General features: G+C 42.5%; 2 protein-coding genes, 1 long non-coding RNA gene and 1 pseudogene across 3 annotated transcripts; 3 read left to right on the top strand and 1 right to left on the bottom strand.

The window, feature by feature from the left end:
• Positions 1 to 8: 8 nt before the first annotated feature.
• Positions 9 to 20,152, bottom strand: ITPRIP (inositol 1,4,5-trisphosphate receptor interacting protein). The gene is given in 3 exon segments (XM_058436041.1): positions 9 to 1,000; positions 1,003 to 2,638; positions 19,916 to 20,152. Coding segments are annotated over 2 exon segments (1,647 nt in total). The 5' UTR covers positions 2,626 to 2,638; positions 19,916 to 20,152; the 3' UTR covers positions 9 to 976.
• Positions 9,913 to 13,462, top strand: LOC116483888 (uncharacterized). The gene is made up of 3 exons (XR_004252389.2): positions 9,913 to 10,119; positions 10,487 to 10,572; positions 12,872 to 13,462. It is a non-coding gene; the product is annotated as an uncharacterized LOC116483888 (long non-coding RNA).
• Positions 20,153 to 40,227: 20,075 nt separating the features above from the next.
• On the top strand, positions 40,228 to 143,598 carry CFAP58 (cilia and flagella associated protein 58). The gene is made up of 18 exons (XM_032169925.2): positions 40,228 to 40,367; positions 46,351 to 46,632; positions 50,361 to 50,509; positions 53,058 to 53,214; positions 54,162 to 54,356; positions 56,758 to 56,895; positions 59,206 to 59,365; positions 65,056 to 65,138; positions 68,303 to 68,494; positions 80,506 to 80,667; positions 81,647 to 81,793; positions 87,600 to 87,740; positions 88,902 to 89,125; positions 91,927 to 92,038; positions 94,884 to 94,988; positions 136,226 to 136,345; positions 138,585 to 138,718; positions 142,918 to 143,598. The coding sequence occupies exons 1-18, from the start codon at positions 40,359 to 40,361 to the stop codon at positions 143,024 to 143,026; spliced, it is 2,619 nt and encodes an 872-aa protein (XP_032025816.1). The 5' UTR covers positions 40,228 to 40,358; the 3' UTR covers positions 143,027 to 143,598.
• LOC116466228 (small nucleolar RNA U13) lies at positions 88,030 to 88,143 on the top strand (annotated as a pseudogene).
• Positions 143,599 to 144,179: the final 581 nt, after the last annotated feature.

Genomic DNA, 144,179 nt, shown 5'->3' with positions numbered 1-144,179 from the left:
CTCGGGCACCTTGCGGTTGCCAATGAAGAAGTGATAGAGTTTCTTTTCCAGCTGTCCTTTGCCACAGTCACCCTGTGTGTCTCTTTCTCCAGGTCAGCTTCCACCTTTAGCATCTGTCCTCCCCCTACCACAATGATAGAAAGACCAGCTTTGGAGAGAATGAAGGGAGGTGGGGGGCCGCTGAGCTGGCACCCAGTGTGGCAAATGACACCCACCACGCTCGGGACCCAGTACGTTGGGGAAAGGACAGCAGAAGGGGGTGCACCTGAGTGAGAAGTGTAGGTGCACCTGAGTGAGAAGTGTAGTTGAAAAAGTGGCTAACTGTGTTTCTGTATGCCACCAAGTACCCATTTCTGTGTGACAGAGACGTTAGTCACTCGGGCCTCGAATTTATACAAGGTCTTTTCTCCAAATAGTATTAAAAAATGGCAGCCATGGTGGGACCACTATTGTGCAGGATGTGGATCAAAGTTGGACATTCCCACATCTGTCCCTGTTAGTGCTTTGGCTGCAGATGGTCAGGCCAGGAGCTCCTGGGAATAGGGGTGCTGGGTCTTAACACGGTTGCCTGTCAGCATTCTTGTAGATCCTCTGCTCATATTCAAGTACAGACTGGATCTGGGATTCAAAAAGAATTACACCCAATCCAACAGTTGCATTGTCTCTAACTCAGGGTCCACAGCGTGTTCTGCCACCATCTTGGCCATTCATGGTGATCCAGAAGTAAACTGCAAGGGATCAGTCCCTAAACCCAAATAACAGCTTTGCCAACAGATCCCAATGGTATGAAGCAAACCAGCCTCCCGTTGAAATTCTGTTTCCTCTGCACTGTAGGGCTTGGCTTCCTGGCAGGCTGAGCACAGCTCCCACGAAAGCCCTCCTTGTCCCCAGAACAGGGCTGGCAGATGCCACCAGGGGTGTGAATGTGAGGGATGCCCTCATCCTAGCTCGAGGATCCCACATGCTCTACAAGATGTCAGCTTTTTGGGGTAGGCTGGCGTGGTCTGAGGGGACATGTAGGGAATACTCGCTAATGAGCGCTGGGGCATTCTTGAGCATCTCATAGAAGGAGTCCAGTGTCTTACGGTAAAGGCTTCGCTGCAGGACGAAGGGCCGGAAGAGGTTGAGGGGCTCGGCCCTGAGCACGGCCTCTGGGAGTCCCATGGCCTCAGGCACCTTGCGGTTGCCAATGAAGAAGTGGTGGAGCTTCTTCTCGAGCAAGCTCTTCTCCAGGAAGCACAGCAACTCGTGCAGACGAGCATCCAGCTGCCCCGCCTTCCAGTCAGCAGCCTGCCGGAGGAGTAGGAGGTGCAGTAGGGCCGTCTTCAGGTGGTAGCTGCTGAGCCCGCTGGGGCCGGTCAGGCGGCTCTGCTTGGAGAGCAGGAAGGAGGCTATCTGCAGGCAGCTGAGGTGGCAGGCGCCCTCGGGCAGCGCCTTTAGTGTCGTCCTGAGGAAGTGTCGCTCGTAGACAGCAAAGGACAGGAGCCAGTCTGTGCTGGAGATTGGGGTGCCCTCAGAGGGCTCCCTGGGAAGGTGGGAGACAAAGTACAGGTCCGAGTCATCACACTGGATCACAGGAATCAGGTTGAAGGGCATGAACTTCCCTGAACGGAATTTGATCTTCAGGGAGCCCGGGCTGTCCAGCTGGCCAAAGGCCAGGTCGAACTCGTACTTGTGGGCGATGCCGTGCCAGGCTCTGGTGAGGGCCGTCTGGAACCACTTCATGACCTGCATCTTGTCCAGGTACAGGGAATCTGTGGCACACAGCAGGTTCTCCATGTCGCTGCAGGGAGGCGCCATGCTGTTCCTGCCGTGCAGGAGACACAGCATGTCTTCCCCGAGCTTGGTCTTGCCGCAGATGCAGCTCAGTGTGTCCCCATCGGCGCGGACCACCTTGATCTGGCCGTAGCCCTGGCGATCCAGGGGCACTGAGCGGCCGGAGCACCAGAGCTCTGGGTGAAAGCGGTAGGGTTCGGGGGGTGTGAAGGGCACGAAAAGGTGGCACAGCAGCGGCCTGTCCACCTGCCAGTTCTCGTACATGCTGCCCACGCCAATGAAGTCCTCCACCTCCATGTCGGTGTCCCGGTTGCAGAGGCTCCTCAGGGCTTCCAGCAAGTCATCCACGAAGCCTTCCAGGAACTCCCGGGTACGGGCTGCATCGGCCGTGGCCCCCCGGATGCAGCGCTCATAAAAGTGGCCAAGCGTGGCCTTGTTGGGCAGGGTGAGGCCCTGCAAGGTGGCGCCTCCCAGCCCAGGCAGCTCATCCTCCTCACCGCCCAGGCACTCAGGTGAGGGCCCCTCCTGGTGGTCCTGCCGCCACACCTCGATCATCAGGAAGAGGATCATGCAGAGGGTGCTCCAGAGGTCCCAGGCCACGCGTGTCTCGTTCTGCTGCCTGCCCTCCTCCGCCACCTGCTCCAGTGCCTCCTTCTCGGCCGCCAGCCGAGCCACCTCCTCCTCCAGGCGCAGCTGCTCCAGCTGCAGCTTCTCCTGGTGCGCCTGCATCTTGCGGATGATCTCCTCCTCGTTCTCGGGGACCGTGGCGTTCTCCCGCGGGAACAGCAGCGGGTGGTTGATGATGGCCGTCACCACCACCAGACACACGCGAAAGAGCCCCATGGCCATGGCTGGGGCTCTCCTGGGAACAGAGAGACAGATGGTCACACCAAGCTTCCCTCAATGCCACTTCGTCCCTGGACCCCGCGCCAACCTCAGCCTCTCAGGGCTGGTTAAGGTCTTAGTTCTCCCACCCAACCCATCGAGAGCTCCCTGCGGCTGCCTCAGGAGCTTCAGTCTAGCCATGGAAGAGCCCCAGAGGCCTACCCTGGGATGGACATCTGTTTCTGTCCTACCCAGACATTCCTGGATGGCAGCAGCACCCCACTGTCCCTAACCCTTTTCTCCTACCAGTCCCTATGGCCAGGGCGAGGATATACCCACCTCCAAGCTTCTGGGGTGGGCTCAAAACCCAGGCCCAAGACAATCAGACATTCTGCCACCCAGCTACAGCTAGAGCGATTGGTTCTGGGATGAGCATTTGATCCAATTTGGGCCAATGAGAGACAGATGTAGGGTGTGTTGGGCCCAATGGGAAGAAAGGCTCATCTTGTTGCTAGTTTGGTTGCTAGGCTGCTGAGGGAACAGGATTATACCTGCAGTGGGCTCTCGGGAAGGAAGCCCGCCTGAGAAAGACACCAACATAGAGGAAAGCAGAACCCCCCTCCCCACACTCAGCTCTGCTTGAAGGCATTGCTATCTGAGCTCTTTAGTCATACAAGTCAATAAAGAAACCCTTTTTAAGTCAGTTTGAGTGGGCTTTCCACCACTTGAAATCAAAATAGTCCTGAATAAAATATCCCCTTCTCTCCCAAGTGAATGTCATCTTCTTGCAATACAGTGAAGCCTAGTGGTTAAGGGAGAAAGGGCTAGGTTCCAAACCAGCACTGTCAACTGAAAAGCTGTGTGACCCTGGTCATATTAACACACCTCTCTGAGCCCTGGTTTCCTTACTGCACAAGGAGAAAGCAACAGTATCTCACAGGGTCATGGCATTGATAGATGGAATGATCCCTGCAAACTGCATGGCCCAGTGACCAGTGCACAGCACATATTCACTGAACAATAACTGTTTCAGAAATAGATTTGAGCCCTTATCCTCCTCTTCTGTAAACATCTCCTTCTGACCTGGAAGACCATACCCCAAATTCAGACACACTCTCCTGGCTTCTGTCTTTCCCTAGGACAATCTTGATGATGACCAGAGAGCAGAGTCACTAGTTTCTTCTCACCAGGCATCTGAACTTTAAATCTGACTTAATTGTGAAAGGAGGCACTCTGTTCCCCTAGGATAAGTGGATTTTTAAGCCTCAAGTGACTTTTGGAGAAAGGCTAATCCCTACAATCTTTGCAATTCGAAGTGTGATTCATGGACCAGCAGCTGCAGTATCTCCTGGGAGCTTGTTAGAAATGCAGAATCTCGGCCCCACCCACACCTACTGAATCGGAATCCACAGTTTAATACCATCCATATAAAAATCTGAGAGGCACTGTCTTATGCTGCAAGCCTTAGTTACACCCTCTCCTCTCCTCAGCAGGAACCCTGGGACTTAACAATCTGCTATTCCCACGCTTGAGCTGCCTCCCTCCTTGCTTGGGACCTCGATGAAGGAAGCAAATGGCCAAATGCAAATCAGTTGAGGTCCTGAGATTGTTGAGAGCACAGGGCTTCTCCTACCACCCCCTAGTGCCCGCCAACACTGGCTGATAGGAGCTACTGTGCCAGCCTGAGCCCCATTCCCTTTGGCTTGAGCCCCTGACCTGGAATTTGCACAATGAAATTCTTGTCCTAATGGTGCCTAGGAACAGGGATTTGTCCCTAGGTAAAGACACCTCTGCAGGTTGTCCCTGGCAAGCGGCAGGATGGAGATGGACTGAGTTGGCTGCTGGTCACGCCTAGACAAACTTGCTGCTCAGATGTGACTCAGACAGTTCTACCCCATACACAGCTGGACAGGTCTGCAGGAACCAAAAGGGTTGGGGAGTGAAGAAGGTCCATCCTCCACCCTGAGGATTCTCAGTGTGGGCCTCAGAGGTGAGCTCTGAAGCGCTTACAGGTTTCCACTGGAGGAGGAAAGCGGGGACAGGATAAAGTGGAGGAAGTCACACTGCAAGGTGGGTGGGGTAAGGAAAAAGTGCAGGGGGCAGTGAGCCAGCTTTCCTTCCCCAAGCCAAGGAGCAGCTTGCTGGATAATGGCAGAAACAGGTCAGCCTGGTTTCTACATTAGAGAAACATCAACAGAAAGTTTTGCCAGGGAGGGTCCAAGGCATAACTAACTGTGAGGCTGGGTGATTAACATGGTTGAGAATGTTAACTTAAAGGTGGAGAGTACTCACAGCAGAGTATCAGGCAGCAGCCAGTTAGGAGATAATTTGGTGGGGGGTTTAGGGTCCTTCAAGGCACCTGGATCACAGGCAGCCGCCTTTGGACACAGTGGGCCTTGACCAGTCACAGTAATAGCCCAGACAACCACCTACCCAGGTTCCTTGTCAACTCAGTGCAGGATGCCACGAACAGAGGAGTGGGGCCATGGCCAAGCCCTATGGCTGGGAACCCTCCCTGTGTCTACGCCATACTTCACGGTGCTACTTGCTACGTCCTCATTCCTGCCAGAGGAAGAGCTTGTAAGAGCGTCCTTGTACTGGCACAAGCAAGGTTCAGAACTGCAAACCAACTGAAGGGATCAACTCTGTGCAAGGGGAAAAGAGGATGGACTCGAGAGGAGACAGACTGGGTCAGAACCCAGTATGTGCACCTACTGGAGGTGACTTTGGACAAATCACTTCTCAGAACCTCAGTTTCTTCATCTGTAAAATGAGAATAACCATATCTGCTGTTATAAAGCTTGAACAAGATAATGCATGTAAAGCACTCAGCAACATGCTTGCTCCTGAGCAAGTTTTCTTATAAAAGGAACTGTGATGGGATGGAAATACGCAGATGACCCTGCCTGCGGGGGTTCAGGGTGGAGTGCGCCGCAGACACCCCTACAAGGAACTCCGGCAGGATGTAGGCAGCACACAGTAGCACTGATAATTGTAGGATTACAGATAAGACTCAACAGAAGCACCAGGGAAACAGGGCACCAGCCGGGGGAAGGACTGCAAGGAAAGGGGGCCTGGGCTGTAGACCCAGCAGACCTGTGTTCTAACCTTAAGTGACTGTGGGTGGATTGCGCAGCTTCTGCGCTCCCACGCTTTCCCTGTGAAGAGGAATTAATAACACTCCCTCTTTCACAGGGATGTTGGGACGGGCGAGTGAGATCATACACCTTGGGTGCTTAGCACCGTGCCTGGCACAGGGCAGGTTCCTTCTCCTCAGCATCCACAGGCTTCTGCTTTCTCACCTGCTGAGCACAGCAGCCCTGCCTGAGCCCCAGGCATGGGGAGTAAACACACACTCGAAAGTGCTCTGAAAGCACAAGATGTTCTGCTGCTATTTCTCTTCCTTGGCACACCCCTGAGTCCACCCTGGCCCCCAGCAAAGGGGAGAAGGCTTCAGAGCCTGGGATCCTCCTGCAGGTCAGGGGTTCCCTCTGACTCACTTTCTCACGTAAACCATCTCCTCGCTTCCCTGGATCGGATCCCAGCTGTCATCTGGCTCCTTGTTAAACTCTGCACAGGCTGGCTCTGTGTGCAGCACCCTATGGGACAGGGCAGGCCGAGGCAGATAATAGGGCTGTGACCGCTCAGGGCCCACTAGATGGAGCTCAGTTTGAAGCCTCTGGTACTTCCCCTTCCCAAACCCAGTCATAGGAGACACTGCCCTGGGGACCCCAGGGGTCAGAAGAACCTCCCGCAGGCCAAGGGGATTCCAAAACAAACCTTAAAAACTAGTTCATGAAATGATGGGAAGGAGGAGCTGACAAACCCTATTATACCCTCCTCCCTCTGGAATTCAGGCACAACTGACCAGCATTAACATTAGCACAGGGATCCTAAGAGTGACAAAACAGACTCTGTAGCAATAAGATACTGAATTTCAACCCAATATAGCATCACATGAGATAGCAGGCGCTGAAAGAAATCAAAGTATTTTACCCCAAAATATATTCTTTGACATATTTTGAAATGGCCCTGCAAAGCTGCCTATTGTTGGGAAAATCTACATTCTGTACAGAATCTCCTTCCTTTTCCAGTTCTCTCCTCATCCAGGAGAGATGAACTAAGAGTCTGATCTACATTCTGTACAGAATTTCCTTCCCTTTCCAGGCCTCTTCCTGATCCAGGAGAGATGAACTAAGAGTCTGGCACCTTTTTAGGTTTGACAGACATTTACCATCTCCTCTCTCTGAAACCCGCTTCCTGGGACTTCATCTACGTAGTCAGAACCGTGGTCTCCATACCCCTTATCCCAGACACTCCTTTCTACTGATTCCAGGTCTTTAGATGATAACTCATTCAACCAACTGCCAGTCAGAAAATCTTTGAATCCACCTATGACCAGGAAGCCACTCCTTGCCCTCACTTCAAGTTGTCCCATCTTGCCATACCAAACTAACATATTCCTTACATATGCATTGATGGATATCTGCCTGTAACTTCTCTTTTATTTTATTTTATTTTATTTTATTTTTTGAGACTAAGTCTCACTCTGTCGCTTGGGCTACAGTGCAGTGGAGGGATCTCAGCTTACTGCAACCTCTGCCTCCCAGGTTCAAGCAATTCTCCTGCCTCAGCCTCCTGAGTAGCTGGGACTACAGGCATGCCCCACCATGCCCGGCTAATTTTTATATTTCCAGTAGAGACAGGTTTTCACCATGTTGGCCAGGCTCGTCTCGAACTCCTGACCTCAAGTGATCTGCTTGGGATCACAAGTGCTGGGATTACAGGTGTGAGCACCTGGCCTGCCTGTAACTTCTGTCCCCCTAAAATGTGTAACATCAAGCTGTAACCTAACTGTCTGCGGCACATGTTTTTAGGATCTCTTGGGACTATGCCTTAGGCCTTGGTCATTCAGATGGGTTCAGAATAAATCCCTTCAAATATTGTATAGAGTTGACTTGTCCACAAAAGGGAAGGAAGCAGGGCATTCTGACATTCTGAGACAGGACAGGTAGTGAGGAGCCTCTCACAAACCATGGATATGTGTATATGTGTGCATGTACTTGCACATACCAGCACATGCCTCCCCAAAGAGTCCCCTGCTCCCAGTTCCAAGGGTGTCCACCTCTGCCTTGGCCCAAAGTTCTCACCTCTACCAGGCTCTCCCACACCTGTGGTCTGAGACATCAGCTGGTGGGTTTGGCTTTGAGAATAAACCTGGGTCACTTGGCGGGCTTTTTTCTGTCTGCTTGCCAGGAAGCCGGCAGGAAGCCTGCTGAATTCCTCTCCACCTCCGCCCTTGTCCACAGAGAGGGGCAGCCCATGCAGTTCACAGCTAAACTTAGCCTGGCAATGCTGGAGTCATGGGGCGATAGGGGCTGAGGGAAGACGGAAGCTTCTGGGTGGCCCGGACAGAGGGCTGCAGGTGGCTGGCCAGGACCAGTGGTTTACTCAGACCCTTACTCTGAGGCTGGCCAGAAGCCAAGACCCTGGGGGAAATCCAAGGCTTCCTTCCTTCACTGGGGTCCCTCACTCCTGGGTCCCCCAGAGCCTGCAGCACTCCCCACTATAGCTTAATCCAATAAACACCACAAAGCATTGCCTAACACCCATAGCTCTCCCATTTCTCAAGCCCTCACTAGGATGTGCTGGGCACTGCACACACTGACCACTGTAACTTCCTAAGAGGAGGGTGCCATCCCTGTTTTGCAGATGGGTTAACCAAAGCCCAAGAGACTAAGTCATTTTCTAGCCACAGGACTAGAAAAGCCATAGCTGGGCTGAGATTCAAGCTCATTCTGTCTGTCTTTGCCAGCAAAGCTCAAGTTTTTCCACTGTGCTACATGTACGGAGCACATACTGAGCTCGAGGATCATGCTGGATGCTTCAGGGCCTGCAGTGATGAGTATGGCCTGACCCCTGGTAGCAAAAGCATTACAATCCACGCGGGAAGGTAGACAGCCACTATGTATGGAGTCCCCAGACAGAATGAGATGTGGGGCATAAAAGGCACGTGAGCTACAGGCTGCAAAATGCAGAGGAGGGAGGGAGCTTCCTTCCTGTTCTCTGAGGGCCTCTCCTTGTCTGGAGCTCTCCCTGCCCTCACCTGTTGGGGAGATGTTGGTGTGCAACCCCTTGGCTCCACCTTCACCTCCTCCTCTCCTTCCAGACAGAATTCCTACAACCAACCAGGAACAGTAGGAGCCTGTGTCCGGCCCCACAACCTGTTCATCACACCGCTTTTGCCCCACTGCCCATCTACTCCCACTGAGGGTTGACTGACCACAGCCTTAAGCAGCAAGGGTGCCCAGGACCCATTTCTTGGCCACCTGGTATTCCCTCTGGGACAGTGGTTCTCAATGTGCTTAGCAGCAACAGTGCCACCTGGCAACTTGTTAGAAATGCAAATTTTCACAGGCAACCTGAAACCCACTGATCAGAAATTCCAGGGCTGGGCCCAGTATCTGTGTCTTAACAAGCCCTCTAGGTCATTCTAATGCCCGTTCATGTCGGAGAACCATCCCTTCCCAAACCAGGCGTCCTCTGGGTAGGAGGGTGGGGCTCCTGCAGTGTCACAGCAGCCCACATCCTGGAAATTGCCAAGGGCTTGCCCAGCACACAGCCTGACAGATGCAATTAGCTCTGCTAATTACAACAGCAAAAGAAGGCCTGGCCCTGGCGTCACGTTCAGAGCCAAAAGGAGTAGCTGATAGGTTTCCTTTACGAAATGGAATAAAGGACTGGCTGATGGCAGGGGAGGGCGCTTTTAGCCCAGGCCTTGGGGGTGACTTGGGTCCCTTTTACTCTCTAGGTTCTGGGTCCTCCAAGAAAGAAGGAGCCAAGGGAGGCCCAAACTGCCATGAGTTTGGGCTGAACTCCTTCTGTATCCTGGCCTTGTGCTGCAGTTTCTCAGCCCCAGCTTATGAGGTACACAGTTGTTGGGGGGAAATCAAGCCAAACATTTAAGAAAGTCAGAATATAGAGTTGAATTTAGGTTTCTTTATTTTACAGAGGTAGAAACCGAGGCCTCAAGAGGAGACATGCTAGGCCTGGAGGGTGGGTGGAGTGGAAGAGGCAGGCTGGGTATCATCCCGTGGACTCTCCCAGGGAGCACCTGGCAGTGATTCCAGCACAGAACAGGGGAAGGGTGGTGAAAGGTGAAGATGTTTACATGACCAGCCATTTAGGAAGCAGGTACCCGATACCAGGCAGGATGCTAAGTACTCTGCACATATTTTGTCATTTAATTGTCACAACCTCATTTAGGTAGTTGCATTAAAATTCTCTTACAGATGAAGAGACTGATGTTCTGGGAAGGTCACTGGGTGGCCTCTAGGATTCCTGAGTCTGCAGTGCATGACTGAATGTGAGCAGCACCTAGGCTGAGTCTGCCCCTCCCTCTGGTCTCCTTCCATCCCCTCAAGGGACTGATGGAAAACTGAGTGGGTCCTGCCTCTTCCCCTGCCTGGTGGCACCTCTGCAGCATCATCGTCAGTGGTGACCACCAAAATTATCCAGGTTGGCTGTCTCCCGAGCTTCCCAGGCCTTAGAAAAACAGGACTATGAGAAAGGAGCATGAGTTCTATCCTGAGTCTTGGTTTTAGAGTTTGGAACCCATGGGCGGGCGGTCTCAGCCATCGTGAAACCCTCCTCCCATGGCCCAGGCTACTCGCCTCACCCTCGACTCCATGCTTCTCTCTAGCAGAGCTCACGCCCCAAGCTGCAGTGACACCAGCTTCCCATAGCACAAGGCCAGCTCAGGGCCCTTCTCCAGGCGCCTGCCCCTGGATCTGGCCTATCTCGCCCGTCCTGGAACTCCTGCAGGTCAGGCCACCTTCCTGCTCTTTACTGTGTCACCCACCGGTCCCTGCCTTCCTACCTACAGTTCCAGCATGGTCAAGAAGCTGAATGTTCTCCTGCAGCCCCCGGTGTACCACGCACGGGGCTGGGCACACTGCAGGCTCCCAACATGTAAGTAGGAGTTGACTTATCACACATTGGGAAGAGGTGGCTGGAGGCAGATAGAACTGTGGGAGTGACATGTCTCCACCAACTGCCTCCTTGTTTCCTAACTCAGGACAGAGGACACAGCACAAATGGCTCAGTAACACTGGCTCTGAGTGTGTAACTGCTCAGCATGATTGGCTCCCATCCTTCCGGGACAGTGGGAGAGGAGAAGGGCTTTGCCCCAGCGAGTGCAAGGCCTCAGAGCTCCTCCCACCAGGGCATCTCTGGCTGGGTCCCTCTTCACTTGCACTCCAAATGGGGACAGGAGAGGGAACATGGGGGGCAGCTGAGCAGACTGGGGCCAGAGGCTGGGCCCTGGAAGGGGAGGGAGGGACAGGCGAGGAAAGAGGAAGGAAGAGGACCAACAAAAAGATCATTGAGAAAGTGGGTGGAAAGGGTGCGTTTGCGGCTCTGGGCTTGCCGTACTTCCTCTTCTTCTCGGCATCCTTGCAGCCCTGACCCTGTCCAGTCACCTGCCCCCTCTCCCACTGGGCAGGACCATCATGTTGGCCAGCCCACCTTCCCCAGACCTGCCACCCCGTGGCCACTGGGCTCCTTCCCTTCCTCTCTCCAGACACCTATCTCGAGGACCCGGGTTGTCAAATCAAGTGCTGGGAGGGCCAGCCCGCAGGGAAAATAAGCGGGGCTGCAGTGGACAGCTGAGAGGAGGGGACACTGGTCAACTGGATGGCACATGCTTCGTCTGAAGAGGCGAGTCCCCACGCCACACATTCTGTGCACCTGGAATGGCAAGACCTTTTTTTCCCAAAGAAAAGCCACTAATCTGGACTTTATCAAAATCCCCCCATTTTTAAATGTTAGCTGCTATTTCAAAAATTCTTTAAAAACCATGTGAGCAACACTGGGTGCAGTGGCTCACACCTGTAATTCCCAGCACTTTGGAATGCTGAGGCAGATGGATCGCCTGAGCTCAGGAGTTCAAGACCAGCCTTGGCAACATGGCGAAGCCCCGTCTCTACCAAAAATATATAAAAATCACCTGGGCGTGGTGGCACACGCCTGTGGTCCCAGCTACTCAGGAGGCTTAGGTGAGAGGATCGCTTGAGCCTGGGGGGCAGAGGTCACAGTGAGCTGAAATGGCGCCACTGCACTCCAGCTTGGGTGATGCAGTGAGACCCCGTCTTGAAAAGAAAAGAAAATGAAATACAATATGTTAGTGGCCACCCAGAGCCTGTGGGCTCTGGTCTGCAATCCCCTATGACGCGTTCCTCAAGGTAACCCCTAACCCGGGACTGTCCTTACTCCTACCCCCATCAGCAACTACTCGGCAAACCCACTATTTCCTCTGAGTCCACGACTCCCTGAAATAACGGCTCCACCTTTCTCCCCAAACCTAGGCCTGATTACGCCCTTGTCTCCTCGTTGGCCCCAGCAGCCACACTCGGAATAATCCTAACCAGCACTTATGAGGGCTGACTCTGTGCCAGGCCCTTGTAGGAGCTTAGTGTAAATGCCAGAGCAGATTTTCTTCCTTCCCCACGGCCTCTGCAAGGACTAGAAGAAACGAGAGAAGAGGTTTTGTTGGGTTGGCATCCTAGTGACTTTTTTTAAGTCCCTCTCTCTTCCTAGAGTGGGCCTTGAGGATGCTTAATGCTTTGGGTGGGTGGAACCGGGCACCCCCTGAGTCCAGCCAGCGTGTGCACATGAGGACAGCAGAGGCTCGCCTAAGCAAAAAGGCCTAATGGTGCCGCACTAAGAAGCGCTTGGTATTAGAGTAAGGCCTGTGGGCCCCAGGAGCCCCAATTGTCCCTCCCTAACCCAGGGGAGAGCCCAGACTGACTGAGTGGGATACTGGGCTCAGAAGCACCCAGGGGTCAGTCTGGACTCTGGTGAGGTGGGGCAGCGGGACAGACAGCAGAGAGGGGAAAGCTCCACCCCAGTGCCCACCTGAGGTGGCCCTACCATGAGCCGGTGGGGAAGTACACACGGGGCAGGAGCTGCCTTTTTTGCCCCAGCGAGCCTCTGTTGTCTGCACGTGGACACGCTGGCCGGACTCACAGGAGGTGCTGCTCACACCCGTCCAAAGCATTAAGTGCTCTCAAGGCCCACTCTTGGAAGAGGGAGCGGTTTCCAAAAGTCACCAGAATGCCAATTCTGTCCTCAGGACTGGTCATGGGGGTGGTCTGCCAGCCAGCAGAGGCACAGGAAGGACAGAGCTGGACTCTGCCGACTCTGGGTGGGTGAGCCACATCCTTCCTGTTCCTGCTCCTCCGCTGGCTGATGCACATCCCTCAGCGAGCAGATGGAGAAGGCAGGGAAGCCATCCTCTCCCAGGAAGGACAGAGTGTCCCTCCGTCCAGCCACTCTGCCCGCCTCCTCCAGCAGGACATCACAGAAATCACAGCATCTTGGGACAGACAGACAAAGGCCTGATCTCTATGGCTGGGTTGTGGAGAGGACAGTGAGAAGAGACTACAAGGAGTAAAACAGTAGCAGAGATGAGGAGGGGGCTCCCCTGCAACCCCTGGGCTCTGGCCCACACCTCCTTGTCTCCCACCCGTTCCCTCCAGGGCATCTCAGATCCATTCAACTGTGTGGGTTGAATGGCAGCCCTCAAAATATACGTCCTCGTGCTAATCCCTAGCCCCTATGAATGTGACCTAAAAGGGTCTTTGCGGATGTGATTAAATTAAAGAACTTGAGATGAGATCATCCTGGATTACCCGGGTGGGCCTTAAATCCAATGACAAGTATCCTTATGAAGTGACAGAGAAGAGAGAGACAGAGGAGAGGTGAGGGGAGACGGAGGCTGGGATGGGAGTGACGCTGCCACAGCTGAGGGTCATCTGAGCCAACAGGAGCTGGAAGAGGCAAAGAGGGACTCTCCTCTAGAGCATCCGGAGGGAGTGTGGCCCTGATACCTTGATCCTGGTCTCCAGAACTGCGAAAATAAATGCCTGCTGTCTTAAGCCCTCCCGGTGTGTGGCAACTTGTTATGGCCACCCCCGGAGACTACTGCAGTCTCAAAGCGCGATGCACCCTCCTCTCTCCCAGCCAGCTCCCCTCGCTGACCTTCCTCTTTGCTGGGGTATCTCCAGTCTCCCCAGCCACCTCTGACCTGGCCTTTGCTCTGCACCAAAGCCCGGGGATTCCACATAAGATGGACTCTCTCTCACATGCTGGCCAGCATAGGCCTTTGGTCAGCTCATCTGAGCTCTAACACCCCAAAACCCCCAGTTAGCTCCCCAACCCTGCACGTCTCCCCTCCCTGTTTCAAGGGAGTCCTGTTTCCATGGGACACAAGTCAACACTTTAAGAATGTTCAAGGCCTGGCCCAACCAGCCTCAGAGGACCTCTTGGTTCCCTCTCTGCCTGGACCGGCCACTTCAGATCATCTCCTGTCCCCCAGATACCTCCTGCACCTCCCCACAATTCCTGGAAACATTCATGCTTCACCTCTCTGCTGGCCAAAACCCTACCCAACTGACCTCACAGCAAGCCCATCTCAGACTCCACTTCCAAGGAGCCTTCCAGGATCCCAGGACAAATCCCTCTTTCTTCCAAGGGACAGAAGAACAGGGGAGGGAGAGGGACATATGAATTAGGCCCCACTGAGTGCACCAGGCACCTCATGTAGGTCAGGTGGCTCTGTAGATGCACTGGCACACAGCAGGCACCCAACCGAGGCTGGTCCCATGTGTCTCTATCCTTGAGTTATTGCATTTAACCCATGCAGCAACCCCGGGGTAGGGGGCCATCAGCCTCACGTCCCTGGCAGGAGCCCAAGGTGCTGAGAGGTGAGGCAATGTGCCCAAGGTCACACAACAGCCTGGCTCCAGGCCCCATGTCACCCTGGTGTGGGCGACAGCTGCCTCTGTCTTTGTCTTGCCCCATCACCTTTCTCACTGTGAGCTCCTCCAGGGCAAGGGCAGGGTCCTGTTTGTCTTTGCATTCCCCAGAGAAACTGGCATAGACCTGCGCTCCGAGCTAAGGACACACACTATCCTGGGGGCCCACAGCTCACAGCACGCACTGGAGGCACCACTTTCACAAGAAAGTTCCCCACAAATGTCCACCACTTTCACAAGAAAGTTCCCCACAAATGCCCACCACTTGCAGGAAGGATGCATCTCCCACAGCCAGCCTGTGGGGGAAGGTCTCCCTCGGCCTCCAGGATTCCCACCTCCGGTTTCTATGCGTGTATCACAGTCACAGCAATGCGCCCTCACCACTTCCCGTTGTCCTACATTGGCTTGGTCTGGGCTCGTATGCCTCCGAATTTCCCCTAGCCCTGTGGCCGCATCTCACCCACAGGGGTGCTGGTTTGGAGAGAACATGAACACCCACCTTGGGGCAGGACATGCCAGAGTTCCCAAGAGTCGTCCCCTTTCTCTCTCTCCACCCCATGATCTACACACCCCCTGCCTCCAAGCAGAGCCACAAACTTTCAAGCAAAACCACACTTTCTCAGTGGGGCAGGGAGGGGAGGCTGCGCGCAGCTCCGCACAACAGCAGACACACTTGACTCAATGGAAAGGGGAAGGGACTGGAACAGAACCCGGAGTAAACACAAAGGAAAACAAGGAGGGAACAAAGCCCTCCCTTGGCCACTCCCCGCCCCCTTCCACTTTCCCCCTTTCACTGAGAAACTAGGATGGATGGAATTAGATAAAGGGCCAGCACCCAGCAGCCACCTTCCTTTTGACCCCTGTATGGGAACAAAGAGAGCCCAGCTTAGAAAGACACCCTGCCTCTAGGAGATGGGGGAGGATGAACCCCCCAAGGCCTTGTCCACGACCTCGGAAAGGCTTGTTCCCCACCTCAGCCTCCCCACCCCACTGGTCTCTTACCCACGTCCTGGCTTCCTGAGATTCTGGGCCCCACACAGCGAAAGAAATCCCAGACTGTTCTTCTACCCGAGTCCCCTGCGGCTTAGGCAGTACCTGACACAAAGCCTGGGCCCCAGCTGGGCTGGGGAGAGCGGGGAGGGGAGAGGAAGGGAAGTGCTGTGGGCCTCCTGCACGCATACACAGACACACACACACACACACACACACACACACACGCACACACACACACACACACATGCACGCACACTCCCTGCAAAGATCTAAAAACCCCTTTCATCTCAATAAAGGGGAACATTAACAGACACAAAGACAAAGGGGAGGCCAACCCAGCTGTAAAAAAATTAAGAGCGTCTTTGCTTGTGCTCTGCTGCAAGGATCTGGGCTGAACAATAGAGCCGGGCCTCTGCCAGCCCTCCCACACCAGTTAGTCAGAGCAAACCAGTCCTCCTCCTCTCTGGAGAGCAGAGGGCCCACATGGTAAGGCTAGGAACAGTTAGCAAAATTGCTCCCAGAATTGCCTATGACTACTCAGAGTCGCACTCTCTACGGATTGCACAAAACAACCCTACTATGACATCATTTTCTAGTCACAGGGACGGAGCAATAAGGTGTGATGCGGGTGCTCCACCGAGGCTGTGCTGGCACCCAGTAGGTGTCCAAATAATGCCTGCTGAATGCATGGACCCATGACTCATATGTGTGTCAGTCAGACTGAGGTGGGCAGCAAGCAGCCACTGATAGTGTCAAGTTCACGAGGGCTCATTTCCACTCTTAACGGGCACCGAGAAAGAAACAGCCCAAAGCTCATCAGCTAAGAAGAGCTTAACAGTTTGCAGAGGCTTAGAGAACCATTGCTAAGGAGTCAAACTCTGGAATCAGATGGCCTGGGTTTGAATCTTGGCTCTACCACTTGCTATGGCAATAGTGTCCAATGTATGGCCTTGTGGACCATCTCACAGTCACTCGGCAGTGCTTGGTAAATGATACTGCTGTTGGCACTGGTATTGGTGCTATGGTCAGGTCTCCTTTTTGATTTGTTAAATCGTCATGGTTGCATGTTAAGGAGTCCTCTGGGAAGAAGTGGCTGAACAACATCCCTGCAGCTGCTCCAGAAGAAGCCTGGGGAGTATGACTAAGTTGTCTCCTCCACCTCCTTGTCTTCTTCTAAAGGCCCCAGGGGCTGACAGAGAGGAACAGGAGGAAGTTTGGAGACCTAGGAAGGTCAGCAGCACCCTCCCTCGCTCCCTCCAATCTGGCATCATTGACACTGACAGCTCTTCTATTAGGTTCTGAGTACCCAGCATTGGAAGAGGGTAGATGCTATAATGAAGGCTTGCTGAATACATGAATGGAGTTAGGATTGGGAAAAGAACCTCACTGCCTTTACTCCCAGGAGCAGGAATTTGAAATTCCTGGAGTGAAGTGGGAAGCTCTGGATAAAGTAACTTCTATGTTCTTTCTTCCTGGGAGGCACGCTGCAGTCAGAAAAGCAAAGTGCTAACAGGGTAAGTGCCTTGGAAAATCCCTTCCAGCAAAATCCCTTCCAGACGTAGCCCTGGAGACAGAGATGGTTGCAGCCCCGTTTGGTCTGGACTGGCCTTCATCTAACTGCAGGCAGACTCACTGCCAACGTTTAGAAAATGGCCCAGGAATGAACCCTGACATGTTTGTCTGACCCTCACCTGCCTTGCCGTGGACACCTCCCTTCCTGCTAAAGCTTCTTGTAGAAATGGACGATGAACAGAGGATTACAGGGTAAGAGAAGGAGCAGAGAAGTAATTCTTCTTTCAGGAAAAAACTGGACAAGCCTCAGGGCCCTGACACATCATGGGAGGGTTTAATAAATTACAACTACTGCATCCCATGTATTGAGGCTTAAGCATTGTGCAATAAAGCTTTACACGTATCATTCTCGCATCAAACCTCTGAGGCAGGCGCTTATCTCCATTTTACAGATAAGGCAACTGAGGCATAGAGGTGAGGCCACCCACCAACATCATAGAGCCAGGATCTGAATCCAAACCTATCTGACTTTCAAGCCTATAATCTTCCCATGAAGCCACAAGCTGTGCTGCTCAGTGACCTGGTATCTGTGAAACATTAGACACGTACCTATGGACTTTCCTCGCCTGGACTGTTTAGGGAAGGTTAGGTGACAATCTAGATAAAATTGAAGCAGGGAGTAAAACCTAATGAACTTATGAGACTCCTTCTACCAAGATTCTGTGAGTGTGGCCTGGGCTATCTGAAGTAAAAGGAATGGAAAGCCTTCTCTGTGAAAAAGGGAGTGAGGGCTCTCTTGACACTGGCAGGTAGGCATGTGTTGGGGTGAAATGTCAGGAAGTGGCATGGGTACATTAGGGACATTTTGGGGCAGCACACAGGGGTAGATCCAGGCAGTCCCTGCTCTCCTACTCTCCAGCCCAGGCATGCTGCACCCCTGCCTTCTTGGAAACTTTGGAACAAAGTCTCAGCAAACAAAGGACGCATTCATAAACTTCAGACGGGTCCCCTGACTGCTGCTAAGAGGCTATTGAAGCCGGCTCCCATGAGAACAGTATGTTATGAGCACGTGGTTTTGCACCAGTGGGCAGGGCCAAAAAAATGACAACACCTTCCCTGCTGCTTTGATACAGGAGGAGGGGGCGAGAGTTGGGGGAACTCCTGCATCAGCTTCAGGGAAATGACCTAGAAGGGAGAGAAAGCAGTAGCAGCCCAGGGTTGCTTCCAAGCTGAGCCCCTCTTCCCAGGCAGCGAGCGTCCCACTGTGTTATGCACCTGGAAGTGAGTCATCTGATAATTGTGGGGCTTTGTATTTTTCCTAGGGACTTCCAGCAGAGGACTGCAAAGTGCTCTGAATATTATCAGGAACTGGTTGTGACTGTGCCCATTAAACAGAAAAGAAAACAGTGCTGGAAGGGAAAGCCTTTCCTTCCTTTCATCCTCAGATAGCTCAGGCCACACTCACAGAATCTCTTGGCAGGAGTCTCTGAAGTTCACTAGGTCTGCTAATATCAGAGTGAGTCACAGCAGGAAGGGACCAGAAGTCTCAGGCCTGGAGATGGTGGTCTGCTTGCTGTTTTCTCAGTATTAACACTTAAAACTTTGTGGGATTCTTTATGCCATCTGTATGTGTTCTGGGCTACGGTGTCCAGGCAGACGCCTGAGGTGGCAGAAAGAGTCTAAGGCCCTGGGAGAGAGCAAATCTAAATTCGAATCTCTTCTCTGTTGTTTTCCATTTGGGGCAAGTCCCTCTGAGTCTGTTCTTTCACCTGTAAACCTAGGATAACACCCACCTTGAAGGGCTGTTGTGAGGAGGAGAAATAAATACGTGTAAACCCCTAGAATGGGGCTTTGCTCAGTAAATGAAGCCACTATTTTTTTTTTTATAAGGCCATTCTACTTATATGAACAATGTCATATCCATAACGGTAGATTCTGCAGATTAATGATACTCTAATTTTCATTTATAAACCTAAAAAAGCTAGGTGCATACAAGAATTAGGGGAATGACTTTAGCCACTGATATGCTGGACTTCAGAAAAGCACCTGAAGTTATGCCTAGTTGCACAAAACAAAAATTTTAATCAGGCGCCTTCCAGTGGAAGGACAAGGCGATTCCTGAAACCTCTATAGAGAGACCTACTATATCATCTAGTTTTTCATCTTTCTTCAGGGCAGGTAGTCCTCCCTTTCCTGCCTCTTTCATCTCCTGTGCTGACATTTGGCAGCCCTTGCTTAGGAGGAGCAGCAGGCATCACCTGGTAAGATGTGGTGGAAACCACAGGTCACCAAGTTAAGAGCGTCAGAACTGCTGAGTGACCTCAGCCTTGTAAACAGTGCCATCCCAGGGACAAGGTGGACATCCATGGCTGCCCCCTCTGACTCCACTCCCAAATTAGCAAGTGTATCTCAAGCACATCCAACTGAAAGCATTCCATGAATTTAGTTTAACCCATCTAGAATTCCACAGGGAATGCTCAGCTGAGTGAGGTGAACTGTGAGACAGGATTCCTATCTCCAGTTGGTCCTGCCTCTTGGGGCAGTGGATTCCATACACTCTTCCTCTCCATGTGCATTTCATCATAAGGCTCCATGAGGCCACTGAAACCCTGGCACAGGCCGTGCATAACATAGATGCACAATGGCTGCTTGATCAATGAAGCCTCCATAATAAGGATGTGAGCATCCTATTTCTCACTTTCTTTTGTGGGGAGGCTGAAGAATAGAAAGTCACTTTTCTCATGGCCCCAACACTGCTCCAGCCTGCCCTTCCCCTAATCCTCCTTACAGATCCAGGCTGCAGGAGGCCCCCTAAGGAGTCCCGTTCAGAGAACTGAAGGAGACTGTAGCTGTCAGCACTGGGCTCTCTGACCCAAGGCCTAAAGACCCACCACCAACTGACACAGCCCAGATCTGAAACTGCAGCACCTCCCTCTTCTCTTCACCCTGCCGCTAACTGGGCCCATCCTCTCCCCAGCCTCTGAGAAACACACCTGTGAACGTTACACCTTCTATGTCCCTTCCCTTCAACATGTGTCTCACACTTGAGGCCGATTTTTCACCTCCCCGTCCGCCTTAGTGTGGAGGTGTTGCCCTGAGCAACAGTGATGTCACCTGCAGGGTGCTTCCGTTTCACTGATGTCACGGGGTGGGCCTAACGGATAGAGGGGGAATGTGTGCTCTGCGGGAAAACATCACAAGTCCTAAACTGTTGAGGAGGGGTCTACAGGCCTCTGGGGCACTCCCAAATGACCCCTTTCCTCTCCCAGAGGAGGTCCTCACCCTTCCTTCCTCTCTGGATGCGTGTTAGAGCTCAGGCCTCAAATCTGACTTTCCCTCTGCCAGAGTCAGCCAAAAGATCAGGAAGAGCAGCTCCAAACAAACTGCTGTAAAGAGCACCGAGGATAGATGTCCTCCCCGTCTAGGACAGTCTAGGTCCCTACAGCCTTGTCCTTTGTCCAGACCTCAGAGGAGGGAGCAGCGACCTGATGGGGAAGTTGGGGCCCAAGTCGGCAGAGAATGCAGACCTCCAACTGACCTCTGCTGTCCTGAAGAGCGCACACTGGCCAGGTTTCCAGTCTGCGCCAGGCACGGTGCTCAGTGCCTTCTGTGCATCATCTGGGTCAACCCTCCCCACAGCCCTGAGGGTCATCCCCATTTTACTGATGATGTTACCGAGACTTGAAGAATCAAGGCACCTGCCCAACTACTGAGAACGCCCAACCACTGAGTGGTGGAGCCAGGACTCAACTCAAGTCTGCCCCACTTCAAAGCCCATGCAGTCACACCTCCTTGGCTCTGGGCACCTGGAGATGCACCTCACTAAAGATGAGCCATGAAGGGCCTGGACAGAGACCAGAAAGAGCCCTTTAAATCCAAAGAGGCCAGCTGAGGAGGGCAGGTTGCCTGAGGCAGCCAAAGAAGGCACTGCTTTAGGAATGCTTCACCCCCTGGCCTACACAGGGGACGCAATAACTGGCCAGCCTTGGCCCAGCCTCCATGCTGATTAGGGACTATGTATCTTTGCTCTATGCTTGGCTTTCTATTGATCCATCCAGGTTACCGGATCATCCTCTTGATTTGCATATAGCACTTACTCTCATGGCCTGGCCTTACAACCCTGAGATTGTACAGTAGTTACCGAATTTACGCAAACGCAAATCTATGTCTCTGGGAGCTAATGCTTGCAAAGCACTAAACAAATAGGCAAATAAAATAAAAAAGTACTACACTATGAGAGAGGAAAGGGAGAAATGCTACCAGGATTTCTCAGGGAAATACTGCCCTTGAGGCACTGGCCAAGGAGATGCCCACAGCCAGGCTGACCTGAGTATCCAGTCTACCTGGCAGCTATCTTTCTGCTGGTGAGAGGGCCGCAGAGGTAGACAAAGCCCTGCACTATTGGACATCACTGTCCCCCACCCCCACCCCATGCTCCTCCTGCCTGGTTCTGACTCCAGCTTTGATAAGCACTGCCAGAAGGCAGTCCACCTTCTGGTCTTTGGTTTCCCGTATGGCTTGTCTAGGACGCAGGGAAGAGACGACATTCAGTCTGTGTGATGTTTGCAAGGTCTCCTTGCAAATTAATAAACCAGCATTCTGATTCGTACACCCTCTTCTGGGAGCTTTCTCAGGGTCAATCAGTAGCTTGAGTCCAAACCACTCTGAAAATTATGGAAATCGGGTTTCTGAGCGCGGGCACAGCTAAGAGCCATCCCCTGGGACAAGTGACATGATCCAGGTAAACACCACCCTCTGAGCAATCTGCTGGGCACCAGCTGGCCCCTCCCAGGAGGCATCTTGGCTTCCTCACTGATGAGAAGCCTATTTTGTTTAAAGTGCCTTTCGACAGTACATAGTGAAATGCTTGGTTCCAGCTAATTAAGCGCTCAGCTGTACGGTGTGGAAACTAAGTGATCATGTATATAGAACTGTGAAATGGAGTTTCAGGACGGGTTCTTGGAGGAACTTGAGAAGGGCATTTGTGGGTGAACAGGACTTCAACAAGGAAGCAAGAGACCACAGATGGGGATTAGGGGTTTGGAAGGTCAGGACAGTTGTCTCACCTCCTTCCACTCGCTCTCTGCCTGGGTCAGGACCTGCGTGCAGCCACCGCCGTTTCCCTCTGAGCCACACCTGGGGGCACTTACTCATCACCCTCATGCCAGGCCCCAAACTGGATCTGCCACCTCACACCGCCCAGAGATTAAGGAAAGTCACTTGATTCTTGGGCCAGGCTCCCCGTCAGCCATCAAGGCCCGGCTTGCCTCTTTCGTTCCTCCTCTTCCTCCTGCCAGATGAATTTCCCTCCTTCCTCCACCTGGACTGAGAACGAGTATTTCCTCCTTTGACAAAGCAAGAAAAAAGCAACTGTTCTTCCCCCTTTCCCACGAGGGTTCCCAATTAAACTAGCTTTTTAAGCTTAAGTTGTTTCTTGGTCTATGAATGCCCAGTGATTAAGACTCACCTTCTAGGCTCCGGAACACTTAATATCCCTGTGCCTCAGTTTCCTCATCTGTAAAATGGAGTTAACAATACCTAACTCATACGGCTACTGTGAGGATTAAATGAGTTAATACAGGCTAAGTACTTTTAGGAAAAAAAAAAAAAAAAAAAGCCTGGCGAATGTTAAGCCCTCAATAGTGGTTGTTTATCAGGGCTGCTGTGAATGGTGGACCAGGCAGTGTACTGCTCAAGGCACCTGGCTAAGGGGTGAGGATAAATCCAGCTCACATGCCACTTGCCCAGCTACATGGCTTGGCTATGTCCACTCAAGTAAGGCCAGTATTTCTAAGAGGCATCAAGTCCCATCCTCTTGCCAAGATGGAGTATCTTATTCCAATTCATGCGAAGGACTGAATAGGCTAGCAGCAGCCCTGGAGGTTATCATGAACAGTTCTCAGCATCCTCGTGGCTCTGTACCCCTCCCCAGCAAGACTGGATGAGAGAAGGGTCCAGGATGGCCTGGTGTCATCCATAATAAAGTCCTGCTTCTCAGCTCCCAGAACACTTGGAGCACCCGCCCCTTCCAAGCAGATTCTCCATTAAAGCCCCACAGGCTGCCATGCCACCTCAACCCTACTGGGGCGGACTCTCAACTCCAAACGTGGAACCTGAGTCTTGGACTCTGAAAGCACTTTCTCCTGCCCAGTTATTTTTTTTGGGGGGGGGGGCAGCAGGGCATTGGGGGGGTAGGTTAAAGACAGGGTCTCAACTTTGTCACCCGGATGGAGTGCAGTGGCACCATCCTAGCTCCAACCAAATGATCCCAGCTCTAAGCCTCGAACTCCTGGGCTCAAGCAATCCTCCCACCTCAGCCTCCCAAAGCGCTGGGAAGACAGGCACCAGCCACTCAAGGAGCCTCTTTCCTAACTGTTGATGGCCACCTGTCTCTGCTGACAGCTGTGAAAGGAAAATACAACCTAAGGACCCCAAGCTCAGGATGCCAAGGGGGAAAAGTTAAGCTTGGGAACTCAGTCATGCAAAAAACAAAACCGAAAACAAAACTGCATTCCTTTTGTTGCCAAACAGATAGCTATAATTTCACATGCTTACGTTATCTTATGTAAAATGTAGATTTACTGAGCATGAGAAGAATGCACCCACGGAGAGCAGAGAGTCAGTATAACTACTTCATGGTTACCCACAAGTGGAGAAAATCTGAAGGCAGAATGGCCCGGAGCAGCAGAACATACAGGGAATTAGCAATGAAAGCCACTTAGGCACGTGGGCTGGAGGGAGGACTCAAAAACACAGCCTATTCTGTTTTCATAAGGAGGAAAGGCAGTAATCCACTTTTCTGATACTCTATTTTCAGGGCTAACCTGGGCCTAAAACTGCACCAACCACAGATGAACTTTAGCTGGCAGTCAGATAGACTCGGTTTGTAAAAGGCAAGAGCCCTGGGTTATATCCAAAAAAAGAACAAAAAAATAGACCGCGACCCCGATTTAGATCCAAAAGACCAGAGTCCAGACTGCGACCAATATCTGGTACTCTACTATCTGTGAAATGAGACCAGTATCTGGTACTCTACTAGTTGTGAAAGGGTGCTTTTCTCACACCAGCAGAGGGGCAAAAGGCAAAATGAGGCCCCTGCCTGGTTCCCCCCACAGGTATGGGATTGAGGGTGGGGTTGGGGTGAAGGGGCAGAGAGTTATTTGCAGCCCAGGAGCAAGTCTGCACAGCGTGAAGTCTGATCCACTAATAGTCCCGAAAGAGGAAGCGGCGAGGACTTTATCCGGCCTGAAGCAGCCCCATAACTTCACTACCATGAACCGAGAAAAAACAAACTTCACGCCTATTCCTCCCTTACAGGAAGAGAGGGAAGGGGACGGGGAAAAGGAGGCAGCAAATTAGCAGGGCGAACCGGCTTTTCTTTCTGCGGTAGCGCTCTGCTCAGATGTGAGAAGTAACGGGTCACCTGGGCACTAGGAACAAAAACGTGGTCCCGCTCTGGGCTCCGAGGCTGCGCCCGCCTCGAGGAGGAGCTGCCCGCAGCCGTGGCTGCAGCGAGCGCCCGGGACGCATCCCCCTACGCGGCGGGAACAGGACGCGTGACCGCGAGGAGGCAATACGCCCACCTGGGCACGCGCGCTTTAAGAGGATCTCCAAAGTCAGCCCCCACCCGGGGGCCGAGCAGGCGCCCGCGCTCCCCACACCCTCCTGCGCCCCCTCTGCCGGCAGCCATCTCCGGCACAGCTCCTCCGAGCTCGCGGTCTCCATCGCGCCCTTCTTCCTTCAGCACACTACGCTGCCCTGGGACTTACGATTGGCTTGGGTCCCCGCCGCGGGAGGACGGCTCCCGCACAGACTTTACGCGCGGGTCGAAGGCCGGGGCGCCGCTGCTTGCAGGCGGCTGCGGCGGAGCGTGCGGCCCGGCACTTAGAGGGTCGCGGGCGGCGATGCCCCGGCTGGCTCCCACCTTCTGGCCTGCAGCGGCTGGCTCTACTGGACTTCAGAGTTACTCATTTCCTGAATGTCACAAAAACTTTTTCCTCCTTATAAGAACAAAACACCCGCCTCTACTCGCGGCTGCGGAAGTTCCTTAAGGAGGACCGTGTGGGTGTCGGTGGTTGGGCCCAGGATCCGCCGGGAAGATCTGCCCAGTGAGCCCCCAGAAACTCCCCCGGCACGGCAGAACTGGAGAGTGACTGGGAGAGAGGCATCAGGCCACTGGAGTAAACTGGAGCGAGTGGACAGGGGCGCGGGGAGGACGCCCTTAAAAGCCATTCTAAGCCGCGGAGCGGAAGGGGTTAAGTCCTTACAAGTCTGGGAGTGTTTTCTGCGGCGCGTTTTACAAGTGGCGGAATTCCTGGGGCCACCTATTTAGTCTCTTGGAGAAAAATTTAACTCTAGACAAAACGCAGCCTTTTTCTTTTTTGCAGCTTGAAAGGATTAAAATAACTGGCTAATTTTTTTTTTTTTTTTTTTTTTTTTGAGAAGGAGTTTCGCTCTTGTTGCCCAGGCTGGAGCGCAATGGTGGCGCTATCTCGGCTCACCGCAACCTCCGCCTCCCGGGTTCGAGCGATTCTCCTGCCTCAGCCTCCCGAGTAGCTGGGATTACAGGCATGCGCCACCACGCCCGGCTAATTTTGTATTTTTAGTAGAAAAGAGGTTTCTCCATGTTGGTCAGGCTGGTCTCGAACTCCCGACCTCAGGTGATCCGCCCGCCTCGGCCTTCCGAGGTGCCTGGGATTACAGGCGTGAGCCACCGCGCCCGACTTTTATGATATTCAAATGCATGGTTGCTTTTCTCCGGGATTAACGGGGCACAAAGGAGAACAGTGACCGGATGCTCTACGGGACAGGCGCGGTGGTTTCTGGTTACTGTTGTGACGGTAGATCAAGTGTTACTACCCCTATGTTAGAAACGAGAGAACTGAGGCCTGGAGGAGCAGCAGCGTTCTGGTCGAGCTTAATAGTTTATGAAATCCATAACTTCTATTGTCTTCCCTTTGACTTGTCCAAATCCCACAGTCAGTAGAAAAGGCAGGGCAGGGTTTGAATGAATTCTACATCAAGCGGCTTTGGGGGCACCAAATGCCAGTGAAGGCACATTGGGGAAATTGGAACACACTGTCCAAAATGATCACCATTGCTACTGCTATTTGGTCTTAGATCACCTTCTTTTCGTCTTTTCCTTTAACACTCGCCTGGAAGGCTTTTTGGCTGAGTCTGAAAGATAAACAGGCAATGAGAAAATGTTCTAAAAATAGACTCCTTGGCCCTTGGCCCAGGGTACTTTCATTTTCAAGTTTCTACTGCTGCTCAAATTCTTTCCTTACGTAAGAGGTTATGGCAGAGTTTTGGGGGCCAGTATGTGTGTTGGAGGTGGTGGGGGTGATCTGGGGAAACAGTCTTGAAAGAGCTGTGTATTTCCAAAATGTCTACAAGTTGGCCCGGTGGGTTACTCTCACCCTCCGCAAAGCAGGTGGGGGAAATTTCTGTGAAGTAAGAGGGCTGGGCTGAGCTTTGTAATCCTTGGGCTAAGAGTTCAGCGTTGTGCTGGAATGCCAAGGTTAGTGCTTGAATGCCCTCTGGGATTGTCATCCTGTCTGCAAAGCTGTTTCAGCAATTTCTAACCAGCCATGTATATTTATATAAGGAATATTTATTATATTTGTTTTGCTTTTAACCTGATGATTTCACCTTCTGTGTTCTGATTGGTTCCTGTCTGTTCTAAGGTCCACCATTCTACCTGGCATGTAAGTCGTTCATGAACTGGCCTCTACTTATCTCACCAGCCTCATATCTCACTCTGTGTCCCACACAAAACTCCTTGCAGTTCTTGGAACCTGTGCTTCTCAGAACGTGATATGCTCTTTGATATGCTGTTTGCATGATATGCTTTTTCTCTCCCCTTGGATATTCATATGTACTCTACTTTCTGCCTGCCACAGCCACCCCACCTCCTCCTCCAAACTGTCACCCCAGTGCACATACATGTTATTTTGCCCGACTAATTGTATGCTCAGTCTTCCTGTCTCAGAACAGGCAGCTACTCCTTCAGGAAGTCTTCCTTGAACCCCTATGTCTGGATTGGACACCTCTCCTGTGTCATTTCTACAGAATACTGTGCTAACTCTAGAAATGTTTTTTAAAAGGTAGGAAAGTACAAAGGTTCAACTTATGGGAACTTGAGGAGTCAAGAAGTCAGGGAACTCCTGCTTTGAACAGTGAAAGGCTGAATAAAATATATCAACGACGGAAGGGAAGAAAGGGGGTCTCCAGGTGTGAGATAGGTCAAGGGAACTCAAAAGCATGACATGAATATAAGCCCAAATGGCTAAGGACCAGGGGTGAGTACCCACTCAGGGATTGGGGTTAGTATCTATTCAGGCCTTGAGTTCTATAAAGACAGGGATCTGGACTTGAGATCCCTGCCTAAGGCTGGAACCCTGGAAAGGCTGCCCTTTAGTAACAGGAGGATAGTAAAAAGCCCTCTTCCCATTGGCTCAGGGTCATGGGAAGGAAGCTTGTGTTTATCTGGGCCCTGGAAGAATTTTTAAATGTCTTCTATAGAAATGAAAACCCCTAGCCTGCCTATACTATGCATAGGTGTGAGCTCCCAATTTATACTACCCATGTGCTGAGGGAATCCTAATGTCAAGAGAAAACACAAAAAACCTGTTTCAAAGTGGTGAATCCCCTTGGCCCTGTCAGAAGCAAATGTAAAATTCGGTTGTTTATCCTGGTCCCTAGCAGAATAAACAACTCCCATTGAAGTTACAATAAGAAATTAAAATGTTTCATGATAAGAAATTAAAATAGTCTTTATATTATTTTAATTATATTATTTTAATTTCTTAAAATTAAGAATTATTGATAATCATTAAGCTTATAATAAAAAATTAAAAATACTAGGAAATGAACCACATGAGGATGTGAACTGGTAAATGTAATAAACAGGAAAACTAGCCACTTAAGTATCTGAGAAAATAGAACAATTTGAAAAAGAGTATAAAATAGTTATGGTCAAAATACAGAGATAAAATGATAGGACATGGGACTATGAAAAAAGAACAGGTAAATTTGAAAAAGTACAGCTATAATATGTAGAAATAAAAAGTTTAGTCATTTACATTTAAAAAACCTCAATGACTGAAATTCTTTTTTATTAAGGCAGTTAGTAATATATCAATCAATAATCTAATAAAAATAGCTCATTGAAAAGGGGAAAGAAAAGTAATATATTAATCTCCTTTATAAATATATAAATTATTTCAGAAATTTAAAATAATATATTAACAAATAGAATTCCAGCAGCACACCAAAGAATATTACATCATTAATAGATCAAAAGAGAAAAACGGAAAGATCATCACCATATATGCTGAAAAGCCATCAGATAAAATTTGGCATTGACATATAAACAAACCCTCTGTAACATGGTAAAAACAAAAGGTAAATTTCAGCCCCCAAACCAGTGTTATGCTTAATGGGGAAATACTAGAAATCTTCTAAAGTCAGTGCAGGATATGAATGTCCTCCTTCACCCCTATTCTTTTTAAAAATTATCAATTAGGAATATGTTTGGCTGCAGGTAACGGAATACCAGACTAATTTTTATAGTGTCTAAGACTATAAAAGGCTTAAACAGATAAGGATTTGTTTTTCTCACATCAGAAGCTTGTATATAGGTGGCTATTTTGGGTCAGTGTCTTGATAGTTTCAGGGCTGATCAAAGGATATGTGCATTTACTCTTTTGATATATATTACAGAATTGCCCTCCAAAGAGATCTCACCAAGTGGAACTATTTCCCATAGTATGACGATTGCCTTTTTCTCTAACTTGTTGTCAACATTGGCTATTTTCTATTATAACTTTAATTTAGTTTGCTTCTTTTTGTAGGTGAAGAAAAACCCTGGTCTCAATGTTTTGATTTGCATTTTTTAAATTATGAGTGAGGCTGAACAGAACATCATTATTGGCCGCCTTTATGTGTTTATGTGTGAAGACTCTGTTACAACATCCCCCAGTTTTCTATTGGCTTGTTTATGTGTATACATGTGTGTGTGAAAGTAGATGGAATTTTCTTCATGATCATTTAAGTGCTAGATGAGGCTTCACATTCCACAGTGAAAGGTGACTTGTCAGCTGGGTGTGGTGGCTCCTGTCTGTAATCCCAGCACTTTGGGAGGCCAAGGTGGGTGGATCACGTGAGGTCAGTTTTAGACCAACCTGGCCAATATGGCGAAGCCCTGTCTATACAAAAAAAAAATACAAAAATTAGCCAGGAATGGTGGTGTGTTCCTGTAATTCCAGCTACTCGGGAGGCTGAGGCACGAGAATCACTTGAACCTGGGAGGTGGAGGTTGCAGCGACCCGAGATTGTGCCACTGCACTCCAGCCTGGGTGAGGGAGTGAGACCCTGTCTCAAAAAAAAAAAAAGAAAGTCACTTGTGACAAAGTCTGAACCAACTGCAGGGCAGCTTCACACCACATCTGATGGTCAGGAGCACTGGAAATTTTTTAAAGATTAAATACACAGGGACAGATTTCCTGTTCACCCCTATCTGTGGTTATTCCAGTATATGGAATAAAATGCATGACAATGGGAGAGACAGGAAGCCTATGCTAGTCATTAACCATCTGATGGAGGGGAAAAAAGGGCACTTCCCTTGATTTGGTCAATTTCCCACTACCCTGAATTCAACTTTACATGGAATTTCACAAGATAATAGCAAGTTAATTTACAGGATGTTTCACAGAACAGGCTGCTTTGCTGAGACCTCAGAGGTGTCAGTTGAACAAGACGAATGATTTGCTTTTGGCTATTTCATTCCTCAAGGTCAGTGCTGGTCATGTCCCTCCTCTGGGAATGTCGGAGCCCACAGGGCCTTTAGAGATTATTTACTGACAAAGATTAAGTCCAGAGAAGTTAGGTCACATACTCAAGGTCACATTGGTGGTTAGTGAGAGAATAATAATAGTTAAAACTTGTGCCATGTGCTAGGTATTACTCAAGCATTTTATACCTACCAACTCATTTAATCCTCATATCAACTCATGTGGTAGGAATCATTAGATTCTAGAAAACCTATGTTTTTCAAAGATTTTTGAAAATACATTTTATTTCACAACCCAGTATACTCACACATACAAGTGCATTATAATTCAAAGACAGTTTCCTTAAAAAGAATTATGTTTAATGAATGTGATACACACTGTTAAGTTCCCTTTTCTTTTTACTCTTCCTATGTTACCCTCTTTTGAAAAAAATGCAGGCCACAACTTATTAAATGAGTCAAGATCCAAAGTTTGAAGAAAATGCTTATTTATTTATTTAATTTGAGCTAGAGTCTCACTTTGTTGCTCAGGCGGGAGTGACGGTCGGCTTCACTGCAGCCTCAACCTCCCAGGGTCAATTAATTCTCCTGTCTCAGCCTTCCAAGTAGCTGGGACTACAAGTGTGTGCCACCATACCTGGCTAATTTTTCTATATTTTGCAGAGATAGGGTCTCACTATGTTGCCCAGTCTGGTCTCAAACTCCTGGGCTCAAGTGATCCTCCTCCCTCGGCCTCCCAAAGTGCTGGGATTACAGGAGTGGGTCACTATGCTTGGCTAGAAAATATTTCTTTAAACTACTCTTCTAACTCACATCTCTGTTTTGAAAACTGTTATTGGTTTATGTATGTTAATTTTCCATCTACATACGCCACTTGGCTTGGGAAAGAACTGTCAGATGATTTCCATCCAACCTATTTCTGGTCAGTAGATATTCATTGCTCTCCTTGTAGTTAATGTCTAAAGATGGTACCCTTGCCTTTGACACAAATCATTATGCTGTAACCTTAGGAATACCTTAATTCACTTATTCATTCATCCATCCATTCATTCAACAAATATTTCAGCACCTAATCTATGCCAGGCATTGTCTAAATCAGGAGTTGGCAAACTATGGCTGTCAGGCCCAATCCAGAGTGCCACCTGCTTCTATAAATACAATTATATTGGCTCAGCCATGCCAATTCATTTATGTGTTGTCTGTGGCTGCTCTGGGGCTATAACAGCACAGTTGAGTAGCTGCCACAGAGACCACGTGGCCCGTGAAGCCCAAAATATTTCTTTTTTCCCTACCTGTCCTCAGGAAAGTTCTATTTTTTTTCTACCTCAAAATATTTCTTAATGTGGTCTTTTATAGAAAAAACTTGCAAACCTTGGTGCTAGATTCTAAAATACAATGGTATCTTAGACTGGTCTCTACTGTCCTAGAGGTTTAAATTGTCCTGCTTAATTTAAAAAGGTTTGAGGCTTTTTGCCTCCCTTGTGTTGCCTCAAAAAGCACCTGTTCCCAGTGAATGCTCAGCAGGCATTTGCTTCTACTAAAATTATTCAGTAGGTCTTGCAGCAGGTATTGGCAAGAAAGCAACATACCTAACAGGTAGAAAAGAGGCATGGTGGCTCACGCCTGTAATCCCAGCACTTTGGGAGGCCAAGGTGGGTGGATCACCTGAGGTCAAGAGTTTAAGACCAACCTGGTTAACATAGTCAAACCCTGTCTCTACTAAAAATACAAAAATTAGCCGGGCATGGTGGCACATGCCCATAGTCCCAGCTACTTGGGAGGCTGAGGCAGGAGAATGCCTTGAACCCTCAAGGAGGAGGTTACAGTGATCCAAGATCACACCATTGCACTCCAGCCTGGGCAACACAGTGAGACTCTGTCTTAAAAAAACAAACAAACAAACAAAAAAAACAACAAAAAAAACGTATTCCTTTAACATAGCAGATTTCATTTTGTAGATGCCTATCCTTGTTGCCTATGAGAGTTCAGTAGTCAACTTTGAGTACTGATTGTGTGTCCTACCTTGTGGGTAAGAAAAAAAAGACATAGTTCTTTGGTATTTACATTGAGGATAAGAAAAAAATGAGATAAATGCATTTTATTGTAATCCTTACTACCTGTACTTCTGTTTGGGACCTTGGTGTGTACTTGGAAATAATTTTAACTACTATAGAATCTTAAATGTTCGTGTACTGATACCTTTCACCTTTCTTTAGTCACTAATCACTCCCAAGAGTAATTGCTGTGTGTGTGAGTTTATAAGTTAATTGTATTTTGCATTCATTCATCAAACTTTTTACTTCTAGTGTCTCCTATGGGGTAGCACCATAGATGTATTAAAGAAAAGACTGGTCCTCCCAGTCTGGTGGGGAGACATAGAAGTGAACACACAATGATAATGCAGTGAATTGACAGAAGATGCTTAGTCTTTCCAGCAGCACAGAGGAGAGTTACTTAACTGGATAAGATTTTTTGGATGAGGCAACACTGAGCTGACACTTGAAAGAGCTAACTGAACAAATAAGGAGTCATTGGATTTTCCAGAAAAGGGATCAGCATTTGTAAAGTCTAGAGGTGTTTGAAAATAGAGACTTTCAGGGGATAGTAGATATAAAAGCATTGGCCCATCATCAAAGGTATTTTGTGCTTTGGTTTTTAAAATTTTTTAAATGTATTCAATGTGTTCATCTGTTTGTATTGCTATAAAGGAATATCTGAGACTGGGTACTTTATAAAGGAGAGAGGTTGATTTTGGCTTACGGTTCTGCAGGCTGTGCAGCAAACATGGTTCTGGCAACTGCTTCTGGTGAGGGCCTCAGGAAGCTTGCAGCCATGGTGGGAGGTGAAGTGTGAGCTGGGGTGTCACGTGGCAAGAGAGGAAGCAAGAGTGAGAGAAAGGATGTGCTTGACTCCTTTAAACAAACGGATCTCACGTGAACTGTTAGAGTGAGAACTCACTCATTACCTCTGCACCAAGCCATTCATGAGGGATCTGCCCCCCATGACCCGAACGCCTGAGGCAGAAACATTGGAAGTCACGTATCAACATGAGATTTGGAGGGGTCAAAGCATCAGACCATATCATTCACTTATTTACTTTTGTTTGTTTGTTTGTTTTTGCAACAGGGTCTTGCTCTGTCACCTAGGCTGGAGTGCAGTGACATAATCATAGCTCACTGTAACATCAAACTCCTGGGATCCAGTGATCCTCCCTCCTCAGCCTCCTGAGTAGCTAGGACTACAGGTGTGCAACACCATGCCCAGCTCATTAAAAAAATTTTTTTTTGTTTGGATACCAGGTCTTGTTATATTGTTCAGACTACTTATTTACCCACTCATTTATTTATTTATTATTAATGGGAATAGGTTGTATGGAGCCATTTAGTCTTTTTTTTTTTTTTTTTTTTTGAGACCAAGTCTCACTCTGTCGCCCAGGCTGGAGTGCAGTGGTGCGATCTTGGCTCACTGCAACCTCCGCCTCCTGGGTTCAAGTGATTCTCCTGCCTCAGCCTCCTGAGTAGCTAGGATTACAGGGGCCTGCCACCACATCTGGCTAATTTTTGTATTTCTAGTAGAGACAGGATTTCACCATGTTGGCCAGGCTGGTCTCGAACTCTTGACCTCAAGTGATCTGCTTGCCTCAGCCTCCCAAAGTGCTGGTATTACAGGAGTGAGCCATCGCACTTGACCCACTTAAGCTTTTTAACCAATCTGGTCCACTGGTTGACTTGTGCACGTCCTTACCAGTCCTGAGTAGGAAATCAAACTGCAACCTTGGTGTCTTGGGCAAGAAGCACCAACTGAATGATCTAGCCTAACCAGTCATACCCAAAAGTAATCGGTGTGGGAGAAGAGAGCAGCTGCTTTTAAGCCAATAAAATTCAAGGCAGGTAAGATGACTGGGTAGTTATGACACTGCTGTCTCCTTCTCCTGGTAAAAATGCTTACCCGCTGTGGCTGCTCCCTCAGTGCTTCTACCTGGCGCCTGACCTTTCAGTCTTCCTAATAAATCTGCCTGAGCTTCGTTGCCTCCTGAGGTGTCACGAGGGGAATTTGTCTGGAGATCCTTTGGGAGCTGATGTCAAATGCTCAACAAATGTTCTGTTAAGTTAGTGCTGCAGTAGGCTGGAAAAGGAGAAGATTAAAGGAATAAAATATGCCCCGAACAGTTTTGGAGAAGACTAGCCAGTGGGGACTCTGCTCTGTCATCTAAGGTGACCATATGGTTGGCTGATAAATGTTAACAATTTTCTGTAACACGTGGGCTTTTAATCTTCCTGACAGTCTGGAGGAAAAATGTTAGATATGATGACAGGCGCAGTTTTTACCATGTCGTTAAGGGCCCCAAATGTAGTTTTTAGATTCCATAGACACTAAATCCAGCAATGCCACAAGAATGCCTGTGCAAACAGGATCTGTGTTGATGCAGGCTTTAAAATTTTTTTTTATTTTTGATATATACAAAGAAAACTCACTTCATCTAGCTTAAACAAATAAGGTTACTTTGTTAGGTGGATACAAAGTATCTAGCAGAATCCAAGAGAGCAGGTGTTGCTGGGTCTCTCAAGGGACCTGCCACCAGGTTCCCACAGGGCATCAGCCACCAAGGAAGAAGCTCCCTCCCTCATCTTTCGCTTCCTGTTTTTGGTCTGTGGATTCCCCTCATTTATTTGCTTTATTCTTCCCTCCATACAGCCTGCCTTTCTCTGCCTCTCCTGGGCTTCACATGCTCAGTTCCAGACCTGAGCAATGATTGACTTGCTCTTGATCCCTGTTATAAATTCCCAGGGAAAATAATAGAACTGGCTTCATGTGGGTCAGGTCTCCACCTTGACCCATCAGCTGTGGCCCTGGGGAGGTAGGTAGGGTGGCCTAGAGCATCATGGCTTCAGAGAAGGATGTAATTCTGGGTGGGAGTTAATAATCTCAGAGGAGATTGTGAATGATACAGACACCCCCAAAATAGCCTCTGGGACCTCTCTGATCTATTACAGAGGTAGATTTCTGTTAGGGCACAATTGCTTTGCATTACAGGCTAGGAATTTACATGTAGGCCTGCAAGTCAGTGTTTCTGCTTTTTTGGAGGTTTACTTCATATCTTCACTGGGTACTATAGAAGAGGTGAACACTGGGTATATAATACTGTTCTTATTACTGTGTTACAGCATGCATCTGAGAAGTTCTAAGAGGCAATTCTATCCAGGTTTAAATAAGGAGCTTTGCAGAGGTAGTATATCTCATGATCATATATTTGAGATAGCTGGCAGAACAAATGGGTGTGTTCTTGACTGTCCCTAGTCCTTGAGTTTGGAGGCACTTCTCTGCTATCCTTCCAAGGATCTCTGCTATTCATCCATGCCCTCTTATCAACTTTAGTGTCCACAAGTACCTGATAGGGACCTCACCCCGCCTAAAGCAGGATTTTTGGATTCTTGCCTTGGTTTCTGCCCAGTGCTGTTCCCCAGACTTGAGATTCTTTTAACTTCCTTCCATGTCTCTAACTCGTACATATTATTTAAGGTCAAGTTCAAGAGCCATGTCTACCATGTACCTTTCTTTAAGATGTCGTGGTTCACTGGGCTTCCTTACTTTAGAACTCATTCAATAGTGATTCACTGAACAGTTATTTATACAGCAGAGTGCTGGCTGGTTATGTTAGTTCGCTAGGGCTGTTATAACAAAATACCACAGACTGGGTGGCTTAAAAAACAAAAATTGAGGCCAGGTGTGGTGGCTCACACCTGTAATCCCAGCACTTTGGGAGGCTATGGCGGAAGGATCACTTGAGGTCAGGAGTTTGAGACCAGCCTGGCTAATATGTTGAAACCCTATCTCTACCAAAAATATAAAAAATTAGCTGGGTGTGGTGGTGTGCACCTGTAGTCCCAGCTACTCTGGAGGCTGAGGCAAGAGAATCGCTTGAACCCGGGAGGCAGAGGTTGCGGTGAGCTGAGATTGTGCCACTGCACTCCAGCCTGGGCAACAGAGTGAGATTCCGTCTCAAACCCCTCCCCACCAAAACAAAACAAAACAAACAAAAAAATTGATTTCCTCACAGTTATGGAGGTTAGAAGTCCAAGATCAAAGTGTCAGCAGGTTTGAATTCTTCTGAAGCTGCTCTCTTTGTTGTTTAGATAGCCTCCTTTTCACTGCCATTCCTCTGTGTGCACACATCACATACCTCGTGTCTCTTTGTGTGACCAATTTTCCTCTTCTTGTAAGGATACCAGTCTGATTGGCTTTATTTTAACTTAATCACCTCTTTAAAGGCTCTATCTCCAAATACCATCACATTCCGAAGTAGGGGGCATCTGGACATTAACGTATGAATTTTGGAGGGACACAATTCAGTCCCTAACACCAGTGGAGACAGGGGTGAAGAAGACGTGCATCATCTTAGTGCTCCTGTAGTTTGACGGTGTGGTAGGGAACACAGGTATTAAGCAATCATTTACATGACTAGGCCATTAGTTACCATTGTGGGATGACGCAAGAAGTAGAATACACAATGCTGGAAAAGGTAGTCTGGGGAAGTGAGACTGAAGGTAATCTGAAGAAGTGAGATCTGAAAGAAGGTTGGATGGGAGCCAGCCAGCTGAAGAGAGAAAGAGAGAGAGTCAAGTATTCCAGACAGGAAGATCAGCATTTGTGAATTCCAGGCAATGGGAAAGAGCATGGCTACCCAGGGAATTGAAAGAACCAGTGTAACAAGGAGTGAGTGATGGGAGCTAGCACCAGAAAATCGAAAGGGCCAGATTACACAGGACCTTATTTACTGACATCCTCATTTCAGTGCTTACTATATCCTGTCTTAGACTGTTGTCAGAAAATCTTTTAGGGGGAGTGTTGGTGTGCACGTTTTGCTTCTCCTTATGCTCCTCGAGGGAGAAGATCCTGTCTTCAACTCCTTTTGTATTCTCTCTCCACAGTATGCAACATAGGGCTGGACATATAGTAGGTGCTCAAGAAATAAATTAAGTGGATATAATGAGAAATGAGATGAATAGAAGCACTCATTTGTCTAAATTAGGGGCTGACGTGATCTTGTTGGGTGTGTTTCTCCTAGAGGCTCTGAAAGGTGAGGACTTTTGGTACTATAATGCCACCTAGTGATTCTTCTTATTACAACAACACAGGGGAGCAGGGTGGAGACTAGTCTTCTGTAATCCAGAAAATCGGAAATCAAACATTTTGTTTAATCAGCATAAATTGATTTGTCCAACCACCCATCCTTTCATCCATTCATCCATCTGTGTTGATGCCCCCTGCATCTCTTTCCTATGAGCTGAACATGTCACGTGCCTTTCTACCTCCTTGTGGTTCTTTGATTGCTCATATTTGAGTCTTTTTGTCCTCCTATAAGTAAGGTCTCAGATATCAGTATCTAGATTCTCTGAGCTCCCGTTGTGCTTTCTGTTAAAATGGCATATACTAAATGATACCATCATATTGCGTTAGAATTAACTGTAGATGTTCCCTTCTGTCTTTCCCCAATACAGATTGTGAATGCAAAGGGCAGTGACTCTGCCTTAGTCACCTTGGTGCTTCCTGTGGGCAGCCTTGTGCCTACCATGCAGTAAGTTCTTTAAAAAATTGTTTACTGGATTGAACTGCTGTCACCTATGCAGGCCACCTACTTATGAAGTCTCTTTTAGGAGATCCCTTGGACATGGGAAGACACACAGCCCTGCATTTGACATCAGTGCAACTTATGGGTGACCAGGGCCCTCTAGGTCTTTATTTTTGTTATATACTTTCAGAAATGTTGTGGAGTTTCTCTGGATCATGGCAGTCCCACAAACCGATGGTCCCAATGTGTAATCAGGTTTTCTGTGAACACACAAAGCAGCCTGAGCTGGGTTGCCTGTCCCATTTCAAGCTCATTTCTATTAGCTTGGCTTACAGTGTGGTTCAGCCTGCCTCTCCAGTTCATCTGCCACCTCTGCAGCAACCTCCATGCACATTATGATTCAGGCACGTTTCCCTCTTTTTGTCCATCAGATATACAGTGTCAGGTCATGAATGAGATGTCACTGCACAGTTGTCAATTTTCCTTGAATTAATTCATCAATCCAACACAGTTCTCATAAACTTGACAAACTCACTCTAAAAATTATAAGGGAGGATAAAGGTCCACGGATAGACAAAGCAATCTTGACACAGAAGAATTTGGAGTGGGGAACTTGCCCTTCAAGCGTGATGACTAACTAAAAAACCCACAGTGATAAAACCTTGTGGTACTGACACATGAACAAACCAGAGAGCTCAGAACATACTCATGTCTATTTGGAAACTTCCCCAAACCAATTTGGAAAGAATGGATTGTTTGACATGGGTTGTTGGAAAATTTGCTCACCCCATGGAGAAAAATATAGTTAGATCCCTATCTCACACCATATGGGAAGGATAACTCCAGATGGATTAGATAACTGAATGTAAAAAAGTAAAACTATGAAGCTAATAGATAGAAAAAAATGATGGGAGAATACCTTTATGACCTTGGGGTTAAGGAGGTCTAAATAATACCAAAAAACTATATAAAAAATATAGGGAAAAAAAGAGCTAAAGAGCCACAGTATCAAAATTAAGGACTATTGTTCCCTTAAGGACATAAAGGCAGAGTTTCTAGTTTTCTAAAGCAGATTGATGTCCAGGCTTCTCAAAGATATCTGTAAATCAAAAGAAAAAGAAAAAAAGATCAATAGAAAAATAGGCAAAGATACTGAAAAGGCAGTTCACAGAAGGGAATCTCAAGTAGCCCAGGAATGTATAAAGAAATGGTCAAAAAATTCACTAGTAGTTAGAGAAGTGAAAATGAAAGCAAAAAATGTGCTTACATTACTTTCATCATATTGACAGAAATTAGAAAATTAGCTAATTAGATGAGTCCATATTTGCAAAGCACTTACAATAGTATCTGGCATTTACTAAACACTTTATGAGTGTTTTATAAAAAAGACCTACCACCTTCTGGGAGGGGTGGATGGAAGTGTTGGACGGAAACCCCACACTGGAGTGCAGCCTAGGGCAGTAACTCTGGTACACAATCTTAAAGTGCTTGGTAAGTACCCAGGGCTTGTACTAGGCTATTGGGCATTGTTGTGCTTTTGGAAAACTGTTCATCTGGCCAGATGAGTTTGAAAATATCACACCCTCTAGATAGTTACAGGCTTCTAGGTTCATGACTTGGCTGGGGTACAGAGATTTTGTGAGAATAAAAAGTGCACACCTTCCTCCAGTAGGGCACATGGCATAGGAAAGAGAGTAGAGACTGTTTTTCAGCCTCCATTGCCCCATGGCTGGATGTGTTTGTGCAGGACGCAGCTGCATAAGCAAATGTCCCTATGCATCCCTATAACTTTAACAATCTTACTCTTTGGCATATATTTCAGAGGAATTTGCACAGAGGTCCATAAGGGACCACGGACAAGGACGATCATGATTGTATTACTTGATGTATTGGAGAATTAGAGGCGGCCTTGTTACCTAACACCTGGGGAATGGAAGTGAAGTGTGGTAGATGCCCCTTATGAAATGCTGTGCAGTACTCAGAAGCAATGAACTAGGATATGCTTGCCAATCGCAACGAGGACAGATGCTTCAAAAGAATGTTGAGTGAAAAAAGTAGAAAATAAGATAATCTCCAAAGTCCAGTAGCATCATTTAAACATTTTTAAAAAATATACTGATAAAAATTTTGTACATGTCCCAAAAATACATATGGAAGCACAGCAGCATGAATGCCTATGGGGTTGAGGATAGGGGTTGGGAGTAGGGATGGGGATAAAGGAGGAAAATAAACCAGAGAGGAGTCTTACATATTTCATGAACCAAGGAGTATAATTATTTCAACTATTTGTACCTGAAGTCCAGAAAGAGTGGAGGCAGAGGGGAGAGAAGAGGGCGAAGAAACGGTTTTGGGAGAGGGGTCCCAGAAGAGATATTTTCGCGATGTGGTGCTACATAAGTTTTTCCAGGATGCCTTAAGCTCTGCACCCTATTTTTCTCATCGCTAATATTAGATTAAACCCTTTGAAGACAGCGTCTGTGGTTTCTCTACTTCAGCTTTCCCTCCGTGTCTTGCACACAGTAGCTGTTTTACAAGAGTTGAACTGACTGGAAGTGAGATTATTCCTCGTTGTCTCAGAAGGCAGAGAGTAGCCCCCTGTCCTTCCCTCATCCGGAACCTTCTGGTCCACATTTCCTTCCAAGCGTTAGTCCTCGGTTCTCCATGCTTGGCTCCCTAGTGTCACCCACCGTCCTTTCTGGGTGGCCTCTTCCAGTTCGCCCTCTTCTTTCTCCTGGGTGTCTCCATCTGCCCACACCGTGGGACTCCTCCCAGCCTCTCAGGGCACCGCCCCCTCATTTCCTTGGCTTCGCCCCATTAGGGAGATATTTGCATATTTCTCTGAGGAACCCTGCCCAGGTGCCAGCCTCAGAAGCTCCTCCCCTTTCGAATTCCCGCTAGCGCCCCTAGAGGGCGTGTCGGTTGCCAGGCGACGGGACGACGCGCCGAGCGCGGGTTTCCGCTCGGGGCGGGTGATAAAGACAGCGCGTCGCGCCTTTAGCTTCTTTCCCAGACTCCGGCCCAGCTCCTGCGATCTCCACAGCAGCCTCTGAGGCCGCCCCCAGAGAGCATCAGGATGGCTGAGGTCAGGAGTCAGCGCCCCTCTGTCGCCTTTCCCTTGACCCCTCCCCATTGTCCCTCTCCTACTGACGATTGTCACAAACGGTGATTCCAATATACCCCCCCATCAACATCTTATCCCCCTGCACCCTCACTCACTCCTCCGCCTTTCTCCGTTGGCTCTGGCCCCTTTACCTCCTGTTTCTCCTTCATTTGTGTGGACACCCCCCTATCCCCACTGTGGCATTGGCGCTATGCTAAGTGCGGTAGGAAATTAATGAATTCTGAAATCTACACGTGACATGCACCCAGCCCTAGATTTTTAGTCATGGAGTGATACCATAAGGGAGGCTCACACAGAAATATTGGAGATGTCTTATCTCACAGGGGAAACCTGGAAGAAAGCTTCACAGATGACTGCTGTCATCCCAATCAATGGCCCTTGTCCACCTGTCACACCTTGATTTCCTAACATATGATCACCTGCTGTTACACATCTTCATTAAGGCTCTTCTGCCCATCACCACTGCCCTGTGTGTTCATTGACTCTTGTGTTAACATCTCGTATCACCCCACCACTCCCCCATATTACAATACACCCCATTTTCAGCCTCTCCAATGAGGGGTTGTTTCTGCAACCCTTCAGTGACTCCCTGCCTGCCCCTTAGCCCCCTCATTTATATCCTCAAGAGCCTCGGGTCCCTGTCATTACTTGCCATTCACAGTCCCCATCCACTATGGCCCTACCCAAATCCTTCACGGCCCCATCAGAGCCCTTCCCCCATCACCCATCCCACGGTCTGTTCCAGCCAGGACCAGCTGCATGATTTGCAAGGCCTGATGCAAAGTGAAAACACAAAGTCTCTTCAAAAATTACAAAGAATTTTAAGACAGAACAGCAGAGCATTCAACCAAGAATGGGGCCTTTCTGGGCAAAGGGCCCTGTGCAAATGACACGTTTTCACTCCCATGAAGCCAGCCCAAGCCGCATCTTCTTTCGGCACCATCATGCTCCACATCCCCCCACCCCGTTCTAGTTACTTCCTTGCTTCCTCTGCACCATTCACATCCCCTCATCATTGCTTTTCCTCCATCTCTAGTCTAGCTTTATAAATTCCGTCTTCCTGTGGTTAACACCCCCTTCCTTTCCTTTTCATACAATCTCTTTCATATCATCCATCTTCCTCACTCCTTGGCTCCATCACTCTCATGTCTCTCTGACATCCATGCTGCTGTGGCCACATCACTTCTCCCCATTACCCATAGTCATTTGTATCTCTTTCTTCCCATTTCCTTTCTTGTTCCTTCTAGTTCTTCATTGTCCCATTATTGCTTTTGAGTGTTTTCTCTTCTTTTCTCCCACTAGTCATCTTGTTTATTTCATTCTTCATTCCCCATAGGGAAGCCCCAGCCTCCCAGAGGCACCACCCCCTCATTTCCTTGGCTCTGCCCTATTCAGGATATATTTGCATATTTCTCTGAGGAACCCTGCCCAGGCGCTGGCCTCAGAAGCTGCTTCACTATTACGGATTAGTTATTTCCATATCCCTCTTTCTGTTACTCCTCTCGTTTCTTCCTTTCTTCTACTTTTCTTCTTACTTGACCTCAGCCAACTTTCTCGATTCTGCTTTCGCAATTCTCTATTTCCCCTCTGGCCTCATCTTATATTGCAGTTCTCTTTTCCTTTTTCCTTTTCCTTCTCCCCACTAATTGATATTCCCAGAACTTAGGACAGGACAGTACCTGGCACATAGCGAACAATCAGTGAATAGGTGAAGAATAAAGAAATGCCACAGTTCCTTTCTGATCAGTTCATGTTGATTTCATGCTTCTGAAACAGATACCATTATATGCTATAATAGTGGAAATATCAACTGTTTATTGGCCAAAGCTGAGATTATTTTTCCTTTGCTTTTAAAAGTAATATACTTTTTAATGACAATAGGAACAAATCTCTTTTGTTCCTAAAAGTTTCTTTAAAACTTTTCCTTCTTTGGTATTTTTCCATTCCTGTGCTAAGTGCCAGGTAAACAGGTAAAACTTGGACAGCTAACAAATCATTAGGCTGTTGATCAAGTGTTGACGTTAATACCATTTACAGGGATGGAACCAAGAACATTGTAGTGATAAATTTTTGTGTGTGCTTATGTTTAGCATCAACAAGGGAGAAGAACAGAACAGCAGCAACACCATATTTCCTTAATATGGTTTTTCCTCCTTTGTGGAATTACTACATTGTGGTCTTTGCAATAATCTGCTTTTAGGCAGGAAGAAAAACCTATGTGAATTTAAAATTAGTACTAAAGTTGTTATACAAAATGCTGTAGATATGCTTGTGACTCTACATTTATTTTAATTTACAAAGACTGTATTTTGCTTGCATGTCATCGTTAGAGATTTAATTAATAGTACAAGTGTTTTCAAAAACCAAGAATACATAGATTTTCTCCATATTGAGCAAGACAGGCTTGTCAAAACAGAAGATAAACTAGACTCCTTAAAATCTTCAGGGTGAATTGAAATTTTACTTTATTATTGGGACTAGAGATTGTTTCAGTTGGTTTCTTTTAGCAAGAGAGTGTTGATGCCAAGGCCTTTTGTAGAGTAGAATATTAAAACATAATATTGCAAACGTAAGTAAGGCCTTGCAAGCCTTATGAGTCCTTTGCTCAAAAGTCTTGAGTGGTTCCCTGTGGCCTGCAGAATAATGCAATCCATACTCCTTTGAATGTAATTCAGTGTCTTTACTGTGTGTCCCTCACTCCCTAGCTAGTGTTTTGCTTCCTTCTCCCTGTCATACCTCTTATCCTTTTCTAAAATGTGCAGACTTTTTTAAACTTTTCTTTTAGGTTCAGGGATAAATGTGCAGGTTTGTTATATAGGTTAATTGAATGTCACAAGGGTTTGTTGTACAGATTATTTCATCACCCAAGTAATAAGCATAGTACCTGATAGGTAACTTTTCAGTTCTTTACCCCCTCCCACCTTCCACCCTCAAGTAGGCCCCAGTGTCTATTCCCTTCTTTGTGTCCTCAGTGTTTAGCTCCCAGTTATAAGTGAGAACATGTGATATTTGGTATTCTGTTCCTGCATTAGTTAGGATAATGGCCTCTAGCTCCATCCATGTTGCTACAAAGAATGTGATCTCATTCTTTTTTATGGCTGAGTAGTATTCCATGGTGTATATGTACCACATTTTTCCTTTTTTGTTTTGAGATGGAGTCTTACTCTGTTGCTGAGGCTGGAGTGCAGTGGAACGATCTTGGCTCACTGCAACCTCTGCCTCCCCGGTTGAAGCAATTCTCATGCCTCAGCCTCCTGAGTAGCTGGGATTACAGGTGCCCACCACCACACCCAGGTAATTTTTGTATTTTTAGTAGAGACGGGGTTTCACCATGTTGGCCAGGCTGGTCTTGAACTCCTGACCTCAGGTGATCCACCCGCCTCGGCCTCCCAAAGTGCTGGGATTACAGGTGTGAGCCACTGTGCCAGGCCTATGTACCACAGTTTCTTTATCCAGTCTACTGTAGATGACATTTAAGTTGATTCTATGTCTTTGCTATTGTGGATAGTGCTGTGATGAGCATATGCATGCATGTGTCTTTATGGTAGAATGATTTATATTCATTTGGGTATATACCCAATAATGGAATTGCTGGGTCAAGTGGTAATTCTAAGTTCTTTGAGAAATTGCCACACTGCTTTCTACAATGGCTGAACTAATTTACATTCCCACCAGCAGAGTATGTTCCCTTTTCTCTACAACCTTGCCAGCATCTGTTATTTTTTTTACTTTTTAATGAAGCCATTCTGACTTGTGTGAGATGGTATCTCATTGTGGTTTTGATTTGCATTTCTCTAATGATTAGCGATGTTGAGCATTTTTTTATATGCTTGTTGTCTGTGTGTATGTCTTCTTTTGAAAAGTGTCTGTTTATATCCTTTGTCCACTTTTTAATGGGGATGTTTGTTTTTTGCTTGTTATTTTATTTAAGTCCCTTATAGATTCAGAATATTAGACCTTTGTCGGATGCAGTTTGCAAATGTTTTCTCCCATTTTGTAGGTTGTCTGTTTACTCTGTTGACAGTTTTTTTTTTTTTTTTTTTTTTTTTTTTTTTTTTTTTTTTTTTTTTTTGCTGTGCAGAAGCTCTTTAGTTTAAATAAGTCCCATTTGCCAATTTTTGTTTTTGTTGCAATTGCTTTTAGCATCTTCGTCATGAATCCTTGTCAGGGCCTATGTCCAGAATGATATTTCCTAGGTCATCTTCCAGGGTTTTTATAGTTTTAGGTTTTACATTTAAGTCTTTAATACATCTTGAATTGATTTTTGTATATGGTGTAAGGAAGGAGTCCAGTTTCAATCCTCTGCATATGGCTAGCCTATTATCCCAGCACCATTTATTGAATAGAGAATCCTTTTCCTGTTGCTTTTTTGTTGACTTTGTCAAGGATCAGATGGTTGTAGCTGTGCCGCATTATTTCTGGACTCTATTCTGTTCTGTTCATCCCTCTTATTCTTTAGCCAACTTGGATACTTGCTTGGCCCTGAGCTTTGCTCAGGCTTTGCCATCTGCTGGGAATGCCCCTTTTCTCCATATTCCCCTATGAAAATTCCACTCTTCCTTCTGGGCCTGCTCAAATGCCAATTCTTTTCTGAGATTTTTTTCTTATTCTTGCTGCTGGGAATAATTCTCTTTCTGTGGGTTCATAGAGAACTTTGAATACATTTTATGATAGGGATCAAATTCTATGCTTTCATTAACTGCATTCATACCCCACCAGCAATTAAGTATAAATTCCCTGTGGATAAGCTCTTTATTCCTCATCTTGTGGATAAGCTGTTTATTCCCAATCCATCACAGAATTTATGTATGGCAGATGTTCAATAAATACTTACTCAACGAATGAATAAATATATTAACCATACCCATTCTTCATTATTATGTTGCAGCTAGCAAGAAGTAGGTGGATTTGTTTGCTAGAGCAGCCATAACAAAGCACCACAAACTGGGTGGCTTACTCCAGTCTGAGCTCATCTTAACTTATTAAATGACTCTGTTCCAAATAAGGTCAGATTAGCAGGGTTAGGACTTCAAAATATCTTTTTGGGGGACACAATTCAAGCCCTAAAAGTAGAGAAATAAGAATTCTGATATAACTCACTCTTAGGTTCTCATCTAAGTAATAGCCAGACTTGCTTGAATTATATCTGTATGTCTGGGCTTATATTTTGAAATAATTTGTTGCCCATCTAACCATGGAAAGCAAATGTGGAAAAGTCCCATGAGTATTGCACAGGGGCATTTTAGGACACTGTGGGGCATGACCTAGCCTACATTTCTAAGGGATAAAAATGATGGAATCTCTTTTGGGAGACAATTGCATATTTCAGGTGAGTTTCACTGTATATGTGATTTCATGATATCTATGCCAAGATCTTCCTATGTCTGGCCTCAACACACTGTGGCCACCCCCGCTGCCCTTTGCAGTCTTAGGGGCAATAAGAAGCAGGGCCCAGTGAAAAGAGACCAGGGTTTGGAATAATCATAATAGCTCTGAAAATTCATTGAATCCCTACTATTTGCAGGCATTTGGCTAAGTGTTTAACATCAGTGATCTCATTTAATCTAATCCTTAGTAACATCATGTGGTGGGAACTACTATTATCCTAATGCATATATATTCTGCATATATATCCCAATGCATATATATATATATGTAATGTGTATAAATGTATAATGTGTATGTGTGTGTATATGTGTGTGTGTGTGTATATATATATATATAAAATGTACATATACATATACACTCACACATGTATATGTACATAAGCATCAGGGTCTGAACGAGGACCTTTCCTATCATATAATCTTAATTTTTCTGCTTATCAGTGACTTTAATTTTGCTCGTATGGAGGTGTTTCATTCAGAGGTAATAGCAGTAATTCCTTGATAGTAATGATGTAAATGTTGCATTGCCCTTTCCCATCCCTGCTTTTTTTCTATAGGAAAAGGGTGGAAAGCAAGTCCTGGAAGAATCTGCATTTGAAGAAATGGAAAGAGATTTTCAGGGAGTTCTCCGTGAACTTTCAGGAGACAAAAGTCTGGAAAAATTTCGGATTGAATATGAGAGGCTTCATGCTGTCATGAAGAAGTCTTATGACAATGAAAAGCGTCTGATGGCCAAATGCAGAGAGCTAAATGCAGAGATTGTAGTGAATTCTGCGAAGGTCGCCACTGCCCTTAAGCTCTCTCAGGACGATCAGACCACCATTGCATCCCTAAAGAAGGTCAGTGATCTTCTAGAAATGGAATGAACCTGAATTTAAAACATCATTCTCTCATTATATTGGCACCTCTAGGCTGGTAGTAAATGAGTTATTAGGTAAAAATTTACATGATTTTATATTCATTAAGCCTAAGGAATAATGTTCATTTTCAAAGAAAATGATTTTTTTAGCCTGGGTGAATCACATCATGCATGCAGAAAATAATGGAGAATCTTACTTGCTTGGTTTCTGGGAAATAATGGGTTAGGAAAAAGATTTAGAGATAAGTAAATGCAATATTTGGAATCTCAATATGTCTTATTTGATGCATGATGAGTAATTTAATACCTCATGATGGTAGTTTAACTGTTAAAGATATTTTCATATTTCTGCTTTTTCTCCTGTTTTAGTAAAGATTGCCCTGAGAATTCCCAGGTAGTAATTTTCATGACGTTTCTTCCTAGCACTCCTTTTCTTTCCTCTGAATCCTCCCAGTTCCTCATAATAGGAGAACAGAGATTCAGTCTGGGGATACTGAGGATGTATTGCTTTGTTTTACACTAGATTTTTTTCATCCTTAAGTGTGTTGCATTATTTTCAAGGTAAAATATAAATGTTCCTTGCTGACTCATGGTGATAAGAGGTTGAAACATAATTAAAACCCTAAATATGAGAAACAATTTATAAAATTTTTAGACAGCTGCCTTGATATCATGCAATTAGATACCACCCAGTTCAAATGAATTTCCAAGACCAGTACTAAATATGGATTATCAATTCTCTTAGAAACTACTCACTTTTAAGTGCTATTTTAAAGTTTATTGTCATGTTCTTCTTCTCCTTGCTGAAAAACCAATATAAGAAGGCTTAAAGTCATTTTATAATGGAAAAAAACATTTTTCATTGTAAATTTAAAAACTGATGAAGGGCCGGGGGTGGTGGCTCATGCCTGTAATCCCAGCACTCTGGGAGGCTGAGGTGGGTGGATCACCTGAGGTCAGGAGACTAGCCTGGCCAACATGGTGAAACCCCGTCTCTACCAAAAATATAAAAATTAGCTGGGCGTGGTGGCATATGCCTGTAATCCCAGCTACTTGGGAGGCTGAGGCAGGAGCATCACTTGAACCAGGAGGTGGAGGTTGCAGTGAGCCAAGATTGTGCCACTGCACTCCAGCCTTGGCAACAGAGCAAGACTGCATCTCAAAAAACAAAACAAAATAAAACAAAAAACCCAAAACAAACAAACAAAATCTGGAAATGGAGGTCATGAATGGATTAAAATCTAATTGGTAAAGTTGATTTGGATAAAACTTTTGTAATCATTTTTTAATGTAAATATCTTTCATTTGTTTTGCCAAATATAACACATGTGGTTGCTACATAAGAAATATTCCACAAACTGACATTTTGCTTTGAATCACTGAATTATGTGCTATAGTTACCCAAGAGTAATCTGTCTAATGTAATAGTGACCACAAATTTGTTACATTAAATACTCTCTTCCACCCGTTTTATTCCTTTTCAATAAACAAGTGGAATATTTTAACCTAAAGCTTATAGGTTCTTATCTGTATAAAGGACCCACATTCTACTCGACAGAATTTTGCAAGAAAGTTAAGTGGTGGCCTAAAACTCAAAGCTGTTGTGTATTAGTTGGTCATCACATTGCATTAAAGAAATACCTGAGACTGGGTAATTTAGAAAGAAAAGAGACTTAATTGGTTCATGGTTCTGCAGGCTGTCCAGGAAGCATAACACTGGCATCTGCTCAGCTTCTTGGGAGGCCTCAGGAAACTTACAGTCATGGCAGAAGGCAAAGTGGAGCAGACACTTCACGTGGGCCAGAGCAGGAGCAAGAGAGGGAGAGGGAGAGGTGTCACACACTTTTTAAAAAAAACTTTTCAGTGCAGGGGTACATGTGCAGGATATACAGTTTTGTTACATAGGTAAACGTGTGTCATGGGGGTTTGTTGTACAGATTATTTAATCACCAGGTATTAGGCCTAGTATCCATTAGTTATTGTTTCCTTATCCTCTCCCTCCTTCTACTCTTCACCCTCCGAAAGGCCCCCGTGTGTGTTATTCCCCTCTATGTGTCCATGTGTTCTCATCATTTAGCTCCCATTTATAAGTGAGAACATGTGGTATTTGGTTGTCATTTCCTGTGTTAGTTTGCTAAGGATAATGGACTCTAGCTCCATCCATGTCCTTGCAAAGGACATGATCTTGTACTTTTTTATGGCTGCATAGTATTTCATGGTGTATATGTACTCTTTATCTAGTCTATCACTGATAAGCATTTGGGTTGATTCCATGTCTTTGCTATTGTCAATAGCACTGTGATGAACATATGCGTGCATCACACACTTTTAAATGGCCAGATCTCGTGAGAACTCACTCACTATCACAAGGACAGTACCAAGAGGATGGTGCTAAACCATTCATGAGAAATCCACCCCCATGATTCAGTCACCTCCCACCAGGCCCCACCTCCAACACTGGGGATTACATTTCAATATGAGATTTGGGCAGGGACATACATCCAAATTATGTCATGTTGCAAAATTTCCTGTGCTTTGCTCCTTTACTGGAACTGCTGTAATTCACTTTTAAGTATTTATGTCAATATTACACATTGCATTTTATAACAGTAAGGAAGCCAAAGCTGCATGGGTCATTGCCTCCATTCCCTGTTATGGGTTTTTTCCCATATGTAAGCATTTGATGAGAAGGCTTGGGCTTGAGTTTCTGAAAAATGGGAATTACCAAGGTTGTAGGGTACAATTAGGTAACAGTAAAGAATAGCATTGTTCACATTGCCACATTGCCACTAGGAGATCACTTGGGACCAGATGATAAAATATATTTTTCATTTACAAATCTTTCGAGAGGTTTAATTCAGTCTATCAATTTATTTTATTTTATTTATTTATTTATTTATTTTGAGACGGAGTCTTGCTCTGTCGCCCAGGCTGGAGTGCAGTGGCGCGATCTCGGCTCGCTGCAATCTCCGCCTCCCGGATTCACGCCATTCTCCTGCCTCAGCCTCTCCGAGTAGCTGGGACTACAGGTGCCCGCCACCACGCCCAGATAGTTTTTTGTATTTTTAGTAGAGACGGGGTTTCACTGTGGTCTCGATCTCCTGACCTCGTGATCCGACCACCTCGGCCTCCCAAAGTGCTGGGATTACAAGCGTGAGCCACCGTGCCCGGCCCAGTCTATCAATTTAAGGCTTGGATCTATGATCATTTCTCATGTGATAAAACTTATTTTTTTTTCCTTTTAATATCTGGACTTGAAAAGCACATAAACTTTCACTTCTAATTTTGCAAACCTTGCAGTAAGTGAGCCTTGTAGCCACATTCAACTACACAAGAAAAAATACCCTCTGGCAGTCTCTACTTTATTTTATTTTTATTTTTTATTTTTTTCAGACAGGGTCTTGCCCTGTCATCCAGGCTAGAGTGCAGTGGCATGATTGCAGCTCACTGCAGCCTCAAATTCCTGGGCTCAAGAGGTCTTCTTGCCTCAGCCCCCTGAGTAGCTGAGACTATAGGCCTGTACCACCACGTCCAGTCCAGTCCTCCTCTTTCAATGTGCTATTCACTATTGACTAGCTCGTGTTAAACAATTTAGTCAATGCACATTTATACAACTACACTGTGGTCATGGTATTATTCTGTTTGCTAGTTTATCTTGCATCAGAACCCAGTTTGGTCTTTCTCACTGATATTCTATGACCCATCTAGGAAATTGAAAAGGCCTGGAAGATGGTGGACTCAGCCTATGACAAAGAGCAGAAGGCCAAGGAGACGATTCTTGCTCTGAAAGAGGAAATAGTGAACCTGACCAAACTAGTGGAGCAAGGGTCTGGACTGTCAATGGACCAGGATAGCAAGTGAGTCATAGCCTTATTGATGTATGTTAAACTTGCTTTTGCAGAGGCCTCCTTCAGTAGACAGCCTGGGGCTTGCCAGTGTCTTCTTGAACATTCTCTGTGATACAAGACTCTTCTTTATTGGGTTCTCAGAGATTGTTTTCTGTCTATTGCATTTTAAGTAATGTTCTTTTCTCCACACCTAAGAACTTCTAATTCGTGGTTATCTTAAACTTCTGCCTCCATAGGAATCAGTAGTATAGTTTCAAAATGAGTAAGATGTTAAGTTTATTTCTCTGCAATTTGTGTAGAATATAACTGGCTAATTTTCTGCCCAGAGTCCCAGCTTCTCCTACCTACTCCCCATAATCAGTCTCATCACCATCCCTCCCACCCTTCAGATTCTAGGCCAGAAAACAGAGCTGCTCTTCCTTCCTCCTGCTCCCCCATCTCTTAAAGCCACTGTCTTGTTGACTTGGTCTTCTAAGCGTGGCCTTTCACTCCTTCTGGTCACCAGTGCTACTGCCTTGGTTCAGGCCTCCTATTCTCTGACAGATTTGGCAGTAGCCTCCTAACTGGTCTCTCTGCCTACAGAAGACATGTCCTTCTTTATTCCATCATTGCTACCAAATTTAGGCTCCTGAAACACATGTGCACCTAACCCATCATAAACACTTTCAATAGCTACCCATACCCAAAGGATAAAGCCCAGACTCTTGACTGTGTCAAGAGCCCTTTGAGAACCTGCCCCAGTCAGCCTCTCTAGCCTCGTGCCAGCCCATCGAGTTGCTCACACCTCCATGCCTTTGTACATGCTGCTTTCCATGCTCAGAATGCCTTTTCTTTCATTCTCCCCATGGTCAACTTTTATGCCTCCTTTAAGACCCATCTCAAACAGTGTCTTAACTTCATCACCATCAGCATCACTGTTCCAACATCCTCTCCATATCCAGACTCCAATGACCACACAGAAAGTCACTATGTTTTCTGTTTCCATAAGACCCAACATTTACCTCTAGTATGGCACTGATCAGATTACATTGAAAATTATTTGTTGATGTGCTTCTCTACCCATTAGGCTATGAACTCCGTGAAGGAAGACACCTTTATATCCCCTCCAGGAGCCCAGCACTGTGTGAGGCATGCAAAACATGGCATCAACGAATGAATCAGGAATGAACATACACTTCCTTGGGCAGCCAAGGAAATTAACCAAATCTAATGTTGCTTTTTCAGTTTCTTATGCTTTTTTGATGCATTGATCCAACATTGACAGATAGTCCTAAGTACAAGTGTTGGGAGAGGGAATAGGAAATAAAAACAGAAAATGTGACGCCTGTAGTGTGGGCTTTATCTTCTTGTTAAGGAAGTCAAGCATATTCAGAGCAACTACTGAAGAGGAATGCGAGGGAACTGATTCAGATACAAGGCATTTTTAACAAGCATTGGAAGAGGGTGAGGAGGAGAACTGAAGAAACAATCCAGCCCATAATTTATCTTTAACAGTGTGCCCAGGTGTAACTGTCTGTCTTCATAGTAACCTTCAAATTTGAGGTTTTATTTCTGGAGTAGAATTTGAGTGCAGGTTTAAAGTTTCCTTATTAAACATTTGTTACATCAAAGGTGTTGGTAAATACACTTTGTAAAATTCCTGTGTTTTGAGCAGTCGTTTGATGACTGTCAGCTGCAAGAGTCTGCAGTGCAAGTTCTCCTCTGCCTTCTCAGCTCCAAGAGCTGCCTTGCTCTACATTCATTCTGCTGCAGAGGTCGTATCAGACACTGAGCTTCCACTTGCAAAGTGCTAATTCTGCAGGAAGTCACGCCAAATCATATGGAATGGCTTTTGAAATTTGGAGGTAACTGGTTTACAATTCAAATCAATGAATATTATCACATAACCTCCAAAAATGGGCATCATGAATGGTTTTCCCAATTTTGTTCTTTGTAACATTTTATCTGGGCTGCATTCATTTGGGAGAAACTAATCTTTTTGGGTAAATGGATAGAAAACTAGCAATGCATATTATTTGGTTCTGTTTATGCTTTATTCTAGAGTTTATAGCTGTGATCATAGCCCTCCAGTGGATATATTAAACAAATAATTTCCAAAATTGACATCTGCTTAGGATTAATTACCAGAGTTGACAATAGCAATATAGTCTTATTGTAACAAATTCAAGTAATACAGAGGTGTGGAAAGTATCAACCCCCACAACTTTCCACCCTAAATTTCTCAGAGATAATCAGTGATATGTTTTTCTGGGCTTCTGTAAAAATGTCTGTAAAAGACACACACACACACACACACACACACACGCATGAATAGACATTGTATTTTCTTAAAAATAAAGAAATAAATTATACTGTGCATGTTATCATTAGTACTTCTTTCCAGTTAACATCTCACAATCTGACCCCATATCATGGCATAAAGATCTTTCTCTTTAATGCCTGAATAGTGTTAATCATTGACCTGACATCTTTCCCATGAAAACGAACTCACAGAATGATATGAAGGACCCCTGAGCAGATGGCCATTTAGTCTGACTCCTGTGTTCTTCCTTTTTAGCATCCGAGATTTACTGAGGTTCAAAGAAGAAGTGACAAAGGAGAGAGACCAGCTCTTATCAGAAGTGGTAAAATTACGAGAATCCCTAGCTCAGACCACTGAACAGCAGCAGGAAACAGAGCGATCAAAAGAGGAGGCTGAACACGCCATCAGTCAGGTCTGCCATGGAGGGCAAGAAGAAGGAATATTTCCTTCCAGAGGATGTTTGTCCTTCCAGAGTCTCTATTCACATCTTGCTCCTTTCTCAAATTTACCCCCTTGCACCCAAATGAAACATCCTCAGTTCTGCTTGTTTCTTTAGTTTGTTCTCTTGAGAGGAGCTTTACTTGAGTTGAATGACTTGAATTGTTCTTTCTCTGCATTCTCTGTCTGAGAAGTCACTGAGGCAGGCACTCCCTACTTACAATTCTGGCTCAAAAAGATGATCCCCATGAAGGCCAGGGGGCCCAGCATCTGGGGGTGGTAGAAGTAGTTTCTTTGGCCCTTCTTATTTATTTATTTATTTATTTATTTATTTATTTATTTATTTATTTGAAAGTCATTTAGCAGACTCCTTCTGAACACTTTTATATAAAGCCCAAAGTCAAATAGATCATACACAATGTGCAGTCCCCAAGAAAAAAACATGAGACTTCTTTGAACATGAGATAGGAAAAAGGCTTTTCCTAGCATTTGGACATCAGGATAAACCTATAGTGCTCTCTTTAGCAATATCCAGGGTCATGTAAAACACAATTTTATACTTAGGGTAGCTAGCCACATTTTATTTAGTCCCTATTGATAGAGAATGGGATGAATTCTTTCCATGTTTAATGCCCCTAGAACTCTGAGCTTCCATATGTATTTGATTTTATACCACACTTTGTGGATTTGCTGCCCACCATCAGGGTAGTCATTTGATTTCAAGGCCCCAAGAAACAGTATAGAATATTCCTGAAAAGTTTGAACACTGGGGCTCAAGGATGTCTGCCCTATAGGGGAAATGCTACTGCAAAGTGACTGCCCTGACAATCACAGACCTGAGAGAGGAGAGGGCTTGGTTGGCTGAGACCTGCCATGGTCAGGGCTCATCTCTTTCTCTCTTGTCCTTTCCACACCGTCTAGTTCCAACAAGAAATCCAGCAACGTCAGAATGAAGCTTCCCGGGAGTTCCGGAAGAAGGAAAAACTAGAGAAAGAGCTCAAGCAGATTCAGACAGACATGGACAGCAGGCAGACAGAAATAAAAGCCCTGCAGCAGTATGTGCAGAAGAGCAAGGAGGAGCTTCAGAAGCTGGAGCAGCAGCTGAAAGAGCAGAAGGTGAGTTGGGTGTGGGCCTTTGCAAAAAAGCAAGAAAAACCCAGAATGGCACCTTTATTCGCCCTTTTGTGCATTTTGAATTCTCTTGGAAAGCAGTAAATTCCCTTCACTACTCGTGCTGATGATGTAAAACTTAGCACTGCAATTTGGTCTCTGAATGGCTCTTATGAGGTAGTTATGCCCCCCCTTTTAAATTTCCCAGCTCTAACAGGTTAATAAGTTTCTTTTTAACTTTCTATTGATCTATACCACACATATAGAAAACTGTATATGTCACAAGAGGACAGCTTGATTAATTTTCACCACTCAACCGCATCTTGGTCACCTGCTCCCAGCCAGAGAAACAGAACATTACCAGCACCCCCAGAAGCGCTTTTGTGCTCCGTCTTAGTCCTTCTCCCCCTAAAATACCATCTCTATCCTGAATTCTAAGCAGAGTTTGGTTTTGCCTGTCTTTATACTTTACAGAAATAAAATATTACAGGATATATTCTTTGTGTCTAACTTCTGCTATATTCTGTTTGTGAGATACATTCATGTTGTTGCCATGTAGTTATAGACTTGTGATGCCCAATATGGTAACCCTTAGCAACAAGTGGCTATTTAAATTCAACTTCATTAAAATGAAATTAAATTAAAAATTTATTTCCTTGGTTGTACCAGCATCATTTCAAGTACTCAGTAGCCACAGGTGGCTAGTTGTTGCCATATTAGCACAGACAGAGAACATTTACATCACTGCAGAAAGCTCTATTGGACAGAGCTCAGTAGACCATGAGCTCTCATTGCTGTGCAGTATTCCACTGGGTGAGTATAACAATTTATTTTTAACAGTTTTATTTTTATTTTTATTTATTTATTTTTGAGATGAAGTCTCTCTGTCACCCAGGCTGGAGCACAGTGGCATGATCTCAGCTCACTGCAACCTCCACCTCCTGGGTTGAAGCGATTCTCCTGCCTCGGTCTCCCGAGTAGCTGGAGTCCGCCACCATGCCTGGCTAATTTTTATATTTTTAGTAGAGACAGGGTGTCACTGTGTTGGCCAGGCTGGTCTCGAGCTCCTGATCTCAAGCAATCCAACTGTGTTGGCCTCCCAAGGTGCTAGGATTACAGGCATGAGCCACTGCACCCAGCCAACAGGTTTATTTTTAAGTTATTTTCAAGTTTAGCAAACTATGGTCAATCTTTATGTATTTTTAATATAGTACTGTTTTTAACACTTCCTCTATTATAGCAGTTTAAGGTGACACAAGTATTAGTAATTGTATTATGTTTTCTCTCATTTCTTAAAAAAGCAATTCATATAATTGAAAAGTCTTTTCTTAAATATGTTTTTCCTCAGGAAGCTTGTTTCCAAAGTATTGACAAGCCATATAGCAGTTTTATACTCAAAAATAGATATAAGTATACTTTTTTTTTGTCCGTTGCTCTATTAATTTTATATAAAGCCAGAAGTCAAATAGATAATTCACAACATGCAGCCTCCAGCAGAAAAACATGAGACTTCTTTGAGCATGAAACATAAGAGAGAGGCTTTTGGACATCAGGATAAAAACTATCCTCCTATGAAACACAATTTCATTTTTAGCATAGCCGGTTACATTTTATTTAGTCCCTGTTGATGGAGAATTGGTTGGATTCTTTTCATCCTTAATTTTTGTGTGCATGGAAGTTATATTTTGGAGACATTACCTAAACTGTCTTTCTATTTTTATCCTGCAATTCATTTGCTATCCCTCCACCTCCTCAATATTTCCCCAATGGAAATGAGCCCCTAAGATATAATCCTTTGTTTTTATAAAACCATATCTGCTTAGGATAGCCAAGGCAGGGAAGAGGAAAATCTGGCTGACACTGCACTCAAGCAGATATAAATCACTTTGCTGCCGTTCCATGGTTTCGACTTAAGTTAGATTAAAAGAAAATTGTCTCTGTGTTGGTGTTAGTGAACAGTTCTGTTGACGAAAATGTTGTAGGCATGTTAATGCAGGATTTGCTTCTGAAGATGTAGCTTCCGAGCCCCACAGCTTATAAAATCCGTTTGAATCTCTAGCTCATTTGCAATGATTATAGCAATTGTTGCGCATGCGAAGCCTGCCAAATGGCAAACAGGCATTAAAATATTTATCCACCACCTGTGAACAAGACTTCCCAAGGCTCTCAGAAAAAAAATTATGCTCACTGTGTTATTCATTAGAAGGCATCATTTTCTTCAACCGTTTAACATTCATCATATTTGAGTGCATTAGTGCTTTCATCGGGAATAAAGAACAATTTCTACAAAGACAAAAACTCAGGGTTGCTGTTATCTTCCCAGGAGGTTTGTGGGGCCCCCTGTGTGTATATCCAAGTATTGTAATCAGATTAAAAAGCATTAACCAGCTCATTCCATCCCTTTCAGATATTGAATGAGAGAGCTGCAAAGGAACTCGAGCAATTTCAGATGAGAAATGCTAAACTTCAGCAAGAGAATGAACAGCACACTTTGGTCTGTGAGCAGCTATCCCAGGAAAACCAACAGAAGGCGTTGGAGCTCAAAGTAAATATCAAGTCACATGTCTGTTCCCTAGCTCTTTCTTCCTAACACAGGTTTGCCTTGGCAATTGGAGCCCTTGGTTGGATAGCCTGTGTTGGCTCTACTGAGTACCTTGACACATCAGAGGCAGGTGCAAGCCTATAGTGATTGCTTTAGGCCCAGAAGCAGAGTTTGATGACTTCCATTCTTGTAAAATTGCAAACCTGATTATTGATCATATGGTTATGCAAATGGTTTCCAAAGTGAGCTCAGTTGTCTATCTCTGTAACTAGCTTTGCAAGAAACAAGTTGCTCAAATCTAGAAATCCATTCATACGTGTGAACAGCAAAAAATTCAGATTATAGTTACTACTTGTTGGAGAAGGTGGGATGGAATGGCTGGGAGAGAGACTGATACTACCTACGGTTTACTTACAGGATTGTGGAATCATGATCTTCACTTCTGTCCAATGTATATTTTGAGACAGATTTCCTATTCGTCTCCTTGTTCTCATTGAAGAGTGCTTGCAAATTAAGTTTAGATAACAGTTTATACTCCGATATATATTGTATGTCTACCTGCTTAACAGAGCAGCTTTATGTTTCTCACTTTAATTCTGAAAAAAATCCATATTCCCTACTCTGGTTATGTTAGAATACTGGATGTAAAAAGAGTGGCCTAGCAAGAATAATACACAGATTTGGGCAGAGAACCATAACATTTTTGTATCACAATCTCTTTTGAGAATCTGATGGTAATATACACATGCACACACTTATTTGCATATCTTACATCTTGTGTTGCATGCATCCCAGAAATAGGAGAGGTTTCCAGGATTTTTCTGAAGTCTAACTGTGGGGTCTGGATTAATAACTACTGAATTAGAACATCTTAGAACTGGAGAGCCCTTAACATTGACTAATTTGAACCCTATAGGGTCTGAGGGTCTGACGCTGAAAAACTTTTAAAACAGCCCAGAATGGGTAGACTTGAAACCATTCTTTTTGAGAATGCAATAAGTTAAAGAAGAGATGAGATGACTACTTAAGTCAAAATAATGTATTAGCCCCTAAGGTAAAATTAAAGGAAAAAGACTCATGCCATTAATTCTTTCCCTTGATAACATGAATGGGAAATTTTGAAAGATGGACTATTTCTGTTATCAGATCATGAGCCTAATGGGACTCAGCCTCTAGCAATAATCTGAGTTTAACATGAACAGCTAATTTCAGTCTCTTCATTGTTATGAGCTGAGATAATTGCTAACCTTTGTTTGCAAAAGAATCCCAGCTGCTTTTCCAGTCACTTCTAATGGCAAAATTTAAAAAAAGTGAATTTAATTAAAATTTCCAAAATCTGGAAAGCTTGAAGTCTTTAGACAAAAATTGGGTGCTTTTCTTTGCTAGGATTATTTTTGGGGATTGTTTGCCATTTTATAGACTGCCTATTCATACTATGAAATATCTGGTCCACTTATCCGTATGCATACCTACAGACTAACATACTTTGAGGAAGGAGGACCCCTTCTCTAGTGTATATAATTGACCTACAATGGCCCAGTGAGTCCAAAAGAGTGTTCGAATATTTTATAGTATTTTAATAACCATCTGAGAGAGATCACTTCATAAGTTCATGAAAATTGCTAATCAAATACTGTATACAAAATTCACATATTTTTGATACATACAACTTAGCGTTCTCATTTGATTCTACAGTTAGATGGTATATTAGTTCATTTTCATGCTGCTGTTAAAGACATACCCAAGACTGGGCAATTTACAAAAGAGATTTAAATGGACTTACAGTTCCACATGGCTGGGGAGGCCTCACAATCATGGTGGAAGGCAAGGAGGAACAAATCACATCTTATGTGGATGGCAGCAGGCAAAGGGAGAGAACTTGTGTAGGGGAACTCCTCTTTTTAAAACCATCAGATCTCATGAGATTTAGTTTGTATCATGAGAATAGCATGGGAAAGACCTGCCCCCATGATTCAATTACCTCCCATCGGGTTCCTCCCACAACACGTGGGAATTCAAGATGAGATTTGGGTGGGGCACAGCCAAACCATTTCAGATGGTAACTTGAAACAAAATTTTTCAGTCTTTTTATTTGTAGTTTATAAAAATATAAAACATAACCACATATTTTACTCAGTGGACAGTTTTTCAATTTCTCTCAAAACCAAATTGTGTGTGCTTGATTTAATCTCACAGAACAACTTTAAAATGCCATGGGAAGAATTTCCTTTTATTGGTTCTGAGTTTACCATCATCCAGTTCCCGGCTCTTCATTTACAAAGTGTCTCATTAATTCTTTCTCACTAATTACAGGCCAAAGAGGAAGAAGTCCATCAAATGCGCCTTGACATCGGGAAGCTCAACAAAATCAGAGAACAAATCCATAAGAAATTGCACCACACTGAAGATCAAAAGGCAGAAGTCGAACAGCACAAAGAAACCCTAAAAAATCAGATTGTGGGATTAGAGAGAGGTAAACCATTTTGCGCTTTTATTCATTTAGAAACATTCTATTGGTGACTGATGTTATCTTGTAACCCAGGGCTCCATGTTTACAAACACAACCCATGCCAAATGAAATCAGTAAAACAACACTCACACTGGTAAACAGTCAATATGGTGTGAGGTGGGGGGCATCATTTTGAACACCTTAAACTCTTACCTTAAACAATTCTTCCACAGGTTCCATTGGCAAAAATGACAATCCAGCCTGAAGTATTGCTCAGTATTTGTCCATGGAGTAAATAGCATCTAAACTCTTATGTCTGAGGTTCACATGACCTGCTTTAGTTCTTCTTTTCCACAGAAGATAGTGGATATCATTAGAATGAATATCCTTCATTAGCAGTATCTGGGACAATATTGCACTAAGAATCAGCGGAACAAAATGAATGGCTTCTAACATCTTCTCTCTGTCAGTACTTTGCCATATGATGAACCGACCTGTGAAGGGAAAATTTAAGTGCCACAGGGAGGTACAGAGAAATCAGTAAGGACACAAACCCTGGAGTCAGAGCTGCCTGGGTTTAGATCCCACCTCCCCACATCTGGTGGTTGGGGGTGAAATAAGCGAACACAGAGCACTTGTGGGCACTGCCTGGCACACACAGTAGGTGCTAATTACATTCCATCCATCATCATCCATATATATTCTTGTTTTCTGAATAAAAAATATAATTAAAATACAGTATACTTGTCAAATTTGGTGCAGCAGAAACAGCTCTGAACTTGGAGACAAAGAACCTGGGTATGAATTCTGACTCCACTGAAGTATGTGAGACAGGAACATCTGTGTCCCGTTGACTTTACCCAGGTGGCTGTAAGTTGTCAATCACTAAATGAGACAACATACATAAAAGCACAAAAGCATACATTCCTCACTAAAATTTAGGTACAATCTAAATCTCTGGATAGAATTATTAGAAATATTTGTCACTAGTGAGACTCTTGTCTTAAAAAAAAAAAATTAAGGCAGAGTGTAGTGTCTCATGCCTGTAATCTCAGCACTTTAGGAGGCCGAGTCAGGCAGATCACCTGAGGTCAGGAGTTCAAGATCAGCCTGGCCAACATGGTAAAACCCTGTCTCTACTAAAAATACAAAAATTAGCTGGGCATGGTAGCGGGTGCCTGTAATCCCAGCTACTTGGGAGGCTGAGGCAGGAGAATCGCTTGAACCTGGGAGGCGGAGGTTGCAGTGAGCTGAGATTGTGCCACTGCACTCCAGCCTGGGTGACAGAGTGAGACTCTGTTTCAAAAAATAAAAAAGAAAAAGAGAGAGAGAGAAAAAAGAAATATTTGTCACTTAGGTCTTCGTAGATATTTTTCCTTCTAAGACGTCAAGAAATAATGTTTTATTGAGATGCAGTTGCAGCTTATCTCAACAGTTTCTCTGTTCATCCACTCAATAAATCAAACCCAGACTATGGGCAGGCATTATTCTAGGTGCTGGGTGCATGGAGGACTCTGCCCTCAGGATACCTACAGTCTAGTGTGAGTTTTCAATCTAATACTTTCTGTGACAGAAATGAAGAAAAATGGAACTTTAAGAGCATTTTTTGTAACTGGCTGATTATCAAAACACTTCCATATTTAAATTTCTATGTTTTTGCTTGCAATAGTTCTAAGCTTTGGAAAAAAAAGTTTTACCCATTTGGCGTTGAGCCCAACCCTTCATCCTTAAATCATGTATACAAAGTTATCATTCTCTCTCTTTTGACTACTTTATAGGTATCATCAATATCATTATTTCTTCTTAGGGATCACGTCCTTTTGATGTGTTCAACCAAAAAGTGGCACTGGGCATAACGGTTAGAAGCATGGGTCTCTCTCCTACATGTTATGATTTTCTACCACAGAAACCAAGAAATAAACTGAAAAACTACCAGAACTAACAAGAAAGGTTAATAGAGTTCAGTAGGGTGGCAGGTTATAAAATAAATATGTAGATATCAATAGCTTTTTTTCATACCAAAAAATCAGAGTATATAATGGCAAAAATTCTCTTCACAATAGCAACTAAAGTAATAAAATATCTGTGAATAAAGTTATGAAGATATCTGCAAGATCTATATATTAAAAAAGCCACAAAATTCTATTGAGGGATATAAAGGAAGACTTGAAAGATGGAGAGATATATCAAGTTCCTGGATGAGGAAACTCAATAGGATAAAAATATAAATCTGTCCAAGTTAATTTATACATTTAATTTTTCCAAAAAAATTTCAGTGAGTTGGGACCTGGCATGGTGGCTTACACCTATAATCTCAGCACTTTGGGAGGCTGAGACAGAAGGATCGCTTAAGGCTAGGGGTTCAAGGCCAGTCTAGGCAATATATTGAGATACTATCTCCTCAAAAAAAAAATTGCCAGGTGTGGTGGCATGCTCCTGCACACCTGTAGTGGCACATGCCTATAGTCCCAGCTACTTGGGAGGCTGAGGCAGGAGGATCACTTGAGTCCAGGAGGTCGAGGTTGCAGTGAGCTATGATTGCACATACTGCACTCCAGCCTGGGTGACAGAGCAAGTCTCTTTAAAATTCAGTAAGTTATGTTGTATGGGACTCAAAAATTGATTCTAGAGTTCCTCCAGAATAATAAACATATGAAAATAGAAATGAAATAGAATAGAAATGAAATAGAATTGAAAATAGAAATGAAATCTGGGAAATAAGGGAAGATTTGCCTTCCCAAATGTTTAAATGTATTATAAATCTTCAATAATCAAATTGTATAGTGATGATGTCCAGATAAACAGATCAATGAAAATGATTGGAAAGGCCAGAAAAGACTCTAGCTTATCATCTAAGGTAAGGTGTTGTTTCATACCAGTGTGCGGTATGGATTATTAAGAAAATAATGGCATGACAATAAGCTTCTGTTTTTGGGGAAAAAGTCAATACCAAATGTTGAAACCATAAAGCCAAGATTGAGAGATTAAATGAAATAAAAGTTAAAATTTTCTATATTCTCTATTCTCTATAAATGAAGGCAAATCGACTAAAAGAATGTCAGAGCTCTTTATTATATGTAAAGGGCTTCTTTTAAAAATCCACAAAAAAGGTCGGGAGTGGTGGCTCATGCCTATAATCCCAGCACTTTAGGAGGCTTTGGTGCGTGGATTGCTTGAGCCCAGGAGTCTGAGACCAGCCTGGGCAATATGGCAAAACCCCATCTCTACCAGAAGAAAAAAAGAAAGAAAGATAAAAATCAGCTGGGCATGGTGGCGCACGCCTGTAGTCCCAATACTCAGGGGGCTGAGAGGCAGAGCTTGCAGTGAGCTGTAGTTGCACCACTGCACTCCAGCCTGGGTGACAGAGCAAGACCCTGTCTCAGAAAAAAAAAAAAAAAATCCAGAAAGGATAAACATATTATGAGAGAAATTGGCAAACGGCAAACTGGGCAATTTGAAAAACAGAAATACAAATAAATCATCATTAAACATGAAGAAGTAGTAAACTTCACTACTAAGCAAAGAAATGCAAATTAAATACTGACATATTGGTTTTTAAACATCTATCAGACTGTCAAAGATCAAAGAGAATGATGATATCCAGCGGTGGTTTGGGTGTGGATTTAAATTGCTATTAATTTTCTAGAGAGAAATTTGGCAGTAGGAGAGAAATGTCTTTTAAAAATCCCCTTTGATCCAGGACTTCCTCTTCTACAGGAAAAATATGAATAAGAACTTTCACAGGATTATTGCTTATAACTGCAAAAAAAAAAAAAGAAAAAGAAGCAACTTAAATGTTAAAATGAGGGATTGGCTAAATAAATTATGTATTTTCACACAGCGAAAAACCATGGAGTTATTAAAATTTCGGATGCTGATGCACATTTATAGTACGGAAAGGCATTCTGTGCTTGTTAATTATAAAAGCAAGCTACAAAATAGTATACTATGTGTACAATAACCTTCTGTCTTGGGGGAAAAACTCAACACCAAATGTTGAAACCATAAAACCAAGATTGAGAGATTAAACATAAAAATTAAAAGTAAAAATTTTCTATATTCTGTATTCTCTATACAGAATATTATAGAGTGTACTATATACTTAGTGTACTATGATTCCCTTTTGGGGTGTATGTTTATTTACAAATATATATATAAATATATTTATATATTTATATAACATGTATATTTACATAAGAATAAGCTGGGAAAGAGACATATTAAAATACTAAGTAGATTCTGGTTGATTTAAATTTTTTCACTTCCGTTTATCTGAATTTCTAATTTCGTTCTGTATTTCTATTTACTTGTATAATAAAAAACATTTAAAAACAGCAAGGGGCCGGGTGCAGTAGCTCATGCCTGCCTGTAATCCCAGCAGTTTGGGAGGTTGAGACAGGCAGATCACCTGAGATCAGGAGTTCGAGACCAGCCTGGCCAACATGGTGAAACCCAGTGTTGTTGAAATAATCAAACTCTGTAAAATATTTTAAGAGATTTATTCTGGGGCACATGTGACTGACCATGGCCCGTAACACAGACCTCAGGAGGTCCTGAGAACATGTGCCCAAAGTGGTCAGGGTACAGCTTGGTTTTATATATTTTAGAAAGGCACGAGACATCAATCGAATACATTTAAGAAATACATTGGTTTGGTTCAGAAAAGCAGGACAATTCAAACGGGGGGTGGGCGGGGTGGGCGGGGTGGGGGGGCTTCCATGCTATAGGTAAATTTAAACATTTTCTGATTGACAATTGGTTGAGTTTATCTGAAGACCTGGGATCAATAGAAGGGAAATGCTCAGGTTTAGATAAACGATTGTGGAGACCAAGTTTTATTGTGCAGAGGAAGCTCTCAGATAGCAGACTTCAGAGACAGCAGGTTATAAAATGTTTCTTATTGGACCTAAAAGGGTACCTGGCTCTTTGTTGATTATCTCCTGGATCTGGAAAGGAAGGAAGGAAAGCAAAGGGAAAAGGGGATTCTCTATAGAATGTGGATTTTTCCCACAAGAGACTTTGCAGGGCAATTTCAAGGTATGGCAAGGAAATACATTTTGGGGTTAAATATTTCGATTTTCTTCCTTGTTATGCCAGAGTCAGATTGGAAAGTAAGTCACGATATACAGGGTTAAATAAAACCCATCAGATGAGAATTTATGTTTTGTAGGGCATGACTCCCCAGACCTCTTAGATAGGAATTTGGGCAAGATAAAAATAATCAGAGCTAGTCCTCACCTGTCTCTACTAAAAATACAAAAAATAATTAGCCGGGCATGGTGGTGCTGCACCTGTAGTCCCAGCTGCTCGAGAGGCTGAGGCAGGAAAATCCCTTGAACCTGGGAGGTGGAGGTTGCAGAGCTGAGATTGCACCACTGCACTCCAGCCTGGGCGACAGAGCAAAGCTCCGTCTCAAAAAAAAAAAAGGAAAAAGAGCAAGGACATTTTGGCGTTATAGAAATCTTAGCCCTGTCACCTGTTGGCTTCAGACTTTTGGCAAATGGATTAATCTCTGCAAGCCTCAGTTTCCATCTCTTTAGTGAGAGAGGGAGACCTACCTCACTTGGTTATACCAAAGATCACATACACTCGGTTAACAGTAGTTTTATAGCTAGAGACAAACATGTAAAGCAGTTTTTGTATCACTTCGGCTTTTGTAGATTCTCTTAGGTCGACTCTACATTTATTATTATTTTTTCTCCCTGGGGACTTAGAGGTGGAGGCCTCAAAGAAACAAGCAGAACTTGATAGAAAGGCAATGGACGAGCTTCTGAGAGAAAGGGACATACTAAATAAGGTGAGTGTGTTACAGTCACACTGGTAAATAAATGTCTTTCTTCAGCACTGTAATATCTGGCTATAACCAGTTGGATGGGAAAAGAAAACTCCGAGGCAAACAAAAGTGGATTAGAATATATAATAGTGCTTAATTTTCCTCTAAGCAGCTGCCTACAGTCTACCATTCACTGGCCATGAATTGCAATTGCATTATCACCTGAGAACACAAAAAGACTTTGGAGAATTAGCATATAAGCCAGGAGGGGATTTCGGAGTGTTTTGTGGATTCTGTTTTCATTGCTGGTGTGCTATTTGGCATCCTAAGCGGTTGATCAACATCTCTGAATTTAATATCTATAATCGACAACTTGCTAATCCAAAAATTACAAGTCAGTGCTAATTGAATTTTAACTCTGAGATGTTAGGTGTAGGAATGGCAGGGCTAAGCTTTCTTCCATCTTTTCAGGGTTGCTGTAGGTTTCGGTTTTTGTTTTCTGTCCTTATCTTGTCTGACCTTCCAGCTCAGTGTGGTCCAAAGCTAAGGGAGGGGTTATGGCAGCTTGAAGGCAGAGCTCTGAAGATTCTCCATTAAATGTAGGACCCCTCCTTTTTCCTATCCCACTTCCTGAAGAGTGTTTCCATTGAAAGTCACTTTTAGGAGATTAACTACAGGGATTTAGGGTAAATTTTCCTGCTCAAGGATTTCTTCCAGGAAGGAAGAAGCCACAGGCCAGGTGTGGATGGCTGGGGGTTTGTGGGGGATGGTGGCAGGGTGCTTCTATAACAGCCGCGGCCAAGACAGTTTCATCTCATTAAAGCAGAAACGGTCTATATTTGTTCATTCTGACTTTCATTATTTCTTTAGGTTTCCCAGAATTGAATGAATGTTAACAAAATACACTATACTTTAGCCTAAAATAGACTATTCAGGGAATCTCAGGAACTGATAGATTAGATCTTCACATGTTAAGCACTTTTAAAGAAAATCAATCATTGAAGTGTTTTTTTTCCTTGGACAATCTTGGCAATTGCTTTTTTATCCTATACATTTGTACATATAAACAATAATGTTGAATTTAGATTTTTAAATTTATATTCAACACACATTTAATCTGTTTATATTTTATATGTACTAATAAACAACCAATAGGTTTTCTGCCATGATAAGACATGTAGCGCAATAGTAATTTTACATTTATTTGTTGATTTGATTAATGTCAATTCTTCCTTTAGGGCAGGGTATACTTTTGTATTTTTTATTTCCTGGCCTTTGTATTCTTAGTGCCTAGCACAGCACCCGACTCTGCAGGTATGCAATGAACTTCAATTGATAATACATTCTTTCCCCATTGACTCAGTTGAAATGCCACCTTCATCCAAAGAATGAGTGACATGGTTTTGACAGGTAGCAACATGAATATATTTTGATTCTTTTAGTGTCATGTGGAAGTGGCTTTATCTTTTATAGAACAAATGTTTAACCCAATACTTGAAAAAAAAGTTGACCTTTTCTGTTTTCTACATTGTCACCCAACCAACATTTAATAGGCATTTTACCTGAGTATTGTCCAGCAGTTTTCAGACCTATCTGCAGTTCTGTGTTGGTTAGAGATTTGAGAAGGAACTCTAAAGTGCCTCATGGAACTCAAGGATACAGCTGGGCCTCAGGAACCCATTGGAAACTGGCCTGGCATTCTTGGGAAGAAGGCATCTCTCTCTGCCAGTTGACTTCCTGCTGAGTTTTTGCTCCATTCTTCTTTCAGTGAAGATTGTCACTGTCTCTCTCTGTTTTCCAGTCCATATGACAAAAAATGGCTGTCACCAATAGCTCCCAAGGTTATATCTTCTACTGAGTCGCAAAAATCTAAAGGCCCTATTTCAAAAGTCCTGGGGAAGGGTCATTTGATCCATTCAGTTGCGGTTAAAGAGGTGAACCCTTTTGCATGAGCACGGCTGCCAGATTGCACTGCTACTTACTCTGTGTTTCAGGGGAACTTGGGCAGCCATCCCAAGGTGTTTCCTTTTTCAGCATCAGAAATCTCCAGTGCAGCTTAAAAAAAAAAAAAAAAAAAAAAAGGAGGTGCCTGGGTCCTATCCCAGACCCACTGAATCAGAAACTTTGGAGTTGGAACACAAGCATCTGTATTTTTAAAAAAACTGGGTTAATTGTTTTTGTCGTGGTTAAATACACACAACACAAAATTTACCATTAGTGACATTTAGTACATTCACAATGTTGGGCAACCGTCACCACAATCTAGTTTCACAATCTCGTCCCCCCAGAAGAAACCCTGTACCTATTCAGCAGCCACTCTCTATCCCCCCCTCCTCCTACCCCTGGCAACTACGAATCTGCTTTCAGTTTTTATGGATCTGACTGTCCTGGATATTTATATAAATGGGATCATACACTATGTGAACTTTAGTGTCTGGCATGTTTCATTCAGAACAGTGTTTTCAAAGTTCATCCATTGTTGTAGCATGCATCGGTACTTCATTCCTTTTTATGGCCGAATGCTATTCCACTGTGTGGATATACTATATTTTGCTTATCTGTTTATCAGTTGATGAACATTTGGGTTGTGTCTATCTTTTGGCTTTTGTGAATTATTTTACTATGAATACTCATATACAAGTTTTTGCTTTCATTTGTTTTGGGTATATATCCAGGAGTGAAATTATTGGGTCATATGTTAATCCTAGGTATCTGCATTTTTATTAAGCTGCTTTTTATCTTCCTTTGTAATCAAATCCCATGTTATATGATTAGGTTCAGTTCTAACCTCATGAGATAAAGGCTAGAACTAGACTAGAGGTTAAAGGCATGGACTCTGGGGTTAGCCAGCCATAGATTCACATCTTTGCTCTGCCACTTCCCCATTGTATGAACTTATGGGCAAGTAGCTTAAGTCTTCAGTCTCAGTTTCCTACCTCTAAAATGGGGCAATATGGTGCCCATTTCTTAGGGACATCGTGGTTGCTTAGTGTATTTATATGTGTGTTTAAAGTGCCTTGTGCAAAATTAGCATAACAAACTCTTAATAAGCTGTAGAGAACATGATCATTTTTATTCATCCAAAAGACAAGCTATCTAATTATGTTAGAGATGAGGCAGAGGGTAAACTTAACCCCAAATCCTCAAACATTATGAGTAATGGGACTGCTTTGTGCCCTTATTTTTAGAACATGCTTAAGGCGGTCAATGCGACCCAGAAGCAGACAGACTTGGTAAAGCTCCATGAACAAGCCAAGAGGAACCTGGAGGGAGAAATCCAGAACTACAAAGATGAGGCTCAGAAGCAGAGAAAGATCATCTTTCATCTGGAAAAGGAGCGTGACCGGTACATCAGCCAAGCCAGTGACCTTACGCGAAAGGTAGCTGCTCAGTGATGCTGTGGGTGGAGCAGAGGCACGTTCCTTCCTCCGCATTTCTGATGGTCACAAACTGTTGCAAAGAGCATTTATTCAGATTTCTGCTTGTAATTTGTGTGAAGATTTGGGAGGAATGATGTGGACGAAATATAAGCTGTTTCCGAGCTGATCCTGGGCCACATTGTGAAAAGCACAATGTTTATGCTCGGTGCTCTCTCATTTCTACTTTCCAGGGCCCTCTTCCTACTTCTAGGTTCTCCCTCTTCTCTGTTGCCCTGCTGTGCAGCATCCCTGGGCTGGCACCAGGGCTGCCAGCATCATCTCTCAACTCTCCAGTCTCTGCACCCACCCACCATCTGTCACTGAAACTTTTGTCTCCTCAGGGAAAGGACTCCAACTTGATGTTAGGAGAAAAGCATCTAATTAAATGACCACAAGTTAAGATGTGAGTGACTACTGCATCTGCTAGGTGTGTCAATATTCAAAGAACATTTTTTATTCGAAAACGATTGTGAACTCCTGCAATCTCAGCACTTGGGAAGCTGAGGCAGGATGATTGCTTGAGGCTGGGAGCTCACAAGCAGCCTGGGCAACATGTCGAGACCCTGTCTCTACCCAAATAAAATAAAATACAATAAAAAGGAAAAAAGCTATTGTGAGCTGGGCGCGATGGCTCACATCTGTAATCCCAGCACTCTGGGAGGCCAAAGGCGGGTGGATAGCTTGAGGCCAGGAGTTTGAGACTAGCCTGGACAGCATGGTGAAACCCTGTCTCTACAAAAAATACAAAAATTAGTCAGGCATGGTGGTGTGCTCCCATGGTCCCAACTACTTGGAGGGCTGAGGTGGGAGGAACGCTTGAGGCCGGGAGGTGGAGGCTACAGTGAGCTGTGGTTGCAGCACTGCACTCCAGCCTGGGCAACAGAGTGAGACCCTGTCTCAAAACAAACAAACAAACAAAAACCAATGGAGGAAATCCACACATTGGGGAGCTGAGTTCTAGATCTCTGCTTCTTATGAACTGTTTAGGAGAGAGAAGGCTCGAGGATATATGTCTCCAAGAATGGCTTTGGAGATTTGGATTTCATTTTAGCCAGCTGTCTTAGTGCATTGCCTGCATTAAGCATGAGTGGTTAAAATAGTACTCTCTTTAATGCATTCATAGATGGCATAGAGCAGTGGTCTAGGAATGGGGTGGGAGGCTAGGAAATGGAGAAAAGTTTTAGTTATGAGGCTGATAAGAAAGTTTGGGAGAAAAGGCTTATTTAATCACCCTTTCTCCCCCTAGCAAGATGTGATCTATTATGCAAGGTAAGCCCTCTCTTCCATCTCCTCAATGAAATTCAGGTTACATTCTGTAGTGCTTACCAATGCTCCTGCATGCTTACATTTTTTTTTTTTTTTGGAGTGAAATGTCAAAGAAGGTGACAAGGGGACAGCCAATATTTGTATTACAGAAATAAAGTGGGAAACAAGCTTTACTAATAGGAAGTCAGCTTCTTCCCACTTAGACTAAATCAATGCCTTGCAGATGCTTTGGGAAGGGCCACTGGAGGAGCGCAGTGCCTTGGCTTTGTCTAACTCTGCAGGACAGTGATCCCCAATGGATTCTTACACCCTTAATTGGGAGCCATTGGAGCAGAGCATATTTCTCTTCTGACTTAACCATCTTAGAAGCTCCGGTAATTGATTTACTGACTCTGAGGACTCGTTGTCAGTTTAGGCCCTGGTATTATCGAGCTTGGACTTGCACGTTAGCTTCTGTATTCATCAGTTTACACTGCACAAATAACCTTCAAACCTTAGTGGTTCACAGCAATAAAGATTTATGTTTTGCTCATATAACTGGCCTTTGCAGGTCAGCTGCATCCCTGCTTTTTGTCCTCTTCTTTCCAGACTGACTCTGTCAGGATGCCCTGGCCTCTGGACAAAGGGAAATGGTGAAACAGTGGACCCTCAGGGTGCTTCCAAGCCTCTGCTGACAAGGGAAGGGCACAGATCCTACCCACTCATATTCCACTGGCCAAGCAAGGCACAGAGCTGTGCCAGACATCCTGGGCAGGAGTGTGGTCCTCCTTAGGGAAGGGCCCTGTAGGGTGAGGCAGCAAATACATTTGAACATAAAATGTCATCTGTTGCAGCCTCCAGTTTCTTCTTCCTGATAAGCAATTTCTCTCCATTCCGAGGTGCCATCACACCACCATCAGAGCTAACTCTTAAAAATTCCAGTGTGGTTTTATTATTACTCTGGATATAAACCTCTATCACCTCTCCCTGGGGCAGGGCTTCCTAACACTTTTCACATCACAGCATATGTAAAAAATTACATGTTGATACAGTTTAGCTCTGTGTCTCCACCCAAATCTCGTCTTGAATTGTAATCCCCATATGTCGAGGGAGGGAGGTGATTGGATCATGGAGGAGTTTTCCCCAAGCTGTTCTCCTGATGGTGAGTGAGTTCTCATGTGAACTGTTGGTTTTATAAGTGTTTAGAAGTTCCTCCTTCATTCTTTTCTTTCCTGGTGACTTGTGAAGAAGATGCCTGCTTCCCCATCCACCATGATTGTAAGTTTCCTGAGGCTTCCCTAGCCAGTGGAACTGGGAGTCAATTAAACCTCTTTTCTTTATGAATTACCCAGTCACAGGGAAGTTTTTTGTAGCAGTATGAAAATGTACTAATACACATGTCAGTGGCACATGGGAATAAGGAGATTAGGCTGTTTAGGGCTGGAGGAACCAATCCAGGGATGCCAGCTGCCCAGGTCCCACCTGGCCATCCTGTGGGTATAGTAAAATCAATATTTTAGCACATATCTGAAACCCATGCAAGGCACAGCAGTTGGGATACTCTGCATTAATGGGATAGAGTCCAAGCTCTTTGTTCTCTGTGGAAAGTTCTGTCCTTTCTCTGCATGGCATATTCCTATTCACCCTTCAAGACCTAACTCAAATGCTCAGTTCAAGCTTCCTCTGATTCCTTATGGGCAGAGCTTGTCACTTCGTACTTTTATGGATTTGTTAATGTCTCTGGAATGATGATTATCAACCTATAGTGTAATTATTTATTTGCGTATTTGTTTTATCCACTTTATAGTGAGTTTTGGGGGCAAGGACTTTATTTCATTCATTTCTTTATTTCTAGCATCCTGGCACATGAGAGACACCAAAAAAGTATTTGTTAAACAAATGGATAGATGATAAGTGGTAAAAAGAATGCTGCCACTGATTTTAATATACAATTGTATATTTTTCTTGGCTTCCTTGTAAAAGAGAGATTCGGATACCAAGTTTTGTTGTTAATTGTTTTCACAAGTTCTGATATTTAACCGCGCATAATGTCTTACCTAAATAATTTAAACACAAGTTCTTAAAATATTGCCTATCACCCACAATTTTTCTGTGTCTTGCTTAACCCCTGTCAGCATATATCAGTTGCTATGCAACTTGTGCATCTCTGGACTTCTTAAGGATATGTATGTCTCTTTGTCCCCTTCTCATATTTCTTTCTTTCTTTACTGTCCAACACACACACACACACACACACACACACACACACACACACTCATTCTCACAAACAAAAAGCTCCCTTATGTGCATTCTATTTGTATGGTATTGAGAAATAATATCAAAGGCTGGGGAAGATGTCATGAAACTGACATTTTCATCTACTTCTAAAGTGAGTATACATTGTTCCAAGTTTATCTTTTTGACCCAGAATTTTCCTTTTTAAGAAAAAACTGAATCTAATGAAAAATAAGAAATGGAGAGATTTATAGGAAAGAATATTTTTTCAAAACATAATTTATAATAATTAGAACTAGGAATCAGCCCCCCCAAAGGTTAAATAAATCATGTTACATTTATTTGACGTAGTGTTATGTAGCTGTTAAAATCATGTGTTTGCAAATTATTTTTAAAGATGGGAATATGTTTCTAATATGAATCTGAGAAAGACAATGCAAAATTATTTGTAGAGTTTGTCTCCAGTTTTGTCTGTGTGCATACAAAAAGGACTGGAGACATACCTAATTTGGCTCCTCCAATGTCACTAAAGAATATTAGAAATTGGGAGGTGGACTGGGACTTGGCATGTCACTGTGTTTCTTGCTGTTGATTTGAAAGTGGATCTGCCACCACCCTAGGGTACTAAGAGTTGGGCAAAGGTAAACCCCTTCACCTTAATGGCATTGTTCTTAGGTTGTGGTAAATCCTGTCTTGCTCAAGAATGAATAAAGAAAAAAGCAGCCTAACGGAGCCTATGGGAAAACATGCCTGAGAACCAAAGAAAGAGAATGGCTTCTAGAAGCCCCACGGTAAAGGTCTGGCTCTGAAAATGCTTCTATGGCAAGAACTTTAGGTTGAACCCTTTGAAATTGCCTTTTTGTGGTAAATAAGAAACAATTGACTATCAGCAATTTCATAAGGTTCTTAACCTAATAGAAGAAAATGCAGAGAAAAGGTTTGGCTTCCTTCAAAGAGTGTAAGTATGTAAAACCTGGTGCCAAGTTTCCCCTTGTGGGAGGAACAGTCTTTGTTTAGCAAAATACCTTGATATTTGCCTTGGTTTGAAAGGTGAGGCTCCATGAACCAGAGTGAAACAGTCATGTGAGAAAAGTAACAGGAAGTGGGAAAGGAGGAGTGGGTGGTGAGCAGGAAATGGGGAGTAGATGGGGAAGAATGGGAGAGGAGGGCACACAACGTCAGCATCAAGGCAGTAGGCTGGGCGCTGCTGGAAGTGAGGAATTCCCTGAGACAGGAATGATGGAGGAATTGCAGAAAACAGTGATGTCCAATATTTGATTTTAAGTTCCTCAAACCTCCGGTGGCAAATCTGCTACATCAACCCTGCATTGTGATTGCACTTTGGAGGCACAGGCATGGGGTGGTGAGGATGTGAGGTGACACATCCCAGAAAAAGGACAGTATGTGCAAGAGACAAGATGCACCCGAGAATCTAGAATGCTATGGCAACAGCAAACCAGAGCCACAGCCAGTAGAAGAAATGCAATTCCTCCAAGAATTCATGGAGACATTAGAGGGTTTGGGGGCTTCGCAGCACACGGATGGAAAGTCTAGATTTGTTGTTGTTGTAAAGGACAAGGTGACCCCAGTAGAATACAGGACTATCACCTGAGTTATAAATCCAGCATGGTGTTGCCTCTAGGAAAAAGCAAAGATGAAATAAAAAGGAAGAGTTGGACAAAATAAGGATCAATTGTATAAAAACTAAAAAAAAAAAAAAAAAAAAAAAAGGCAGATTTAAAATCCACACCAAAGTTAGTAAAGAACAGAATTGATTGTTGTGGAAAATGGAATCAGGCCAGGTGTGGTGGCTCATGCCTGTAATCTTAGCACTTTGGGAGGCTGAGGCAGGAGGATCCCTTGAGGCCAGGAGTTCAAGACCACCCTGGGCAACATGGGAGACCTGGTCTCAACAAAAATGATCATAGAGAAGATAAGAGAGAAGAGGGCAGAGAATAGAAACCAGCCTACAGAGAGTTGGTTTCTGATTATGGAAATGAGCCCCTAGTCAAGGATGTAGTGGGAAAATATTTTCTGGAGATGAAGAAAGAACTGTACAGGCTGACCATGTTCCAGGCAAAATCAGTGACAGGAGACTCTCATAGACTTGCCGTAGAGGAAAGTCCTTTTGTGTATGTGTTTCATCTACAATAATGGAGAAAAATTCTCTGTGAGAATTTAGGCAAGAAGAAAAAGCAGATAGATGCCTAGTTACCCTTTTTTGTTTTAATAGGAAAATGAGTGGAAGGAACCATATTAACATATTAATAGTGGTTATCTTTGGGAGATAAGGATACAAATTGTTTTAATTTGTTCCTTTTTTGCTTTTTCTTTTTCTTTTTTTTCTTTTCTTTTCTTCTTTTTTTTTTTTTAGCTATTCTAAAATGGATGGGCTGGGCGTGGTGGCTCATGCCTGTAATCCCAGCACTTTGGGAGGCCGAGGTGGGTGGATAACCTGAGGTCAGGATTTCAAGTCCAGCCTGGCCAACATGGTGAAACGTTGTTTCTACCAAAAATACGAAAATTAGCTGGGTGTGGTGGTGGGCACCTGTAATCCCAGCTACTTGGGAGGCTGAGGCAGGCGAATCGCTTGAACCTGGGAGGTAAGGTTGCAGTGAGCTGAGATCATGCCATTGCACTCCAGCTTGGGTGACAAGAGTGAAACATCATCTCAAAAATAAATAAATGAATAAATAAATAAATAAAGAAAAGAAAAAGTAAAATGGATATGTATTATTTTAGTATCCTGATTTAAAAAATAAACACTATTAATAACATTGCCTTTCCTTCGGGGACCAAATAAAATTCCACCTTTCCCAAGAAGCTTTATTAAAAGTGATCTCTAATTCCTCTGTATTTGGCTCCCCTCTGGCAGTTGAGGAGGGCTGTGTGCACATAACTGTTATTTACATATGTCTGCCTCATTCTACACACTGGCTTCTTGGGGGTGACCCTTATTCAATTTTGAGTTCTTCATATTACTTATTTACTAAGTAAATACTCAAATATTTTTTGAACTAAGAATGAATGGAAAGCATAATTGGACATCTGAGTTAGCTAGTCAGAGGCTCACTTTTAAGTATCTGTGTCAAGTTATTTTCTAATAATATATTTACTTATGACAATGGGTCTGCCCTTCCTTTAAATTCGTGTGAAACATGTTACCACGATGGACGATTTTATGTGAATTATCATTGGCATTTTTAGCTGTGAGTGACTTCCAGGCCTGGTCTCTTCCTTCTGAGCTGCAAAACAGAATCAACATTTGCCTTCTTGGTCTTTCTTGCTTAGAGAAAGAAAAGTGAACTCGAAGATGCTAAACTCCTACATTATATTGTATTCATTTAGCTTGGCATTTGCCAGTGAGAAAGAAGACCTGCTTTTGTGCCTGAACTGGATGGCTCAGAATCCCAAACCTTTTCCTATGTGTTTATCTCTGTCAACACTTGCAATAATAATAGTGCATGATAAATAGCCACAACATCTCAGTGGGATACAAAAACAAGCACTTATTTCTTATTCACACACCTGCAGTTGACAGAGGTTCAGCTGACCTAACCTGGGCTTGCCTGGACTTGGCTCTGGGATGTGGGTTGGGCTCAGTTCTGGACCACGTATTTCTTATCCTCCACGTGCATGTTCTTCTCATGGGGGAAGGAAGGAGAACAAGAGACAAAGCCACGCATACAGGCACATTTCGTGTCTCTGTACTTGTCTAATATTCTGACCTCCCATTGGCTATAGCGAGTCACATGGCCAAGGCTAACTTCAACAGCAAGGGAAATGCACTTCTCTCTTTAGGTTGTGGGACAAGGGGAGAGAGTGAACATTTGTTAAACCGTAAGATAATCTACCCCAGGATTACAGCAGTTTTTATCCTCATGATTTTCCTTTGCTGCCCTCTAAATTTCACTATTCAGATAAATTGAGAGGCATGAGAAATGGCATGGTAAGTTGTGATCTACCATATTTCCTGCTTTCCGAACTTTTACATGTTCTAGGTAAAACCATTCCTAGTAAATTATTAAATCTGCTGAACATTTTTCACATGATGCACTTGCCTCATTTTAAGATCTCCCTCTTTTTTCATTTCAAATATTAAACTTCTGGCAGTCACCTCCCAGACATTTTATAAGCCAAAAAACATTCTTTTGCAACAAATCCCTAACAACAAATTTCCTAGCTCTTTGCTCATTTGCCTGTAACAGTGTCAAGCAAAGCTCTTCGGGACAGAGGTTCCAGGAAATGAATAATAATGTGCTTTCAAGGACTTCATGCAAGCAAAGAAACCAAAAATTGATTAAAGAAATATTGTCCACTAGATAGATATCTTCATAATGAAATAAAGCTCCTGTTTCGTTGATGTTAATTTGAATTTTATACAGAGCCTCTGTAATTGGGTAGAATCATGGAGAGAGGAATCAAGGGAACACAAATTATAAGCTTTTTCTATCATAATAAAGGAAGCATACTTCATATCATTACTTTTCCTGCAGAACAGGATTTGATTCGGAGGAAAATCAAATTAACTTTTTAAAGTACTAGTATTATGTAATGTGACATAGTATAAACTATCATAATAATTTGTTGACATTTATTAAATCATTAAATTGCTATATGCTAAGTACTTATATGCTGGCACAGACGTATATTCTCTCACTTAAATCCTCATAATAGCCCTGTGAGATAGATATTATTATATCCCCCATTCATAATATAATATGTTATACAAATGAATCAAAGCCATAGATATGCCTCTCTAAATTCAAGATAGAGGGTAACAATAACAAGGCAAGAAAAATAGGGAAGACTCAACATTTCACAGGCCGGGGCGCATAGTTGTTTTCTATTTTTGCAGAGTGAGTTTTTCAGTTTCATTATGAAGGTAAAAGCATTGTCAGCATTCAAACCATTGACATCAAGTCAGAAAAACTTATTTGAGAAGTTTATTGTACTGATAATTCATCAAATTTACATTAAGGGGTTCCAAATGCAATGACCTACTTTCTAATCCCACCTTGGTCTATGTGATGTTTTGGCTTTGTTGCAGTTTTCCTGTATGCATTATTGATTTCTATCTCACTCTTATTTCTATTGGCAGGTTGTTTAAACAGCAAAAGAAAAGGTAGGAGTAGATTATAAACTGAGGCTGTACTTTTGTCGCTCACTGTAAGCATTTTCTGGACTCCCCTGAAGCCTAGGAGTGCCAGGAGCAGCAATTCTCTGGCTGTAATAAAACTTTCTATATTTGGATGTGATTTATCTTATGAGTTGGTTTGAGGTATCTCAAAGTGTATATTAATTAAGCTCCAGCCCCACAGCTGGCAGCCTGTGTCTTTGATATACCACTTCTAAGGGGGGCAGCTTGCTGACAAGAGGTTTGGCTACTACTTAACACCCATATACTTCATGAATTTTCAGGATTTGAACTTCTGCATGACTTTGGCCTGAATGATTTCCATAAAAATAAACCGAGTCCCAACACTTAGAAATACATTGCTTGTAAATTGTCTTTTCCGTTCGTTTCAATATTTGTTAATTCCTTTTATCTTCTTGGTGTCCTGATGGGTTCTTATTACTCCAGCTTCAAGAATCCAGAAGCAAGTTTGTGACTTTTGTGCACGTTGTCTGCAGAAAGACAGACCATGCTAGTTGGATGCTCAAAAAAGAAATGCCCCTGGCTACCTCCTTTCTCTGTGGCATTATTCTCCCTGTGCAAAGAATTATTCTTGTTCTAGCATCTCTGAAAGTGACTGAACAAACAATTTTTTTCCTTTCTCTAACGTGCTGCTTGATATTCTGAATGCTGATGATTCTGTTCAAAGTATTTTCAATCTATTAAGCATTAACCTTTCAGTCTTAGATTCTCCCATAACACTTGGTGCATATCTCAGTTTACTGGTTATATCCATTCCTTGATTATCCATTCTATGGTGAAGTCACTCCCTACAAGTGAACTTGAGGGTAGGGAACGTGTCTTATTCTTCTTGCTATCATGCGTGCTTTTACAGTGCCTGCCATAGACAGGTCTTCAGTACCTGTTCATGGAGTGAATGAATAAATGGGGAGTGAATGAATGAGTGAACAGAAATGTACTCTGTTCACGTTACGAAACCAACAGAAACCTTGAGATTAAAAAAGAACTAAAAAGAGATGTAGGCCTAGCTCACTTGGGAAAATGCATGCAGAATCCTAAATGAAATTCCAGCAAACCAAATTCAACAGTACATTAAAAGAATCATCCAGTATGACCAAAGAGGGTTTATCCTGAAGCTGCAAGGATAGTTTTCTATTAAGAAAGCTATTGCTGGTGGTGTGGAAATGTAAAGTGTTACAGCCATTTTGGAAAGCAATCTAGCAATATCTATTAAAGTTGAAAATATATATGTCTTTTGAGCCAGCTATTCCACTCCTGGGAATGCATCCTACAGAAGTAAAAGCACAAGTGCATGAGAATACACATACAAAAATGTTTCCTGTAGCATGGTTCAGAGTGGCAAAAAAGTGGAAACAAAGTTAATGCCCATCAGTGGAGAAGAATTAAATTATGATGGCACACCCATGCTATAGGATATTATGCAACCTTTAAAGAGAATGAATTAGAGTGATGATTTCTACAAGGTATTATTCGATGATAAAAAGGAAAGTGCATAAGAGTAATTATAAGATCCCATTTGGCTAAAAAGTAAAAACAAACCCCAAAAAGCAAAACAGAAAACAAATAAATCTGTGTAGTTGTCTATTTACTCATTGAATAACTTTGTAAATATTACTTATTTTGATCTGTTTCCTTCTTTGTAAAATTGGGGGCATTAATAGTACATATCTTAGAGGATCTTTGAGAGATTAAAGGAGCGAATACATGTAAAATATCAGGTACATAGAAAGTAACTGATGAATATTAGCTATTATTATTAGGTTGTAGACCTGAATAGAATATGCAGAATCCAATGAAAAATATGGAAGAATACATAGTAGATTGTTAACCAGTTTTGTTTCATGCAGAAGAGGGGCTGATGTTGAAGGGAGAAAGAAAGTTCAAGTAAATAAGGAAAATAAATGTATATTTCACATTTATGAATTTATTTTAAATTATGGCACATGGAACTATATATAAAGAAATTAAAATATTTTTAAAAGGAAAAATCTGTTACTAGGTTTATCAAATCAATTGACCCGATAAGAAAGAATAGTACAAAATTATATACATTGAAAGACATTCACTAAAATGCAATCCCATCCCTCCTTAAGCACCTGTAAAAAAATTTTGAAAGGTGCTTATTTAAATATATAAAGGATAAATATTTAAAATAATAGTCATCATTAACTCTGATAGGGAAAGAATAGAACCGGACTTCTCATTTATGTATTTTCTGGGATGGTAATTCTGCAAGTGGAAAAAACAGATTCTTGTAAGTGCAATAATTTGGAAACATGTTGCTCACAAGTAGCCCACACCTGAGTCATGGTGAATATCAGGATGGCAGAAGTCTAAGAGGTCCTTTTCCACCTTTCGTTCTAGGTAAACTGTCACTTCCTCAGAGATGTGGGCCCAGAGACATGGCCCTGTTTCCTCATATGTGTCCCCTTTTCCTCCATGCTCTGTTACATTGCTCTGTGTCCTCCCATTGCAACCATTAATTAAGGGAACACCAAGAAACACAGCGAAATTTTCTTAAGAATTTTCTCCTTATGTGCTCTAGCCATTATTTACATGGTAGTTTCCTTGATTTAATCAAATTTCTTCGTGAAAATTTTTCTTCTTAAGGACTTTTTAAAGAAGTTTACCTTTAAAAAAGCAACTTCTGTGGACATTGCAGCAAAGAGTCATGATGACGTCATTGCTACTGTGTGCATGGCTTGTTGAGAGGTATTGACACATGGTGGAATTTCAGGTGCTGGTTTTTCATACTTGCAAAAATGAGGCAGTAGTTCTTGCATCCCATCTTTCCTGGAAGTATTTTGTGCACAATAGAATGCATTTTTACGGAGTGCTTTTCAGTTCCCCTGATGGAGTGAGTTTAACATTGGCAAGATAGCGTTATGATTGCTATCAAAGTTCAAAGACCGTTTTTCTTTCTCGTGGTTAATTTTATAAGCAGCCAGTGTGGCCAAACAGCTGGGTTATCTCTTATCTTTCTTAGTGCTTTGTGTTAAGACCTGTTTAAGCCTTTTTTTGGGGGTAGGGTGGTCAGGAGAGGTTTTCAGAAGTGAAAGAATTTCTTCTCTTTTTTTTTTTCTTTCTTGTGATCACAAAATAACTGCGTTAAGCTTTATACTTGAGCAGAACTCTAGTATAGATAAAATGTATGTTTGCTCCTAATCAGTTGGGCTGAATTTCTGTGTTGTACAGCAGTGATTATAGCCACTGTCAGATTTTCTGATTACTGGCATCTCTACCAGCCACCCTTAGATAAAAAACTCCATTTGTCCTGAACCAATAAGCACAGATGGGCTATTTAACCACATTCATATACTTCTTTCACCTCCAGGTCCTTATGAACATGGAAGACATAAAAGTTCGTGAAACGCAGATTTTCGACTACAGGAAAAAAATAGCTGAATCAGAGATTAAATTAAAACAGCAACAGAACCTGTATGAAGCTGTGAGATCAGACAGGAATCTGTATAGCAAAAATCTGGTTGAGGCTCAGGTAAATAATATATTTATGTCTTTACGTTTTGATTTATTTTCACCCTGCATTTAAAACAGTTTCTGTTATCCTAATGGCAGAATTTAGAATAGATTAAAAGAAAAACTCATGGAATTCACCTGAAAAGATCAATTTACGCAAAACTATCAGGTTATTTGAAATGGAAATGACACATCTTAATAGGATGTGGAGATCATGGTCCTACTTTTAATTATTATGTAGAATTACTACTCGTCTTTCTACTTTTTTTCTTTTTTGAGATGGAGTCTTGCTCTGTCATCCAGGTTGGAGTGCAGTGACGCGATCTTGGCTCACTGCAACCTCTGCCTCCCAGGTTCAAGTGATTCTCCTGCCTCGGTTTCTTTTTTTTTTTTTTATTATACTTTAGGGTTTTAGGGTACATGGTTTCTTGAATAGCTGGGATTACAGGTGCACGCCACCATGCCTGGCTAATTTTTGTATTTTTAGTAGAGACAGGGTTTTCACCATGTTGGCCAGGCTGGTCTCAAACTCCTGACCTCAAGCGATCCACCTGCCTTGGCCTTCCAAAGTGCTGAGATTACAGGCATGAGCCACTGTGCCCGGCTCTCTTTCTAATTTTTAAAACTGCTAATAGCTACCATGATTCAGAGGGCAGCAGCATACTCTTTTGAATTCCAGAGCTTCACTTCAAAATCTTTTAGTTATATGTTTGCTGTGCTTCCAATTCCTTTCGTAAAAGAAGGAATAAGGTGTGTGTGCATGTGATGTTCGTTATGCATATTTTGTGTGTATCTCATGAGAATATTTTGAGAGTTAGTACTGTAAAGTACTTTGAGGTCAATGGGCACTAGAGACAAAGGAATAGCCTAGTTGTAATTGATCAAGAGACCATTGTTTTGAGAGAGCGTCCCTTAAAAGCTCTTAAATATATATTGAACTTCCATAGGGACGATGATGTCTAATTCACTTTCAAACATTTCCCCTTTCATTTTGTTAGGATGAAATAACAGAAATGAAGAGAAAGTTAAAGATTATGACCCATCAGGTAGATGAGCTGAAAGAAGAAATCTCTGCCAAAGAGTCCGCGCTTGTGAAGCTGCAGCTGGAACAGCAGCGAATAGAAAAGGAAAAGGAAACATTGAAGGTACTGACCTCATAGTAAAAGCAAAGGTCCAACAGTTCATCAGCTCACTTAGGCAGCCTCCAGTCTCACTGAAGGCAGCAAGGGGCAGGGAGAACAACCACGCCTGCCTGTGGTCACAGTTGCTAGTTACCCAAACCAAGCACACAAGGCACCAGGAGGATGAGCTTTACCACCTCTAGGTCAGGGTTCTTTACAGGTAGTGCTGCTAGGTAGAATGGGGGAAGGGAGCAGTGGAGATGCACACACACCCCTTTCATTTATGCGAGCTATCATACATCAGTGGGAGAGAACCTAGCAGGTCGGCAGTGCCAAGAAGTCCTTGAACTTACAAGCTCGCTACAATCCCTCTGCATTCACAACCAAGTACAAGTATTGTGCTCAGACCCAACCCTCCCAAACTCCTCCCTGGGCCTTCTATAAGGTGATGCTTTGTACCTCTGTTTTTTACTTTGTGTGCGTGTGACTTTTCTATCTGCAGTCTTATCAACTGGGTGTTAGAGCTCTGTTATCACTTGGTTTACCCTTGACCAGGTTTGTAGTTTAGTTTACCTCTGTGGGTGTAAGAACTTTGCAGCTGCTCTTCCAGGGATCATCTCTGTCTTCATATATCTTACTAAGACATATCCTTTAAAATATAATAATTTAGGATATTCTATGTCTACTAACATAAGGACCCTTTCCAAGAATACAAAGCAAATAATTATGCCATTTTAAATCCTCTAACCAAATATGTTTTACTATACACACCACTAAACCTAATGTATTTTTCTTTTTCCTATCCAATCCAATAGATTTCCCTTCCAATCCACTTGACCAAGGATTAAAAAAGGAACTTCTAAGAAAATAATGCCACTTTTGTTATGAAAATATATGTGCAGAATACTCATAGGTGCTTAAGAGCCACTTGCAGAAACGGTTTACAACAAATTAGAGACTGGGGACCTTGTTTCTGCACATATTAGCTTTCAAAGATAGTCACTGTCTTGAAAATTTATATCTAGTGTTGGGCAGGTTCAATGCCATATTTTCTAGATTCTAAGATACCATAGTTTGAAATAGGCACTCTCAATTTAATAATGAGTTTTGTCAAGTTAATGATAGGTTTTCATGGAAATAGAATTACTACATTAAATTAACTTAAAGCTCATTTTATTTGAGAAAGATTAAACTGTAACGAAAGTGCATGTACAAAAAAGATATTGTAACTGATATATTTACCTGTCTGAGACATTCATCTCCCCCACTCTTGCTTATGATAGAAAAATAATAGAAGATTCTGCATTGTTTTTTATATATAAAGAAATATACATATATTTTCCAAAACTGGAAAACGTTCTGCATCTTTGCCCATATACTCCTTGTTTGAAACCAGAGTTTTATAGAAAACGGTTTGTTCCACTGTGGAGCTTGTAGTGGGATAGGGTTTATTTATTGCTGAATGAATCGGAAGAAACTTATTTTAAACATTGCTTCACCCATGAGCATTATGGACCATGTTAGCAATGCTCAACGTAATCCATTTGGTGCATCATCTCTTTCCCTTTAAAGGATGGTGTTGGGTCTCATCTCTTACTTTCCCTAGTAATGCTCTATTCAAAAGATTAATTATTACTCCATAATGGGGTCCAAGTTGGAACTAATGTCTTTCTACAAAATCCTGCTTTAGAACAAGTGTCCTATACAAAATATCAATTATTCCTAATTCCTCAGAGTTTGACTTTAGCTAATATTTGTTTCATTTATGGCCTCTGCCATCAGGTGTCTACATAAAGCTCCAAAGAAGCATCATAATATAATAAAATACAGGGCAATAAAGTCCTGTATCGTTTGGACCTGGGCCAGCAGATTTGGCAGCTGGTGAACATGAAGGATGATTAAAAGGCTTCTGCTCCAGAGACTGCTCCAAATGGAGAATCCCAGGTCTGGATGGCTTTGGGTCATCGATTATAGGAAGATGATTGCTTTGGACTTACTGTGGAACTGGGATGCCCTTTCTCCCAGCATTTCCAATTAAGGCAAGAATGAGGAGCAGAGAGAGAGGCCTGCCTGATTTATTATTTGAGGCTATCCAAGGGTGACTTGCAATGGTGCTCCGACTGGATAATGTTGGCCTATCATTAAGCCCGTTTGACATTCTCCAGAAAAATATGACAGCTCAAATGTTGAGTTTTAGCCTTTTGACTTTTTTAGCCTAAGAATGAATCACATTTCACACAGGTCCCTGGATTTCATGCATCTGAAGTCTGCCAACCAAAACCCTGAGGGAAAGGGCAGATTTTCTAGTAACTTCGCTTCAAGAGACATTTATCTTATTATTGCGAGTTGTACGAAGCTACGCGGGTACATAATCCCTCCCGGAGGCGCAAGCCCTTGCCTGCTAGGTAGCCTGTGAGGTACCCTTGGACAGGACAATCCAATCTACGACTTTTCCAAGCTGATAGGCAAACGACTGTCTTTAGTAGGTCATCCTCATCTTCATTCATCCCCTTCAGCAGACAAATCTTGTCCTTCCCTGTTTCTTTTACTATTTCTGTTGCTACCAGGCTCCACTGATGCCTGAGGATCCTGTACACTGTCAGCACATTATGGTTATGACAGGATGTCAATAGTTCTCTGTAGATGTTGCTGTGTCTGCATGCATCTGCCCATTGTGTCCTAGGCTTGTTTCATCAGCACTGAAGGAACCATCTCATTTGGAGTGTCTGCCTTCCAGTCCTAACAAGCCCCTGATTCTGTCTTGTCTCTTTCCAATCATCCTACATGTATCTGACAGCACTTTGATTCTTGGTGAATAACTCAGCAGCAAATTCTCTGTGTCCAGAGCTCAGCACCACATTAGGGCCTGGCTTCAGGGCACCATATTCTTTTACTTAGTGGACTCTGTAGCCTGCCATGGAAAGGGAGCTGTTATCCATGAGAGAGAGAGAGAGAGAGAGAGAAAGAAAGAGAGACACAGCCTAATTATTCTCATGGCTAGAAGACTTCAGGTGGTACTATTTGTTTTGCTAGATTTAAACAGATGATTTCTATGAAACTCGTGTTGAGATCATGTATGAATGGGAGAAATTCTATAAGTATGACTCTTGAGATATGATTTATGCCCATAGCCAAATCTGGTTACAGATAATCCATAATGCCTATTGCAAAATTGTATAATTGTGGAAGCAGTGAGTAAAGGCTGTGTCCTGCCATCTCATTACAACTTTATACCACCAGTAACACTTGGATAGGTGCAGAAACCTCAGGTCCCACCTAGGGCATTGCTTGATGAGCTTTTGAATGCATAGTGGTTGCTGCCATCCTTCCTGGGTGAGATGGCTCAGATTTATAACTGCTAAATGCATTAGACCCAAGGTATTTTGTTGATGTTAACATTTTCTGCCAACGTCTAATGCCACATTTTGTTTACAGCCCATAAATTTATGACATAAGGAGACCACTCAGAATTTTGATATATTATGAAAAAAGTACCCAGCAATGCCAAATGCACGAGTGGTTTTACATTTCAGACAGATACTTTTACACACTGTTGATTGCATTTTAATATAACAGGGGTTTCATTTCGTTCTGCTGATGGATTCTGATCAGCGCTTGGCACTTAAGAACAGGGAAGTGAATGTTGCACATCTGGGAAAATAAAAGTTTTATTAAAGAAAGCATGAGCCAAACAGGTATTTTATTGCTGTCTTTGCTGCCACCTTAAATGATTATAGAAACAGAAAGGCTGGTTCTTTGCTCTCTTTCCTAACAGACAATCCCCCCAAGTGGTATATACTAGATGAGATCTTTTCTCAGTAAGTATTTCCTTTTGCTTATCCCTAGACCAAAACATATTTCTTGAATGAACAAACAAAATGTCATAAAAGAAACCCTTGGTTTTATAGTACCTGGTTGCATTCGGTTTGTGACATTACACATCTGTTACGAGGTACACAGTATCTTTTACTGTTTGGATAAGTCTGAGGTGTAGAATTAATGACTTTTGGTTTTCATGGGGCAGAGACAGACCGTAACTAAAGTTGGGTTGGTTTAAAGGCACTTAAAAGTATGGGGTTTCCATCATCTTGGTGTCATTTCTGGGTAGGCGGGGGTCCAAATACTGACTTGAAGGAAAAAATTATTACTCTTTTACTGACATTTGCCAATTTGCAAGCCATTGACAACATGAAACCTTAATATTATCTTGTCATCTCCATTGTGATTCCAGCATGGGGGAAAGCAGAGCTCTTCCTCCTCATTTGCTTCTTCTTGTTCTGACCTGGTCTATGATATCTGTCATCCATCCCAGTTAGGCATGGAACCTCTCAAAGGCATATTCTTCTTTCCTGTAACGTATGTAGCTTTGGTTCCCCCACTGCATGCCCTATATAGTGCATGGCACACAAGGCCTTTCCCTGTCTGGCTTAGCTGTTTGTGAGACTTACCTCCAGCTATTCCCTACCTAACTCTCTAATTCAGCCATATTGGCTGTTTCACTGCCTGGTGAACACACCAGTTACTTTTTAGTTTGTATGCCTTTATTCCCACAAGCCTGACTGTTGAATGCCCTGCTCTCACAACACATACCCCTCCATGTTGGCAATATCTGTCAACTGCCAGTGACCTGACTGGTTCTTCCCTCTAAACCCCAGGCAGAAATATAAACTCCTTTATGTGTACACGCATGTCCTTTTCACATAGGTAGATAGCATTTTCACACTTGTTGGTTATTCATCATCTTCAATGGATGGCGAATCCCTCAAGTCTTGCTTATCTTCTATATTTAATTTGGAACTCTTGGGTGGTGACAGTAGAAGGAGCATAGGCTTTGGAATCAAAAGATCTGGGTTGGAATCTCAATCTGCTATTTAATAGCTCCATGACCTTGGGCAAGTTATTTGCTTTTGTCTCTATAACTGCATTAAATGGAGATAGGGGTAGCCACGCAAATGCCTAGTATCATGTCTGGGATATGGTAGGTCACAAACAAACTTGTGGAATAGAAGTGAATGTGTGCTTTGATGAGACAAATTGTCCTGCTGAAACTTAACAGTCCATAGCACCCTTTCTCCATAATTCCTATGATTTTCGTATAAACTTAGGGGCCAGATTCAGGTCTGAGCTCTCTGAGAAAGCATCCCTGTTATCCCCAGTCTAATGATGACTTTTTCTTTGACCTCCCCTAATATCAATTCACTGTCTGTGTGATAATCAAGATGCTGAAAAATTATTGTCTGGACTTCTTAATATTTGCATAATATTTGTCTATCTTATCCTCTCATTGGGGTTGGAAGTGCCATAGAAGTAGGATCTACAGGGTGTTTTACAAGATAGACAGTTATTATCTTTGACTAGTTTAATTTTGCTTATGAAGGGCTTTACCTTTGCAGTTCATGTGCTGGTGGTGTTAGGGCCATTACAGGAGCTGGTACACACAGAGGCCTCCCCTGTCCTCACCCCCACATCCTGCTCTGCACTATTCATTGTGAATTCTCCTGGTGTTTAGCTGGTAAGAGATGAAGTGCTGCTGAATACCAACGAAGCCCTTGCTACACATATATAGAAAAATGATAGAAATCCCTCAAGGGCACAACTCAGAATAAACATGATGACTGTAATCTGCATTGCTATTTCTTTATGAGTGTGCGTGTGTGTGTGTGTGTGTGTGTCGTAAGCTTGTTTTGCTTGTGAGAGTGATCAAACTGTGTTAAATGAAACATCAGAGGAAAGAGTAAGAAGCACAACTGTACATCTGAATCCGGGCCCTGTCGTCCTGGTTTGTGCTGTAACGAATTGAAATTTGCCTGTATCTTCCACTCTTTGTCAGGCTGAGCTGCAGAAGCTGAGACAACAAGCCCTGGAGACCAAACACTTTATTGAAAAGCAAGAAGCTGAAGAGAGAAAACTCCTGCGAATAATTGCCGAGGCTGACGGGGAGAGGTTGAGACAGAAGAAGGAATTAGACCAGGTAGAGCACCTCCTTGTCAGACTTGCAGACCTTGTCAACAGACACGAGTATTTAATTCCACCCTTCGAAACTTCCTTCCTCTCCAAGCTTTGCCAACCAGCCCTATTGAAAGAACAGCAGCAGAGACCCATCTCGTGTTGATTAATTATGAAATATTCACTCCTTTATTTGACTTATGAGCACTTCCCATGTCTTAGTCACTCCTCTAGGCACTAGGGACACGTTGGCCACCAAGACAATAAGGTTCATCCTCAAGGAGCTTGCATTCTAGTATAATACAGTTGCTCACATATAATTGCAATTAATAATTACATGATTTGATCTTGACTGGGTGTTCACATGTATGTGTAAGATATGCCTCCCTCAAACCTTATCACAATGTCGGCACATTACCCATCCAACATGAAAAAAATGAAAAACAATTTGGGAGATAGAAACCCAAACGCATAATTTGGGGGTTAGAAATTTAACTACTCTGAGGGACCTGGCAGAGAGAAGTTGGCCAGTGCAAGACAGAAGGAAGTAGTGGAACTTGGCAAGAGCTAGCCCACTAGGAAGTCATTCAGATTTGAACATTTATAAATATAATGGATTTGGAAATAAACAAAACGATACACACATGGGCTATGGATTATTAAGTAATTGGACTATTATTATTATTTTTGAGACAGAGTCTCTCTCTGTCACCCAGGCTGGAGTGTGGTGGCACCATCTTGGCTCACTACAACCTTCTCCTCCCAGGCTCCAGTGATCCTCCCACCTCAGCCTCCCGAGTAGCTGGGACTACAGACATGTGCCACTGCACCTGGCTAATTTTTATATTTTTAGTAGAGATGGGGTTTCACCATGTTGGCCAGGCTGGTTGTGAACTCCTGGCCTCAAGTGATCTGCCCGCCTTGGCCTCCCAAAGTGCTGGGATTACATGCATGAGCCACTGTACCCAGTCTTGGACTATTATTATTAATATTATTAAGGATTATCTGTTATATGATGTTTTCAAAAACTCTAATGGGAGGGGTCCAGCTCTTTCCAGTGCCCAGCCCATGTGGTGCCCAGTACATATGGGCATTCGATAGATACTCATTGAATGAATGGTGCTGCCACAATGAAAAGCTAAGTCTTCTCCTTCCCTGGTGACTATGCCCCTCCCTACCTTCCTAGGTCATCAGCGAGAGAGATATCCTGGGGTCTCAGCTTGTTCGGCGCAATGACGAGTTAGCTTTGCTCTATGAGAAGATCAAGATCCAACAGTCTGTGCTGAATAAAGGGGAGAGCCAGTACAACCAGAGGTTGGAGGACATGAGAATCCTCAGACTTGAGATCAAGAAGCTTCGCCGGGAAAAGGGGATTCTTGCCAGGAGTGTGGCTAATGTTGAAGAACTCAGGTAATAGATAATAGAACTCAGGGCTGAGGGCGCAGCGCAACGTGGGGAGCTCCTAAAATCACTTCGTAGTCATGCTAGTTGCTCATTGAAGATCTTTATTGAGTTGTACAAAATGAAGTTTACAGGATGAAATTATTAATGAATAATAAGAACAGCTTTTCCATAACATCTCCATTGTGCCCATGCTGTGTCAGAAAAATGAACCAGCTTCCTTTCAGGGGGGGTAGGGCGAGTGCAAAAAGGTTTTTAAAAAACTGTATTCTGGATTTTACAAAAGAATTTTCAAGGAAATTAGGTACGATTCAGAAATTTTTTCCCCCAATGAGCTTTCTTGAATTTCTTTAATAAGTCAGTATGCAAGAGAGGGAGCATCAATATTGAAATTTAATCTGGTAACATTTGCACATCTTTTTCTTGGAATTATATACAGGAAGAAAAGAGGTGGAAAATATAATTTTATCACTACTTGAAAACTTTGTTTCCTTAGAAGGCGGCCAAATTTTATATCTCACTTTGATTTATCTCCTGCAGCTTTCACTTTAGCTTAGTGCACCTTCTTCTTTCTTTAAATCTTGCATTACACAAGATCTATTTTCCCTTTGGGAAAACGTCACCATGTTTTATATAGGCAATTGCAGGAAACCAAATAAGACTCCTAGTATTTTCTCAGTAGCTATCCTTATTCCCCACAGACTTGTAGATGAACAGTATCCTTGACCATCTTGGAATAAGGACATGGTTTGGATCTGCTTCTCAAATCAATTGGGTTAGAAGATAGTTTGGATATTTAAATGCAATGAATATATTCAGGAATAGCGAGGTTGCCACTATCAAGGATAGATCAATACTTTTTCTTTTTTTTTTCTTTTGGAGTTGCTTGTATTTCAGATGATGAAAGTAGTACAAATTCATTGTAGAAAATGTGAGAAATGCAGAAAAAATATAAAGAAGGGATTAGAAAATCACTCATAACTTTACTACCCAGAGATACCACCATTGACATTTTGGAGACAAATGGATTCATTCTAAGTAGCTATTGAATAGTCTCCAAACCATCACTAAACTTGTCAGCCATGAGTTATTTTTATTACATACACAAAGGACCAAATTTTATCCATTCCCATTCAGTATTGCTAGTTTGTTGATAATATATTTTATTTTTCTTTTCAATGGGAAGACAACTTAATAAAGGTTGGAGGCAAGCTAGTATGAATTTCAATCTGTCTTGCTACCTACAAGCTGTGTGACCTTGGGCAAGTCACTGAACTTCCCTGAGCTTTGGACTTGTAGTCACAATTAAACAGGAAAACAAATCAATGTGCCTAGGACAGAGTCAGTACAAAGCAGGCCGTCAAATACAGTAGCTAATATTTCTGCCCTCCCCTTCTGATGACATTCTAGAAAATTGAAGTGTTAAAAATATGCTTTTAATTCTAAGCAGCTTGCTCTGAGCGCCCTGTTGAGTGAACATCATGCAGTTAATTCTAATGGTTTGTCTTGCTAATGAGGGGAAGTTGTATTATTGGTTTAAATGAAGCGATTAAGTAAAAGAGATGGCTTAGTATTAGTAATCTGCACCCCTGCAGCAGGCGAGGATAGATAATAATATCCTTATTGCCCGTGTCGATGCAAGTGCTTGCTTCTTCTCTGCCTCCTAACATCTCATTCGATAGGGCGACAGCCAGCTCGCAACACTGAGGATGGCTGTCGCATATTACCTATCAACTAGAGATTTCTGAAGATTTCAGCGGTGTGTTTCAGCCAGAGCTAGTTATTCAGGACTTTTTCAGCCATCTGTGTAGTTGTGGAACTCAAGATAAAATCTCATCACAACTTCTAACTTGGATTTCTCAATCCGGGCTGCGTGTGAGAATTGCCAAGATGTATGAAGCCGGGGACCCATGCTAGACCATTAAACAGAATCCCTCTAAGGTTTGGGTCCAGGAGAAGAGGTATTTTTCAAAGCTCCCCAGGGGATTTCAATGTGTAGTGAGGGTAGAGATGTATGCCCTAACTAGTGTTAGGTTATCACCTGAGCCTCAATATATTGCTGTCAGGTGCTGAGTTTGTGGACTGTAGCCTGTTCACTTATTACCACTATAGAGACATTCAGAAACATTAAAGAGTGTATTGAAACTGTCATAATTCACTGCTGAAATGGTTTGACTCTGTGTCCCCACCCACATCTCACCTTGAATTGTAATAATCCCCACGTGTCATGGGTGGGATCCAGGTGGAGATAATTGAACCATAGGGGTAGTTTCCCCCATACTGTTCTCATTGTAGTGATGTAGTGAATAAGTCTCATGATATCTGATAGTTTTTATAAATGGGAGTTCCCCTAGAGAAGCTCTCTTGCCTGCCACCATGTAAGATGTTCCTTTGCTCTCCCTTTGTCTTCCTCCATGATTGTGAGGCCTCCCCAGCCATGTGGAACTGTGAGTCCATTAAACCTTTTTCCTTTATAAATTACCCAGTCTTGGGTATGTCTTTATTAGCAGTGTGAGAAAAGACTAATACAATCCCCCTGCCCTTTGTTCTTTTTGTATATTATTGAGTATCCAGAATCATGACTCTGACTCTGAAGCCCTGGCACTTTTTTTTTTTTTTGAAAGCTTCTTGCAGAGCTCAAGAATTGATATCATCTTGCCCAGATTTAGGAGGCTGGTCCCAGTGTTCACAATATTCTCCCTAATTCCAACTTTTCATATAAGACATAGTGTGTATGCAACCAATTAAAGATAGGTAGGATGTTCAAACGGGTGGATAATTCTTTGTAAATTCAAGTTTGTCTTATTCAGACAGGAGTTTTTTCACATGCAAAGAGAATTATTGAAGGAGAGGACACGCTGCCGAGCCCTGGAGGAGGAGCTGGAGAATCCCCTGAATGTGCACAGATGGAGGAAGCTCGAGGTAACATCTGGCAGCGTGTTCTCCCCATCCCCAAATCTCTCCTCCTATCCTACGCGAAGCTTCTAACCTAAAGCACAACGCGAAGCGAGGTTTTATTTAATGCTATGCAAATTGTCACCTAAAATGTAAGGCTGGATCTGATGTAAATTGAGTTCTCTCAGAACCAGATGGTTCATTTGGGTTTTGTTTTAAAAGTCTTGCACAAAATCCTTTCTACCTAAAGAAAGCCCAGTGAAAGCTGTGAACCTGCCTCACCAATTGACATTTATTTTTCTGGCTTGGGTAGGTTTTGGTTAACCAGTTATCCTAAGGCTGCCTGTTAGTCTTGGATGTTCATGGCCTTTAATGATATTGGTCACCAGCACCTCCACCATCTTTCAATTGATCCTTGCATCCTTTTATTACTTACAGAAAATACAGTTTTGTGAACTGCCCTCTTTTTGAAAGCATTGCGTTAGCCAAGCCCTTTCTCTTAGAATCTGGGGACACAGCTAAAGTCCCATTGGTAGGGGATGGATAATCAACTTCATATTTAATTTTATTCTATGACTTTCTGATAGTCATTACCACCAGCACTGAAAATAATGGTTAAAGACAAACTCTGCTTATTCAAGAGAAAGCCATCTCTTCAGTTGTAGCTAGCAGTGTGGATGCCAAAAGGGCCTTCAACTAAATGAATGATCAGGGTGTTGGGAGATGTAAGTATGTCATATAAGATAAAGCAGGGCAGGTATAAGAAAGAAAATCAGCCAGGGAGATTTTTGTTTTTCTTTTTTTTTTTTTTTTTTTGAGACGGAGTCTCAGTCTGTCGCCCAGGCTGGAGTGCAGTGGCACGATCTTGGCTCACTGCAAGCTCTGCCTCCCTGGTTCACGCCATTCTCCTGCGTCAGTCTCTCGAGTAGCTGGGACTACAGGCGACCGCCACCGCGCCTGGCTAATTTTTTGTATTTTTAGTAGAGATGGGGTTTCACCGTGGTCTCAATCTCCTGACCCCGTGATCTGCCTGCCTCGGCCTCCCAAAGTGCTGGGATTACAAGCGTGAGCCACCGCGTCTGGCCTTTGTTTTTCATTTTAATTTTTTTTCTTTAAGAATGGAAAGGACAATATGTATTTTACATAGGGACCTTTAAAAGAGGGAAAAATAAAAATTCCTTTATTTTTGTTTTTAATTTTTATTTTTTCCTTGTAAGAAAGAAAATCAGCCAGGTAGATTCTTGTTTTCCATTTTTATTTTTTCCTTGTAATGAAGAAAGCATTAAGGATAATGCATTATAAATTGTTATGTAAACATGAGGCCTGAATTTTAACAGCATCCAACCCTGCCAGGTGAATGTGTGCCACATCTAGTCCCAATAGATGGATATCAGTTGGCACTGCTTAGTATTTCTTAAGCAAAGTCTCTCTTTTTCTTTTCTCTTTTGGACCCTCATTCCTTCCTCTTCAAATGCCAAGAGTGGTGTAGTTTACTAACCCAATAGTAATATGGATATATCTGCAGAAGTGGAGATGAAGATTTTAAATTCATTTACTGTCACATTAGTTTATTCCATGTGTTTTCATGCAGATCTTTAAAGTTTCCAATTCCACATCAATTTTTATTAGAAAAATTAGAAAATAGAGACTCTGGGAGGCAGTTGAAAATATTTAGCTGTTAGATTAATTCAAAATGTCAGTACAGTTGAAAGTGAAGCCTTGGCTCAAGGTGTAGAGGACAAATTACCAATTTATAACTGTATATCTTGTCTGAATTGTACACAACTAGTGAAGGAACATCAAAGCTTTGTGGATTGATAATTCCATTTCAGAGCTAAATGCCATGGTAGTGCTCTGCTGCCAATAATTAGCAGAAGTCCACATCCTGGAAGCCGTCCCCATCATAGACTGCAATGAACCTTCCTGTTGACAATTACCGAAGGAGAATCCTAAGGCTGAGTGAATTAAGGAGCCCTGCCTCATTCCATTCAAGAATTCTAGGGGCTGGGCACAGTGGCTCACACCTGTAATCCCAGCACTTTGGGAGGCCAAGGTGGGAGGATTGCCTGAGCCCAGGAGTTGGATACCAGCCTGGGCAGCCTAGTGAGACCCTGTCTTTACAAAAAAATTAACCAGGTGTGGTGGCACGTGCCTGTGGTCCCAGCTACTTGGAGACTGAGGCAGGAGGATTGCTTGATCCCCCAGAGTTCGAGGCTGCAATGAGCCATGATCGTATCACTGCACTCCAGCCTGGGCAACAGAGTGAGACCCTGTCTCAAGCAACAACAACAACAAAAAGAATTCTGGAAAATTAAGTAAACAGAGGAGATGGTAGGGTAAGCCTCAGAGCATAGGAATTGAGAACTGTGCCTTTGGAGCTTGGCATATTTGGGCTTGATTCCAGCTCTGAGCCTTGCCAGTCTGGGTAAATGACTTAGTTTCTCTCAGCCTCAGTTGTCCTGTCAGTATAAAAGGAAAAGACATACTGTCTCCTAGGGCTGTCCTGCAGCTAAAGTATAATGTTGTATAAAAAGCACTTAGCATAGTATCTGGATGGTGGCAAAGAATCATTTATCGAGCATAGTAGCTACCATTATTGTTATTCCCACTGGTGGAATAAACATATTTACTTTGTATTTATAGAATAACTAATGCCATAGATAAAACATTAGGAAAACTGCAGTCTGCTTTTTTGGGGACAGGAATTTATGATTATCTCATCTATTATACTTTATTTTTGGTTCTAATTCTCTCTGTATTAGGTCTGCAGGTTTGCAATAGATTTTAATAAGACAATGTGCATTTTACATAGAGACCTCAGTGCTTCGAAGCTGATGATATCTCAGCTGCTATTGTTGTTCCCCTTGGACAGGCCAGCGACCCCAATGCATATGAGCTGATACAGAAAATTCACATCCTGCAGAAGCGTCTCATCAGCAAGACTGAAGAGGTGGTTGAAAAAGAGCTGCTCCTACAGGTAGCATTTTTGTTTTCTGTACTCATTGTACAAGTGGATTGCCTTAGCACCACCATCTCCAGGACTACGTTCTTAGAATTAGTCAGTTATTTGGCAGCATTGCATGTCCTGTATTTAACTGTAGATGGCAACAGTGACTCACACATAAAGAACAAACACAGCCTGATTAATTGGTCTTTTATGTTGCGATCATTGATATTTCAAGAATTCTGGAAAATTAAGTTCAAGGCTAGACTTACTGCAATGGGTAATGTGAGCAACCCCCACCCCACTTCTCTACAGTTTTATTTATCAGATTCCTTTAAACATTTTTCTTCATATCTTCATATAATGCAAAATGCTGTGATTTTGATTTTGAAAATAAGCTTTCTCATAGAGCACAAATGATCTGTTCACATGAAGATTTGTGTGAGTGAAATGGAAGAAGAGATTTTTTTTTTGAGGATTTTATGCAGTACATTGTTCTGTAGCAATTAGGCCTGTATCTTTGCAAGGGCCAGCTGTCATCATCATCACCATCTTCCTCATCGCCATCATCATCATCATCATCACTTACTGCATGCCAGATATGCTGGTGGCTTTACCTACTTGGTCCCATTTCCTCTTTGCAGTTCAGGAAGCGGGTGTAGTCATCCCCAGCTGATGGCTGAGGAAGTCAGGGCCCACGAGTTTAGTGTGGATAAGAATGTCAGCTCTTGAAGTTAGATGGCTTGGTTTGGAATACCGCCAGTTGCTATGTCAGTTTAACTTCATTGCACCTGATGTTCTTAGTCTGTATTATGGGACAATAACAGAACCTGTGAAAATGGATATTGTGAGGATTGAAAGAGTTTAGTATTATACATGATAACACGGTGTCTAATAAATATTAGCAATTATTCATGTTACTTTGGATTCCAAAACCCAAAATTAATTAATTAATTAATTTTTTGAGACAGTCTTGCTCTGTTGCCCAGACTGGAGTGCAGTGACACCATCTCGGTTCACTGCAGCCTCTGCCTCCCAGGTTCAAGTGATTCTCCTGCCTCAGCCTCCCAAGTAGCTGGGATTACAGGTGTGTGCCATCATGCCTGGCTAATTTTTGTATTTTTAGTAGAGATGGGGTTTCACCACGTTGGCCAGGATGGTCTCAAACTCCTGACCCAAAGAATCTGCCTGCCTTGGCCTCCCAAAGTGCTGGGATTACAGGCGTGAGCCACTGTGCCCAGCCCCAAAGCCCATGATTTTAATCACTAGGTTAATATTAGTAGGAGTAGGAGCATTTGCTCCTTCTGTTTTACAGTCTACCTTAAGAAAGATATTTACCCTAAAGTTGGGTATACAGTAAATAGCCTTCCAGAATGTCATGACACTGAATGGCCAACAGGGATTTTCCTCTTCTCTTGTAGATTACTGTGTGGTTGAGGGAGTAGACTTTGGAGTCCAGAAAGATTTGGTCTTAAATCAGTTTCAATCTTTGATCATTTCATGACTTTAAGAGAATTACATACGTTGTACAAATCTCAGTTTTCCCATCTGTAAAATGAGGATAATAATACCTGTTTTTTGTAATGGGAGGAGGATACTCTAATCAGAGTACATAGTTTGGATGTCTTGTAAGGATAACCAATTAGTACGTGGCACTGGGCTTTGACAGTCCAGAGTTTGCTGTGGTTCCACTGATGCTGGCCACAAGTCATTTCCCAAGTCTGTGCAGCTGGTAAGTGCTAGGGTGGGACGTGGTCCAGGCAGTCACTCCAGAGCTCACGCTTTCTACTACTTCACTACCTTGTCTGTTCTGTTATCACCACTTTGTTAGTTTTAAAAAGAACCAAATCTTATGTTTGCCAAGCATCTGTATTATAAGTTTGTTTTATATTTCATGGACTGCTCTAACTTTATTATTTCCTTCCCTCTATATACTCTGGGTTTACTGGATTCTTCTACATTTTTAAGGTTAATGCTCAGCTCGTTGATGTTCAGTCTTCTCTTCTAATATAAGTATTTCAGTTATAAAATGTCTTTTAAATAATTTATTTAGGGTTGGGTGCAGTGGATCACGCCTATAATCCCAGCGTGCTGGGAGGCCAAGGGGGGTGGATTGCTTGAGCCCAGGAGTTCGAGACCAGCCTAGATAATATGGCAAAACCTTATCTCTACAAAGAATACAAATATTAGCCCGGCGTGGGGGCGTGCACGTTTAGTCCCAGCTACCCAGGAGGCTGAGGTGGGAGAATTGCTTGAGCCCATGAATTCGAGGCTGTAGTGAGCTGTGATTGTGCCACTGCACTTCAGCCTAGGTGACAGTGTGAGACCCCGTCTCGTAAAAAAAAAAATTATTTAGTTCCTTTCCACAGGTTTTGATATGGGGAATTTTCATTTAGTCCTAAATGTAGTATATTTTCAGAATTACTTCTCCTTTGACAGTAAGTCTTAAAAAATATTCACTATTTCTCCTAATAATAATTAGGGGATATTTTATGATATTTTAGGATAATTAAAAGTGTATTTTAAATTTTCCAAATATGTATGTATTTAAGTTATCTTTTACTTACTGATTTCTCACTTTTCTGCATTGTGGTCTGTATTATACAGATTCTTTGGAATTTGTTGAACTTGATTTGTGACCAACTAAGTGGTCAGTTTTTATACCTGACGCCTACTGTTTGAGAAAGATTCATACTCTCTAAATGCTCTGGGTTCGGTGTTCTCCATTTGTTCATTAGATCAACCTTGTTAATTGTATTATCCACATCTGTGCTTTTCCTAATTTTCTGTCTGCCTAATCACTGAAAAAAGTTTGGAGATTTGTCTTATTTCTCTTTCTCTCTGACTTTTTTTGCATTAAGAACATTTTAGATCATGATAAGGTGAGTATAAGATTACAATTTTTGGGGCTGGGTGCGGTGGCTCACACCTGTAACCCCAGCACTTTGGGAGGCCAAGACGGGCGGATCAGGAGGTCAGGAGATCGAGACCATCCTGGCTAACACGGTGAAACCCCGTCTCTACTAAAAATGCAAAAAAAAATTAGCCAGGCGTGGTAGCGGGCGACTGTAGTCCCAGCTACTCGGGAGGCTGAGGCAGGAGAATGGCGTGAACCCAGGTGGTGGAGCTTGCAGTGAGCCGAGATTGTGCCACTGCACTCCAGCCTGGGCGACAGAGCGAGACTCTGTCTCAAAAAAAAAAAAAAAAAGATTACAATTTTTATTTCTTCCTGCTTGAATTGCTCCTTTTGTATTATGTAAGAACTCTCATAATAATATTTTTACTTACAAATTTGCCTAATATTAACATAGCTCAATCAGCTGGATTTTGAAAAGTAGTTTTCCTATATTTTTACTTTTAAACTTTTGATGTCTTTGTACTTTAGGAAAATCTCTTGTAATTAAAAAAATCTTATCTTTGTCTTTGTGTTTAGTTTGTTTATTGATAATTTTAGGCTTATTTCTACCTTCTTATTTTCCCTGATTTTTTGTATTGCTCAAAAAAATTCTATCAGACTGAGTTTTCTTTATGTTCTGTTTTCCCGTTTACCAGTCTTCCCACTAACCATTGCTACCTATTCCCTTTTTACAGTTTTTCTTTTACTCAACAGTTACCACCACTCAGTATAATATTCTCTCTCTGTCTCTGATTCCCTTAAGTACATTATCTTAATTCTTTGTTTTTCTCTTTCATAGATTCCCTTAAAAATTCACCATGCATAGTTGACATCAAATCTAAAGTCTAAAGTTGATCAATATCTTTCTCCTTCTTACAAACAGTGTAAGGATTTGGAATGCTTTAACCGCAGCTACCCTGCTGTTTCCAAAATCAGCCATCACCACTTTTATGTTACAGAGTCAATTTATTAAGATTTACCAAGATGTTTACCAGTTCTTTTGTTTTCTATTTCTACATATCTCCAATTCCTTGCTTCTGGGTTCTGTCTCTTTCTTTTCAAAGTATATCCTTTCATAGTTCTTTAACCAATAGATTTTTCAATGGTTAACACTCTCCTTTGCTTGTCTAAAAATGTTTTTAATTTGGCCTTATTTGTAAATGATTAACTTGAAATCTTATTTCTATTAGCACTTTGAAGATGTTAGTCCTTTGTGTCCCCAGCTTCCAGTGATGTGACTGAGAAGTCTGCTGTACGTCTAATTGTTTCTGCTCCTTTTTAGGTGACCTGCCTTTTCTTCTGTTTGATAGATCTTCTCTTTGCCTTTGAGGTTTCAGAGTTTCAGCACAACACATTTGGGTATTAATTTAGTTTTGCTTACTATGTTCAGAACACACTCCATTTCCTGAATCTGAGGGTTCCTGTGTCTTCAAATAGTCTCTTCTTTAGTGTCTTTATTCACTCCTCCTGGAACTCTTATTAGAAGTACGTTGGGTTTTCTTATTCTTTTTTCCTATTTACTGACCTAGTTGATGTTTTTCTTCTCTTTAACTCTTTGTTACATTTTCTTAGCTTTATCTTTATTTATTTATTTATTCATTTATTTATTTTTTGAGATGGAGTCTCACTCTGTCACCCAGGCTGGAGCGCAGTGGTGCAATCTTGGCTCACTGCAACCTCCGCTTCCCAGGTTCAAGCGATTCTCCTGCCTCAGCCTCCTGAGTAGCTGGGATTACAGGCACCCACCACAACGCCCAGCTAATCTTTGTACTTTTAGTAGAGACGGGGTTTCATCATCTTGGCCAGGCTGGTCTCGAACTCCTGACTTGAAGTGATCTGCTGGCCTCGGCCTCCCAAAGTGTTAATCTTAATCTTGTTCACCAATTCTTTCAGGGTGCTTATCTGCTAATAGTCAATTCACTGAGATTTTATTTTCAATTATTTTATTTTTATTTTATAGAGATTCTTATTCACATATGCCTGGTTTTTGTTGATAGTTTCTTGATCTTTTCTCATGTTTTACATCCTTCCTTTATGTCCCCAATTAATTCAAAAATTTATTTTATAGTCTTAATCTCAGTGTTCTATTATTGAAGTTCTCGAGGGGTTTTCCTGTTTGTTGTGTCTGCTGACTTTCACTCATGGTGGATTTTTCCTTTTGTGTTTTGTGATTTTGGATTGTGAACTCATTTTCAGAAAGCCTTTATTTGGGGACTTGGGAATGGTTCAGGTTAAGGGTATGTCCATTCATTTGTTTCTGCCAGGTGCCTTAGAAGATATCACTTGCTTAGAACAATTTTAAGTTAAATTCTCACCTTGGGCTTCTTGGACTATTTGGCTAACATATACTAGAACCTCAAACTCTTGTGACAGAAGATCAATGGATACAAATTCTTAGGGAAGCAACTTTTTTTCCCCCCCACCCAGAGCCCAGGAGAGATAGTTAGGTTTCCTTGTGGTCTTCCTGTCCCAGTGGGTAGATTTGTATCTATTGTATCTTTTCGCCAAGGGTGAAACTTTTAAAAGTCACTAACTTTATGTTGAGGAATCTTAGTACTAACACCCACTTCACACAGGGCCAGCACCTTATCCTTTGCCTTCTTGTGGCCACTAAAATCCAGGCCCTTTGTTCGGCTATCCCTCAGGGGATAGCTGCAATATATATCTATTCACTGTTCTAACATGCAGTTCACGCTTTGATTTTGACACTTGAGCAAACTAATTGAAAACTCTGTTTTGTGATTAAAACTCATGCTGAATTGTTTTACTCAGCATGTCTAATGCTTTGTGGACATTAGTTTTCATGTTATTTAGTCTGACATATTGCCATAAACAGAAATCTCTTATTTGCTTGACTCACTAGTTTCTTCATCCATAAGTTGGGGACAATAATAGTACCCACAGAATTGTGTTAGTACACATAAAGTTTAATAGAATTCTTAGTTCTCATTAACAATGTTATTAATAATACTATTATTAATATCATTAATTACCAACACGGTTTTTCCAGGCCTCCAAAGTTTAATGTCCTGTCTCAATCCCTTTTAATCAATTCCTTATTTAGCGTTTGGAATGGTTGGGCTGCCCTGTGCCTGCTGTAATTTTTCTCGGCAGCTTGCATAACCCCAGACAACAAGCCTTGTTATCTTGCTGAAGCCCCAAGTGTTCCACAGGATTTGACAGTTTCTCAATTTCATCTTTTAAAATTAAAATATTAGAGAAGTTCTCTGTACTCACAATAGAACATTTTGCAATTAGGAAGACTTTGGGTTGAATTCTTCTGAGTATCACAGCAATTTTTAAATAACTGTTTAATCTGTTACATGGTGATAGAGAGACCCCATCATTTCCAAGCAGCACGTATGATGGGAGCCTATGTTCAAGCCCCACTCGTCTGTGAACTCTTTGAGGAGGGGCGCTTCCCAGTTCTCCTCTCTAATCCCAGTGCCTGATACAGTACTGGGCACACAGATGCTCATTATAGATGGACTGGCTGTCTGCCTGGGCAACTCCTGCCCACCCTTTAGGTCTTAGCTTAAATATTTTTTCCTTAGGAAAGCCCCTTTTCCTAGGTTAGGTGTCTTGGTATAAGTTCCCATAACTTGACTTCTTCCTTATACCACTCATCACACTTGTAATTAATGAAATAGTTGTAATTAATATGTAATGGCTCTTTCTTGTTAGACTATAAGCTTTGCAGAGGAGTTCTGGTGTCTGTGTTGTTGATCATCACCTCCCTAATTTCTCATCCACAAATATTTGTCTAGCAACTTATTAAAAGTTGGAAGAATTGTGGTCCTTCAGAAAGTGGTATGTTGCACAGTCATTTAAGTTCTGTCTTCGAGCTCTGAGAGGTGGCCTTTGCATTTTTTTTTTTTTTTTTTTTTTGAGATGGAGTCTCGCTCTGTCGCCCAGGCTGTAGTGCAGTGGCGCAATCTTGGCTCACTGCAAGCTCCGCCTCCCGGGTTCACGCCGTTCTCCTGCCTCAGCCTCTCTGAGTAGCTGGGACTACAGGCGCCTGCCACCACACCTGGCTAATTTTTTTTTGTATTTTTAGTAGAGACGGGGTTTCACCGTGGTCTCGATCTCCTGAACTTGTGATCCTCCCGCCTCGGCCTCCCAAAGTGCTGGGATTACAAGCATGAGCCACTGCACCCGGCCGGCCTTTGCATTTTTTATTGACTTCTGACTTTGCAGGAGTCTGGAATTTACTGTGGGTTTATGGATCTATAAACTTGATACAACCTGTCAGTGTCCTTTTTGTTTGTGGAGGCAGGCTGATTCATGTGGGTCTGTCAAAGTTCTTCCCTTGCTTGGGATTAACATGAAAATGGTTCTTGAGACTAACTTTATAGCTTCAGTGGTAAGATGGAGAAGTCTGTATTCTTACCAGAATTGGAATCTAAGGTATGGATGGCAAGGATTTCTTTTCTTCTGCTCACCAAGCTACTCTCCCCTTCAGAGAAGCTGGGGCAATGGAAACATACCTGAAGCGAGCCTCCTGGTGGCCTCTCCTCGCTGTTGTTGCTTCATTTGTTCCTCATCTCATCTGAATCCTTCAGGATTAATGACTTCTTTTTTCTTTAAAGGCATCTGTGGGATGAGGCAGGCATATATGCCTTGAGTAACTGCTATCCATTACCCGGGTATCATTACATCATCATCATCATCATCATCATCAAGATGGCATTTCTAATAATGGGCATAAGGCATGATAGCATTGGAGTAGGAAGCTCTAACCTCTTGCTAGAGGCACTTAAAACATGATGAACACTCAGAGCTACTCAAATTGTTTCTTCCAAATGCTTAAATATGGGGTAACAAGTTCAGATGCACTTACCCTCAAGGCCAGGCATGTAACAAAAAAAGAGTGAGGTGGATTTTGCATGTCATGATCAGAAACGCAACTGGTAGGTGCCTCATAGTCAGAGGCCAAAGGGAATGGTGGGGATTGCAGCATGTGGTGGGCTACGGGCCCCAGTCCTAGTAAGCATCCCTAGGAAGCAGCTAATCCCACCCCAGCTAACAGCAGGCTGATATTGTCAAATCTTTAATTTTTAAAGAGCTGGAAAAGCAGATTTTTATGTTCAATATACTGAGTTTTAAACATTGACAGTCTTAAAAACACTGTATAGGACTCCCAGAAACAAGTTTGCCAACCACCCTTGGCCCACAAGTGGATAGTTTACAACCTCTAGCTTCAAGGCTTGGGGCAGAAGGAGATGTAAAGAAACAGCAGCCACACAATCGGCTTTACTAGTTTTGATTTCTTTAATCTTGTTCTTTGTTGTGATTCCTTGATAGACATGCAGAGCCCAAGAATCAAAAGGGAAAGAGGGAGGGAGGAGAAGATTCAGGCTTTAGGTGCTATGCAGCAGCAATCAGAGGTGAGCATGGCTGTGTTCTTCTAAGGATGTGAACAGAGAGGCAGAGAAGAAGGGGCTGTGTTCTGTGGGGCAGGGTGGGTGGGCTTCAAGGAAGATGGGCTTTCTTAAGATGCCTTTTGTCTTGCCACTAATAACTCTTAATTTAATTTAATTTAATTTTAATTTTAATTTTAATTTTTTTTTTTTTAAGATGGAGTCTTGCTCTGTCACCCAGACTGGAGTGCAGTGGCGCAATCTCAGCTCACTGCAAACTCCGCCTCCTGGGTTCACGCCATTCTCCTGCCTCAGCCTCCCGAGTAGCTGGGACCACAGGCGCCTGCCACCGCGCCCGGCTAATCTTTTTGTATTTTTTAGTAGAGATGGGGTTTCACTGAATTTTATTTTATAAACTCTTCTAAAACAGAAAAGGTCTTCTCTGAATTGTTAAAAAGATGAAGGGTAGTCTCTGAACACTCCCCACCCCTGTGAATGGGCAGCAGGAATACCTTGTGTTGCCCACCTGCCCACCGCAGTCACTGAGCATCCGGAATTTCGGGGTCAATGACACAGACCTCGTCCCAGCCTTGAAGGACCTCTTAGCTCTGCAACCACAGAGCAGTGTGCCAAGGGCTGTGATAGTGTGCAGGATGCTATGGGACTCTAAGCAAGGCTCTGGAGTGGGTAGGTGTCTCAGCGTGGGTCTCTTCAAATCAGACACTGAGACAGATTTGGGGTCTGGGCATTTGGGATGCAGTTGCAGGAAGCTGGAGTCGGGGAGCAGGAAAGTGAGATGGGGAGGGAGGAAAAGCCAGTGGGTGGAGGGGGAGGGAGCAGGTCACCCCATGGGCGTTTGAGCTCTAGTCCCACTGGGATTCCTCTGAGGAACCACACAGGAAAGAGGGTAAAATTGTCCATCAGAGGAAAGAGGACTGGGCATTTGTTCAATGACTCCCATTCCCCGCAGGTTGAGAGTTGCCCTGGGGATATTGAGCTGCTTCCAAAGGCAGACTGAGGGGGAGCCCTGGCCTGAGGCAGAAACGCTGACACCCATGCGCCTGAGGTAGAAGCTGCTAGAGCATTCTGGGAACTATGGGCCCTCCCAGTGCACCAGGCATGTCAGCTCAAAATCATGAAATTTAGGATGGGCTGTGAGGAGGAGGCTCAGGGCACCAAAAATACCTGCTACATGAGATCAGCTCTCCTGGCAGGTCCTGGGGACTACCAACCAGGTAGATCCCTTTACTCACTCAGTGATTCACCTAAGGTATGCATTGCCAATCTGACTTTAGAAAAGGAGGGGCATTTTCCCAACCAAGTTCCCATTAGGCCTTCCTCTATTCTACCCACCTGCTACCATTTCAGTTACCTGCCAGGAACCAGATGACATGATCATACTGTATGTAGTTCACACCCTGAGTGTGTTCTAATGACAGCCATCCTTTGAGTGCTTACTGTATGCCAGGCACTGTGCTTTCCCTGTGCACAGGCAGCAGCGCATGGTGGTAAGTACCCAGTGGCTGTTAGCTTGCCAGATGGTGGGGGTGAAATGATGCGTGGTCTACCTGGGACTCATTTTGGGGAAAGGATACAAACTTGACCTCCTAGACTGATAGAACTGGATCATCCTGCCCAGAAAATTTTATTAAAATGATGAGAATACTGAGGCATTTTCCCTTAATGTGTGGAAGTAGTGATGTATTACTAGAAGGGTTAATTACGTTAGGGGGGTTTTGATGAGTGGAAGCACACTACCTAATGAACAGTGACACTGAAATGGTTCAGGTGAGAAAACTACCTTGGTGGAGTTCAGGTTCGTGTTGCTTTAGGAAATTGTCACATGCATTCTTTTACATGCACCTAGAGGCCTAGGTAATGGGCATATCCCTCAGATAAATAAATCATGAACTGAACTGGAAATCACTGCTTCTTTGCTGGCATCTGAGCCCTGCCCTTTCGAGGTGAACTTTCTCTATAATTTAATTTTATGACTGACTGGATGGAAGTCTGGTTTATTTAACTGTAAAATGGCTTGAATGATAGGAGGGTTTGAATGGATCTGCATGAGTTATTAGCTGTGCAGAGGGAACAAACCTCATATAGCTCATTTTTAGATAATTCTTTCATAAGGGCTTTCAATTTTCTTGATCTCCTCATTATCTTACGTTTGTTTAATGTTTACACCATGTTAAACATTGCTCTAAATGCTTGTATAGGTATTATCTCATTAAATTGTCACAACAACCCCAGAAGAGCACACCAGTCCCCTTTACAGACAAGGGAACATGTAGGCCAGGAAGGCCGAGTCTTTCTACCAGGGCCACATAATGGGTACCTGGTGGAGCACTGAGTCTTATCTTAGAATTCTGCCTCCAAAGGCTCTTCCACAACATGTGGTGTAAGAACACTGTGGTCATTGAATTTATCATGTATAGATTGCCTTGGTCATTCATGGAGAAAATTCACCTTTCTCACTGCATCTCGAGCCTTGCTACTCCAAGCATGGTCTCACTGCATCTCGAGCCTTGCTACTCCAAGCATGGACTCCAGTGGCGCTGGCATCTCTGAGAGCTCTTTAGAAATGCAGGATCCCTGGACCCCCTGAGGCTTAATGAATCAGAATCTGCATTTTAAGCAGATCCCCAGGGATTCAGGTTACTGGTTCAATCTGAGAAACACTCATGCCCTAGAAGTTGGTTTCTTTGTGGTAGATCTTCATGCTTCAGAGCAACAGCTGTGGTGCTGGTGGGCCCATGATGGAACCCCACACCTCCTGGCGACCAGGCACGTGGCCTGGCCTTGTAGCTTAACTTTCCTATGCTTTGCTCTCCTCTGAAATATGGAGCTCATCATTTTATTAGCATCCTTTGGTTACTGTAAAGATTAAGGGAAAGAATGACATAAAGCACTTAGCACAATGCTTGAGATTTGGCCAGTGCTCAAGAAATACCATTATTTGTAGTTTGGAGGATGATAACTTCACCCTCTGGCCCTGGCTCTAAAACTGCAGGGACTGATAATATCTTGGAGTAATCAGACAACTGAATGCATCCAGAATTTGAGGGATGTTTTAGCATCCCACAAACTCTTGAAGGCTATTGACGTTCGTATGAAAGTCTAGAGTGTTTCTTTGTTGACAAGAGACATGACAATCCTTGGTCCTGTTTGATGGTAGCACAGACAGATTTGGTGGAAGCTGCAGAGAATTTTGAAGAGTAGAGGGAAATGGCAGTCATAGCTCACATCGATTGAATGCTGAGTACATTCAGTACTCAATGTACTCTGTGCTGCCCTGTGCTGAGCATTTGCTTTCACTGCAGCCACTGGAAGCCCAGATGAGGCTAATGCTGCTGTTGTTTCATTTCACAGAGAAGGGAACTGAACTTGTTCAAGAGTTCACAGAGGAAGGAAAACAAAGCTTGCCCAAGAGCTTGTGGTTAAGAAATATCAGAGCTGCAATGATAAACCAGGTTTGGGTAAACTATGGCCCACAGTGGGCTGTATCTGGCCTACCACCTGTTTTTGTATGGCCTGCACCAAGAATGGTGTTTATATACTTAAGTGATTAGAAAAAAATCACAAGAATAATATCTCAAGACATATAAAATTGTGATGAAGTTTGAATTTCAGTGTCCATAAATAAAGTTTTATTGGCACACAGCCAGGCTCATTCATTCATGGAACATCACAGTTGCTTCTGTGCTACAGCAGCACAGTTGAATTGTTGCGAAGGTACTGAATGGCTCACAAAGCTGGCATTGGTTACTGCCAGGCTCTTTACAGAAAGCATTTGCTGACCCCTCTTAGAAACCTAGTCATTGGAGGCCGGGTGCGGTGGCTCACACCTGTAATCCCAGCACTTTGGGAGGCCGAGGCAGGCGGATCATGAGGTCGGGAGATCGAGACCATCCTGGCTAACATGGTGAAACCCCATCTCTACTAAAAATACAAAAAATTAGCCGGGCATGTTGGCAGGTGCCTGTAGTCCCAGCTACTCGGGAGGCTGAGGCGGGAGAATGGAGTGAACCCGGGAGGCGGAGCTTGCAGTGAGCTGAGATAGAGCCACTGCAGTCCGGCCTGGGCGAAAGAGCAAGACTCCGCCTCAAAATAAAACAAAACAAACAAACAAAAAACCTTAGTCATTGGAATCGAGAACAGAGCCCCTCACCACTATTCTTTAGTGCCTCCCAATAGAGCCACTGAACATTCCATTACCATGACTTCTTTGTTCCCCCACTTCAGATTCCAAAGTAATTACTCAATTATTAAGGAACTGCTTTAAGATCTGGAAGGCAGAATTCTAATAGCGTGGCCCAGTTGCTGGTAGTGTAGCCTACACTAAACGTAATTCTAGCCTGCTTTATTACTGGATAACTCAGTGGTCATCCTCCCCAAAGCTGGGCTGAAATAGTTGAAGATGCTCCCTTACTAGATGATGGTGTGGGACTGAGAGGTACAGTGTAACATGAAACCATTGAACAGAAGCCTGTCTGTGGATTTTTGCTCTGTTCTCAAATCAAGGGGTAGAAGAATGAGATGCGAGGGGGAAAATAGCTTCTGCAGAGCCTTGATGCTCTCACTGAAGGACATTTAAAATGCTGGGAATGGTTGAGGAGGCTGCGTCCCTATCGTGCTCCTGGGGCCTGCTTCTCAGCTGCCACTTCTTTCTGGGGTTTCTGGGAATGCCTGCTTTCCTGCACATGCTTCTGTGTGCCAGGGAGGTTGGAAGGAGCAATTGGAGGCAGGCTGTTCAGAAAACAGAATGCCAATGCTAGCATAGATGTCCTCCCTGTAGCTGTCTGCGGGGCACCGTATGCCTCTACCTACTTGGTTTGTCCAAGACAGCCTGAGTATGAACGTTCTCGGAGGGTGGGTTCAGGTCACACTGCTCATGATCCTGTAACACTCCAGCAACACTTAACCTCTGATGGGCACATTTTCAAAGTGCTTTCCAGGCATTGTATCTTAGTGGTTCCCAAATGCTGATCTGAGGGCCAGGAGAAACAATATGGTCCCAAATGCAATATTCATTGGTCTGTAACAAAATGAGCACAGTAAGAGCTGTGTAGCATAAAGCTAATTTTACTTCTCTATTTTAGGGACTGTTCTTTTATCTGTGTCCTTTTTTTTTTTTACTTCTGAAAATTCCTTTTTTGAGATGACATTCTCTTATTGTTTGTGTGTTCCTCTCCTTTATGAGATGATGGTAAGAGGCATGATGATTTTCTGTTAGTCAAGAGCATGGATCCTGTGTATGTGGTGACTTCGTTGCTTTGTTAGACAGTGATAATCATGCCTATCTCCTAGAGTTATTGGGGAGATTATATTAACATATATAAAACATTTAGAATAGTCCCTGGCACATAGGAAACACTACATTGTCACCTAAGATTCTTTCTTTTTGGTTTTCATGTTAAAAATTTAGCATAAGAAGAAGTTGGCAAGACTATGATGGTACCTCCAAGATTTTGGAGGAAATATATAGGTCCAAGAAATCCAAAATCTAGGAACTGGTACTTTCTGTCTTAATCTTTGCAATAACCCTGTTTTGCAGATCAGGAAACTAAAGCTCAGATAGGTTTATGGGCCCTCAGAAAGTGTAAGAAAAAGGAAAATAGTGCAGGATTGTCTAAGACTCTGGTCTCCCTTAAGGGAACAGACTTTTAATATGCAGATGTTTGGGGACTCTTTTTTTATGATTGTGTTCAGCTTCATTAAGGTGAACAAGTTTCTCAACGTGTGTCCTTTCAAACTTGCCTAGGTGTACTTATTGTACTCAATTATCAAATGCCTTCTCATATTCCCTCTCAGTAGTTCTCTCTAAATGTGCCAGGAATAACTTCCATAGCATTAGAGTACTGCAAGCATTAGGAGTTTCTTAAAAGAGATTGGCGCTAGTAAGCTCGATTAGGCAGATAGAGTTTAAAAACCGGTTTATACCTTAAACTGTAAGTACCTTAAACACTTGTAATTTCAGCCAACCTGAGGAGAGACACAGATGACTGCTGGAGTCCACATCTTCAATTTGGTTAGCAAAGGTCTTTTTCATGTTATGTATTTTGAAACAAGTGGTTTTTCTACCTATCAGATACTATGCTTATTACTTGGGAGATGAAATAATCTGTATATGAAACTTTGATGACATACAATCTACCTATATAACAAATGTGCCCATGTACTCCTACAACTAAAATAAAAGTTAAAAAAAGAAAAAAAGAGTGGTTTTCAAAAGGGGTATCTTGATTGACTTCCTTCTGTACCCTTCCATTTTCTTTTTCTCTTTTTAAACATTTTTTTATATTTGATTTTTTTTTTTTTTTTGAGGCAAGGTCTCACTCTGGTGTTTAGGCTGGAGTGCAGTGGCATGATCACAGCTCCCTGCAGCCTCAAGTTCCTGGGCTCAGGTAATCCTCCCACCTCAGCCTCCTGAGTAGCTGGGACTATAGTCTTGTGCCCCCACACCTGGCTAATTTTTTTGTGTTTAGTAGAGATGGGTTTTTGCTGTGTTGCTCAGGCTGGTCTTGAACTCCTGGGCTCAAGTGATCCACTAATCTTGGCCTCCCAGAGTGCTGGGATTACACGCATGAGCCACTGCGCCTGGCCTCCTCCCTTCCATTTTCATCTCAATTTTAAGAATTAGGATTGAGACATTTTAAACTGTCAGAAGTCCATGAAATAGCAGATCTGACTGCAGAGGTTCAATTAATAAAGGGCTGATGAATATTAAGTGAGTAGTAGATATGGAACCTCAGCACTCATCATGTAGAAGCACACAACTTCTACACCTACGACAAAAAATGAATTTCTGTCCAACTTTCCACCTGTTTTACTAGCCCCCTCCTAAGACTCCTTTTCCCTTCCACCTCCCCGCTCTCCCATGAATGGAAAAGGAGGCATTGCTCATCTGGTTGGTCGCAGCCTGAGACTTGAGCCACAAACTGCTGATGGCCCAGGCCATTATGTGCTATATATCCCCTGCCTATGTGCTGAAACTCTCTTGCTCTCCTAGCCTGGGCAAGACCCACTATGTCCACCGTCCATTCCAACTCCTCTAAATCTTTGACTGGGTGGGTAAACCTTATTGGGTCTGCTCTTTCTGGCCATCTAAGATTCAAGGAAGAGAGAATAGGTCTCCTGGTACAGAAAATTCCCAGCTCAGTAGACTAAAGAAGGCTTACACAGGGTGGTATCCATAGTGATTAGGGGATATGACTCTTGAGCAAATCAGGTTCATGAGTCCAAGCTCACTCATATTGCTGTGTGGCCCAGAGGAACTTACTTCATTTCTCTAAGCCTCAGGTTTTGATTAGGAAGGTATAGGTAATAGTACTGACTATCACATAAGGTTTTCATGTAAATTAAACAAGACCATCTTTATCAAGCACATAGCTCAAGGATTGCACTTAATAAATGTTAGCTGTTGTTACCATGGTATTGTACTTTAGACTTAAATTTTAGTCCGGGTGTGGTGGCTCACGCCCATAATCCCAGCACTTTGGGAGGCCAAGGTGGGTGGATCACCTGAGGTGAGGAGTTCAAGACCAGCCTGGCCAACATGATGAAACCCCATCTCTACTAAAAATACAAAAAATGAGCCAGGTGCGGTGGCACGCACCTGTAGTCCCAGCTACTGGGGAGGCTGAGGCACGAGAATTGCTTGAAGGTTGCAGTGAGTCGAGATCACTCCATTGCACTCCAGCCTGGGTGACAGAGTGAGACTCCATCTCAAAAAATAGGATAAAATAAAATAAAATAAAATAAAAATTCTAGAAGAGCCTCTAAAATACATAGTAGCTTATAAATGACATAGCTTAACTCAGCATTTCACATGTGAACTCACTTTCAGGAATCATTGCATAGACCCATCCATTCTTAGAGCAGTCTCTCACTTTCCTGCCGTGGTGTCTGACCCTTTAGTTACTGTGCCCATGAGTTAGGCCTCTGTGATAGCCTGAGTATCTATTAGCTTTTTTCTGTATAATAAAGCACTCCACAACTTCGTGGCTTAGAACAATAATCATTTATTAGGTGGCGATTCTGTCAGTTGGCAATTTGGGCTGGGCTCAGCTGGCTTGTTTTTCTGTTGGGCTCGCCTGGGCTCACATGTGCTTTTTCAGCCAGCTGGTGGATTGGCCCAAAGCTGGTTCATCTGGGTGGGATCATTCACATGTACAGTGGTTGGTGCTGGCAGTTGGCGAGAGGGAAGGAGTGACTGAACCACTGTCTCCACCAGCCTAGCCCAGGCTTATTCTCATGGTAATAGCCTTAGAGTCTCCAAGGCAGCAAGAAAGGGTAAGCCTCAATATGCAAGTACTTTTTGGGTCTCCATTTGTGTCATACTTACCAATGTCCCATTAGCCAAAGCAAGTCACATGGCCAAGCCCAGAGTAAATGTGGGAGAGGACTATCCAGGATCGTAGTTACAAGTGGCTCTTGTTCAACACTGTACCACAGTCTCCTTTCTTTGGGGAGATTGAGTGGAGATACTTTGCATTTAATCATCAAGTGGTACAAGATTTCTTAAGTTTTATTTTAATTGACACATAATAATTGTACTAAGATTTCTTTTTTTAATGCTTTGTTGGATATGGTACTTTAATATGCCGGCATCTGGTCGCTACCCTTGGATTTTATTGCTGACATGTTTTTCTTTCCTTTAATCTTTTATTCCCTTTATTTAGGAAATTATGGTTTGCTGTAGGACATAGTTCTTTTTATAGGAGAAACAGCTGTGATGTCATAACTGAGTACATTTCCTTAGCGATATGCATTTATTCCCATGCATTTGGAAACATGAACCACCATCCATTTGTTCATTTTTATTTTAGTCTCTGACTTCATATTGAATCAGAGCAAATATGTGAACCAAAAATATATTAGTTGATAAATTAGTCTTTAAAAAATGTAACATTTACTATTTTCTTTTGATATTTTTAGTTATTGAGCTGTAAGAGGTAAGGGAGTGTTTAAAAATATTTTTTTCTATTATAAGGGTCAGTCTGAATTAAGTTGCATAAAGCCAAGTGAGATGCAGAATAATATGTTTCTAGTATCAGAAACAATTCAAGCTTTTTATAAGAGTGGTGCTTAAACAGGAGTTTTTTTTTGTTTGTTTTTTTGTTTTTTTTAGAAACAAATAACAATAACATGGCCAGTAACTGAAAAAGGAAATAAGTAGATTACTTACAGTCCAAATGAAACATTTTCAATAAAGAATTTCTCAGTGGAACATTTAGGTTGTTATTGAATCTGTATACAATTATATCTTACTCCCCAAACAAAACAGATTTTCAGTGATAAATGTTTTTGGACAGCAGCAAGATTCAATTCAGTTTATTTCAAGATGAGGATTTATTTGTGAAATTAGAAGAAAATAGTTGCCAACAAGGACCCGGGGGAGTCCTATCTATTTTTAGCTCCTCTGTTGGTGTTTTACCCAGAAATATCTCAGAAACGGAGGTGCTTCTTACAAGGATGAGAAAAATTGCAGGTGGAGCAGAAATTAATTTGTATTTATAGTCCAAACACCTACATGAATCCTTAATCTGCTTTTTTATGATTTTACGTGAATTTATAGAATCATTTAGATTGGAAGAAATCTCCAGTGGGTCATCAAGTTCCCTCTCCTTATAATGGCAGTGCTGATTTTATTATTTTAAAGCAGCTCTGATAGATGGGTGTCAAGTCTGGCTCATGTTTCATGCATTAAAATATGTATATTCCCTACTCTGCATGTATTTAATGTGTAGGAAACAGCCTGGGAGCTGCCTATATGCCTGGGAGTCCTTTTGTGAGTTCTTGACACACAGTCTTCTCTGGAGCCGGTGCCAAATCTGTAGCATATTAAGTGTGTTATGTTGATATAATCAGACTCAGTTTGCTTTTGGCTTCTGACAGTTTGGAACACTTTCCTCCAATGTGTGTAGCGGCCAGTGTACTGTCTGTTCTGAGATGATAATAGATCATTCCCTCTTATATCCTTTTGTCCTGTGCACCTCCAGAGAACTGCCTTCCCCTAAATTAAGACAGCCTGCTTGGAAGACTATGAACCAAAAAGCATTTTGGGGTATCTATAATATCTATAGAAGTTTGTAAGACACAAAGGAATAGGACATGGTCCTTACCTGCAAGAAATTTATGATCTATTTGAGAAGATTTCTGGGTATTTTGGGGAAGAAATGAGACTGATCTCCGTGAGCAGTGTATGAAAATCCAGACCATTACTTTACGGTTCCATTCAGTGAACAATACACAATGACACCTAAACACGTCATTCTGGATACTGACAATAGGGGTGCCTAATTATGCAGTAGAGCCACTGTCTGGGACGGTATATAATGAGACGTTGTTGTTTAAAACTGCTGTGCATACCAAAAGAATAAGAGCAGGGGTGATGGGTAAGAACTGGCTTCCTCAAGGACAAAGAGGACATGTTTGGACTGGGCCTTGAGGTGTTAAAATGACTCATCCAGTTATTGCCTAAAAACATACATTAAGGCAGGATGGCACAGTGGCTAAGAGCTGAGACCTATTTTGAGTCCTGGTCTTACCAATGACTACCTCTGACCTTGGGCAAGTAACTAACCCTCTCAAAGCCCCAGTGACTCCAGCTGTAAGGCAGCGAGAGGAACAGCACCTGATTCATAGGGTTGCGGTGCTTATCAGATGAGCTAACTGATTTAAACTGCCTAGGATAGAGCTAGACACAGGGTAAGAAGAAGAGTAACTACATATGATGGTGGTGGTGTTGGTGTAGAAAAGGCCCATGGAAGCACATGGGCAGAATCATGGAATACTTTTGAAGAGAGTACATTTGGAAACAAATGAAAAGGGCATTTCAGGCTGAGGAGATGAAGAGTCAATGTTCTGAGGCAGAGGTGAGCACATCTGGGGTGTGGGGATGTGGTTGAGGAGCAGGAAGATATAGCTGGCTATTTTGTTTTGGAGGGTACCTTTAGATATATTTGGTGGGACCAATTATATGTCTTAGAGACCAAGCATTGGCATTACGCTAGCTCCAGGAGACAACTATGCACTCTAATGGTGACAATGACTGCAACTCCCATAGCCGCAGCTAACAGGTCTTGACCGCCTATTATTTTACTGTGTGTCCAATCCTTTATGTTATGTATGTTATCCTTATAAGAATTTTTAAGTATTAGACCAGTTTTACAAATGAGGAAGCTGATGCTCACAGTGATCAAGTAACACGGCTAAGGTCACACAGTATCCTGTGGCAGAGCGGGGGCCCAAACCTGTGCAGTCTGTGGTGAGAAGTGACTCCTGTGTCCTAGCTGAGGGTGGTTGGCTGTCCAGGCCTACAGTCTGTAGGACGTTAGCCGTTCAAGAGTGTGACTCAGTAAAAGTGACAAGGAAGAAGACTGAGGCCAGAGACTGGGGCTAAAGGAGCAGATAAGGAGCAGCTGTGATTTGGGCCCAAGGTACTGAGGATGTTTGTAAGGGACAGGCCCTGGGGAGGAGGAGAAAGGAGCAAATCTGTGAGATCTTAAAAAGACCAACATAGGCTGGGCGCTGGCTCATCCCTATAATCCCAGCACTTTGGGAGGCCGAGGTGGTGGATTGCTTGAGCTCAGGAGTTTGACACCAGCCTGGGCAACATGGCAAAACCCTGTTTCTATAAAAAATAGAAAAACTGGCTGGATGTGGCAGTGCTCACCTGTAGTCCCAGCTACTTGGGAGGCTGAGATGGGAGGATCACCTGATCACCCTTGACCAGAGGTTGAGGCTGCAGTGAGCTGTGATGGTTCCAGTGCACTCCAGTCTGGGCAACAGAGTGAGACCCATCTGAAAAATAAAACAAAACAAAAAAGACCACCATAGGGGACTTAGAAATTGAATCCCTGTGAAGTCAAGGGAGGAGAGTCAAAGGTGGCTTTTGGTCTTTCCTCCTGGTCAGTGATAACTCCAAGGTTGACAAAACCAATTCGCTGCCTTGGGGACCATTCACCATACCACACCCCTCCTCCCACCGTCATCCTACCCCCTCCCACATCCTACCCCCTCCCCCCTTCCGTCATCCTCTCTCCCTCCCCACTCTCCCCAACTATCCAGGCTGAAGCTTGGACCTTAAGACTCCTTAAACTTTGATGAACCCAGGCTGAAAACAAAACAAAACAAAAAACAAAACAGGGAAAGAAAATCCATGTTACAAAAGGCTGCAAATTTTTTTTTTTTAAATCACAGGAACACTTGAGACTCCAGTAATCCTTTCGTTCCATTTCACTCTTCCAGATTGTGCCTCTGATAGAGACTGGCAGTTATGAAGAAAGACATTTTCACCCCATTACATGTTCCAGTTGGTTATTGCCGGCATGTTGAGAGCTATTGATTTTTTGCATACTTGTTTGTATCCAACCTATCATACTAAATAGCTTCTCAGTTAATTTTCTGGGGTTTCTAGGTATGTAATCATACCTTGTTTAAGAAGTGATTATTTTCCTCTTCCTTTCCAATGATCATTCAATTTGTTTTTATTTCCTCACTTATTGCTTTGTTTACAGTATCCGTTATTTTAAAAAATTAGTGGGAATAATGGAAATGATGTTGGGTTTTTAGAAACCTGAGAGGTTAACAGCAGAGTGGATGGCCACGAAGCCACTGCAGAGGAAGCTTGCTGTTACAATGCCCAAGGAGATTGAAATGAAGGAAATTAAAATAGTCACAAGAGAAAATTGACTGGCTTTGTTATTTTGGACAGGTACAAAAGATGACTTTCAGGCCTTAAGTCCAAAGTCGGTGGTCTAATTGACAGTCATTAGGAACTTGGCTGGGTTATTAATAGAATTTGAAGTTTATTTCAATCTATTCATCTGAAAAAAGGTGAGAGGATGGAAATTAATTAGAATTCTCAGTTTATAAAAGCAGTTCCAAGAATATGGATACAAAATAAATTAGCAGGTATATTAATTTTCTTCAATATTGCCATGGTCTGACTCTTAATCTAGCGAGAGGCAAAAATATCACAGAATAATGACAATTTATAAATTTTTTTTTCTAGTTGACAAAGCAATTTTACATATATTGTCTCATTCGGTCTTCAACAACTCTGTGAGATGGATGTTGATGGAAGGATCTAACATTTGTCTGACAAGTTATATTTCGCAAAGCACTTCTACCCACAGCACCTCATTTAGTGCTCACACTGATTAATCTCTAACACACACAACGTTTACCTGACTGTGGTTCTCTAATATAGATTTTCTTTTCTGTCTCTGAAAATGAAATTTCCCACAGAGAATGTGCACCCATGCCTTGTCTGTGCTCTAAACTTCTCTTCATTTTTCAAAATTCTGTTCAGCTAGAACATTATCTTTACCCCTTCCCCAGAAGCACAGAGGTGGAGTAGGGAGAGGCTGAGGAGGGAGGACCCAGCCAGGTGGCCCTTGGCTGGTGTATATAGATGTGGGGTGTGACGAAGCTCCCTCAGCAACATCGAGGGTTATGGAAACTTTGGCGTGACCTTATCATCTTTGGCTTTTTCCTGAAGTGGGGATCGTAGAGAAACTGGCTGTTGTGTGAGAGTGGGTAGTGTGCTGTTGAGGGGATGACATTTCCTATGTAAACACAGGTAAGCACATGGAGAGGCTCTGTATTCCTTGCTTAGACAAAACCACCTTTCTGGATTTTAGGAGAAGGAAGGGCAAAGCTCATTTTGTTGTTTGCAGGGTCTGGCAGTGGACTGTGTCTGATTTTGCAGTGGAACTCAAAGGGCGGTATCACACAGGCCAAGGGAGGAGGGAACTTCCAGGAGGGAGTAGGTCATCACTGTCAGCATCTGCCAGGAGAAGTATAATCGAGGGAAGTATGTGCCTACAGGGAAGTCGCTCACCGGTGCCCTGTGAGAGTCCTGTTCTGGGAAGTTGTTGGGGATGGAAGTCTGGCAGCCAAGGGCCCCAAAGGGAAGAGATGTGAGACAATGGGGACAGCAGACTTGGGTTACTTGTAGGAGACATTTGACTATGAAACATTGGAGGGAAAAAATGTAAAAACACACATGTAAAACACAAATACATTCTTGTAAAAGATTCAAACAATTTAGAAACACAGAATAAGCCATGCAAGACCTCTGTTCCTTTTTGTCTCAGCCCTACTCCCTGAGTCTAATGGAATGATGCGTGCTCTTCTGGTCCTTGGTAAGCATTTTAAAGAGAGGGATGGGATGACAGGCATGAGTGCAAGTTGCAAGCCCAGGAAAGAGAGACAAGGGTCAAGATAGGAATGCATGTTTGTGGATGTGCCTGGGGATAGTATGTGTGGTTTCATGTGCATGGGTTCGTGTCTGCATATGTTGATTCACATGCACACACCAGGCAAGAGGATGAAGGCTACCAGCTCTTCATGTGAGATGGACAGGAAGGCGGAGAGAGTTTAGGTAGCACTGATGTCTTGCTATGGAGGTTGGGGTCACTTAAGGTATCTTCTGTCTGCTTAGATCAGGCCATCTGCTGAGCAGGTATGCTGGAGGTGAGACTGGGATCCCAAAGACAGGTCTGAAGAGGCTGCTCGAGGAGACACTGTCCAGGTGTTCACAAGAAATGGACATGAGAATTGCTGAGCAGAGAAAAGGAAAGGATCAAGGCATAGAGGATCCATTGATTTTGTTGAATTTGTAGCAGCTCCATTCTGTGCAGTTCTGCATTGCCCTCCAGCAGCATTGTGTGGCCAGAGAGCTGAGTGATTGGCTCCACAGTAGGAGAGTGGTAGTGCTCGGAGTGTGCATGGCAGTTGTCACAGAGGCTGGGGATGAGGGGGTGGCAGGTGCTGTGGGGGGCACTCAGAAGCATTTGACTCTGCAGTTGAGGAAGAGGAGGGAGAGCAATGAAATCAAGCAGAGGCTAACGTGCTGGTGCAGTGGGAGTGTTGAGTGGGGTCCTGGTGGCGAGGGCAGAGAGTAAAGGAGTGAGCGAGCCTGCATTCAGACAGGGAGACCATGGAGCTTGAGCATTTCAAAGCCAGCTCTTAAATTAGACATTCATATTCAACTAGCTGTGGAATTTCGGGGGTAATATGTCAGCCAGACAAAAGCAAAAAAGCATGCCAGTGTCTACTGTGGCATATCAGCTCCTGTCCCCCAGATTTGTTTATCGAAATTTCCTTGTTAAGGATACCTTAGTAAGTGTCACTTCTGAAATTGATGAGTATCTGGAGAAGCCTCAATTCCTCTTTGATATTGAATATTACAGTGGCTCTCTGATTTGTGAATTCTTTCATTCTGCAAGGTCTCACCCAACTTCGCTTTCTCTTAAGTAAAAAACAACTCAAGGTACATGTTTATACCGTCCCTCACTTTTATTTTTATAAAAACTTATCTTTTCATCTGTTGAGCTACTACCTATCCGGGCTGACTCTTGGGCTAGGCATAGAATCACTACACTTTTGCATTTGAGGCTCCAGGCCTTGGCTGACTTGGACAGGACACAAATGTAAACTCTTTTTTTTTCCCGCAGCCTTTCCTCTTTTGCCTGCTCTGAGGGTTCTGGCTCTCTCACTGACAGCCCCTCCTCCCACTCAGGGAGGGGTCTGCCCCTGCAGAGTCATTCCCTTGGCTTTTTCAGGTACATAATCAGAATAGCAGTGAGGGGTGGATAGACGGGCAGCACATGAAAGGAGCTATTCTAGAGCTTTTGAAGTCAAGAATGTGAGGGTGGCTGCACATGGTGAGGGAAGGGGGGTTTTAAGTACTGATGTGGATAATGTATCCCCTTCACAATAGTTGAAAGACACGAATGATATACTTAAGTTAGCCTGAAGTTACTTGTTGGTCGCTTTCTTTGCCCATGATAGCTCTCTGTGACTGCACCACATGTGTCTTAGTGTCAATGGGGCTATACTAGAATCATCACTTTCCAGTCAAGAGTAGACAGCATTAAAAAGGGAGCAGCCCCAGGACCACTAAAATCACACAGGTGATCCAGTGATAGTCCACGGGGCAACAGAAACACTAGAAGCCTGACAACAAAAGGTTGTTTTCTTATGGTTTTGCTTTTCACATTACCTTCTCACCTACAGTCTTCTTTTGGAAATGAATCTTCTTTCTAATACAGAACTTAATACACAATTTTCCACTTCCCTAAAATTTTATTAAGTGCTTTATGGAACAATTTGCATGAGGTCTAATTTTCCAAGTTGCCGGCTGTGCAGCGTAATGACCTCATACTTTTTCATCTAGTTTCATGCCATTATTTCTATAAAGAGGTGATTGGTTTGCATTCAAATTAGGCATATGTGAAACTGGACACATTTTTGCATCTGAAAAACACTGTTGTTGCTCTATTTCAGTGCTGTCCACTAAAAAATAATGTGAGCCATATGTGTGATTTTAAATTTTCTAGTAGCCACAATAAGAAAATGTAAAAATAATCAGGTAAAATTAATTTTAATAACGTTGTTTAGCACAGTTTATGCAAAATAATATCACTTCAACATGAAATGAATTTATTAATGTGATATTTTATGGTTTTTTATACTAAGTTTACACTATCTGCCCTGTATTAACACTTGAAGCAAATATCAATTCAGACTACATTTCAAGTGTTTGATAGCCACGGGTGGCTAGTGGCTACCACACTGATGAGCACAGTTCTGTTTCGTGGTCATGATTAGTTGGGTACCAGTTTGGCTACTAGGTTCTTTCTGATTTACTGAGTGTATTTGATATAATCTGAATGAGGGCACTACTGGGAGTGGCAGAGAGTTGTTTAGTCAGTTACATTAATCATTCATTCATTCTTCTTTTCATTCACACACTCATTCAACAAACACTGAGTACCAGGTCTTACGCTTATTCTAGGGATACAAAAAGACACAGGAACAGTTCTTATATTTGACAAAGGCAATGTCTAGTGGAAGAGACAAGCATGTAAAGAAGTAACTATAACTACAGCACAGTATAATAAAGTACATACGAGAAACATAGACATAGTGTTATGGGATTTATATTTGGAAAAATTAGAGTTCTATTTCTTATCATACACTAAATTTTAAAAACTTCCTAAAAGTTCTAGAATAAACTATAAATATATTTCTACATATTCTTGAGGGTGGGAAAAATTACCCCCGCTTTTTTTCCCAAGTTTTAGATAAAATGTTAATGCAGGAAGGTAGAGTATAATAGAATACAACCAGTCTCTATTCACCCAAAATAGTAAATATTAATGTTTTGTCACATTTGTTTCAGATTTTTAAAAAAATGAAGTGAATAGATTTTCAGATTAGATGAAAACTTCGTGTCCCATCAAAGTTCCATTTCTTTTCTGCCGTTTCCAGAGGCAACTACTGTCATTAATTTGATGTGTATTCCTTCAGTATATTTTTGTGCTTTTACTGCAAATAGATGCATTTACAATGTGTAAAATTACTTAGTACATTTTACATTTATATACATGGTATTATACTGAATGCATTATTATTCATTTTCCTTCTTTTTTTCCACACTCAATGTTATATTTTTGAGACCTATCCTTGATACACATCAAAGATAAAAATAATTCCATTGTATATCTATTCTATAGCCATTTTTTAAAGATGATGAACATTTAGGTTTTTTTCTTTCAAATTTTCACTATTCCAAAAGTGTTTCAGGGCATTCCTGTACAAGTTTCCTGTACACATACATGAGCATCTCTCTAGGGTGTGTATCTACAAGTAGAGGAAGTATAATACCAAAGGCAGAAATCATAAAGGAAAAGAGTGATAACTTTGTCTACACAAGAAGTTTAAAACATCACCAGAATAGTAAAAAGCGTTTCAAAGGTGGAAAGAAAAAACTAGGAATAACATTTGTAACAAATATGGCAGAGAAAGTTCACTATCCTTAATATATAAAGAGTTTTCACAAATCAATTTGAAAAAGATATCAGTGAATAAATTGGTAGAGATAATAAGCAAACAGTTTACAAAGGAAGAAATATGAATCAGTAGTGAACATGCGAAAATAAGGTAAACTTATTAGTAATCAAAAGAGTGAAAATTAAAATAATAATTATCTTTCCTTTTGGCCTATCAGACCAGCAAAAACAAGAAAAGAATGATGATACTCAGTGTTAAAATGTGGGTGTAATAGGCACTTTTTTTTTTTTTTTGAGATGGAGTCTCGCTCTTTCACCAGGCTTGAGTGCCATGGTGCGATCTTGGCTCACTACAATCTCCGCCTCATGGGTTCAAACAATTCTCCTGCCTCAGCCTCCTGAGTAGCTGGGACTACAGGCACACGCCACCATGCCCAGCTAATTTTTGTATTTTTAGTAGAGATGGGGTTTTACCGTGTTGGCCAGGATGGTCTCGATCTCCTGACCTTGTGATCTGCCTGCCTTGGCCTCCAAAACTGTTGGGATTACAGGCATGAGCCACTGCACCTGGCCGGTCGGCACTTTTATATACTGTGGGTAGAGCTTAAATGGATGTAAACTTTCTAGAAGAGAATATGGTAGTATGTATTAAAGGCTTTATAATATAAAAACTGTGACTCAGAAATTCTACTTGAAGGATTAATCCAGAGAAAATAAGTCAGAATTTTGTGTCAATATGTCTGTGATGAGGATGTTTCTTGTAATGTTATTTATGCTATAAGGTTAAAGATGGCTTTGCCTAAACCAATGAAGAGTATGACTAAATCAACCCAAGTTTAAAAAAACCTAACTTTAACACTAAAGATGCAGTTAATTTTTTTTTTTTTGAGACAGGGACTTATTCCATCACCCAGGTTGGAGTGCATTGGTAAAATCATAGCTCACTGCAGCTCCAAACTTCTGGGCTCAAGCCATCCACCTGCCTCAGCCTCCTGAGTAGCTACGATTATAGGCATGTGCCACAGCATGTGCATAATTTTTGAATTTTTTGTAGAATCTTGCTATGTTGTCCAGGTTGGTCTTGAATTCCTGGCCTTAAGAGATCCTCCCACCTTAGCCTCCCAGAGCACTGGCATCACCAGCAAGACACAGTTAATTTGAAGAAATTAGAAAGGCCTCCCAGGAGAAGTTACTTTGATCATCAGGGTCTTGAAGGATGGGAATGTGTTTGCCAAGGGTTGGAGGTGGAAATAGGGGAAGGGCATTCTGCAAAAATAAGTGGCCAGTACCAAGGCAAGAAGCCTCAGGAGAACCTGCTCAGATCAGGGAGTGACAGTGATTTTGTGTGATGGCATATAGGGGACATGAAGAGGAGCAGAGTCAGGATGGAGTCCTCTCTGATCTGAGCCCATCCCATGATGTCATGATCCAGCCATTGCTTGGAGGCTTTTTAGGATTTCATCACAAATTTCAAATTACTTGGGGTTATTTCAACTTGAGTTTAATTCCATCAGAATATTTCTTGTTTTCAAATTTTAATTTAGCGTACTCTTCCAAAGAATGTTCCAAGTAAGTAAGATTTCGCTGAGTGGCCTTTCATTGCTACATTGCATGTTTTAACAAGTTACTTGCTTAAGATCCTTTCCTTATGCAGCTGTCATTGTCAATGTACAGTTACACGGCTGCTCTGTTCTCTCCAGAACCCTCACTCCCTTGGCTGTCCCTCTGGTTTGGCAGGTGACTTCAAATAGTTTGCTTTGCAAACTATTTGAAGAAGCCAAGAGTGTGTGGCTCTAGGCTTAGAGTCACACTGGCCTGGGTAGGAATCCTAATTCCGCAATTTTAAGTGTGTGATCCTGGGCAAATTACTTAGCCTCACTCAGCCTCTGTTTCCTCATCTGTGAAATGGAGTTGATATGTGAGGACCACATGGATAATGTCTATAAAGTGGTTTTCAGAGCTTGTAGTGTGTGCTAAATAAATGTTAGCTATTATTATAATTACTATTTTATGGATAACTGGATTCCTTCTGACTTCTCTTATTAATCCCCAGGGAATTATTTATAGTATAGGCCTAATTAGCTATTTATGGTTCTAGAACTTCTCTTGTGTTTCCTACCTAAGTGGCATGTTGTTGAGAGGAAGCTGAGAATTCACTGTCTAGGCTATCTCTTGATCCCAGGCTTCAATGAGCAAAGTGTAGGAGGCCTCAGGTCTCCTTCTAAGTTAGCCAGTTTATACAGGGTCTGAGGAATGAGCCCTTTTAGGACCACAGACTGTGGGTTCGAATGGCACATGCCATTAAGTTATCTATCTGTGGAATCCCAACATTCATGCAGCCTGGTTCATCCCACCCTTGAGCAAATCACCAAGAAGCAGGGATTCTGGAGAGAGAGAGAGTCAGGGAGGGAAACTCATGGATTCAGCCAGGTGACCTTTGGAGATGAAGCCTCCAAGCATTTGGAAAGTGATAGACCATTACTGGTGATGAAATCCCAGCGGACCTTTCTTTTCAGAAGTGTCCCTTCTCTGATTCTTGTGATATCACTTGTAACTGTCAAGAATTGCTCTTATCACAATATCCTGTTGAGTCACTTGTCTGCCTCTCCCATTAGACTCTAAATTCCTTGAGAACAGCACAGTCTCTAGGAAGGAGCATGGTCTTTTGGAATTGAGTCTTCTACATAGCTCTAGGACTTGTGACCTTGGTCAAGTTACTTGTTTCCTCATCTGCAAAATGAAGATACTTACTGATTTATAGACTTATTATAAGGATCGGATATAATTTATGAAAAGTGACTGGCATATAATAGTTGGTTAGTAAATGGTAACTGGTGACTATGAGAACAACCGTGATACCAGCGATGATAATGCCAGAGTGGCATTGTGCCTGATGTGTCTGTCCCTCAGCACGCGTTTTGTGGATAGATGGCTGGATGAATGAATGGTCAAATAAATTCATGTTTAAATAGATGAGTAAACAGGCTGGACGTGGTGGCTCATGCCTGTAATCTCAGCACTTTGGGAGGCCAAGGCGGGCAGATCGTTTGAGGTCAGGAGTTCAAGACCAGCCTGGCCAGCATGGCAAAAACCCATCTCTACGAAAAACACAAAAATATTAGCCGAGCATGGTGGTGTGTGCCTGTAGTTCCAGCTACTTGGGAGGCTGAGGCAGGAGGATCTCTTGAACCCGGGAGGTGGAGGTTGTAGTGAGCCGAGATTGCACCACAGCACTCCAGCCTGGGTGACAGAGTGAGACCCTGTCTCTGAAATAAATAAATAGATGAGTTAACAACTCCAACAGACTGCAACCCTTGTCCTTTTTAGCCTCAACCACATTTGATGGCATCAGACACACTCACATTTGCCTCCTCTCTCATCTTTTAGGGCTCAGAAGTTTGCTGATTCTCCTCCCTTGTTGACTCTTCTTTCTCTCTTCTTTCTTGGCCTTTTTTCATTTCTCCTATTCCCTAGATGTTAACCATTCTCCAGAACATATTCTTGAACATTGCTTTTACTGCTTTCACCCTCAAGGATTTCATTCTTTATTAAGGCTTCAATTATCACCGTTACGTAGATAAAGTTGAGATGTCTTATATAGACTCTTCTGCATTCTGGGCTTATATTTCTTAAAACTTATTTGTCAAAAAGGATGCCCTGTTGACTCTTTAAAATTGAATTTACCATCTTCTGCCTGAAGCCTGCTCCTTCCCTGGCATGGGTATGCACATTAATGGTGTGGCAGCTTTTCCAGGCTCCCAGAGGCTTGACGTGCCAGAGTCATTTCCGACTCCTCCCACCCATGTTCCAGTCAGTCGCTGATCATGTAATTCCATCTCCATATGCTCTTGCATCTGCTTCCAACCTCTTTTTTCCCCCCAGGCACTATCCTGATTCAGGTCCTCTCTATGATCTTAAGCCAGTTCTCTGAAGTGGAACACTTAAACACTGAGTACTGTAAGAAATATTAGAATTTCCACACATATGTGCATTTTAATCTCAATCTTTGCAATGTTCTGTTTTATATATGTTTTATAATGTAAATAATTTATTAGAGTAGTGTATGTATATACGATACAATAGAATAACGTTTTTATTACTAGAACAATAATCTATTATACACCGAGAAGCCCTCAGTAGCTTCTGTGTTAGGCTGTTCTTGCATTGCTATGAAGAAATACCCTAGACTGGGAACTTATAAAGACAAGAGTTTTAAGTGGCTCATGGTTCTGCAGACTGTCCAGGAAGCATGGCGCTGGCATCTACTCAGCTTCTGGTGAGGCCTCAGTGAGTTTTTCTCATGGTGGAAGGTGAAGTGGGAGTAGGCACTGCACATAATGAAAGCAGGAACAGGAGAGAGTGGGAGGGAAGGTGCCACACACCTAAACAACCAGATCTCACTAGTACTCATTCTTGCAAGGACAGCACCAAGCCATGAGGGATCCACCACCAAGACCCAAGCACCTCCCACCAGGACCCACCTCCAGTATTGGGGATTACATTTCAATGTGAGATTGGGTCAGGGACAAATATCCAAACTATATCAGCTTCCAACTGCCTATCATATTGAAAACAAACTCACCTGCCTGTCATTCAAGGCATATACAGTACCTCCTTTCTAGGCTGGTAAGGCAGTCCCTGGTGTAGAGTCCCTTGCACATGCTGCAGGCTGTAGCCAAATTGAGCTACTTACTGGATGCTTTTAAGCTCTCACTTCTTCACCTTTATGACTTTGATTGTATTGTTCTCTTCTCTTACTCTCCATCTGCTATAAGTAATATGCATAGTGGTTAAGAACAAGGAGATTATGTATATCCATTTCTATCTCAGTCATTGAAATGTTCTGTTTCATATAAGTTCAAATCTTGGCTCTGACACTTTCTAGTTGTTTTATTTGGGCAGGTCACTGACACTTCTGAACCTCAGCTTCCTCATCTGGAAAATAGGGATAACAACAATCAGCTCACAGGTTTGTTGTGTGGAGTTATTAGGTAACACGTGTTGAGCTTAGCACCATGTCTGGCATATTCATAATATCTGATCTAAAAGTGAGAGCTGCTGCTACTGCTTCTATTACTCCTTTCCAGTATTTTTAGTCCAATTCTCTCAAATGTGAGATTGTGCAGGAAAGTAAAGGTTGTTGTAACATAAAAATATTAACAAATGAGCTTGCCATTTATGTGACTATTCCTTAGTCAGACATCCCTCCAGCATCATGTGACTAACCCCTGTCCATCCTGACATCATTGGTCTGATTTCAGTAGAATTGTTTAATATTTTTAATACCCAGCAGTACAATGCAAATACGATGCAAGACAACTGTAAAATAAAACTAAACTTTGCAAAAGATGTTAGATACCATGAAGTCAATGCAACTTCATGATATTAGAAAAATGCTGGAATCATGTACAAAGGCAATGATCTAAATTAGGATCCAGTGGAGAAAGAGAAAATTGAACAAGTATAAGTATAGGCACTTCAAAAAAGAATGTTTTAAATATCAAAGGATTAAGAGGGAATTTGGAAGAAATTAATGAAGCTTTTAAATATTACTGCTAACAGAAATATTTTAAAAATACTTGGTCAGAGTATTTAAATAAAATACAAAAAACATTAACCATAAAAGAAATATGTATAAATCTTGCTACATTAAAATTAAGAATATCTCTGCTCCCTAAGAGAAATCATAAAAGCACAAACTTTATATATCTTTCTATATCTAGAATATATAAATAATTACAAATCAGTAAAAAAAAAATACTATATGTGAACAGGCATTTCTCAGAGGAGGAAACACAAATGGATAAACTTGGGGAGAAAATAACTCAACCTTATTTTATAAGGAGGGAAATGGAACCTTTGATGGGACATATGATAACATTGAGATGCCATTTTACTGTTTCTAGAAGGACAAAAGTTAACATGTCTGTATTAGTTATCTATTGCTCCATTACACATGACCATGAATTTCACAACTTAAAACAACACACGTTATCTCGTAACTTCAGTGGGTCGGGAGTCTAGGTATGGCTTAACTGGGTCCTTTGCTTAGGAATGACTGACAACACTCAGCAATGGCAAGTATGCAAATCAATGGGAATTTTTATAAGGCACTTTGGAAAATAATTTTCTATTACCTTATAAAATTGAATGTTCATATAGCTTTAAGATGCAGCACTTCCACTCATAGGTCTATATCCTAGAAAGACTTGGACTTGTGAACTTGGGAACACACACAAGAATGTTCATAAAAACAAAACCCGGGAAATAACCCAAATACCCACTGACAGGTGAATGCAGAGATTGTGGAATTCTCACCCAGTGGAATATCAAATCAACTACATAAACAGAAACACACAATAACCATAAGATTTATGGTTCAATAAATCTTAGCACCATATTATTGAGGAAAACAAGCAAACCAGAGAAAACTAGGTACACTCAGATATATTTTCATAAAGCTCAAAGCAAAACTAAGTAACAGATATGTGATAAAACTATATGGAAAAATCAAGGCAATTATGATAATGGGTTTCAGAATGGTGCTTACCTTGGATGATGGCTATAAGCACAGGGGTGGGTTGGGGAAGGGAGTACACAATAGCTTCCTGGTAATGAGAATATTGTATTTCATAAGTTGGGTGATGGGTTTACCCTGAGCATCTATTACCACGCTTTATAGCTATATATGCTATGTATATTCTTTTGTATGATTGTTACATAATAAAAATTTAAGAAAATGTGCACTGTAGTAGTCAGATATATGAAATCAAATTATACTATAATATAATGTTGTCAGTTATGTCAAAAAACCCCAGTCATTTTAATTGGGGTTTACTGGTTATTTGTTAGTTCTAATGTAATGTGCTCATTATTACAATTAAAATGTAAAATTTGTTAATTATAAGACAAAAAACTTATGAGTATTAGATCAGTTTTTCAAGGAAAAAATCTCACTGAAACTTTTATTTTATTGTTTATTTTGAAAATTGGACACCATTTTATTTCATTTCATTTGATTTTGGGAGGCTGAAGTAGGAGGATTGCTTAAGCACAGGAGGTCAGGGCTGCAATGAGTTTTGATTGTGCGACTGCAATCCAGCCTGGATAACAGAGTGAGACTCTGTCTTAACAACAACAACATATTTTCAAAGAAAAATAGCAAAGGCCAATTGGAAACTTACTTATTCTTTAACTCCAATTTTCTTTAAACTTGGAAGTGACTTACTGATTTACTTTTATTTATTTATTTGTTATATTATATTATATTATATTATATTATATTATATTATATTATATCTTATTTTATTTTATTTTTTTTGAGATGGAGTCTCGCTCTGTCGCCCAGGCTGGAGTGCAGTGGCACGATCTCAGCTCACTGCAAGCTCCGCCTTCTGGGTTCATGCCATTCTCCTGCCTCAGCCTCCCGAGTAGCTGGGGCTACAGGCACCTGCCACCACGCCCGGCTAATTTTTTGTATTTTTTTAGTAGAGACGGGGTTTCACCATGTTAGCCAGGATGGTCTCGATCTCCTGACCTCGTGATCCGCCCGCCTGGGCCTCTCAAAGTGCTGGGATTACAGGCGTGAGCCACCGCGCCTGGCCACTGATTTACTATTTTAAACAACTCCTCTTCTTCCCCTTAAACATTTACCATTTACTCATGCTAACACCTCCAGAGGAGACTGCTCTAGCATGTATCTATAGGTCCTTGGTTAGCTCCTTTTATCAAAAAACACAAAACACCATTCTATTTTGCATCCGAAGGGCTCTATTCACCAAGAATAGGAAAAAAAATTCTTTGGAACAGCCAATTAAGTTGAATTTTAAAAAATATCCACATGAATGTGATTTGGTTGGGGCACGAATCCATTCCTGTGTTCCCGGTAATCTGATACCGGTCCTTGAATCCTTGTAATTCATCCTCCCTATCTTAGCCAAGTTATGATTTGAATCCAATGATCTAGCTTCAAGGATTGAGCCCTCTCCAGTCCAAACATTTATAACCAGCAAAACCGAAGGAGAAGAGGCAACACGTAATTAGAAAAGGTTTCTAGGGGATGAGGAGTTATGTCTGTCATCCACTTAACAGATGTACATCAATAACTATCAAATTCCTCCAAATTTCTCCATGGTATTCAGATAAATTTTAGAAATTTAATCATCGTAGAGACAATGGATACTATTTAAGATGGATTAACTTCAAGTGGCTTTATCTATTCAATTTGTCCTTTGATAGTGAATACCTTTTCAGATCCACAAATACAAATAGTACTGCTACTTCTTCTCCCACCAAGATGCATCTGAAATATTTCCCTTTCCGTGGCCCACCAAATTGATATCATCTCCACTTTTGAACTTACCTACACATGCATAGTATTCCTAGCACCTCTTTGGGAATCTGGCATGACTGTTTTGTTTTATAATGACTTAGTTATTTGTTTTTCCATAACTGGATACTAAACTCTAGACCTTACTGATTATTTTTTGGTGGGGAGTGGACAGAGTCTCATTCTGTCACCCAGGCTGGAGTGCAGTGGAGCAATCTTGGCTCACTGCAACCTCCGCCTCCCGGGTTCAAGTGATTCTCCTGCCTCAGCCTCCCAAGTAGCTGGGATTACAGGCGCCTGCTACCATGCCCAGCTAATTTTTGTATTTTTTGTAGAGACGAGATTTCGCCATGTTGGCCAGGCTGGTCTCAAACTCCTGATCTCAAGTGATCTGCCTACCTCGGCCTCCCAAAGTGCTGGGATTACAGGCGTAAGCCACCACACCCAGCCGACCTTACTGATCTTTGTGTGAACCTAGAACAGTCATGAACATAGAGTTATTGCTAAATAAATACTTAGTTGACTTGAATTTCTCTGGACGTGTTTCATTACTGGCTTTAAGAAAGTCAACACTATCATGATTTTTAATATGTGCAAATTCTTCACATGCATTAAATTGCTAGGTAAGGTGCAAAGTTAAAGCAAGCAAACAGCCTTGGTAACAATGTTCAGGCTAGCCTAGAGAATTACATACTTTGTACCAGATTTTACATACATATATTTGCATTTTGGAAATAAAGTCCCTTGCAAAAAGATCTCTCAAGAAAGTTTGTATTGCTTACATCAGAAAGCACCAGAAGCATTTTTCCTATTGTTACAAAAATGGTGAAGGTTAGCGTATGCAAATTTCTCATATGCCTCATAAAACACTTACTCATCTACATCTAAAGCCAAGAACCACCGTGTAACCAACTAGTTCCCTGCTCATAAGGAACTCGGCTGTGTAATTCTGTTTCATCCCCAAATGCCAGCATTTCCTATCCTCTCCAGGGGGCTTTACTACTTCATGACATCATAAACAAGATGGGCCCAGAGTTCAGTTTAGCTGACATCTTCGTTATAAAGCCAATAAACAAGAAAGCCCCAAGGTATTAGGCATTATTTTTTCTTTTCTAAAGCTAGATAGAAATGTAATATGTTTACAGAGTTTCTAATTTATTTTTCTGCTAATGAAAACAGGCATTTCCAGATAAATTAGGCAGTGTTCTAGAGTTGCTTTTATATACAGAGGGAAGTAATTTTGCTTAGAATTTTAAATGTAGCTTTTGTCTTTTGTTAAGAATTATGGATGGTAGTCGGGGGATGGAAAAAGGACTGAAACCAAGCAAAGAGGCAAAAATGTATTGCCTTTTTTTTTCAATTCTGGTAAAGAGTTGTGTGTGCAATTAGGATTTCTGTGTGCAATTAGGATTTCTGTGTTTAAGGAGGCTGCTTAAAAAGTCAGCACATTATTTAGTTGAGGAATGTAGTTTAAGAGTTATGCTTACGGCTGGGTGCAGTGGCTCATGCCTGTAATCCCAGCACTTTGGGAGGCTGAGGAGGGCAGTCATGAAGTCAGGAGTTCGAGACCAGCCTGACCAACATGGTGAAACCCTATCTGTACTGAAAATACAAAAATTAGCTGGGCGTGGTGGCACGCACCTGTAATCCCAGCTACTCAGGAGGCTAAGGCAGGATAATCTCTTGAACCCGAGAGGCAGAGGTTGCAGTGAGCTGAGATCGGGCCATCGCACTCTAGAGTGAGACTCCATTTCAAAAAAAAAAAAAAAGTTATGCTTACATTTTTATATTTATGTGTATCAGTATGTACATGCACATACAGGTAGTCTTTTCAGAGCCAATTAATTTGAATACATTTGCAAGTCTTATGAATTAAAAAAAATGTTTGACACTACTTGAACTATCAGAAAACCTCTATAAAAATTTAAGAGATCAAGGCAAGGTGGTACCTCAAGTGATTTTCTGAGTTATACACAACATACATAATAAAAAAATATTGCTCAAAGTAATGGAACTCATAGCACCAGCTCAGTAAGGTGAATTATGCAAGCTCTGCTAACTGGAAGATGTTATTGAATGGTTTAATGAAGTAAAAGTTCTCAACACAAATATATCTCTACCTGTATTGATGTATATTGGTAAAATATGATGGGCATAGTTTGCTGACCGTGTAATTGCAATCAATGAAATTATTAAGCTTCCTCAATAGAATGAGGAGAGCACAACAGTAGGTGCGAGTTATATAGAGAGAGATCCACCATGGTTCTGGCCTTAAAGGCTCAAAATTCAGTTGGAGAGAAATAATGGGTTTATAAAGATAAAACATTGTTGGTAGTAACATGATGTCTGTTGACATTTTGAAAAAGAGATTTTCTGTGTATTCTGCGAAGTAGCTTCTCTCAGAAGTAGTGGTTATTGAATAAAAAAAATCAACATTATCTTGAACCCATTCGGTAAGGCTGGAGTGAAGGCAAGACAGTATCTCTTTCCTTGGAGTTCTTGGCACTCAAGCATCTGAGTGGGTAGCTTTTGCCCTGGTAGGTGTAAATAAGCATGTGTCTTTGGTCTGGAGGAAAGCTGCCTGTTTCACTTGAGTCAGCTTGTTCACAGAGTGAGGCGATTCTTCCCAACTCTCACCCAAGCAAATTGATGACTCCAGGTTGAGCAGAATCAATGCACTGGCATTTGCCAAATACAGATTCAGATGAAAATGGAATAAATTAGTTCCTCTCAGTCAGTTATTGCTTCGTGTAGGCGAGCTGAGGAAGAAGGGGTGCTGAGGTGCACATTGAATGTGAACTACCTTCTGTTTTCAGCTGAAGATATAAACAGATAGTGATTATAAAACTGTAGCTCGGTAGGGAAAGGAGTTCTGTGAGCAACTCAATTTCTCCCTCTGAATTGTACCTGGAGTAGCACTGACTCTTATTTGCATAGGCTGTTCAGAACATGTCTGGAATTTCCATTGTGAGGTTACAGACTGCCACCATGTAATAACAGCATTATTGGAAGCTAGTACTGTAATTAATTTCTTACTACTACACTCAGCTGATATTGACAATGAGATGTGCAATTACCCAGCATAACTTGACAGATTCTTCACAGCAAAAGAATTCATAATCACAGCTGATGGCCTGTCCAATGGAGAGAACAGGATGTCTAGGAAGAGGCTATCATTTCAAGGATGGACATAGTATGGTTAGTGCTCTCAAGACATGCTTAGCCAAAGAGAAAGCTAGTCTTTTGGTATTAGTAGTTGAGCTTGATTCCAGTATAGCTGTTCATAAAATAAATAGTGAGGCATGCTACAAAGTGATATTGCTGTGCATCACCAGCAAACTCTGAATAAAAGAAATGCCAAACTGAAGAAGCAATCTTTTGTTGGTGGGGAAATAATATACTCTTTATGATTTTCTTAAGATGTTTCATTGACGTATGATGCTTCTAACCAAGTGACAAATTAATTGACTAGATTTAAAGAGAAATGGATGTGGCTTAATGAAGAAGGACAGGATATGTATTATAAGGCAGCTGGTTCTGCCACTGCTGGCTTATGGAGACAATATACATTGGACAGCTAATGAGTCTCTGTTGCATAAGATAGTTCTCTTTATAATAGAATTGCACGCTTTGTCTCTAAATGGGGTTATTATATACACCATTGCACAATGTTTGAAGAGCTTGGTTGGCCCTTGTAGAGGGTTATGAGAGAAATAAATTGGAAGACAATTGTACTGAAGACCTTCAATCCATCAAACATTTCATATTTATCTAAATTACTAGCACGTTCTCCAAAAATATGAATCTGTATGATACACAAGGCTAGAATGTTAATGCTGACCAGACTTTGCTTTATCAGACAGATTTTCCACTGTAAGCATTGGCCAAAATTCACGCACAGTGAAGCCGGGCAATACACATTCCAACCACTGCCCCCATTCCCTTTGCCTCTGCTCGTCATGTATTCCACTCTCTTAGTCCCTGAAGTTTCATTTGTTATTTCTTCTACCCACCATGAACACACAGGGCTCACTTGCCCTGGGTTATTTAATTCTCAGAACTTTTTGACTTTGACTACCCAGACAGTTTTAGTGGTAATTCAGTTTCTTCACTTTTCTCCATACTTGTGGGCCCTCACAGTTCAGTTGCTCAGCTATTATTTACAACAAATCCATTTCAATTAAGGTTTCAGCCTAGAAAGAAATACTAGGCTGGATGTGGTGGCTCAGGCCTGTAATCACAGCACTTTGGGAGGCTGAGGTGAGTGGATAAAATGAGCCCAGGAGTTGGAGACCAGCCTGGGCAACATAGCGAGGCCCCACGTCTACAGAAAGTACAAAAATTAGCCAAGCATGGTGGTGCATACCTATAGTCCCAGCTACTAGGGAGGCTGAGGTGAGAGGATTGCTAGAGTCCAGGAGGTCGAGGCTGCAGTGAGCTATGATTGCGCCACTGTACTCCAGCCTGGGTGACAGAATGAGACCCTGTCTCAAAAAAAAAAAAAAAAAAGAACAAAAAGGAAAGAAAAAAATATTGGAAGTGATGAAGAAGACAGGATAAATGACAACATCATTCACTCCGTGTCAGAAGACTGTGCTTTCTATGAGAGGACATGGCAGGACTTATTCAGATGGTGTAGATGGGGAGATGGAGGAGGTGAGTCATGCTCTTACCATCATTACTCTCTAATGTGGCTTTGAACCTGATTCCACTTTCTGGCTTGATTCTTCTATCCATGATATCATGTAGACGGAATTTTGTAGCTCAATTTTGCCCAAGTATTTTCAGGGTGATACCATGTCTTTGAGCTCCCGGGGAAGTTTTGCACAGGAAAGGTGATTCTTGGGGTATATCATCAGTAGGTGTTTGACTTGCCAACGGACTATGGAGGCACCATTAATTCCTGCTGATGCTGAGATCCTCACGTATGTGGTGAGGTGACAATATTTTGTTTCTTTCAAACTTTCTTCTCTGTGTCTCTCTCCTCTCAACCTACCAAGAGTAATTGAAGAGAATTACACCTGTGAAACATTTCAAGCTGCTTGGAGTAAGATGGTCTTTTCAGTTTAAGACATTATTATATCCCAAACCAGATTGCTTTCTCTCTGTCATTGTGAGGTTCTTTTCCTTTGCAAGTCTATCCGTACTCTGGTATAGAGAAAGGTGAGCTGAAAGAAATGGACAAAACTGTTTCATGGGCTTCTCCACATATTTATTACCCTCCCCAAATTGAATCTTGAAGCCTTGTCAGAAGTGTTATTTTCCCAACAGAGCAGGTGTTAAGTGTCTCTAGAAAATAAACTCACCTCCTGATATCTTTCTCATTGCTTGCTACATCCATTTACTGTGAAGATTATATTGTAAGGTGTGACAGGAGGTGTTGTACAGCAAGGGAAAGTCATCAGTTTGTAATTCGATTTGTTCAAGTTCTCTTCTTTTGCACGGGCTTTTGGATTTCCTTGTCATTTCTGGAATTATTTCTTAAATGGTGAGTATTGTTTTCATATGTTTTTCCCAGAGCTTATCCCATCCAAATACTTTTTAAGTTGCATACACTCTTCTATAAGTAGAGCTATGTTTTTGTAGTGGAGTTTCAATAATTTGGCCAGGGAAAAGGAGAAACCAAAACAAATGGTAACAAAGACTAGTGAATGATTTTTCTTTCACCTGATTTTTTATGACTTTTATGTTTTCTGCTAAAAACAGATTATTTGGTAACAATACAAAGAATACTTAGCTGTAGGTAAAAATTAATATCCATTTGACTGAATGTTTCATTTAATGAGAGGGCTTGTGCTTACCACAATTATCTTAAGGAAATAAATGTGTACAGAGACTAATGAGTAGACACACTAGACTTTATCAATGTTTATTCAAATTATTGCAGTTTAGTGATATGGAAATCTAGAATTGAGATGCTTTAGAAATAAATCTTTGCTTGTATGTAATTTCTTTAGTTCAAGGGTCGGAAAATACTTTACAAGCAATTAAACTCCAGGATTCAAATGGGGATTTCACATTGTTTATTGTTTAAATAAAGTTACAGAATTATCATTTGCTTAGGGTTTCTAGAAAATCCTTTCTTTTAGGTCTACAAATATGCATACGCAAGTTTCCCTGGATATTTACCTCTTCCCTCAAGACATTTTCAGATTTCTTTTCTTCCCATACCATCATATTTCTTTTCTTTTTTTTTTCAGATGGGGCCTGGAGTGCAGTGGTGCATAGCCCATTGCTCCCTCCATCTCCTGGGCTCAAACCATCTTCTCACCTCAGCCTCCTAAGTAGCTGGGACTACAGGCATGTACCAAAATGTCTGGCTAATTTTTGTATTTTTCTTTTTACTCTCTCTCGCTCTTTTTTTTTTTTTTTTTTTTAATGGAGCCGGGGTCTCACTGTGTTCTCCATGTTGGTCTTGAACTCCTGGCCTCAAGCGACCCTCCTGCCTCGGCCTCCCAATGTGCTGGGATCACAGGCATGAGCCACTGCACCAGGCTATTAGATTTCTTGAAAAACTCTTTTTTACTTCTTCCTCCAACCAACTCCTCCAACCAGAGTCAGTCACTCCCTCTTTTTCCTAGCAAGATCTTCTATCCTGCCCTTGTCTCCCAGTCCTTGTGATCTTATGTTCAGGTAGAGAGGAACTTTCTCTTACTCATTGTCTTATTACTTGTATCCAAATGTTGGGCACATTCCTGGCCCTTCATAAGGATTGTTTCAATGCATGACTGAATGAATCTGTGAGTGAATGTGATCACTGTGGAGCTGTGAAGTAGCTTGGGCACCTCCCAAATTGTGCTGGCCATGCAGTGAAAGGCATTTTCCCTATTTTGACGGGGCTGTTTATCTCTGCTCCTGGTTCTGCTCTCCACTAGGAAAAGGAGAAACACTACATGGAACTAAAGCACATCTTGGCCCGCCAGCCTGGACCTGAGGCTGCGGAACAGCTGAAGCTATACCGACGCACGCTGCATGACAAGAAGCAGCAGCTGAAAGTAAGTGGTAGCACCTGTTCCTTCCTGGTTCCAGGGCAGCCACACTCTGGGGAGCACACCTGGACAAGTCCACTGCCTCCACACAGTGAGCCAGTCTCTCAATGCCACAATCCTCTGAGGTCAGCTCTCTTAGAGCTCTAGTCTAGGATGAGCCAGCAGACCTCAGAGCTACCCTTCTCTTCCTGGACTATTAGACAGCACCATTCTCCATTTCCAGAAAGAGGCAGGTGAGCGAGAGAGGAAAAGATGATGACAACAAAATGGAAATGTGAGGACAGGGTTTGTATGGATGATCTTGAGATGATTTATTAGAGTACTTGAAGGGCAGGGAGGAGCAAAGGAAATATTTTAACACATTGACCAACTGAAGCAGACCGCTGTGCCATGGTGGGTCCCTGGTATTCCATCCCATCTGAGATAAACATACACAGAAGTCCAGCCACTGCCCAGCCCTGAGGGCCTTGCTTCCTGACCAGCTGTCAAATATGTAACCACGAAAGGGAAATAAAATCAGGCAAGATTTTTTGATAGTGTGATTCCCTTCTAAGTCACATAAGACCCTCAGTTGCAGAGATATGGAGTGTTTTACTTTTACATGTGCGTTTTTAAAGTTTTCTCAAAAATTGTGCATGTTCACACTATATTTTGAGCTTCACCTTCTAAGCAAGTACTTAGATATTCTTGGCGTATCGGGGAAGTTTTACACACACAGCCACAGGATGAAGCATGTACCAGTTGAATTCTGGCACTTCCTGCCCAATGAGGGTAATAATCGTTGACTTTCTGCCTGGGGTAAAATATATGCCACCCTACTAGTGTAGCTCTAACCCCTTCAAAAATAGGATATTGTAAAACTGCGTCCTTTTATTTTAAAAGGGCAAATGAAACAAGTCTAATTAGAGCATTAATTTGTAATTTGTCGCTCTGAATGTTCATTTCACGTGAGTATCTTCAGACATAATTTGAGTTTTGCATAGGACATAATCTTTCGATTATTTTGTTCCTTTAAACAATTGAATATTTTAAACAAAACAAATTATTTTCTTGTTTTCTCAGAGGTAGATATAGATTAGAAAAGCACAGAGCTGTCTTATTCACACAGAGCTCTGGGTTGCCTTCAAAGGCTCACAAGAGCCTTTTGTGAATTTAACCTTTTATCTCAGGTAATCCAGGTTTTTTGCTCAAATGAAATGTGACCCCTCATGAAGAGGTTTAGAGGTGGTACTGAGCATGTCTGCCAGTTTGTCCTTGATACTTACTTACTCTTTTAGGAAATTCCACATTCATTGTTTAGAAGGAGGGTCTTTGTTTCTAAGAGTTTAACTATTGAGACAGGTTTTTTATTTTTCCAGCATGAAAATTACATTCTTTAGCCGATGATAACATAGTCAGAATCATTTCCACAGCAGTGAAGAAGAGTTCAGAAGCAGATGAACACTAAAAAGGCTAAGATCTCCCTTTTATGCAAATCTTTAAAGTAGCAAGCAAGAGGAAAAATAAATCCAGCCTATTGCATGCCTGTTAGAACAATAGCCTTCCTTTTCTCTTTTCGGTTTTGGTGGGGAGCACACCCCAGCTTTGGCATGCGCTGTGTCCTATGCAGATGAGTGAATTCCCGCTCTTTTTGTCCAGCCGAAGACCAGCAGCAGCTACTGAACACAGCAGTGGAAGGAAGCATATAGTCAGGCTTTGAAGAGTCCCAAAGAACACAGTAAAGAGGGATAGGCATTCAGCAGCATAACAACCCTGGAAAACACATAAATTGAATGCTTAGTTAGCAGTGATGGCAGGATGATTTCAGAATAATTTTTTTCATAATCCTCAGATGAATCACATGCTCTAGTGATGTTTTTCTTGAATACTTTCTTTTTTTTTTAAAGGCTTTAAAAGCAATTTTAGACTGTGTGTCTGGGAGTTTTTCTGTCCCTGTTCATGATATTCCTTGAAGCACATTAGACCATTCATCTGTGAGCCTGTTTGAATGTTGTCTAATAGTTCTTCTTTTAAGTGGGGGAATGATATTTTATTTAAAGTTGCAACCTGATGATGCGTCTTCAGCCCTCAGCCAGGTTTCTACTCAGATGTGGACCCTGAGCTGGTGGAAGCATGCAGATTAATTGTGAAACTTGGGCGTTGTTTTGCACCTCTAGCTCCACTGTGGTAAATGGTAGCAGATTAAAAGATTTCTCAGAAAAGGATATTGTATCTTTTGTTAATGCTGCTTTATTTGCCATGTTAGGTTTTGTCTTCAGAACTGAGTATGTATGAAGTACAGAGCAAAGAATATAAATATGAGGTAGAGAAACTTACTGATGAGCTCCAGAATTTAAAGAAGAAATACCTCGCTCAGAAACGTAAAGAACAACTTCAAAAGTAAGAATTAGTCAAACGTCCTAATTTTGTTGTGCCTATTATCTGCACATAAGAAAATATTTGGTGAACAGTCACAGAGTTGCAAGTTTCACTGGGGTAAACTAAATCACAGGGTAAACAAATGACATTCTATAGGTCACTAACTAAGTTTGTATCAGAGCAAGATCAGTGTCTCATCTGATACTGAGTCCCCTCCTTGGGATTCTAACAGGGATCCATTAATATCTGCTCATTGGTGGACCTACCATGGAGCAGAGGAAATGTAATACGACTTGCCCCCCACACTAGTCTATGGTTTGGAGATAACAATGTCATAACTATGTTTGCAAATGAGGTTCAAAATCAGCCTTGTACAGCATATTCACATTTAAAACCACAGGTGCTTTTGCTAAGGGACTGGGGCTTAGTAAAGCTGTTCTTTCTGATGATGCCCCTGTACCACTATAACTACTAGCAGTTCACCTATGTTTTATTTATTTATCTATTTATTTATTTATTTTTGATTTTTTTTGTAGCAACAGGGTCTTGCTATGTTGCCCAGGCTGGTCTTGAACTCCTGGCCTCAAACAGTCCTCCTGCCTCAGCCTCCCAAAATGTTGAGATTACAGGGTGAGCCATAGTGTCTTGCCTGCCTAGGTTTTTAGATAGTTATTATCTCTGAACCATCTTCTGTGTCTAGTGACTGACTTCAGCATCTGCTGTGGAGAGTTGATGTGACCTATTCTTCTAGGAGATGATAATGAAGAGGTGAGGTTAACATTTTGGGTTTCAGGATGCTCCCATGTTGAAAAACAAGAGTTCTCTTCACATTGTTAGTATTATTTGCCTGATCCCAGGGTGAAAATGGGGGCCCAAATGAATCAGGTTTGAAACGAACTAGTTTTGAAACTTGGTTTGGCTGCGTGACATTGCCAAAATCATCCAGTTAATTTTGTAGTGACTCACATTATGGGCTAAAATTCATGCTTGGTACTTATCCACATGGACATTTCAGGGACATGGTGAAATATGGCTTGAGTGCATTTGCCTATGATTCGTTAGTAGCAAAGTTATATAAAGTAACTGGATGCAAATTCATTTGCCAGTAAAGTCTGCCCGTCTTGTAAATCAGAATACTCCCCTGTTCCACATTTAGATGCCAGTTCCGTGGTAGAGTAAAATACTGCTATGATTTAGATAAGTCCTACACATTAAGTGTAGGTCTACCAACTATCTGTCTGGTTCAGAATCACTAGTGAGATTTATTAAACATGCAGGTTCCCAGGCCATATTTCCAGATACTTGGATTCAGCAGGCTCTGGAAACCCGCAATTTAATAAGCTTCTCAGGTGATTTTCATGCACGGTGAAGCTTCAGAACCACTAATATTAACAATGTAAATTAAATGAATGCTGGAGTGGAAACACTGTATTTTTCTTTTAGGATATCAAGGTTGTGCTCATAAAATGTCAACATGGTTAATTTGCACATGAAGCAGGTGTCTATTGTGCACCCTTATCAGTAAAACTCTTTTTTTGAGACAGAGTCTTACTGTGTCACCCAGGCTGGAGAGCAGTGGCACCATCTTGGCTCACTCTGCCTCCGGGTTTCAAGCCATTCTTATGTCTCAGCCTCCCAAGTAGCTGGGATGACAAGCATGCGCCAACATGCCCAGCTAATTTTTTTTTTTTTTTGTATTTTTAGTAGAGACAGTGTTTTGTCATGTTGGCCAGGCTGGTCTCGAACTCCTGGCCCCAAGTGATCTGCTGGTCTTGGCCTCCCAAAGTGCTGGGATTACAGGCATGAGCCACTGTGCCCTGCCAGTAAAACATTTTTGAACTTGCAGATCCCCTCGTGTATATGCATATATCTTTTACATAATTTAAAAATTTCAGAATAGTTTGATTTACCTGCAATGTATTTTAATTTATAAATTATATGCAGATACCATTGTCAGTTTGTAACTCTCAGTAAGGCATAATTTTTAAATTTTAAAGATAAAAGTATTAATAGATTTATTTATTAATAGATAAATAAAATAATAAGAAATAATAAATTAATAAAATAGAAATAAAAGAAAATAATCAATTAATAGAATTAATAGAATAATATCTTCTTTCTACCCACAATGGATCATCTCATTCATTTTCTAAAGTTCGTACACTCCATTTGGAGACCGATGGTCTAGTTTACACTGTTACAAACAGCTAGCTTGGCTGTTTATCATCTTTCTAGAGCTGATTAATTTTCTTGCCTTGACCTTGGGGTTTGGCCTAGTCTTCTTTGACATTACTGACTGCTAATCTTGCTCCCTCTCCTGCCCCAAAGTTTGATGGACACAGAGAGCATGAGCTGTCCAGATATTGGCTCAGCCCTTCTTGACGGGCCCATCCACTAGCACTGTGCTGCCCAGCCATGTGCCACTTGTGGCCAATTAGATTTAAACAAATTACTGTGAAATCAGTTCCTCAGTTCCACTAGTCACATTTCAAGTGCTTAATAGCCACATGTGGCTAGTGGCTGGTATAACAGAAAGTTCAATTGGGCAGTCCTAGAAAGTTCTAGAAAGCTCTAGAATCTTTGCCTTCACCTGTCCTCTTCTTGTCCTTACACGCTTATTACTAGTAGCCACTCTGACCGAGTTAGGGTTCCATCGGTGGTGCCATCTACTTGGGGATCCATAAACTGGTAGACAGAGATTAGTTCATAGGAGAATAGCAAAAAAGATGCTGAAGAAAAAAATATGAAGAGGCAAGAACAAAAGTACTGAGATGGTATAGACTGGAAGGAAGAAGGCTGAGGGAGTCATTATAATGGTCTATAAATACATTAAAAAGATAATATAAAGGAGACAGTATTCCCATTAGTCAGCTTAGACCAAGCCAGAAGCATTAAGCTTAAGCTCCTTCAGAAAAAGAAAATTCAGGTTATTTAAGGCGAGAGAGGGCAGGGGGACGGGAAGTGCTGCTGCCTCTAACACCAGTCAAGAGCCAGACGAGTTGCCAAAGTACAGGAAAGAATTTGCTTTGCTAGATCCACTCAAGGCTAAAGCTTTTGTCCTATTTATGGAGAATAGTTTTTCACAATAATGAAATCAATTCTGCTGAGAGACAGATGGGTCGATTACCAGTCCTCTACAGGTTCTCTCCCAATGGAATAATTTAGAATCTCTGTGGATGTTCTCTCCACATACGCCCTTTACAAAATAGCAACTCTTAATCATTTTGTACCTTTTGTCTTCTTTTGTTTTTCTTAAACACCCCTCTGCTCACACTGTGATCTCAAACTGCACCTGCCTCTTCCCTTTACTACCCTACTCCACATCCCCAGGCTGATCTACAGTCTGCAGTACCAGATTCTTTCCAAAAGACGGTTTGTTCCTCTAGGATGAGTCATTCATAATTGTCCAATCTAATTGGTTTTGGTCTTAGCAGTTTGCTTAATTTTTATCGTTTAACAGGGATTCCAAAGGTGTTTTCTTTAAGACCCCAACTATATGATAGATAGCTTGTGTAGATCTAGGTTACTTCTGCAGGAAACATGAATATTAGTGTGTGTGTGTGTGTGTGTGTGTGTGTGTGTGTGTGTGTGTATTTAAAGGACATCTATATATAAGTTACATTGTTGATTTTAGGGCAGAATTCCCTCATCCATTGCCAAAAATACTATCTTATTTATCTTCCCCAGCTTTTCTTGTATCTTAAACTATTTCTAATAATAATGGTTGCTTGTCTAGGGTTACAGGAAAATTTGTGTTTTATAAGTGTCCAAATTTGATGAAGATACCTTGTGTGTAGTAAATATTTATAAGTTTCTACCAGAACTTTGCAATATAAAAGTTGATAAATGATGAATTAGTCATTATAATTGAGCCAAGAAAAAGAGTCTTCTGACTGATCTTTGGAGCCAAACAAATGTTTTATAAAACAGGAAGATGATTCCAAGTCAGAAGTCACCAAATACATAGTGTTTGAGTTATAAGGAGGTCTTCTGTTCATATTTAAATAAACATTAGGAGAGCATATTTTGCATTTAATTGTCTTGCCCTAATTTTATGTTTTATCCGTGAACACCTAATTAGATTTAAACAACTGCCTTGACTAAAACCAGAAGCTGTAATCAAAGTAGTTTTCAGTGGCTAACACACCCTAGGATCATCAAATGTCAAACTTAGACAAAAAGGATGTTAAGGAAGCTAACTTTCACTTCCTCTCTTACAGAAACAAGGACACAGCACCCATGGATAACACCTTCTTAATGGTCAAACCAAATGGCCCTGGTTTTACTGGGGGTGGATTTCCTCTCACGTCAACCAAGATGAAGTTCTAACCTGAAGCTCCTGGCTGTTCCCAGTTGAACAACTCATGAAATCTGCTCTGGGACATTTTGGGGGAATCTCAAAGTCCTTGGATCATAGAATCGAGTGCTGAGAATCCAGGATGGAAAGAAATGCAGAACTATCATAGTCACATACATATAAGAGGGATGGTGTTTTGTCTGGTCCACGTTGATATTAACAGACCATAATTCTCTCTGTTGAGTTAGGCTGACCTATTGCATGAAGCAAATCTTTTTTGCTACCCCATTGATTGAAATGTACTAGACCTTAATTTCTTTATTACAGACATTGGTGTACTTGAAGGTTTTATATTTAAAAGTATTTTTGAAATGCAATGCATCCCCTCTCACCTTATTGACAAGAATCTATTTTAATTATTCCTTATTAACAAGTCATTGCATGAGATGAGAAAGAAGGACAAACTCTAAAGAATTTAAAAAGTGTTTTGAGAATGATTTCTATGTGGAATTTCTTTTCAGGCCTGGGGTAGGAAAATCTATTCCAAAGAGACACACTAATAAATACTTCATTATAAAAAGTAAAAAAGAAATCTTTGTAGAGATTTTGATCCTTGCTTTGGTAGAGTATGTAATTAAAGTTTAAAGCTACTGTGAGAAATGTTTAACAAGAGCATTTGATTCACAGGAACCGAAACCATGAAATGAGAGATTTGGGCTGGTCTTCTATCCTTTCTAGGCCTCTATCCTCCTCCTAGACTTGAGAACACTGTTATTTAGCACAGGCATCTGTTTGGCTCCCAGGCTGCCAGTGTTTTGGGCCATTGAATCCATTGTGATGTTTTGTGGTTGAAGCCACAATTATTGGGGCATCCATTCAAAGTTTTCTCATTAAGAGGTTTCATTCAGTTATATTGTATGAGGACACTCTGTCCATCTCTCTCACAATAACTTGACCTCTGTATTTAAAAAAAATTTTTTTTTATTTTGAAATTTAATGTATTTTACTTATTTATTTTTGTTTATTATTATACTTTAGGTTTTAGGGTACATGTGCACAATGTGCAGGTTTGTTACATATGTATCCATGTGCCATGTTGATTTCCTGCACCCATTAACTCGTCATTTAGCATTAGGTATATCTCCTAATGCTGTCCCTCCCCCCTCCCCCAACCCCATAACAGTC

Source organism: Hylobates moloch, unplaced genomic scaffold (assembly GCF_009828535.3).
Source record: "Hylobates moloch isolate HMO894 unplaced genomic scaffold, HMol_V3 SCAFFOLD_3, whole genome shotgun sequence".
NCBI lineage: Eukaryota > Metazoa > Chordata > Mammalia > Primates > Hylobatidae > Hylobates > Hylobates moloch.
Note: the sequence above shows the minus strand (reverse complement) of the source record. Positions and strands in the feature narration are given on the sequence as shown.

Bases quoted from the DNA above. Each gene is read 5' to 3' on its own strand.
- CFAP58 (XM_032169925.2), top strand. The intron at 50,510-53,057 runs GTGAGTCATAGC...CTTCCTTTTTAG, and splicing joins TCAATGGACCAGGATAGCAA to CATCCGAGATTTACTGAGGT. The intron at 89,126-91,926 runs GTAATAGATAAT...TGTCTTATTCAG, and splicing joins GCTAATGTTGAAGAACTCAG to ACAGGAGTTTTTTCACATGC.